This window comes from Onychomys torridus, chromosome 2 (assembly GCF_903995425.1).
Source record: "Onychomys torridus chromosome 2, mOncTor1.1, whole genome shotgun sequence".
In the NCBI taxonomy this organism is placed as follows: domain Eukaryota; kingdom Metazoa; phylum Chordata; class Mammalia; order Rodentia; family Cricetidae; genus Onychomys; species Onychomys torridus.
Window position 1 is genome coordinate 155,215,181 of NC_050444.1, and position 142,257 is coordinate 155,357,437.

The 142,257-nt window shown below is 48.3% G+C and overlaps 4 protein-coding genes across 8 annotated transcripts; all 4 read right to left on the reverse strand.

Annotated features, from left to right (window-relative positions):
* Positions 1 to 7,897: 7,897 nt before the first annotated feature.
* Positions 7,898 to 12,313, reverse strand: Tmem82 (transmembrane protein 82). The gene is made up of 7 exons (XM_036177375.1): positions 12,070 to 12,313; positions 11,658 to 11,828; positions 11,394 to 11,466; positions 11,049 to 11,223; positions 9,928 to 10,345; positions 8,618 to 8,808; positions 7,898 to 8,359 (listed from the first exon to the last, which is right to left on the reverse strand). Exons 2-7 carry the CDS (start codon positions 11,743 to 11,745, stop codon positions 8,234 to 8,236), a joined length of 1,071 nt encoding a protein of 356 aa, XP_036033268.1. The 5' UTR covers positions 11,746 to 11,828; positions 12,070 to 12,313; the 3' UTR covers positions 7,898 to 8,233.
* Positions 12,314 to 13,252: 939 nt separating this feature from the next.
* Positions 13,253 to 17,850, reverse strand: Slc25a34 (solute carrier family 25 member 34). Of its 2 annotated transcripts, XM_036177376.1 has the most exons (5): positions 16,933 to 17,850; positions 15,924 to 15,989; positions 15,684 to 15,836; positions 14,866 to 15,000; positions 13,253 to 14,362 (listed from the first exon to the last, which is right to left on the reverse strand). In XM_036177376.1, the coding sequence occupies exons 1-5, from the start codon at positions 17,362 to 17,364 to the stop codon at positions 14,180 to 14,182; spliced, it is 969 nt and encodes a 322-aa protein (XP_036033269.1). In that variant the 5' UTR covers positions 17,365 to 17,850; the 3' UTR covers positions 13,253 to 14,179. The 2 variants fall into 2 exon arrangements, with proteins under 2 accessions (XP_036033269.1, XP_036033270.1); XM_036177377.1 differs by lacking the exon at positions 14,866 to 15,000.
* Positions 17,851 to 19,745: 1,895 nt separating this feature from the next.
* Plekhm2 (pleckstrin homology and RUN domain containing M2) lies at positions 19,746 to 66,163 on the reverse strand. Of its 2 annotated transcripts, XM_036177370.1 has the most exons (20): positions 66,052 to 66,163; positions 38,356 to 38,462; positions 38,019 to 38,128; positions 37,489 to 37,588; positions 36,863 to 36,950; positions 34,116 to 34,302; positions 32,475 to 32,534; positions 29,234 to 29,462; positions 25,526 to 26,380; positions 25,322 to 25,391; positions 25,101 to 25,191; positions 24,758 to 24,822; positions 24,343 to 24,431; positions 23,663 to 23,795; positions 23,224 to 23,414; positions 22,850 to 22,915; positions 21,997 to 22,156; positions 21,543 to 21,722; positions 21,349 to 21,465; positions 19,746 to 20,682 (listed from the first exon to the last, which is right to left on the reverse strand). In XM_036177370.1, the coding sequence occupies exons 1-20, from the start codon at positions 66,109 to 66,111 to the stop codon at positions 20,545 to 20,547; spliced, it is 3,096 nt and encodes a 1,031-aa protein (XP_036033263.1). In that variant the 5' UTR covers positions 66,112 to 66,163; the 3' UTR covers positions 19,746 to 20,544. The 2 variants fall into 2 exon arrangements, with proteins under 2 accessions (XP_036033263.1, XP_036033264.1); XM_036177371.1 differs by lacking the exon at positions 32,475 to 32,534.
* Positions 66,164 to 84,721: 18,558 nt separating this feature from the next.
* LOC118577764 (protein DDI1 homolog 2) lies at positions 84,722 to 131,055 on the reverse strand. Of its 3 annotated transcripts, none has more exons than XM_036178418.1 (9): positions 130,669 to 131,055; positions 118,513 to 118,642; positions 111,341 to 111,577; positions 109,140 to 109,266; positions 104,354 to 104,481; positions 101,469 to 101,597; positions 97,304 to 97,407; positions 93,616 to 93,805; positions 84,722 to 86,819 (listed from the first exon to the last, which is right to left on the reverse strand). In XM_036178418.1, the coding sequence occupies exons 1-9, from the start codon at positions 130,804 to 130,806 to the stop codon at positions 85,018 to 85,020; spliced, it is 2,985 nt and encodes a 994-aa protein (XP_036034311.1). In that variant the 5' UTR covers positions 130,807 to 131,055; the 3' UTR covers positions 84,722 to 85,017. The 3 variants fall into 3 exon arrangements, with proteins under 3 accessions (XP_036034311.1, XP_036034312.1, XP_036034313.1); XM_036178420.1 differs by lacking the exon at positions 84,722 to 86,819 and adding an exon at positions 90,574 to 90,636; XM_036178419.1 differs by lacking the exons at positions 93,616 to 93,805; positions 97,304 to 97,407; positions 101,469 to 101,597; ... (3 more) ...; positions 118,513 to 118,642; positions 130,669 to 131,055 and adding an exon at positions 90,574 to 90,636.
* Between the last annotated feature and the right edge of the window lie 11,202 nt (positions 131,056 to 142,257).

A 142,257-nucleotide genomic window follows, 5' to 3' on the forward strand; every position in this document is an offset into this window, starting at 1 on the left:
TATTTCTTTGCCAAGTATGATAGCACATGTCTGTAACCCCAGGATTTGGGAGGTTCAGACAGGAAGATTAACACGAGCTCAGGGCCAGCCTGGTCTACATAGTTACAGTTTCCAGTCAGCCTGAATCATAAAGTAAGATCCTGTATTAAACAAAAGCAAGTGTGGTGGCACATACCTATAATCCCAGCACTTTGGGGGTAGAGGCAGGAGGATTAAGCACTTAAGGCTAGCCTTGGCTACATAGTAAGTTTGAGGCCAACCTGGACTACATAATACTTTGTCTCAAAACAAACACCCAAAAAGAACAAACAAGGGGCTGAAAAGATGGCTCAGTGGTGAAGAGCAGTAGCTAAGAACCCAGGTTCAATTCCCAGCACTCACAACTGTCTTTAACTCTAGTTTCAGGGGATCTGGTGCCACCTTCAGGCCTCTGTGGGCATTTCACATACATGGTGCACATACACACATGTAGGTAAAACAAAATAAGGAGAAAATATTTTAAAGAGAGAGGAAAAGGAGGAGTAGGGACAGGGAAGAAGGTGAGAGATGGAAGAGAGGGGAAGAAGGAGGGAGGTAGAATCAACCCAACCGTTTGCAGCCTGTGAGTGACCCTGGCAGCCTGTGACATTGGGTAAATTGCTTCTCGAGACCTCACTCTCCTCTCTTGCAACCTATGCCTATGGGCTTTTTGTAAGTGAGGGGAAATTTGTAGATAAAAATGCCTGGGAAGTAGGAGGCATTCAGCTGTGACCCATGCATGAAGTCTTACTGTCAGCCCATAAGCTGGTGTCCATCTGCCTCACCAGGCAGGGAGGACCATCTTCTGTCCTGAAGGTAAAAACAAAGACTGCATACTAACCTGGGGGCCAGAACTGACTCTGGCCAAGCCTGCCCAAACCTGCCATTTCCCCCACAGCCACTGAACCATGGAGAAGGCTAGACCTGGGGGTGAGAAGTGGGGAAAGGGCCAGAGGGTCCTTGAGCCTTAAGCAGTCTGGGAAGGTCTCTCCGGGTCTCCAACAGCAGGGAGGCTATCCTGGCCTCTCTTTCTTGAAAGGGTCCCTGAATCTACCCCAAGTCCTCGGCTGTTTTTTAAGACCAGGTCTCTTCACTAAAGGCAGCCCCTCTCTTACTGAGAATTATACCTTCTGACCTGGCACACCAACCCAATTGCTCTCAATTCTGTAGCCTGTACCCTACATGGCCCCGCTGGCCTCCCCAGCTCTCTGAGCCCTAGGTAAGATCAGTGTGTGAAGGTAAGTAAGTCCATGTCAGGCTACACTGGCTAGGGTGAGAACCCAGGGGAGGGGGGGATAGGAGTTGCATGGGGGTTAAGGAGGACTGCAGACAGAGAAGGGCAGCCAGGTTATAGGCAGGAAACACTGCCAGGAAGCATTCCTGGCCCACTGCCCAGCAAGATGTCAGACGAATGGATCCTAACACTATGTCTCCAATGATGAAATGCGCTTTCTCTAAACAAACATTCCCCTTTTGTAAGAAGTTCATGTTCTTCTCCCCAAAGATGTGTGTGCATGTGTGGGTTTATGCACATGTGTGTAAGCATATATGTGACATATGTGGAGGTTAACCTGGAGAGTCATTCCTTAGGCACTGGGTTTTTGTTTTTGTTTTTGTCTTTTGTTTTTTGTTTGGTTTTTTTTTTGTTGTTGTTGTTTTGTTTTTTTAATCTTTGCTCTTTGGGGGGCCCTCCATCCAACTCCCAAATAAGTACACTGAGGCTTATTCTTTCTTATGAATGCCCGGCCTTATTCTGGTTTTTATCTAGCTAGATTTTCTTATCATGAATTGTCCTGTCTACCTTTAGCTTCCAAGCTTTTCCTTTTCTCTATTTCTGTTTATCTTTTCTTTCCTTCTTGTTCCCTGTCTGGCTGTGTAGCTGAGTGGCTGGCCCCTGATGTCCTGCCTCTTTTCTCCTTCCTAGATCTTTTTCTCCCCAGATTTCTCCTCTGTTTATTCCCCCTGCCTGCCAGCCTTGCCTATCCTTTCTCCTTCCTTGCTATTGGCCGTTCAGTTCTTTATTAGACCAGTTAGGTGTTTTAGGCAGGCAAAGTAACATAGCTTCACAGAATTTTTAAAAATGCAACATAAAAGAATGCAGCAACTGGGTGGTGGTGGCTCATACCTTTAATCCCAGTACTCAGGAGGCAGAGGCAGGTGGATCTCTGTGAGTTTGAGGCCAGCCTGGTCTCCAAAGCCAGTTCCAGGGAAGGCATAAAGCTACACAGAGAAACCTTGTCTCAAAAGACCAAAAAAAAAAAAAAAAAAAAAAAAAAAGGAAGAAAAAAGAAAAAGAAAGAAAGAATGCAGCACAAATGTTCCTCAGCATAAACAATGTAATACATCTTAAAATAATGTTCCACAACAAGGCACTATCTATCTATTTGTTGTTGCCTTTGCTTTTGTCTTTTTCGAGACAGAGTTTCTCTGTGTAGCCCAGGTTGTCCTGCAACTTGCTCTGTAGACTAGGCTGGTGTCAGACTCAAGAGATCCACCTGCCTCTGGCTCCCGAGTGCTGAGACTAAAGGCGTGCCCTGTTAAGTGGGTTTTGTTATACAGCCACAGCTGATAGATATACAGATATACTCCACAGAGTTCCAGGACAGCCAGGGCTAAACAGAGAAACCTGATGAAACACCATGACCAAAAGCAAGTTGGGGAGGAAAGGGTTTACACTTCCACATCCACAGTCCATCACTAAAGGAAGCCAGGATGGAACTCAAAAAGAGCAGGAATCTGGAGCTTAAGGCCTTGGAGGAAAGTTGCTTACTAGCTTGCTTCCCATGGCTTGCTCAGCCTGCTTGCTTTCTTTCTTTCTTTTTTTTTTTTTTTTTTGAATGTTGAATGCCACAATGGGAGAACCCCGGAGGGCAGAAGTTAGCTTCTGATTATCTATCTATCTATCTATCTATCTATCTATCTATTTATGGAGCTGATGATCGAACCCCGGGCCTTGCACTTGCTAGGCAAGCTCTCTACCACTGAGCTAAATCCCCAACCCCGCTTCTGATGTTTTACAATTTTGCATCTAAGCAGTTAAAGCCCAATATGCTGGATACACAGACCAGGAGCTTCCCTTAAGCATTCAGGAAGGTGGAATCTCACAGAGAATTAGCATAGGGAGCATATCAAGGTCAAGGTCAGCAACAGTTACCCAAAATGGGGGCCAGGACCCTACAGGTCCCCCCTTTTACTGAAAAATGAGCTTCTGACTTAGGTTTCATGGGACGTCAGCAGGTCACCTTACCCGTCATGGAGACACCTGTTCAGGCCACACAGGCGTTCTGTCTTAGGTTGGTGAGCGCCCCCCAGTCAGCCTACTTTCTTATAGAATCCAGGACCACCAGTCCAGGGATGGCTCCATTCACAATGGGCTGGGCCCTCCCACATCAATCACTAATTAAAGAACTGCTCTACTGGCTTGTGTACAGCCCGGTTTTTTGGAAGGATATTCTCAATTGAGGTTCCCTCCTCTCAGATGAGTTACACTGTGTCAAGTTGACATAAAACTAGCTAGCACAAAACAAAAAGAAAGAAAAGCCAGGAAGGGAGGCGGCTTACTTCAGTCCTAGCTACCGCAGGAGTTACCTGGGCTCCAGGCAGACACTGTGGACCCTGGGCTTGCACTCCTTTTTATGTATTTGTTTGTGTGCTTATTTATTATTGCAATTGTGGGGCTCCGGGTAGGACCCAGTACTGCACTCTTTACCACTGAGCCACAAAATAGGATGGTTAGTTCTCTCTCCCCCTCCCTCCCTCCTTTCTTTTTCTTTTTTGAGACAGAGTCTCATGCATCCCAGTCTGGCCTTGGACTTACTGAACTCACTATGTACCTAGAGAATGACCTTCAACTTCTGATCCTGTCTCCATCTCCCAAATGCTGAGTGATAGACATGCAAACCTATGCATAGTTTATACAGTGCTGGGAATTGAACCCAGGGCCTGCTGTGTAATAGGCTATCAACTTAGTCACATCCCCAGCCCTTTTTATTTTATTTTTTTGAGGGGGGAGTTCATACATTAGAGGCAAACAATACCTCACTGAGCCACACCCCCAAGCCTGGGTAACTACATTTGTAATACTCTTGCCAAATACAAAAATTTCCAGAAAAATAATTTGATAAGACAAGAAATCTCTCCCAGTCTACATGTCCCAATTTTTGTTTGGATAATGGTCCCTGTGCCCATAAAAAGGAAAGGACAGCTGAGTCCCGTTCTCTTCCAGATGTCGCCAGTGGGTTCCCAGCCAGGCTGCGGGCTGAGACTGGAATGCCTTCCAGCACAAACAGTGGGATCTGTTGGAACCCAGAGCCAGTCTGGGTCTGGCGGATGCCGGCCTCTTGCCCACCAGATGAGTCGTTTCCTCCAGACAGGGCAAGTTGAGGGATGGAAGCCAACTCTCACAGCAGGGGCATTGGTATGGTGCTGAGCAGAACTTCCACCCCCTGAGCTGTACCTGACACCACCAGGCTAGCCTTGGTTTCCACATGCCCTGGTCGCAGACCTGCCATGGTTGGGGGGAGAGAACGAGAGACCAACAGCAGGTCCTTGTGCTTGCTAAGCAAGCGCTCTACCACTAAGCTAAATCCCCAACCCCTGAGACCAACAGTTCTTAGGTGACCATGGCGGTCTTTTGTTTTGGTGTTTGAGACAGGGGCTCATGTACGTTGGCCCAGGTTGGCCATGACGTTGGTATGTGTAACAGAGGATAATCTTGAACTCTACTTCACAAGGACCGGGACTGCAGATGTTACACCATCAAGCTCGGCTCATGCAGTGCTGGGGACTGAATCAGGGCTTCATGCAAGCCCTCCTCCAACCAAGTTACATCCTCACCGCACTCGGCCCATGATGGTATCGAGAGAGGAAGGACCTCAACAGAGTCTGGGGTCCTCAAAGCTCCTTCTCCAGGCCTCACCTCCTCCCTGTCACTCCCACACAGGCCGGCTCTCTTGCCTGAGAGGCCTCTTTGTAGTTGGGTTTTTTGTTTGTTTGTTTTGTTTTTTATTCTTTGGCTCTTACTCTTTGGGGGTCCGCCACCCAGCTCCCAAATAAGTATGCGGAGGCTTAGTCTTTCTTAAGAATGCCCGGCTTTAGCCCGGCTTCTTTCTAGCCAGCTTTTCTTAATTTAAATTATCCTATCTACTTTTTGCCTCTGGGCTTTCCCTTTCTCTATTTCTGTTTATCTTTTCTTTCCTTTCTACCCCTTGTTTGCCTGTGCGGCTGGGTGGCTGGCTCCTTCTTTTCTCAGCCTCCATCTTCTCTTCCTAGATTTATCCTATTTATTCTCTCTGCCTGCCAGCCCTGCCTATCCTTTCTCCTGCCTACCTATTGGCTGTTCAGCTCTTTATTAGACCAATCAGGTGTTTTAGACAGGCACAGTAACACAGCTTCATAGAGTTAAACAAATGCAACATAAAAGAATGCAACACATGGACTGGAGAGATGGCTCAGAGGTTAAGAGCCTTGGTTGCTCTTCCAGAGGTCCTGAGTTCAATTCTTGTCAACCACATCGTGGCTCACAACCATCTGTAATGAGATCTGGTGTCCTCTTCTGGCGTGTGTTTACATAATAAATAAAGAAATCTTTTAAAAATGTGACACATCTTTGCATCACTAAACAAACGTTCCACAGCATAAACAAACGTAACACACCTTCAACTAATATTCCACAACACCTCTTAGCAGACTGGGCACTTCTGCCCTGTAGGCCTCCTCTAGTGAAATCCCCACAGATCCAAACTGCTAGGTTCCTGGCCTAGAACACACCTGATGGGCACCTTTGGCTGCCTGAGACACATGGTGGCCAGACCCACACTCCAGAGCCACCTGGGGTGGATCTTCCTGCTTCTCATGTGCAGCCCTGTTAGTCTCCTGGACCTAACCTTCAACCAGAAAAGGGGAGCAAGGAGCATGCAAACTATGAGTTCTGGGGTGGGATGGGATGGCATGCAAGCTGCCAATCTCAGATTCTGCCTGAGCTGGAAGGATGGCTCATTGGTCCAGAGTACTTGCTGCTCTAGCAGAGGACTGCAGTTTGGTTCCCAGCATCCATGTGAATCAGCTCACAAATGCCTGTAACTCCTGCTCCAGGAGATCCGAATCCCTCTTCTATCTGACTTCCTCTTCTGGCTTCTGAGGACTCTAGAATGTCCAAGCACAAACACTCTCTCCCCGCCTCCACACATACAAATGCAATTCTTCAAAATCTGTACATCAAGCAAAGGACTTAACCTCCAGGATCAGAGTATAGTGGTACCTACCTATAATCCTAGCAATTGGGAGGTTGAGGCAAGAGGAATTCATGGCCATGAGTTCAAGGCCAGCCTGGGCTACATATCCAGACCATTTCAGAAACAGACAGCTGGATGTAGTGGCACATACCTTTAATTCTAATACTTAGGGGATAGAGGCAGGCAGATCTCTGTGAATTTAAACCCAGCCTGGTCTACAGTGAGTTTCAGGCTAGCCATATCGAGACCCTGTGTCAAAAACAAAGCAGAGTATCAGAAAAGGAAGACAGAGGGTAGGTCAAAATAGGTCAGTAAATGGGTTACTGAGTGTTCAGTACTTGAATACTTGGTAAGCACCCAACATAGCATGTTAATTTTTTTTTTTTTTTTGTCGGAGCTGAGGACCAAACCCAGGACCTTGCACTTGCTAGGCAAGCACTCTACCACTGAGCTAAATCCCCAGCCCCAGCATGTTAATTTTTAATGGTTTTATAATTTTTTTTGACACAGTTTCTCTGTATCCCTGGCTGTCCTGGAACTTGCTCTGTAGACCAGGCTGGCCTCAAACTCAGAGATCCACCTGCCTCTGCCTTCTGAATGCTGGGATTATGGTCCCCTACACCCTAGGTAGTAATTCTTTTGATCGGCTCGGAGGGGGACAGCAGTTTGCCCACAGTCACGCAGACAGTAGGCAGAAGAGTGAATACCCAGCCTTTTCTGGCCCTGATCTTGGCCCTGAACAGGGCTGAGATGGGAAGGACCCTTATTACCTTGGACAGGTCAGGATGGGGGAGCTGGGGACCCAAGACTTGTCCCAGCCTGGATGTGCTGTACATCTTAGCTGCAGGTGGGCACCAGGACTTTACCACCCTTCTTCACCTCATTGGCCACCTCAGTAAGTATGGCACCTCATCTCTGTGTTTCCTGCCTTCTCCGCCCCCCCTCCACTCCTTCCCTGGAAACCCTGCCTATCCCTCTCCTGCCTAGCTATTGGCCATTCAGCTCTTTATTAAACCAATCAGAAGGCACCTTGGCAGAGACACTTCTTCACAGTGTACAAAAAGATTATCCCACAACGTGTGTAGCGCTGGCTGTCCTGGAGCTCACTCTGTAGACCAGGCTGGCCTTGAACTCACAGAGATCCTCCTGCCTCTGCCCTCTGAGTGCTGGGGTTAAAGGTGTGCATCACTACCACATGGCTATGTTTCCTCTTTCTTATAAACTGTCTCTACTTTTTTATTTTTAATTCTGTGTATGTATATGTGTCTGTGAACATGAATACAGGTGCCCAAGGAGGCCAGAGGATCATATCCCGTGGAACCTTCTCCAGGCAGTTGTGAGCTGCCTGAAATGGGATCTAGGGATTACACTCAGATACTCAGTAAGTGCATTATGTGCTCTTAACCCTGAGCAACCTCCAGCTCCCAACCATCTTGACAACCGTGTGTTCTTGATGCAATTCTTTGTCCTGGGATCAAGACCTGAGAACTTCAACCTGTGTCCTTTAACCCCCCAGGAGGCTCAGGACAGGGACAGGCTTGAGGTCTATATCCCCAAACCCTGCCAAAAGAGCTGTGGGCCTCAGGAAGCCTCTTTTTCTTTCTTTGTTTCTATAATCCTCAACACAGATTGAGAAAAGTCAACTTTATTGTTTGTGGAAAGCAAGGGGGGAGGGGTGGCAAGGGGCAGGGGGCCATTCTGAGGTCATAGTCCTTGTCTGTCCTCCAGCCTGGCCAGGAAAGGCGGGTCTGATGAAGCTGTATCCATGGCCCATCTTCAAGACAGAGGGATTTACTCAGGGGCCTTCACGTCCCCACCTTCCCAGGTCCCTGGCTCTAGCTGTCCCCTTTCTCCAGGGCCTCAATGGCCTGCCCAGAGCTGGTCTAGGTGGGAACCAGCTCTACCACCCAGTCTCCAGGCCACATCTTGTGGTCAAGGCCTGTGTAGGCCTGAGACTGACTTTGAGTCCTCCATAGGGCAGGTCAGGAGAGGGCCTCGCTTGTGGACAGGGCAGGTGTGGAAGGCCGGGGCTCGCATGGATCTGACACTGTTGATACCCTTCCTGGTGTTACTGCTGCTGTTACTGTAGGCCTCTGGGATGGAAAGCCCTGGGGGAGGGTCAGAAGGGACACATCCCCCAATTAGTCTCAGGTCCATTATCATGAGGACCTTATTACCCCTCTGGGGCCCCGGGGTGCCAGCTGGAACAGTCCCTGGCACCCACCTCCCCACTCCTACTGACCTAAGAGAAACGTGGGTCTAATACTCTTCCCCAGTCAACACAACCCTTGTCAAACTTGGGCCTCTGGAGGTGCTGGGAACCCTGGGAACAGGGTGGGAAGCTGGGGGTACATGGAGGTGCCTACCTGTATCTGGCAGAGGTCGATTAGGGTGCGAACACCTGCAAGGCACCAGAGCTCACCCAAAAGCGAGACAAGGACACCAAGGAGGTCCAGCCACCGGCCCACAGTCATCAACAAAATGAAGAGGCCACCCATGCGCACCAGCACCGTCTGGACCTGGCCCTGCAGGCTGAAGCGTTGCTGCCGCTGCTCCTCTGCGGGATGTGTCTGTCACTGCCTCAGCCAACGCCCTCTGGAGGTCAGCTGGGGCCAGCCTGGGCCACTTCTCAACTGCCTTCCCCAGGGACAGTATCACCTTCCCCCACTGCCTTTCTGCATCCCGGCCTCCCTCTGCGGGCACCCACAAGACTTATTGCCCACCCTTAAGTCTCCCCCTGGTTGAGGACAGAGCCCTTGCCGGTCGGTGGCAAGAACCTAAGATTCTTCCCTTCATGTCTGTGGGCCTGATTCATGCGCAGCCCAGTCCCCTTCTTCCTAGCACATGCCCTGCTCTCTCTTGCCCCACCCTGGTCCCAGACACCTTCCCCTCTTGCTGAAGCTAGATTTCTTGATTTCTGTTCTTGAGCAAGCTCTACTGACCAGTTTAAGTGACCAAAACGTGTCAATAAGATGACATCATTCCTCCGCTCAGAATGCTCCCAGGACTTCCTGTGGCTTTTAGAGTAGAATTCAATCCAAGCCTTGTCTGACAAGGTCAGGCTTGACTGGGCCCAAGCTCACTTCCCCACCTCACCCCGTCTCTGACCCATGCTCCTCTTTCTTACAGAGCCAGACATTCTGGCTTCCCATTGTGCACACTGAGTCTGCCCCAGCTTATTTCCACCTCAGGGTTTTCACACTCACGGTTCCTGCTGCCTGGACCACCTTTCCTTGCTCTGCCATGGCCAACCAATTCCCAGTCTGCAGCTGGGAGGCTCTTTCCAGAGGCCAGATCTGATGACTCACTATTATCTTCCACACCCTCCTGCTTAGGACCCTGCCCAGCCTGGCTGGCTGGGGCTCTGGACCAGGCCTTTCTGAAGTTGGCCAGCCTTGCCTTAATCCCTGTTGCCCTTGGAGTAACAACCCTGAACCACTCAGTGTTTCTGCATGGCCATGCCCTCACTCACTCTGTGCTTCGGCAGGTATTTCTCCTGCCCACAATCCCTTTCACCTTGCCACTAGACCAGTCCAGGTACCAGCTCTTTAGGGCTCCTCTGTCACATTGTTGCTTTGAGCAGCCCACAATGGAATACAAATCCTGTCCCCAGACTGGGTGGCTGGGACAAGGGGAGTGTGGCCAACAGAAGGGACCCCAGCCCTGGGGCTCTCACCCTGCATGTAGATGACCAGCAGCGTGTAGCAGATGGTGAGTGGCGTCCAGAAGCGCATGGCCTCTGATGTTTTCAGGAAGTCCTGGTTGATGAGGGCCACTGCTGCCAGGTCACTCACAGCAAAGGCCACTGCCAGAGTGCGGCCCAGGAGCCTGGGCAGGCCATGCTGGCCAGCCAGCAGGCCCAGGCAGACCCCACAATAACGCTGACCGCTGTGCAACTCGTAGAGGCTGCAGACATGTCGGCGGAAGCGCCGGGCACCCAAGCCAAACAGCGCGGCCAGCCCCAGGCTCAGCAGCAGGTTCAGGGTGCGATGTGGAGCTCCTTCCTGTAGGAAGCTCAGGCCACAGGTCAGCCCACAGCCCAGTGAGAACTGACACACCAGGAAGAGCTGGAGCTGCTCCTTCTCTCCCGAGCCCTGCAGAGGGGAGGGAGTCCAGGGTAGGCTGCACTGTGGGGGTTGGCATCTGAGGGCTGGTTTCTCTTGCCCGTCCATGGCTTGGAGGGTGATGGTTCAGGGCCTTCCTGATTTCACACCTCACTCCCTCATGACACTTGGTCACAGACAAACCATGTGCTTCCTTGAGCCTCGGTTTCTCCACTTGTGGAGATCTAAGAAGACCCTTAATCATTACAGCTGTCAGGACAAAGTGGGTCAAACCCCTCAAGGTACCTCGCAAGGGCAATACAGGACTTTTTTTTTTTTTTTTTTTTTGAGACAAGATCTCATGTGTTCCAGACTGGCCTAAAACCCAACAGTTAGTCAAGGATGACCCTGAACTTCTCATCTTCCTGCCTCTGCCTCTCAAGTGCTGGGATCACAGGAATGAGCCACCATGCCTGGGTTTACACAGTGCAGGGATCGAACCCAGGGCTTAGTGAATGCTAGGCAAGCACTCTACCAACTGAACCACAATCCCAGCTCACAGAGCTGACATTTACACGGAGGGGATTAGAGATCTGTCTGTACTGCCGTGGAGATGTGACTTTGGCAATCAAAATTCCAGGTAACAAACTACAATCTCTGGTCTCCATCTGAAGGAAACGCGGACCCCACGAAGCCCTACTTCCCAATCCAGAGGATGAAAGTGGCCCAGACTGGCCCCACCCTGCAGTCTCACCTTGCCCAGGGACAACACTGTGGATACAGCCCGGAGGGAGAACTCCAGTACCACCAGGGCGGCTACTCGGGCCCCTACCACCATCAGGAACAGGGTCAGACCAGCCAGGTGCACTGTCTCCAGTGAGGCCCATTGTGCTCGCAGCCGCTGCTTATGGGTCTGCCGCTGGGGGTCACTGTGGGGGCAGAATGGGTGCGGGCTGGGAGGCGGGATCGCAGTGTCCGATCCTGGGAGGATGCCAGGGTCCCAGCCCCACTCTCGGCTTTCTCCAAGAGAGACCAGATGCCGCGCAGTGACCAGTTAACTGCCCGGGCAGGGCTGGGTGGCACCGATGTGGGCACTCACTTGACACAGGCCACGAAGAAGTAAACTTTCAGGAGACTGTTGAGAACCGAGACTCCAAGGGCCGCGATCAGGCCTGAGCCGGACAAAGGAGAGGGTGAGGGGAGCGTTAGGATCTTAGGGGAGGTGACCCGGCTAGCGCAGGGGGCAGCCAGGTGCGGAGGCTCCCCCCCTCCCGCTCCCACACACGTGGGTGGTGGGGCCCACCCTGCACTCCGCCCACCCGAGGGAGGGGCGGGGCCCAATGCGCATCCCAGAGGCGCTCACCTTGCAGGAGGCTGTCCAAGAGACTGGAACCCCAGTCAAAGGAAGGGAGGCTGGGGAGCCAGGAGGAGAGGGAAGGGAGGGAGAACATGGCAGCCTCCAGGAATCCAGCCCCAGCCTCGGGCCGGGTCTGCGCTGGGACAGACCCAATGACATCACTGGTCAAAGGTGTCTCTAGAGGACAGGGGAGGGACTAGGAAGGGGTCAAAGGCCTGGGGGCGGGGCAGGAGAGCCAGAGGCCTTAGACGTCCAGGCTGCAGGAAGCGGGTGGGGTGGGGGAGCGGCTCTGTTAGTCCGCTGCTGCTGGTGGCTTCTCATTTAGACCTCAAGCGCAAAGCAGTTAATTCTAGTGCTGTCCGCCCCCTCTAAGACTTCAATCTCACCGTGCCTTCCGAAAGCCCCTCTGTCTGCTCACCTGGCCTTCCCAGACTCAGGTGTGGCCCGCACTCAACCTGAAGAGTGAGTCGGCCCTTTCCACTCAGGTTCCCAAAGCACAGGGTCTTCCCCACAGCACTAGGTCTCTTCAGGCTGTTGCCCCGTCTGAGATCTATCTAGTAGTCTAGCTTCTATACGCAGCAGAGAAAGGGGGTTTAGAATCCCCTTAAGATTTAGGCTGGGGCGGGCAGTGGTGGCACACGCCTTTAATCCCAGCACTCGGAAGACAGAGCCAGGCGGATCTCTGTGAGTTCAAGGCCAGCCTGGTCTACAGAGCGAGATCCAGGACAGGCCCCAAAGCTACACAGAGAAACCCTGTCCGCCCCCCCCCCGCCCTCAAAAAAAAAAAAAAAAAAAAAAAAAGATTCAGGCTGAATGCAACCTGCCTCCGGTTCATACTGTTCCTCTTGAGTCCACTAGGTGGCAGGCCCCACTTGGGCAGTTGGCCGCTGCTTTCTGGGTCCTTCCTAGAAAAGGCTTGAGAGCTGAGGGTTTGGGGGTCAGGGTCAGGGAAGTAGAGGGGAGTCATGAAAGATACACAAAATAGAAAACTTTATTGGAGTTCATCCAGAGCAGTTTTTTGCCCTTGAGGTGTGTTTTGGGGAAGGTGGTTGGAGCTGCCTGGCCAAGGAGTTGGTTACTGGGTGCCTTATAAACACACCTATTCTCAACAGTCTCCTGGAGTATGGCTGCAGTCTGGAGCAAGGGCCCAGAGTCTGTCGCTGGCCCTGCTGTGGCACTGCCCTGTGACTTGCGTGGGCAGGCACCCTCTTACCTGGGCTCCCATCTCCTGAGCCCCCTCTGGATGTTCACAAATGGGAAGCCCTCAATAAAGCCTGAACTCAGTGACTCCCAGACCCACCTGAGTCCCTCAGGAGGTGTCTGTGGTTGCCACCTGTAATTTAACGTGCGGTCCCTGTGCCGACCCTACCCAATATAACTGAATTCCCTTGTCTCTTCTCCCTGTCCCCTCCCCTCGCTCTACCTCTCCCTTTCTCTGTCCATCTCTCTCTTCCCCGTCTCTGCCCTGCTCCTCTCTCCTCTCTCCTCTCTCTGTCTCCCCCGCCCCTGCCTCTCATGGAGTCCAGGCTGGCCTCAAACTCACGATGTAGCTGAAAATGAACTCCTGACCCTCCTGGCTCCACCTCCCAAGTGCTGAGATTACAGGCATGTGCCACTGTGCCCAGTTTATTTGGTGCTGGGGATGGAACCCGGGGCCTCCTAAGTTCCAGGCAGGCATTCTGCTGACTGACCTGTCCCCAGCCTGATAAAAGCTGATGTGGCTCCAACACACAGAGAAGATGGCAAGCCCTGGGAAGAAGCTGCTCAAGGAAAGAAGCCTCTGGAGAAGTCAGCCCTGGACTGAGGGTGTAGATCGCAGATCACGTGATTAACGTGCCCAGACCCTGGTTGCACCACAGTCCCACAAATAACAGAAATAAAAGGAGAGAGAGGGAGAGACTAACACTGCCAATATCTTCTTGGGCTTCTGGGCTTCCGAAAGTAAGAAAATAGGTTTTTGTTGTTCAAGTTCTCAAGGTTTTAGAACCTTGATCCATAACTAGCCTTAGCTAGCTAGAGTCTGGGGACACCAAGGCTTCCCTCGTGGCCCAACCATAAGTCTCACGTGCAGTGGCCTCTGAGGATCGGCTGCACAACGGTCCTGACAGTTCCCCTGCTGAGAGCATAGGATGGGGTAGGCGGAGTCAAACTGGAGTCCTGGCTCTGTCACCCGGAAAGCCATGTGACCCCAGCCAGAGTGTCTCCCTCAGTTTCCCTGTTCTGAGCAATGCTTGTGTGGTCACACAGTGGGCGGAGGACTGAGAAGCCAGTACCACTGAGTGGATTTGTTCACGGGACCCTTGTATGCAGGCGCTACTGTGGCAATGTGCTAGGGCACGGTAACCCAGGGGAGAGGAGGGGGTGAGGGGCCAGTGACTTGGGATGAACTAGTCCTGGGACTGGTCCCCGGGTCACTCCCCTGACCTGTGGCAGGGCCTGACTCAAGCTGGCCTGGGACAGCCAGTCCTACTGAAGCAGGCCATCACTTCCACCAAATGCCAGGCTTGGCGGTGGGGTGAGGGACAAGGCTAGGTGCCCTGGTGTTGGGCCCTTGCGGCCAGCTTCCGCAGCTCATCCCAGAAGAACATGCTGAGGATGGTGTGGGGGCCCAAGCGCAGATAGGCAAGGCCTAGTCCCTTGTAGAGTGCCAGGGGCCCCTCCTGTTGACAGATCTTCACCAGGCAGTCAGTGAGGCCCCTGTACAGCTGGCCCTGAGGATAAACATGGGGTGAGGATCACCTCGAGAGGTGAGAGGTCCCAGATGACACAAGGTGTGTCTAGTGTACGGTTAGAAGGAGCACCTAGTCCCTCCTGGCCCGGGAGGGTTATAGACAACCCTATATAGACAATATAGAGGTGATATTAACAAGGAGCCTCTTCCTTCAGGCAGACAGCCTTCTGCAGGGGTGCAGCTTGGATAGTGGCACTCAGACATCTTTATCCTGACACTTCCTGTTGGGGTTACCACAGGAAGGCCATGATTCCAAACCTGCTCCTCCTATTAATCATCTGGGCAGCCTCAACCAGGTCACTTGATCTCTCTGAGCTGATTTCCTTACCAGGCAACAGAATAAAATCCAGTTAAAGGGTTTAGGGCATGCGTGTTAATGGGCTGTGAATATGGCACATGTCCCCTGGTGTGTGTGTGTGTGTGTGTGTGTGTGTGTGTGTCTCCCATCTCCCCACACCCTACATTCCCCTGTCCCCTGCTCACCCTGCCGGCTCTGTCCACCGGTTGGTTGTATAGCCGGGTGCTGACCACGTCGAAGGGAGTCATGACCGCAGCCACAGCTATACTGCTGATCATGCCTCCAGCCAGGGTTACCAGCCAGCTGTCCTCCAAAAGCCACTGTGGGGATGGCTCAGGCTGTTGACCCTGCCCACTGCCCTCTACTCACCCCTGGTGTGCTCTCCCTGCCCCAAGCCCACGAGGGCTGGAAGGGCTGGAGTAGGTGTAGGCATAGGCGAGCAAATCAGACCTCTCCAGCCATTCCCAGCCCCAATACCAACACTGTGTTCCTCTGTGGTTTCAGGGTTCACTGATGCCCAATGCGTGTTGGACAGAAGGGCCAGGTCACAGCTATAGTGACAGAGCCAACGACTGTTTTCTTCTTCCTCTCTCTCTCTCTCTCTCTCTCTCTCTCTCTCTCTCTCTCTCTCTCTCCAGATGAAAAACACCCTTCGCTGCAGCTCCCCTCTCCTTCCTCTCTTCCTCCCATGCCTCCTCCTCCTCTTTTCCTTCTGACCCTCCTTCCTTCCCTCCTCTCCCCCTTCCTCTGAATCCCTTTCTTCTTCTCTTTTGACAGGGTCTCATGTAGGTAGCCTAGCCTGACTTGGAACCCTAGGTAGCTGAGGACCACCTTAAGCTTCTTGATCCCCCTGCCTCAGCATCCCAAGTGTTAGGAACCTAAGTGTGTCTCACGGCATTCAGCAAGACCAGGCTTTGTTTTGGACCCCATCTGTCCCCACCCCTGTGTGAAAGAGGCAGGGCCCTCCCACTCCCTGTGTATGCAGGAGTTCCCAACCCCTTACCTGTCGCTCCTGTACCCAAGCCTTAGCGGAAGCAAAGGTGGCCAGCTGGGCAGCTGAACCCACTGTGACTCGGAGCACAGCCCCACCCACACCCCGCCACAGTCCCAGTAGGCCCTGCTGGCGCCAGATGGTCTCCAAGGCACCCAGGACACTCTGCAGGGAAGAGAGGGTATAGATCACTAGACAGCCCCAGTCCCTGCACAGCCGGGAGTCCCCGGGGTTCTGGGGAAGATATTTTACCTGATGCTGGTGCTGGTGCCCCACAGCCATAACAGCCACTGTCTGGGCCTGCAGCTGGGTCTTGACCTGGGAGTACAGAGCAGATGGGGGGCTTTAGGCTTGAGACTGGGAAATGAGCTGGGCATGTTTGAGCCCCTCTCCTGCACAGTATCCCTGACTCCACATCTGAAGCTTGGGGGCTTAAGTCTGATTTTCCTGCCTCCCCCTCCCAAATGCTAGGATTATGGTAGTCAGGTGGTGCCACACCTAGCTAATGTGCTTGGGAACAAACCCAGGATTCGGGCAAACACAGTACCAAGTGAGCCACATCTTGAGCCTGCCTTTATATCTTGGTAGGTCAAGTTTGTTGTTGTTTTATGTTGTTGTTGTTGTTGTTTGGTTGTTTGGTTTGGTTTTGGTTTTTCAAGACAAGGAAGTTTTCTCTGTGTAGCCCTGGCTGTCCTGGAACTCACTTTGTAGAGTAGGCTGGCCTTGAACTCACAGAGATCCACCTGCCTCTGCCTCCCTAGTGCTGGGATTAAAGGCATGTACCACCAACGGCTTCAAGTCCCCCCCACCACCACCCCCGGAGCTGAGGACTGAACCCAGGGCCTTGTGCTTGCTAGGCAAGCGCTCTACCACTGAGCTAAATCCCCAACCCCTGGCTTCAAGTTTCTTAAGTAGATCTTTGGGCCTCTGCACTGCCACTCACAAGGACAGAGTACTTCAGTGGCCAGAGCAGGACACAGCAGCTCCTAATCAGCTGTGGCTTTTATCCCCACCATATACCAGGCTATCCACAGCAAATGACAACTATAATCTACCTGCTTCATAACCTACTCCCTCTCCTGGCTAAGACCAGTGGGCATGGATGCCAAAAGAGCAAGGGTCAGAGCAAGGGCAGATTCCAGATCTGAACCAGATATTCCCAGGGAACAGTCCCCTCCCAACCTGCCTCACCCAACCCAGGGCCACAGAGTCTACTGGTCACATTGGTCAAGTTGGAGTGGTAAAGGAAGAAGACACTCACCAGGTAAGCAGGACTTCCCACAAAGGCTCCCAATGCCCCAGCCATAGCACCTGCGACCACAGTACCACCTGGTTGCTGGGTGAGGCCAGCCTGGCATGCCAGGCTATAGCAGTAGAAACGGACACCATTCATGAGGCCCTGGTAGAGAAGGCCAGCGGCCAGCCCCTTTTGCAGGCCCCACAGCCCATCTGCCCGGGCGATGGCTGTGACAGAAGACACAAAGCCCCGGTAGGGCCGTGGGTAGGTGCCTGGGGCCTGCAGTTCACCCTGCAGCTGTAGACGAGTCTTCACCACTTCCAGAGGATTGGTGAATACACAGGCCAGGCAGCAGGCTGAGGCACCCAGCACCAGGTCCACCGCCGGAGACACCACATCCCCTGCATCCGCGGCAGGAGCCATCTGTGTCTGGATCAGGGCCACAGCACAGGCCATAGGTGGCGGTGTCTAGGCTGTCTGCACCTGTGTGTGGCCACAGGGCTGGGGGCCATGGGGGCCCAGTGCCATGTCTAGAGGACAGATCTTGTCAGGGACTGGAGGCCCCTGGTCTGTCTTGGAACTCCACCTGCTGTTAGCAGACTGGGGCTGTGGGAGTCTGGACACACCTCCTCTGGCTCGGGCCAATCCCAGCTGCTGCTGGCCAGGCTGGCCTGGCCCCTGGGATCTGGAGGAAAGGTCACTTGGGACTGGAAGGAGAGTGGAGCAGGAAGAAAGAGCTTAACTAGGGGAGGGCGCTCCTCCTTGTCCTCTAGACTTCCTGTCCCATCTCTAGTCCCGGTCTGGCACCAGCTAAAGCTCTGGGCATGTAGTGACTTGGCCCTAGGCACAGGCTACCTGGGCTGACTAGCAACTGTCCCATTTCTACATCTGCCACAGCCTGAGTGACTTCCTCCTCTTTCCTGGCCTCAGTCTTCCAATCTGGTTCCCTCAGATCATAGCTCCATTTTCTTTCTCTCTTTTTCTTTCTTTCTTTCTTTCTTTCTTTCTCTCTCTCTCTCTCTCTCTCTCTCTCTCTCTCTCTCTCTCTCTCTCTCTCTCTCCCCCTCCCTCCCTCCCTCCCTTCCTTCTCTCTCTCTCTCTTTTTCTTCTCTCTCTCAAATTTCACTTAATTTTTGAGTTTTTTGAGACAAGGTCTATGTAACCTTTGCTGACCTGAAACTAGCTTTGTAGACCAAAGTGGGCTCAAAATCACAGTGCCTCTGCCCCCTAGTGCTGGAATTAAAGGTGTGGACCACCATGCCCAGCCTTTTAGTTCCTTTCCCCCATTTTTGAGCCAGGATTTCTCCATGTAGCCCTGGCTGTCCTGGAACTTTCTCTGCCTCTGCCTCTGCCCCTCAAGCGCTGGGATTGAAGATGTGTGCCACCACTGCCCGGCTTTTCTAGTTCCTTCTCAACAGTGGGAGTGTAAAGGAGGACCCCAGAGCCCAGTTAGTGAGGTGGTTTTGTTTCATGTGAGGCGGTGTCTCATTTCTAGACTGGCTGGGACTCAGTGTGCAGCCCAGGGTGCATACAAACTCATGCCAATCTCTAGCTGCCTTTGCCCCAGGGCTGACAGTACAAGCATGCATGTCCATGCCTATTTTCATTTATTATTATATTTTTATGTATATGAGTGGGTTTTTTTTCTTACAGTGGCTCACACCTTTTTTTTTTTTTTTTTGGAGCTGAGGATCGAACCCAAGGCCTTGTGCTTGCTAGGCAAGTGCTCTACCACTGAGCTAAATCCCCAACCCTGTGTATGGGTGCTTTGCCTCCATGTATGTCTGTGTGTGCCTGGTGTCCATGGAAGCCAGAGAGAGTGTTGTATCCTCTGGAACTGGAGTTACACATGGTTGTGAGCTATCATGTGGGTGGGTGCTGGGAATCAAACCCAGATCCTCTGGAAGAGCTATAACTAATGAACAATTTCTCCAACCCCATTGATTTTTTTTTTTTTTTTTTTTTTTTTTTTTTTTGAGACAGGGTTTCTCTGTGTATCTCTGGCCATCCTGGAACTATGTAGACCAGGCTGGCCAGGGACTCTCAGAGATCCGCCTGCCTCTGCCTTTTGAGTGCTGGTGTTAGAGGTGTATGACACCATGCCCAGCAAACCCCATTAATGTCAATGCGTGCGCGCGCATGCGCGCGCACACACACACACACACACACACACACACACACACACACACACAGCAACACCACAGTTGCTATAAAAACCAAGTGACGAATGGCGTACATGGCACAGACACATCTGTCAGTCAGGCTGCACACTACTCAAACCAGAGCACATATTTACAACTGTTTGTTTCTAGAAGTTTCCCTTTCCTATTTTCAAACCGCTATTGATTTTGGGGAACCGGACCTTGGAGAATGGTGCTGCTGATGATGGGGAGAAGGGGCCACCCAGTCTGACTCCAGAAGGACCTTTGGGAGATCGATGTGTGAAGAGCCTGCTTTGAACAGCGCTTCACACAGTAAAGGGTGGTCCACACCCCTCCTCAGCCCCCAACTTCTAGCCTTGCTCACCCCAAACTGCAGAGTCCCTGGGTGGGATGGAATGGAAAGCTAAGGCCCACAGTGAAGAGTAACCTTTATGGTTCTAGCCATTCTCCTTAACAACCGGACCACCGGGCTCCCACTCTTGGTGGCCATGCAGAGAACAGGAAGGCCCAGGGATTTCTTCTGGGCCTCCGTCCTCCAGGCAGTGGAGCCATGGAAGCAGCCGGGGCAGACCTGGTTCTCGTTCTATGTGGGGGTGTGTTGGGCACATAGTGGACAGTGAAGATGTTGCAGCAGAGGAGCCCTCCCCACCCCCCTCTCAAGGCTAGTGACAAGTCTCAGCAATATAACGTCAATTTTATTTTAAAAAACAAAGCCCAATCCATCTGCCCCATCTCCAGGGGGATCTAACAAAGACCCCAGGAAGGGCCAGCTCCAGCCAAACGGGGCTCCGTCAGTGTCAGCGTAGCCACCAGGCCCATGGGCTCTGCTCTCTCAGCCCCTTTCCTTTGCTCCTGGCAAGAGAAGCTACCTGAACCTTGGCTCCTACAAGCTCTGCTGCATCTGAGGGAGAGGAGAGGCAGGGCTGTGGACATGCAGGGCCTCCTGGCAGCCATAGAGGGCTGCTGTCTGGGCCCAGGCTGTGTGAGACAGGCTGCTGGGCATGGGGCGGATGCGTGAGGAGGAGGCATGCACAGACACCTAATGTTCCCGTTTCCCTGTGCGGTGAGGACAGTGTTCAAAAACGAACAAGGGTGGCTGGGCACTCACGACCCCCAGGGGGCCCTGACCATCTGCCCAGGTCCCTGGCCCAGGAAAGGAAGGTGGCATGCCCGCCCTCCTGGTCTCTTTGCTCCCCCTTAAATGGATGCTTTTATTCTCATGGCCACCCTGAGCAGGTGGTGAGGACTAAGATGTCTACAGAGCCCACAGGGCTCAGACCTTCTGCCCTAGTGACCTCCAGTCACTCCCAGTTGGGCAGGATGCCCAGAGCGCAAGGCACCCACTCTGATCCCTGTCTCGAGCCACACTAGGAGTGGGCCGTAGAGGCCCGTGGACACCGGGCTCCGAAACAGCACGGTGGCACTCCACGGTGTACATGCTTCTAGCCTTCCTGCAGTGTTGCCTAGCCCCGCCTCAGCACCAGGGGTCCCGGGAGGCTCTGCCTCGGCAGAGACTGTCGCTCCGCTGCCAGGCGCTATGGATGAGGCTCAGGGCGTCTTCGAATTTCTGCTTGATGGAAGCTTCGTGGATCGCCTTGTGAGGGAGGTCTACCTGTGGTGGACAAGCAGGGAGCATAAAAGCTGCTGGTTGCCTTCCCAGGAGCCATGGAAGCTTGGGGTCCTGCACACCCCTTTGGGAGCATCGTCCATGTTGCGAGTTTCCCTCCTGCTCTGCACACAGATCCCAAACTCTCAGGTCTACCTGGAATTCACTGGGCATGTATCTGTTTTTGACTGTTCTCCACCTCAGGCTCTGTTCAGAGCTCTCCCAGAACCACAGCGGGCAGGGAGCACATGCTCAGAACTGTACCTCTCCCCGGGGGTGTGTGGGGGGGGGGGGGGGGGGGGGTGGCAGAGCATGCCTTTCATCCCAGGAGCCAGGGGCAGGGGTTCCCTGTGAATTCCAGGCTAGCCAGAGTTGCATAATAAGACCTTGTCTCAAAACCAAAAAAACCAAAAAACCCAACAATAACAAGACAAAAAACAAAAGCTACTACCTCTCCAGGGCTCTGGGAAAGAGGAGGTCCTCTCTTGCTTGTGTCTTGCCAGGCCCACCATGAGCCCCACAGCTCCTGGTGGCATTTAGAGCTTTTGACAGACTAGCTGACACTGGGGCTTGCCCCTCTGGTTCTAAGTTTCTGGGTCTGTCTCGGTTATTTGCAAATTGCCGCCCCTAGAACCCTGCAGGTGAGGCCAGGCCCCAAGAACGGCTGGGTACCTGGTAGATGGCTTTCCAGCCAGAGCTCAGGGCAGTCAGGAACCGGTCCAGTTCGGAAGTGCAACTCAGATAGATGACCCAGGGTTGGAGCAGCTGTGGGCTATCCTGGGAGAATTCCTAGGACAACGGGTCCCTGGTAAGTATGCACAGATTTCCTTGGGCAGGGTCTGTGCCCTCATTCCCACCCAGCTCACCAGGACACAGTACTCCTTGCCCAGCTCTGTGGAGATGGCACTGATGTCAGCCAGCCTGGCCGTGCCCAGGGAGCGAAAGAAGCTGGTTTGGCAATCCTCGTGGCATGTGAAGAGGCGGTCCTCAGTGATTACCAGGCAGCAAGGGATACAGGGGCTGGGAGCCACCCCCTGGGGTATGACCTGGATATTGGCAGAAGTTGGGAGAGGCAAGCTGTTTCTCCAGGGTGGCCTGCACCACGACTCCCAGTAGACTGACTACCTTAACAGTGTAGGGAGAGGAGGGGGAATGGTCTAGGTTACAAAGTGTCCTGAACGTATGTTCATTCTCGGGCTGTCCCCTAGGGTCTACCATCTTGGCCCTCACAGGCTTCTCTGTGACTGGTGTGTTTGGGGGTTGGACCCTGGAGATCCGGATGGGCCAGGCTGGGCAGATGGCGGAAGCAGGGGCACTTACTCCTTTGGACACAGCCTGGCAGAGATGCTGCATCCAGTCAGCCATCTCAGCCTCGCTGTCAGCACTTAGCTCCAGGCAGGGCCGGTCAGCCAGAATGACCTGGAAGGCGTGGGGCCGGTCTGTGGTGTTGGATCTCCGGCAGCCACCACACTGCTCCGCCCTGGGCCAGAGGAGGAGGGTGAAATGGGGTGAGGTGGCTGGAGTGGGAGAGCCTGGGGTTGGCTGAGGTGTGCAGACACTGGGCCTCGGGCTCTGGCTCTCGGCATATTTACAGATGCTTGGCAACCTCTCATTTCTGTGTAAGTTTTTTTGTTTTGTTTTGTTTCTTTTGAGACAGGGTCTCATGTAGCCCAGGCTGGCCCAGAACTTGTGATGTAGTAGAGGATGACCTAGAATGTCTGAGCCTCCCGCTTCTACCCTCCACACTGGATTAGAAGGGTGCCATTGTACCTGGTTGCATGACAATCTGTATCTCCAGAATTGCCATGATCCCCTGGGGTACCCAAACATAGCCAGGTGTGAGGGTACAAAGCTGCTCACTGCTCCTGCTCAGAACCCGTGCCCACTGACCCACTTCCTCTGTAATCTGCCTTTCACTGGGTGGAGACTTGCTGGGAAGGGGCTCCCTTCTCTAGGCAGAGGGTACCTCCTGGGTGCCGCCTCATTCACCCTGCCTCCATGGCTCCTTACAGCTTGCAAACCCCAAGATACTAGGTGGGGGTTGCTGGATAAGGTGCGGTGAGAGACAGAAGGTCAGCAGTTCCTGGCCTCAGACTCAGCTAGAGCTGACCTCCAGGCAGGACACCTAGCCATGACACCTACCTGCCTAGTACCTTCTTCCTGGGACACTTACCCCATGTTCACCGACAGCAGGGGAATGACGTCAGTGCGGTCCGGATACTGGTAGAGGATCCCGTTGCTACAAGGTCACAATACAGTGAGGTGAGGCCTGGCTAAGAAGACCCCGGGGGGTCCCTCATAAACTGGGAACCAGGGACCTGCTTTCTACAGAGTGGGTAAGAAAGGAACCTGAGAGCAGCTGGGGAGAACACTGCCCCTTCCTGGGCACAGCTGCAGGACTGTCACCAGGGCTGGCTCTGGTACCTGGGAATCCTGTGCCCTGAGAACTGAGTCCCCAGCACTGTGGAGAAGGGAGGCATCTGCCCTTGGGCCGCTCCTGCTAGGGACCTGACACGTCCCCGGGGCCCACAGCTGCAGGGCGCCCACCTGAGGACCACGAAGCAGGTCTTCCAGTGTTCCTTGCCTAGATAGGAGGTGCCAGCCTTGTAGTGCAGCACGCCTTCTTTGGTGATGGCGCCCTCAGGGGGTGAGCAGTGGCAGGGGACAGGGCCCAGGGCCTCGTCCATGGGGTCCTCCCAGTGCACAAGCCCATAGAAATGCACAGTCACAGTGGATGCCTGGAGGTTCAGCCAACAGACAAGGCAGATAAGGCCTTGGCAGAGCCTAGGCTCACCCCATAACCCAGCCCCAGGAGCCGTGATAACAAGGTAACCTCAGGCCACAGCTAAGTAGGCAAGAGGACAGGGTCCAGAGGAGGAAAGTCCTTCCCACGAGGTGACTGAGGAACACTAGGGGGGGCATTTGTACCACTTAGCCTCAATCTAAGGCATGCCGCCAGTGTTGGTGCGCCACCCCAGCCACTGACCTCACATTTGGATTCCTGGGCGACAAATTTGGCCAGTGCCAACTTCTCCATGGTGGCATCAGTCAAGATGCTTGGGTAGGGTGGTTCCCGGCAGCCTTTGATCATGGCTGACCTCAGAGATGCCAAGAAGAGCCTGTGCAGGGAGTGTGGTTTGCAATCAGAGGCCCGGGGACAGGCCCTCAGTGGACAGGGCTCTGTCCTGACAGCTCTGGGCCCAGATGGCTAACAGAAACTAGGGCTGAGGATGCTGGGAACAGGGCAGCAGTGGGCAATGATGAGGTCAGAGCCCTGCATCACTGGATGGTGCCCAGAAAAGGCCTGACTATTCCTAGTGTCCAAAGGGCCTTGGATTCTGAAAGTGTTGGCCAGTAGAACTTGACCATTCCAATCAGTACAGATATGACCTCGTCACATGTAATTCTCATGTCTACAGTCCCGGGCACACCCAGGACAACAGCCTGGCTCTTGGCCCCCCCCCCCCCATTGGACCTCACACCAGCCCCTTTCCTTTCCATGAGTCCTGAGGGGCTGAGGTCGCTTGGGCTGACTGTCCACTTCCCTGCCTCTCTGAGCAGACTGCAGGGGGGACAGATGGTGTCTGCTTCTCCTCCCAGCCAGGGCCATGCCCATGGAAGATGCTGATTCTCCTGTCCCGCTGAGGGGTGGGGGCTGACACTCACTCAGCCAGGGCCACGTCAGCGGTATCCAGCAGAAACTGCTTCCTGCGGTTGGTGCACACCAGCCTGACAGTCTGTTGGTCGAGGCCAACCTGCCAGAAACCACACAGGGCTTGGCCACTGCCCAGCACAAGGGGCATCATGGCCAGATTGAGGGAGAAACCACACATCTGGGGTCACTACTAGGAAGGCCCCTGACCAAGATCTGGGGTCTGGCAGGAGTGAGGGAAGATGGTCAGAGATCTGGTGCAGGAAGAGGCGTCTTTGCACTTGACTCCTGTCTGCAGCATGGGCACAGAGGCCTCTGTGGATGGTGGTGCCCATACCCAGGATGGACCTCGCTCTGCAGCTCTAAGCATGGGTGGCCTGAGAAGCCTCATACCTAGGAGGGAACACCAACTGCAGAGTCTGCACTCACCGACACATAGTCAAGCTCACTGTAAGAAATGGCCTCTTCCACCAGGTATGGCTTCTCTGTGGCCCCTGAGAGAGGAGACCACAATACCTATTACCCTGGCTGGCCTCTTCCCCTCCCGCAGCCTTATTTTCTAAGACCCCGCCCCCTTGCAGAGAAGACCCCGTCCTTACCCTGCAACCTGAAGTGACAGTGAAGCAGAGGGACAGACAGACAGGGTGCTCAGCCCAGCTAGCAACACCTCCCGTGGGACACCTTGCCATTAGGGCGGGCCTTTAGTGGGAGTGGGGTTGGGCTGGGGGAGGGGAGCTCAAGGCCACCCACTCTGGCCTGGGGCGGCAGGCACCTTTCCGAAGCAGGTAGACGTAGCAGTCTGTGAGTAGCACGTACAGCAGCTGCAGGTTACCCTCCATGTGCCCGGTGCTCATCCGGATCATCTAAGAGCCGAAACAAACGGGAGTCAGCTTGAGCTCCCGCTCTGCCGGGCCTGCATGCACACTGAACAGTGTGGGTGTCCCGGGCCGCCTCTGCTGCATTGCTCGATCAGTCCCCAGTACGGGGACTTACTTTGAACAGCTGCTCTTCATTTTCTCTAAAGACGTGGATCATCAGCAGGAGTAAGTGATTGTTGTCAACTCTGTGACAGGGACAAGCGTAGGGAGGCTCAGGGTCAGGCAGGAGGTTACCTGCCTTTCCATCTCCCACCAGCAGGCTAGACCTCCCATCCCTGCTGGACTGGCAGATCCTGCACCAGGTGGAGACAGCCCTCACCTGAACTCTGAGGGGTGTGTCATCTCTGAAGGGCTCCCCTGGCCCTCGTCTACCCCAGAGTCCTCAGCGCTGCTCAGACACGGACTGGGCTGGTCTCGCTTGAGCTTGCAAAGAGCTTCCTGGGTTCCAAGTTCAGGCTGGGCCACAGGTTCAGGCACAGGCTCCTGGTTGACCGGCGGCACCTGGGTGTCCTGTTCCTGAAGCTCTGGCTCCTGAGGCTCCCCTTGCATGGCCTCTAGGGGCTGAGATGCCTGTCCTTCTCCTCTTCCTCCCTCTTCTTCTTGGAGAGCAGTCTCAGGGCTACCAGGAACATGCAGCGGTTGGCTAGGCCCTGCAGGGTCATGGTGGCTGCCACCTGGTGCAACAGTATTTGGACTCTCGACCGTAAAGCGGTAGAAGTCCATTGGGGCTGGAAGCCCCTCACTAAAGTCGCAAAATGGCGGTTTCTCCGGGGCCTCCCCGGAAGAGCCGGTCCGAAAGGACTGATCTGGGGGATCAGTGTGGGAGCACCACGTGCTGGGGTCCAGCTGTCCATGGAGCTTGTCAATGACCTTGCTCAGGGGCTGTCCCAGGCACTCCATGGAGGTGTCCTTCATCTCCGGGATCAGCAAGCCTACCTGGCTGAGCTCTGAGTGTTCACTGCTCTCAGCTGCACTGCTGGGCCCTTCCCCTTGCTCCTGCGGGGAGGTAAGTGTAGTATCTGGCAAGTCCCGTCCCAGGCTTGGTGTGCCCACAAGTCCGTCACCATCCCCCTGCCTAGGACATTTCTGGTGGTTAGAGGTGGGGTGCAGCGGGCTTGCTTCCTCGTCCAATTTGGTCTTTTTCTTCTTACCAATTTTCTTCTTCTTGGTGACCCTGCGACAGCAGTGACAGGGAAGGAGTTAATGCTTTAGTACCCACTGGGTATAGCATGGGTCAGAGAGGCAGTCCAGAGGGTATGTGTCCTGGGCAGTACAAGGTGAGAGACCTAAGGTGTCATGCTGCTGGCAGAGATAGGTGAAAGGGACAGCCAAGAGAGGCATGCATGGCTCCCGAGCAGGCCTACAAATTCTAGCTGATAGAACTTAGGTAGCAGCCAGGCCTGTGGTGCAAACTTACAGTCCCAGCAATTGGGAGGTGGGGGCAGGAGGATTGTGAGTACAAGGGCAGCCTAGGCTACACAGCTAGACCAATCTCAAAAACAAAAAGGGGAAAAAAAAATCTGAGCCAAGCAGCAGTGGTGCAGGCCTTTAATCCCAGCACTCGGGAGGCAGAGCCAGGCAGATCTCTGTGAGTTCAAGGCCAGCCTGGTCTACAGAGCGAGATCCAGGACAGGCACTAAAACTACACAGAGAAACCCTGTCTGGAAAAACCAAACCAAACTGAAACAAAACAAAACAAATCTGAGCTGGGGCTGGAGAGATGGCTCAGCAGTTCTTTCAGGGGTCCTGAGTTCAATTCCCAGCACCCACACGGTGGCTCACAACCACCTGTAATGAGATCTGGTGCCCTCTTCTGGTGTGCAGGGATACATGCAGACAGAACACTGTATACATAATAAATAAACATTAAAAAAAAATCTGGCTGGAGAGATGGTTCAGAGATTAAGAACATTGGCTGCTTTTCCAGAGGTCCTGAGTTCAATTCCCAGCACCTACAAACCAGTTCAAAAACTGTCTGTGGCTCCAGTTCCAGGGGATCTGATACCCTCATAAAGACATACATGCAAGCAAAACACCAATGCACATTTAAAAAATAAATCAATACATAAAAAGAAATTATTTTTAAAAAAAGATTGAGCAAAATAATAATAATAATAATAAAATAAAATAAAATCTGAGCTAAGCCAGGCCTGGTAGCACAAACTTTTAATCCCAGCACTCGGGAGGCAGAGGAGGGCGGTCATTTGAGGAAAGCCTAGTCTACATATTGAGTTCCAAGCTAACCAGGGCTACATAGTGAGACCTTGTCTCAGAAAACAAAACAAAACAAACAAAAGCAAAACAAATCCAACTGCACTAGTCAGTTGTCTAGGAAACAAACTTAGGCCACGGTTAGTTGGACCAATGACTCTATTCAGCGTCCCTCTCAGGATGTGAACAACAGATCTTTGGGAATAAATGATATGCCCAAATGCCTCAGGGTTTCTGGGTTTGTCGTCTCGGCCCTACTCTTTGGTTCTAAGATGGCTGAGATGGGCCCGGCTAAGACATTTCAGGGCTGAGTCTCTAAAGCTCCTGTGGACTTTAACTAACGAAAAAGTCTGTGTGAGCAGGTGTGTGTGTGTGTGTGTGTGTGTGTGTGTGAGACTGACTGTGTGTGTGTGTCCCAAGCCCAGACCCTAGCGGGTAATGCTCCTGCCTCAGGCCAGCAGATATGATGGGATACGGGACTTCTTTCCTCATTTGGTGTGGAGAGTTCTCAGAGCGGGGCCCACAGCAAGTCAGGGAGCTGAGACGGCTCTAGCCAAGAGGCCCTCCTCTCTCCTAGCATACCCCTGTCCACGTGTCAAAAACAAACCATGAAGCGGGCTCAGCTAAAACCCAAACTATAGAGAGCTCAGAAAGTATGCTGACTCCTCAGCATGGCGAGGCTGGGCAGGGGGATGTCAAATTTGAGTCTAACCTGGGCTTCATACATATGTAGTGAGGACCCTTCTTTCAAAACAAATACTGCTGGGAAGAGGTCTGACCCAAAGGTGGTTCCTGGCCCTGGATGGGCTAGACAAATGCTCAGCAGCCAGCTATGGCTGCTGTCCAGGTCAGTCCCTCCAGGGCCAGGAACTTACTCCAAGATGGATGCTTGTGTCCCTCTCAATTCATGCATGGGAACTCTAACCCACGGGTAATGATATCAAAAGGGGTGCTTCTGAGAGGTGCTAAGGTCATGGGGCAGAGCTCTCTGAATGGGACCGTGGCCCTTATAAAAGCAGCACGACACGTGAATACACACAAGGTGGACACGTGTAAACATGGAAAAGGTCCTCCTCTCAGGAAATGTGGGTGTGGTACCTTCACCTCAGCCTCCAGAATAAACACCTGATGTGGTCTGGTGAGGTGGCACATGTCTTTAATCCCAGCACTCAGGAGGCAGAGGCAAGCCTGGTCTACAAAGTGAGTTCCAGGACAGCCAGGGCTTCGTAGAGAGACCCTGCCTTTTTTTTGTTGTTGTTTTATTTTGTTTTGTTTTCCGAGACAGGGTTTCTCTGTGTAGCTTTGTACCTGGCCTCGAACTCACAGAGATCCACCTGGCTCTGCCTCCTGAGTGCTGGGATTAAAGGCATGCACAACCACCGCCCCGGCTGAGAGACCCTATCTTAAACAAAAGAGGCCTGGCCAGGTGTGGTGGCACACACCTTTATTTCAAGCACTCAGGAGGCAGAGGCCAGAGGATCTGAGTTTGAGGCCAGCCTGGTCCACACAGTAAGTTCCAGAATGGCCAGGGCTGCACAGAGAAACCCTGTCTCACAAAAACAAAGTCTGCTCTTCTGTTGTCTGTCACGTGTCTCTGCACTTGGGGACAGCAGCCTCCCTGGGACAGATCTTCTGATCCCTGTGGCCCAAAGAACTGGACAAGTTGTGAAGGGGCTGCTTCTTACGTCTCAGCGATGTCCCCTGCCCTTGGGATAGTCGCTGTCTTCCCTGGACTACATGGTGAGCCCAGAGGTGGACACTGGGCACGAGGGGCTGGCTCACCCACCTTCTCCTAGGCCCTTCCTTCCCTGCTGACCTGATGACTTCAAGCTCCGTACAGGCATCTGGCTGGTCTGGGGCCTGGGCCTCTTCCTTCTCCTGAGAGGTGGTGTGCACAGGGGTGGTGTCGGAGGATGACACAGCCTCAGGCTGCTCCTCATTGAAGGGGTTATGGCGCTGGGTGGGGCTCTTAGTAGATGCCTTGCTACTGGTTAGGTCCGAGGCAGTAGAGCGGGGTCCGCTGATGGTATCTGTGAGGTCTCCATCTGCATGGACAAGGAGACAGGACACAGACAGCCTGTCAGCCACCAACTGGGACCCAGAGGATGCCTTATCTCAGGGGAGGTGGGCTAGCTCCTCCCAGGGAAGCCTGACCATGGTGGCCCTAGTTCAAGAGCAGAGGCCCCCAACCCACAGGACATGCAATTAATGCTTCTGGAGGCAAATGATGGTGACACCCTCTTCTCTGTCACTGGGCGCCCTTAGTACTCACACTTAGTCAAGTTCAGTTAAGGGTCCACAGTGTGAAACAGCTTCTAACCTAAGCCCTGGGCAGGGTGACTGATGCTTCCCAGGGTGGCTGGGGCCCAAGAGGAGACAGGTTGCATACCTCCTAGGATAACCTCAGAGCCCTCTGACGTAAGGATTGGGGGTGCCGAGCAGCCCCTCAACACTACTCCTTGTGCAAAGTGATACCCAAAGTCCTCTGCAAGCCCCCTCCCCCGCAGACAGCAGGGAACATAGGAAGCCAGAAGAGCAGAAGAGAGAGACAAGGAAAATGAAAGCATGGGCTGGGGAGCACAGGGGAGGGGCTGAGGAGGGGAACGCAGGACCCAACACAACAGAGAACAGTGACAGATGAGGGACAAGATGAGATGTAGAGAGGAAGGCATGTTAGGGGCTGCCCCCCAAGACACTTTGCAAGCTCTTCAGAAGATATTGACTTTTCTCCCTCAAATCCAACAGCACTGCTGGGGCTCTTCAGAGCCAGGCACCCCTCTTAGGGTGAGCTGGAGGACGCTGCGGCCTTTCAGTGAGGAGCGGATCTAACCGGCCTCCTCCAAACCCCTGCAGTCTAACTCACTGGAATAGGCAGACGGGAGCACCATCGTGGTGAGTCAGGGGGTCACTTCTCTGGCGGCAGATGGGAGCTGCCTGGGCAGAAAGCTGGGACCTGGGACTGCCTGGGTGAAGGCAATGGCCACTCATACTCTAGTAGTTGACATGTGCACATCTTGCTGGCCATTACCTCTGCAGAAGTGCCTAAGCACACCAGAAGGGCCTGCTGGCTGACACAGTCCTTGGTTTCTCTTGTTTTAAGTGGCTGTCTTTTCTCATTTTTATCTTTTTGAGATGGGGGTCTCACTATGTAACAGCCCTGTCTGGCCTGGGACAATCCGAAGTCCTCCTGCCTCAGGAAGGGTTAAGTTATTTCGTCTCTGTCAGGAGCATGCTAGGGATGCTCTTCCGTTTTCCTGATTGGGCCTTCTGAGGCCTAGCTCTCAGAAGAAGGAAATCATGCCTCAGACCCCACAGAGGGCTCCTACAGGGACAGAGGTTCAGCCTCTCTCTTCCCCTGAGCACCTGCAGCTGCTTGTGGAGAGGTCATGAGGTGAGTGAACAGACCTCAGGACATGATAGGTGTTAAGCCCGGATGCCTAGCAATTTTATAAAGAAGCTTAAGACCATGGATCACCCTACCCGACCCTGCTCGGGGCCCCAAGTTTGGAGTTGCCCCCAAGTCCTTTCCTGCAGGCTCAAGGAGACAGTGGTGTCTTAGGTGAGTGGCCACAGTGGGCCAGGAAATTCTTCAGTGCTGAGGAACTTGGAGAGTCACCACTGCAGTGAATATATAACCCTGCCTGAGCCTGGCCCAGCCCGAGCAAGCCGGGCTATTAGTTCCTGGGCAAGATCTACAAGGGCTGCGGAGGAAGGTCAGAGGTCATGGTCTGCCTGTCAAGTGACTAAAAAGTTTGTCAGGAAAGGGTTAGTGGTTAGAGCCAGAGGGAAAAACCAACGCCGACATTATGCTTCAGAGGAGGCTGAGAGGAGAAAAGATGTTAAGTGGAATTCCGGGTCGGTCTCACACTACCTGCACTCAAACACTCCTCCAAGCTGCCTTCTTGGCTGAGCGACACAATTTACCTCTCAGTGCTGGAGCCCGTGTCTCTCAGGTAAGCTAGTTCACACTCACATCACTGGTCCACTCCTCAGAGGTCATCCTCGGGGGAACCCCACCTCAGGCATGAAAGGGGTGCCCGAGCAGGAGCTCTTTGGGAAGGGAGTCTGGGACAGCCTCAGATTTAAGGAGCAAACATTTACTGTATCAGAGAGCCTACTTGGAGTCAGTACTGCCACCTGGGAGTTGCTGTGTGAATTTGTCCAAGCCCAGCTATGGGTCACGGGCAGAAAAAAATGCTCCCATAATGCTGATGTGCATGAAAGCATAGGAAGCTAAACTGCTTTAAAACTCCAAAGAGAATCTCCTTGTTGGAAGCTTTCACATTGACTTACTTATGGAGCAGGGCATACTTATGTGTACATAGGGGCCAGAGGATGCTGTGTGTGCATATAGGGGTCAGAGAATGCTGTGGGTGTACATAGAGATTAGAGGATGCTGTGTGTGTACATAGGAGTCAGAGGATGCTGTGTGTACACAGGGGTCAGAGGATGCTGTGTGTACATAGGAGTCAGAGGATGCTGTGTGTGCATATAGAGGTCAGAGAATGCTGTGGGTGTACATAGAGATTAGAGGATGCTGTGTGTGTACATAGGAGTCAGAGGATGCTGTGTGTACACAGGGGTCAGAGGCGGTTTCCTCACTTGGATCTCAATCCATTAGGGATAGCCTGAAAGGATCAAGCCTCCATCTTTCTCCTGGATGCTCTTGTGATGAATAGGAGATAAATCCCTGTATCTCAAAGCATCACTTTTCTGGAACAGGTCTCCACTCCACTGAACCAGGTCACTCACATGGACCATTAGTGTAATGACTGGGACTGGAATCTGGAGGTGGCTTGGTGTCTGGGCAGTGGTCACTGAGTGACTCCGGAGGCCCCTGTGGGAAGGCAGGAATGACCCCTGAGAGAAGGGCTCCTGGGCTAAGGGCCAAGTTCCCCTACTGCAGAATTCCACCTACTCCAGCACCAGCTGTGGTGTCGTTATGACCATAGGCATTGTTATAAGTAATAAGAAGTTGATTCTGAAACACATGCAGCAAGCTTGGCAGGGAAACGTTGCAAACCAGGAAAAGAGGGTCACAGAGGACTCTGTCCCACCTTCCCAGTCTGTGCTGGGTACAGACGGCACTGCTGGAAACACATCTCCAAAATCATAATCTATAAAAACGGGGGACAAAACTCAAGATTAGAAACGGGCAGTGGAAGGGGATCGGGGCAACGGGTGGGAGACACGGGGAGAAGAGAGAGGGAAGAACTTTGTACGTGTTCTCTAACAGCCAACTGTGACCTCAGCTGTCCTGAGGGCCACTCCTTCCCAACCCGGAGCCTGTCCCGCCGCACAAGAACCTGAGTCTCCTTGCCGCTCCCCCTCTGGCCCTCGGGGTAATGAGGTCCTGTCCTTCTGGCTAGAGTTAGACAGCATAACTTTGTCCATGGATGGCCTGGTTGCTTCTTCAAGGCCTGTCCCCTGACTCCTCCTCCAGGGTATCCCCTGAGGCCCACCCAAGGAGACTGAGTGGCTTCTTCACTTGTCCCATAAGCAAAGATGTAGTGCAACTCTTTTTATTATTATCAGTTTCTTGAAACCTATTTTCATGCAGCCCAGATTGGTCTTGAACTTGTTACATAGTACAGAATGACCCAGAACGTCTGATCCTCCTGACTACCTTCTGAGTGCGTGGCTTGCAGGTGTGCCCAATCAGGCCTGATGTGTGTGTGTGTGTGTGTGTGTGTGTGTGTGTGTGTGTGTGTGTGTGTGTAAGCATGGGTTTGCATGTATCACAGTGAGTGTGTGGAGACCAGAGGACAACCTTCAAAAGTCACCTTTCTCCTTGTATGGTGGGTTGTCAGGTTTGTACGGTGTGGCAAGTGGTTTTTAGCCACTAGGCCATCTCACTGGCCACAAGCTTGGGTTTATGCAGTGCTGGGGATTGAGAACCCAGGGCTTCATACACGCTAGACCAGTGCTCTACCCACTGAGCTACATTCCTATGATGCAAATCTTGCTGAAAGTGGGACATATGACCCATGCACAAACAAGACAATGAGGAAGGTCAGGTCACAGGGGAGGCGACCAGGGAGTCCGCGGAGCCCGCCTCCCAGGAGGCGAGGTTGAGTGAATGAGGTCAGATGAAGGGAGACTAGACCTCACTGCAGTGGGGGCAACAGCCAGCTTTATGAATGCCAACACCTAAGGTTTGAGGAAAGCCAGGGTTTTCTAGCCACCGATCTGAGTTGAAAGGACCCACTTATGGTTTGTCAGTCTCAGGGGACGGGCCCAGCCATCTCTGACCCATGGAGGGGCACTAAGAGGGACTGTCCAGGAAACCATGAGGGTTCCTGCCCCTCAGAATGCCTGCCTGTCTCCTGGGGTTGCTCAGCCTCTGCATAGAACCTGCTGCAGGACATCCTTCCCCAGGCAGGTGATGCTCAGCTCTGATTCGGGCAAGATTCCCAGGGCATATTGCTATGACTCTCTCCTTGCTCAGAAGACTGCCCCTGGGCATGAGGCTAGAAACTTCTAGTAAAGTTAGTAAGGTTCATAGGGCCTGATTTTTCCTTTTTCCCTGTTTTTTTTTTTTTTTTTTTTTTACAGAAATGAAGATCTGGGAAATGATCAGCTTTGTTCAATTGCAAATCCCAAACACTAGAGAGACATTGTCACTCAGCAAGGCTTGGGAGGCTCCAGAGATCACTTCAGGACACAGGCCTAGTTCCTTTTTTCCAGGGGCCACTTACCCTCACTAGATGGGGCAATGGCACTGTCATCCCATTCCAGGTTGGTGGAGGTGACAGAGTTGAAGGAGTTAAGGGACAGGCTGTCTGAGCCATGGACTGAGCTGGGAAGGCGGTCTTCGAAGTCCAGCAAGTACTGAGGCTTATAGTAATCGGGCATGTAGGGGGCCAGGTCCAAGTAAGGAGCATCCTGGGAGACAAAACGTTAGAGAGGAACCTCAGGGCAGCTAGCAAACAAGGTTTGGCAAGCAGTCACCAGAATCAGGATGGGAAGGAAGCTGGGGATCACACACACACACACACACACACACACACACACACACACACCACACATACACCACACATATCATACACACACACGCACACACACACACACACACCACATGATACCACACAGACACACAGTACACACCACACACACAAACACACACACACACCACACATACACCACACATATCATACACACACACACACACACACACACACAACATACACAGACACACAGACACAGACAGACAGACACACACCACATGATACCACACAGACACACACACACACACACACACGACATACACACACACCATACACATACACACACACACACACACACACACAAACCACACATACACCACACATATCATACACACACACACACACACACACACACACACAACATACACAGACACACAGACACAGACAGACACACACCACATACCACACAGACACACACACACAACATACACATACACCATACACATACATACATACACACACACACACACCACATATCATACACATACACACACACATACACAGACACACACTACACACCACATACACAGACACACACTACACACCACATACACACACACACACACACACACACACACACACACACACACACACCATGCTCTCTTAGGGAAATCAATGTGCTCTAGGAGTTAATCAGGAAGTAACTGTCCCAAGGAGTAGGACACAGTTCTAAAGCTTTGAATGTGATGAGTGTTGGCAGGGTAACGCTGGAAGGAAAAAGAAGGAAGGAAAAAGAGCCATCAGAATCCAGCCAGAGCAGCAAATGTTCCCTTGATAGCTCTCAGCATTAGAATCTCTCACTGTCCCTGGTTTCTACCACTGCCGAGTCCCACCTTCAGCAGGTACACGGGTCTTGTCGAGCCCAGGACTATGAGATGCTCTGGCTCTCTGGGGTCAGTATTGTCCTCGTACAGGCACATCCGCAGACATGCAGTTTTGTTGTCTATGGCTTGTTTCTGTAGTCTGGAAATATTACATGAAATCTTCCAGAAATAAACAAGTGATAAGCTCTCAAAATTTTTTGGAGCTAGACATGTGGCACATGCCTTTAATCCCAGCACTTGGGAAGCAGGGGCAGGTGGATCTCTGTGAGTTCCAGGCCAGCCAGGGATACTTAGTGAGAACCTGTCTCAATAAAAAATTATTTTTATGTACGTGTGATGGTGGTTGGGGGAATGTAGACATGCCACAAGATTTTGTGTTTTAAGATTTATTTATATGTAGACAGTGTTCTGCCTGCATGTATGCCTTTATGCCAGAAGAGGGCACCAGATCTCATTACAGATGGTTGTGAGCCACCATGTGGTTGCTGGGAATTGAACTCAGGACCTCTGGAGGAACAGCCAGTGTTCTTAGCCTCTGAGCCATCTCCAGCCCCTTGTTGTTATCTCTTACAGAGGATAGCTTTTTAGTTTAATTTTATCCATTTATTTATTTGTTTATTTATGTATGTTTGCTTATTTATTTATTTGTTTGTTTTCAGGATGGATTTTTCTATGTAGCCCTGGCTTTCCTGGAACTCACTCTACACCAGACTGGCCTCAAACTCAGCGATCCACCTGCCTCTGCCTTCCAAGTGCTGGGATTAAAGGCCACTACCCAGTTTAAGATTTTATAGTTAAGTAAGTGTTTATATGTGTCTGTGTCACAGTATGCACACTTGTGAGTACAATACCCTCAGGAGCCAAAAGAGGGAGTCAGATCCCTTTGGCACTGAGGTTACAGGTGAGCTGCCTGTCATACAAAGGTGCTATAACCTAAACTCAGGCCCTCTGCAAGAGCAGTACATGCTCTTAACCACTAAGCTATCCCTCCAGTCCCTGAGCCTAATTTACAAATTAAACTTTAATACATATATGTATATGTGTGTATGTATTATATACACACAGGTTTTTCATATATATGAAAAATACACACACACATATACAAGAAAAAACAGCACATACAGGGTTTGGTACCATCTGTGATTTTAGGCATCTGGGGGTAGAGTCTTAGAAAGTGAGCCCTGTGGACATGGGAAGGTCTATCCAGTGTCCAGTGTGTGATCATGAAGGAAGCTTGAGAATTTGAATCCTGTGGAGAAGCATGGAGCCAAGGACGCTTTGTCAGGATTGCAGGAATTTGTCTTGTACCTCTCAGACACTCATGTCTTAAACACAAAGGTGAGTCCTTCTGAGCTATGACACTTGAGGCAATGTGGCTTTTCCCCAGGTGTGCAGAGAGACAGGAAGACACTGAAGCAGGAATCCTGGCCATGAGTAAGCCAAGAGAATAAGCCCTTCCAGCCAATCCCACTGACCCTAAAGGTGTCCTTTATCTGAACAAACAGGTGTTGCCAAGCTCAGCCACACACAACAAACTCCAGATGGACTAGAAAAATGAAGTCCTTCCCAACCCCCTCTCATCTTCCTCCAGTATCAAGAACCAAGGTGTCTCACCAGATCCAGGTCGAACCGAATAAATTCCAGCCCAGATACCAAGGTCAGGAAAAGAGTCAGGTGATCATGGCTGCAGACCAGGGCGTTTCTGCCAGACAAAAAACAAAAAACAAAAACAAAAACAAAAAACAACAACCCAGGGATCTCTGAGTCTGGTCAGCCTGGTTCACCCTCACCAGAAAGCCTACAGTGTTGAAATTGGATGGGTGACAGCCCACCCCTGGAGGGTACCCAGTTCATTCAGCCACGCCCCCTCCTCTCCTCCAGTTTCTCCTGTTCATATTGGCTGTGAAGCTTACATGGGCCTGGAGCATAAGGCTTATCAGGTTCTCAGTGGCTGCTCTGAACACTCTGTCCCTGAAGTGTCCCCAGCAAAGGGGAAGGCAAATGTTGGGCATCTGGTCAGCCTGAGTTCAGCGCAGACACCAGACTGTTTATAGAGCCTAGCTGTCTTCTGGAGGAAGCCACCAGACGGCCAGCAAGACTCCAAGGCTCTCTGCCATTACATCAGGCCCTTAGTGTGTGATACCAAGCTAGGCCTCTGTCTCTAAGTGACAGGAGGCTTTGGGTTGATGTTTAGGGAGCTGGGGGTCCCGGCAAGAAACAAGGGTGTTCCAGACACTCACCTGACATAGTACTTCTGCAGCAGACCCAGGTTCTCTTGGAACAGCCGCAGGTAGCTCTCCAGGGAATTCTCATTGAGAGCCAGGTAGAGCCAGGCGCGGCCTGCAGAGAAGCCAGGAGTAACTAGGTAGCCCAACAGCCTTCGGGTCAGGCCTTAGCTTGTGGTGACCAGGAAAGTCAGCCAGAGCGCAGAAGGCATGGTGGTGATGGGGGTCCGTGCCTTTTTGAGATATTCACGGACGCTGCCCGACCCTGCAGGCTAACATAGTTCTATCTCATGTGCTTGGCCTGGGACTCCAAAGGAATCTAGTGTTCTTGTGGCTCATGTTCCCCTTCACTTCATCAGTGACACACCCACAAACTGTCACGTGCACAGGGAAAAAAATGAGGCTTTGTGGGAGGCGCTGGCATTTGAACCCCCACTGCCACTGAACACTACAAGGCAGACAGCTGCCTCAGGCTGACCTGGGCTGGACCTGAGCCCCAAGCTCCCCACAGGGAGAGCACAGCAAATGCCCGATGTTCTACTCACTGCGCCCCAAGTTGGTGGCCACATGCTGGAGCACCTCGATCTGCTTGATGGCCTCTCTGCGGGTGAAATGGACCACGAGCACCCAGTAGCCAGATGAGAGGTCTTGCAGTCTGTAAGGACAGGACATCAGCTGGGCCTAGGTAGGGTTGCTTCAGGCAACCAGGTGCTCTCATTCCGTCCCCACCCCAGGAGCTTTCCTGCAGCTTGTCTGAGTGATACAAGTCTCTTCTGGTACGATGACAAAGGACAGAGGCAGATGAGAACAGGAATGTCTCTCTGGGCGGCATCTGGGTCTCCATACCTGGCTCCATCAGCCCCGAGAGCAACCTGCACTCACCCGTATAGCAGAGCGTGGTCCAGGTGCTCACACAGACGTTGTAGGACCTTGTCATGGTTCCGGATAGCAGGGGTCTCATCCTCACATGCTGCAAAGTAGCTCTGCAGCTGAAAGAAAGAGAATAATGCTGATGAGGAGAGCTCCAGACCTGCGGCATCTTGCCATGGCCAGCAGAGTTGGCTCCAATTGCCCTCCTGAGCGCTGATCTTGCCCAGGAGGTTCTGGAGGGCAAAGGCTCCCAGGAGGGACTTCATATAGACAGCCTTGTGCTGGTGAGGCATGTCCAGCTCGCACAAGTGTTGGGTGGTACTAAGCTTTGGGGCAGGGCCATAGGCTGCACTTGCTGCCCGGGTACCACACACAGTGGTGTCTGTGTAAGTCAACCATGCACAGGTACATACATACATATATTACACCACACACACACACACACACACACACACACACACACACACACACACACACACACAGCTACTTGGCAATGCCTGAAGGCATTTCAAAAAGATTCCTGGGCTGGAGAGATGGCTCAGAGGTTAAGAGCACTGGCTGCTCTTCCAGAGGTCCTGAGTTCAAATCCCAGCAACCACATGATGGCTCACAACCATCTGTAATGAGATCTGGGGACCCTCTTCTGGCCTGTGGGCATACATGCTGACAGAACACGGGATACATAGTAAATAATTTTAAAAAGACTCCTAATCAGCTTTTTTTTTTTTTTTAAATCATTTATTTAATGTGTAGGCCTGCTTGGAGCTGTCCTCTGTACACACTGAGGTTGAACAGACTGGATCACCTGCTCTGATGACCTTCCTGCCAGAGGCTGTCATGAGCACTGAATTTGCCTGAGGAACCTGGCCAGATCTAGGTGTGTGCCAGGTTCACGTCAAGCCCTATGCCAAGAAAAACACTGTTCCCGGGGCTGGAAAGAGAGACAGAAAAAGGGGAGGGGGAAGAAAGAGAGAGGCGGGGAGAAGATTGAGCTCACAGATGAGGTGTCCTGAAGCACCCCCAGCCCACCAGGCTGATGTAGGTGGAAGAGTCTAGCCAAATCGGGGCGAGAAAGCTTGGATCCTCAGGCCGAGGTCTATGCCACCAGATCACGACCCTCCGTTCCGGTCGCCTTTCCAGTGGCCCGGCTGGAAAGTGCAAGAAAAGACCCCGAGTACTGGGGTGGGGTAAGCTCCTGGGACCACCGTATTCCCAAGTGTTCTCTGGAAGCAGCGGTGGAGGTGGCTACGGCAGCCGAGAGGGATCAGCCACACCCGGGAGCATGTGCTCCTCCTGGAGGGGGGCCAACCATTCAACCCCACAACAAAATAGTCTCTCTTCTCTCCAACGCGGAGCAAGGCCAGCAGCCTGGCTGACCAGGGACAGAACTCAGTCCCCAAGCGTCTGCTCACCCGTCATGCAGGCAGGAGAAGCAGAGGCAGGAAAACCTTTAGAGCAACTGGATGGACTAAATCCACACAGCCTGTTGGCAATGGCTGAAGGCGTTTTGGGTTTTTGTTTTAAATGATTCCCAATTGGCTATTTAGAAATGTATATTATTTATTTAATGTATACGACTGTTTTATCTATATGTGTGTCTGTGCACCACATGCATGACTGGTGTCCAAGGTGGCCAGAAGAGGGCATCAGATCCCTTGGAAATGAAGTTGCAGACAGCTGTGAGCCGCCATGTGGGTGCTGGGAATTGAACCCGGGTCCTCTGGAAGAGCAGCGCTCTTAACCCCTTCGTCATCTCCCCAGGCCCCGAAGGCACTCCTGCACACTTTAGTGTTACATCACACTGTCCCTCCAGTGCCAAGATGTGTTCTCTCCCTCTCTGACTAGGTCTCACTCTGTAGTTCAGGCTGGCCTCAAATTCATGGTCCTCCTGCTGGTCTCCCAAGTGCTGGGATTCCAGATGTGTGCTACCACACCTGGTTTACTTGTCTTTAAAATTATCATCATCATCATCATTGACAGAGATTTAAGGTGTAGCTGTGGCTGTCCTGGATCTCGCTCTGTAGACCAGGCTGTCTTGAACTCACAGAGATCCGCCTGCCTCTGCCTCCCGAGTACTGGGATTACAGGCGTGTGCCACCACTGCCCGGGTTTTTGACTGATTTCTTATAATTCTTTATTGTTATGTACTGTTTGTTGTCTCTGGTGTCTTTTCTCCCCATTGAGAAAATATTCGTTTTTACAGTCATATTTGTCAATAATTCCCTTTAAAGGTTCTTGAGTCCCCTCCACTCTGTTATAAAAGTGTCTTTATCTTTTATATCTTTAGGGTTTTATTTTACTTTGTTTGTGTATGGATGCATCACATATGTGTGGTATAGGTAGTCACATACGTGTGTGCCTATGCTCTTGCACAGAGGCCAGAGAAAAGTGTTGTGTATCCTCCCCTACCACCTTCTGCCCTGTTCCTCTCAGGCAGGGCCCCTCCATGAACCCTGAGCTCATGTTTTTCAGGCTGCCAGCCAGCCAGCCCCAGCCATCCTCCTGCCTCCAATCCCGAGAGCAGTGGTGTTACAGGTGGGTGTGAGCCGTGCCCAGCTTTGTTAAATGGGTGCTGGAATCTGAAGTCAGGTCTTATGGCTGCTCAGCCAGGCTCTCGTTCCAGCTCCCCCACCCCCCACCCCGCCTTCACCTTATTTATTTAGAGGTGCTGACAACTGGGTCCATGCTAAGCAAGGCACAGCTTCTGGAGAGATGCTCAGTCACTGACCTCCCCACTCCTGCCCTTCACCTTCTGTGTTCACTCTTTGAGCGTGAAGTTAAGGGCCACCTGCATTAGTTCTGGATGGGTGACCCGTTTTCTATGGCCCAGCCTCTTTCCGTATAATCCACAAGTCAATGTGCCCATTCTAGATTATTCTGTGTTGTTAGTCTGCTGTCTATTCCTGTATCAGTCCCCATTTTAATTATTTCCACTTTATTCAGCACTTGGATATGGGCAGAAGAAGTCTAACTAGCCCCTACCCAGCTACTCTTTTCCAAAATTATTATTCCCGCCCCCTTTACACTTAATTTATTTATTGGGGGCATGCACATGCCACGGTGCACATGGGGAGGACAGAGGAAAACTTGCAGGAGTCGGTTCTCTGTTTTCACCTAATGGATCCAATCTGGGTATGAAACCCAGGTCATCAGGTGTGGGGGCAAGCACTTTTACATGCTCAGTCTCTTTGCGGACCCCAAGTCATTCTCTAACAATCGAAGCTCTTCACCATCACATTTGGGTTTTTTTGTTTTTAAGATTTATTTATTATGTACACAGTGTTCTACAGGCCAGAAGAGGGCACCAGGTCTCATTATAGATGGTTGTGAGCCACCATGTGGTTGCTGGGAATTGAACTCGGGACCTCTGGAAGAACAGCCAGTGCTCTTAACCTCTGAGCCATCTCTCCAGCCCCCACATTTTGGGTTGTTGTTGTTGTTGTTCATGTTGTTTTTTAGTTATTTTATGCTGGGCAGAAGTGGCAAAAGCTTTTAATCCCAGCACTTGGGAGTGGAGGCAGAAGTAGGAGGAACTGAGTTCGAGGCCAGCCTGGTCTACAGAGCGAGATCCAGGACAGCCAGGGCTACACAGAGAAACCCTGTCTCAAAAAACTGGGGGGGGGGGGAGCATGTGTATGGGTGTTTTGCCTGCATATATGTCAATTGAACAGACTTTTGTAGCCACATGAGTGCTGGGAATTGAACTCAGGACCTCTGGAAGACCAGCCAGTGCTCTTAACTGCTGAGCCATCTCTCCAGCCCCCCCCCCACCACCACCACCACCACCACCCCCCGCCTCCAATCTTGGATTCATAATAGAATCATGCTGAACGCAGACACTATTCACACCGAGAGATGGTGTATTCACACCGAGAGATGGTGTATTCACACCGAGAGATGGTGTCTCACACTATCTAGTCTCCCTTCCCAGGAACACGGGCTCCACCCCCATTTGCTCTTCTTTATACCCTCGGGACTCAGACAGCTGTCTTTAGGTATGTCTTGTACATGTCAAGGTGAGTTGCAAATCTACACATGATATCATGACTCAGAGAGCAATCTGCAACCACGAAACCATTTTTTAAAAAAAGGCACCACAGCCAGTGAGATGGCTCAGCGTCCAAGGTGCTTGCTACCAAGCCTGATGACCTGATTTCAATCCTTGGAACCCACAACGTGGGCAGAGAGAACTGACTCTCATAAATTGTCCTCTGAACTCCAGACATGTGCCACAGCATGTGCACCCCACACCCACACACATGCAAAATAAATAAAAATGAAATAAAAACAATTTTCTAGGAAAGCATGGATGATGGTACAGAGGGCTGAGACAGGAAGCAAGGGTGTTAAGCTGGGCACTGTGCACAACAACACAGCCTCAGAAAGCTACTTCACTCTCCTACTCGTTTTTTCCTCCCCTTTAAAATGAACTAAAGAGACTTTTTAAAGCCGAGCTGGCCGGTACAGTACCTGCTAGCCTTATGTGGTTGCGTGAAGTTAAGTGAGGTCAAGGGGCTGCAATGTGGCTGCACTTAGCATGCACCCGGCCTAAGCACGTTGTAAAAAGAAAACAAAATTTAAACTAACTTAAATGAAACAGAAAGTAGCACCAGCCATATTTCAAGTGTTTAGCAGTCCCCGGGGCAGGCAGCTCTGTCCTGGACAGTTCAGACGCATGGCACTGCCACCATGGCAGGCTGTCCTGCTGGCTGCTGCTGCTGCTGGTTTAGGGGATCAGGTAATAAAAAGCACCCAAGAGGCTCGGTGTAGCTGGTGAGCAGCAAGCACAAATGAACATTAGCTGAGATGATGAACAACCACGAGCCCGGATTCTCAGTCACACCAGCGGCGTAGCATCCAGCAAAACATGCACTTCTGCGCGTGCATGTGCCCTACTTCCATTTCTGCTGCTGTGATAAATTACCCCGACGAAAGCCAGCTTAGGAAGAAAGCGTTTATTTTAGCTCACAATTCAGGTGACAGACCTTCATGGTGGGGGAATCCACGGCAGCAGCAGGACTTGACACATCACATTCACAGACACAAGCAGAGAGAAATGAGTGTGTGCAAGTGAGTTTGAGCTTAGTCCCCTCTTTACGCTTACATAGCTCAGGCCCCCTGCTTAAGGAATGGTGCCGCCCACAGTGGGCTGGCTCTTCCCACATCAGTTAACATAATCGAGACAATCCTCCAGGTGTGCCCACAGGCCAGCCTTGACATAGAAAATCCCTTGTTGACACTCATTCTGGGTCATTCCAGATAGTGTCACACTGACAGTTAAAACAAAGCATCACAGCATGTGTATGCATGGTGAACGTGTGTGTATGCATATTTGTGTGTGTGCATGGGAAGAAAGGCAGAGATGACTGAGGATCTTCTTTACTTACTTCTCTAGACTTAAAAAAAAAAATCATTTGCCGGGCAGTGGTGGTGCACGCCTTTAATCCCAGCACTTGGGAGGCAGAGGCAGGCGGATCTCTGTGAGTTTGAGGCCAGCCTGGCCTACAGAGTGAGTTCCAGGAAAGGCTCTAAGCTACACAGAGAAATCCTGTCTCAAAAACAAAACAAAACAAAACAAAGCAACCCAACCCTCCCCCCCACCACACACACAAAAAATCTTTCTTGTTTTGAAACAGGGTATTGCTTTGTAGCCCTGACTGTCCTGGAACTTGCTATGTAGACCAGGCTAACCTCGTGAACTCAGATCACCTGTCTGACTAGGCTACCTGCCTTGTTTTTTTTAAGACAAAGTCTCTGAACCAATAGCTCACCAACTGGCTAAGCTACTTGGCCAGTGGCTCCAGAGATCTGCCTGACTCTGCTCCACTAGCTCTGTAGTTACGATGGGAGCTACCATGTGTAGCTTTTATGTGGGTCCTGGAATCAGCACTCAGGTCCTCAGGCTTGTACGGTAGGCCCTTTACCAGCTGAGCCATCTCCTTAGCTCCTTTCAGGCTGGTTTAGAATTCCTGTTATCTGAAGGGGCACGGTCTGGTGCCACGCTATGGCCAGGCACAGATCTGGAAAGAACAGGAAGAAGAGTGCCCATGAGCTGATGACGCAGGAGCTCACGGAGCTTAGTCAACAGCTCAAGCTCCTACGCGGAGACGGTCAGCAAAGCAAAGCAGGCACAGAGGTAAACACAGGCAGGAGCTCTCTGTGAGCCACGCAGAGGCCGCTGGCAACCACTCCCACAGCCGCAGGCCTGGGAGAGCAAACAGAGGACTCCAGAGGGATGGAACCGGCAGACAGGACATCCTGATCAGCCTGGATGTGCACTTGGCATCTTTTATGCCAAATGACTCTCTGGTTGCAATCCATATCTGCCGATAGTGCTAATACTAGCTGCAATCAGATCTGTTACATATTGAGCACTTGTTATGAGCATCATCAGGAAGGGAGCAGAGTACGTTAAGAATGTGGGTCCTGGGATCAGATGTGGGTTAGAAGCTGACTCTGTTCTCACTGGGTGAGCATGGGCAAGTTACCCAGCTCTTCCAAACTCGGTTTCCTAAAGGCTTCCAGGAGGCTTCAGATAACAGCAACACCTTGTTTATCAAAGGGCCAGCCAGGCAGTGGTGGCACATCCCCTTAATCCCAGCACTCTGGAGGCAGAAGCAGCAGGATCTTGCAAGTTTGAGGCCAGCTTGGTCTACATAGTGAGTTCCAGGCCATCCAAGACTATACAGAGAAACTCTGTCTCAAATAAATAAATAAATGAATGAATGAATGAATAAACAAACAAACAAACAAATAAATAAAATAAAAGGGCATTGAAACCCAGCATTCGGGAGGCAGAGGCAGGCAGATCTCTGTAAATTCAAGGCCAGCCTCGTAAAACAGGCCTTGTAAACACTTTACAGGTGTGGGCAGCATGATGTTGATAACAGCAATACAGCCCAGAGACACTTTCATCACGGCAGCCACACCATAGCTGATGTCACATAGATAGTAGTCATCATGCTTGGGTTCAAAATCCCTGAAGGAATGTCAGAGTTACCATGTGTGGTGGCACACGCCTATCATCCCAGCACTCTGGAGGCTGAGACAGGATTGAGATTTTGAGGCTAGCCTAGGCTACACAGACAGCCCTTACCTCAAAAACCAACACAAAACAAACAAAAGTTAAGACTCTGTTTAAATTCCTTTCTGATGTATTTTTAGGAGAGCCCAAAAAAGAGAACTCAACGCATCCCAAACAGAACTGAAACATTCACCGCAGAGACAGCTCAGGGGTTAAGAGCACTGACTGATCTTGCAGAGGACCTGGGCTCAGTTCCCAGGACCCACTCAGCTGTGTAGTGGATAGCCATCCCAGCATTGGCCTGGAAGTTCCAACCCTCATTGAGGCTTCGGTAATGATCACACCCACAAGGCGGGGCAAAGGAGGGAGCGGAAGACGGAGGATTGAGTGGAGAGGTCTCTCTCTCTTGGTTCCGGGACCCTGGATGCTGGAGGTAGACAGAGCAGAGTTCTCCAGAGAACACCGCCGGACTGCGCTATACCTTTTCCAGACCCTGCAACCTACCCCTTCACTTGTAAGTTACCCCACAAAATAAACCTCCCTTTTAACTACGTGGAGTGGCCTTAATAATTTCACCAATACAGCGGCTCACTATGGGGGGTCTGTAACTCTAGTTTCAGAAGGCCCAGCACCCTCTTCTGGCTTTTATGAGCACCTGGCACACATGTGGTGTGCATACATACATATGGGCAAAACATTCACACACGCAAAGTAAAACTAAGTAAATTTTTTTTTTTTTTTTTTTTGTTTTTATAGACAGGGTTTCTCTGTAGCTTTGGAGCCTGTCCTGGACTAGCTCTGTAGACCAGGATGGTCTTGAACTCACAGAGATCCACCTGGCTCTGCCTCCCGAGTGCTGGGATTACAAGCGTGTGCCACCACTGCCCAGCAAAAATAAGTAAATCTTTAAAAGCCTGTAGATTTGAGCCTGTTTCTTGGATGATGGTCAGAGAACAGTTGAAAACCAAGAGCCTGTGACTCTCTCTCCTTGTGTCTCCTGAGTCTCACAGAGCAGCACCCCACTTCTGGGGAGAACTCACCCTTCTGATTAGAGGGTGTCCTCTCGGCAAAGGCAGCCCATTTCAGAGCTGGCAGAACACAGCATTCTGTTTGTGTTATCTACGTTGCCTTGGTGCCGCCGTGCCAGAATTAAGCAGCTATGACAGAAGTTAAATGGCCCGAAAGGCCTATGTAGCTCTGGGTAGAAAATGGTGCTTGCCCACGGCCTAAGGTCTTGACAGCAAGCAGCATACACTGTGACCGCTGGGCTGTGACAGGAGCAGTGTCTCCTAAGGACAGTTCAGCAGAGGCCAGAATTGAGCGGCTCGAGTCTTCAGGAGTCATATAGGTCAATAAATACTACAACTACCTAATATGTATAGATATGAAATCCCCCCCAGCCCAACATAGCAGTCTGGGGCTCAAAACCAGCACCCTGTGCATGCTAAACAGCCAGACTCCACTGAATCCATCCCTGGCTTCAGATGCCATTCTTCACAGACGTCTACAAAGTCCTGGCGTTTGTAACACTTACATTCTAGTGCTAAAGATAAACTTTATGCAACTATACGTTTGATACGGCATCAGGGATAAGAAATATTATTTTAAAGCCAAGAAGGGCATGGGCCTGCTGTCTGTTCTGGGCCGGGGACGGTTCTTCCAAGGACGATCACTGAGGTTTCCAGGGGTTGAGTGCTCCTGTCTCAGCACAGGGGCAACGGTCCTGAGGCAGGAGCAACCGTGAGGCTGATATGGCTGAACTCGGAGAATGAGGATGGGAGATGAGGCCATGAAGGCCACTGAGGGCCAAATCATGGACAGGCTATGTAAGGGATTCATACTTCATTTCCAGTTTGACGCGAAGCTGCTAAAGGCTTGAGCACCAGAAGATAACTTGGTCAGATGTGTGTCACAGGCTACTGTGTGGCATGTCCAGACTGTGAAACCCAAGCTGGAGGCAGAGAGCTTGGTTGGGAGGGGGAACCAGGGCAATGGCACCAGGCTCACTGTGGTGGTGGAGGAAGTGAGAAGGGGTCAGACTGAGGATCTGAAAGTGGTGTCTAGGGGTTCATCAATGGATGAGATGCTATAGATGAGGAAAAGGAAGTGATGGCAAGTCTAGATTTTCTAGTTGCAGCCACAGAATGGTCCCATTTACAGGTCAGGTGGCACTCTGCCATGAGACTTCAAAGGGGAGCTGTCCAGGAGGTGGAAATGGGCTGAGATGCACAGGCAGCCATCCTGGATGCCGAGGTCAGGGAAAGGCTTTCTGAGTGCTGCCCAGGGGGTGCCATCCTTTGCCTTGGGGGCTCCACAGGAGCACTCGGAGAACTTGAGAAATACCACGATGCTCAGGCCCCTTCCTGGACCAACACAGCAGAGTCTGCAGAAAGGCCCATGCATGGCTAGCTTGCTAGGGGAGCAGCAGGTGCAAGGACCCAAGCTAGGGACACAGCGGGGGCAGCTGAGGGTCAGATCATGTAGTATATGCTGCAGAAGCCATATGAAAGAATTTCCAGAGAGGGCACCATGGGTTACCAGGGTCACAGTGTGCAAGGCCCTAAAAGGATGTGATAGGAACCTCAATGAATGGCCCTGGGGTGAGGGGCAGGCAAGTTCCATTGAATGTTTTGCGTAAACAAGGCATTTTTAAAAGGACTGCAATAATTGGAACTTGAAACTCTGCAGATTCTTGATCTTTCTGTTTTGAGTCAAGGTCTCTTGTAGGCCAGGCTGGCCTTGAACTTGCTGTGTAGCCCAGGATGACCTTAAACTTCTGATCCCTCTGGCTCCAACGCCCAGGTGCTGAGATTAAAGGTGTTGTTACGCCTGGTTTATGCAGTGCTGGGGATGGAACCCGGGACTTCATGTGTGTTAACTCTGCTCTTTACCAACTATGCTGCAACCGAGACCTGATGACATTAAGGAAGTGTATCACTATTTTTTTCCCCAAGACAGGGTTCTCTGTGTAGCCTGGCTGCCCTGGAACTCGCTCTGTAGACCAGGCTGGTCTTGAACTCACAGAGATCCACCTGCCTCTGCTTCCCAAGTGCTGGGATCAAAGGCGTGCACTGCCACCCCAGCTATTATCACTAATTTTTAAAGGAGGTAATGGTGGATCAGGTCCTATGGGAAGAATTGTCTATAAGCAATGTACACTGAAGTTGCTATGGATGACTAGAACATGTTCAAAATAATAGGAAAATAAGACAGCAAGAGAAACAGCAGAGAGGGAGGAACCAAAGAGCAGGAGACAACAAATACCAAAACTCCTTTGACCAGTTTTGCTAGAAGGATGGCGGAAAAACGGGTGGAGCAAGAAAGACAGCTCCATGGGAGCTCAGGGCGGCCTCCTGGGGCAGACACAGGCCTCCATGGGAGCACAGGGCAGCCTCCTGGGACAGACACAGGCCTCCATGGGAGCACAGGGCAGCCTCCTGGGACAGACACAGGGCTCCATGGGAGCTCAGGGCGGCCTCCTGGGACAGACACAGGGCTCCATGGGAGCACAGGGTCGGCCTCCTGGGACAGACACAGGCCTCCATGGGAGCGCAGGGCGGCCTCCTGGGACAGACACAGGTGGGCTGGTATGCTTGATTATGGGAGGATGGAAAAGTTCCCATCAGAAGAGTTTTAAGAGCATCAAGATAAGGGGTTGGAGAGATGGCTCGGTGGCTAAGAGTACTGGCTGCTCTTCCAGAGAACCTAGGTTCAATTCCACATTGGGTGACTCACAATTGTCTGTAACTCCAACTCCAGGGGAGCCAATCTCTCTATTCTGGCCTTTGCAGGTACCTGCACACACACATGGCATACTCACATAGACACATACACATGAATAAAACAATACCAAAAAAAGCAAGATCAGCTGGACCAAAGAGGGACTGAATATCACACTATTCTGTGAAGTTGACCTTTGAAAAGGCTGCCTGTTTCCAGACTACACTCTGGACTGGCTAAGCTAATCTGTCCTCCATTTTGGGGGGTGTGCTCAGACACCAGCCCCAGGAAGAGCTTGTCTGGTTCATTCTAGACTCCCTTAAAGTCAGGAAGATGCACTCCTTGAGCGCCCTGGGGAGACTGGCCATCACATGACTGCAGCAGCCTCGTGACTTCAGGGAACCGTGGGTGGCACTCACCACCAAGCCAAGAGCAGAGCGTTCTGATCAGGCCGGTTCCACTCTCTGTTCTGAGACCTCTCCTATGGACAAATGACTTAAGACAACACTGAATCCCATGACAGGCACCATGCAACCGTTGCAGATTGGTCCCTAACAGGGAACTTAAAGGTGGCTGTGTAAGATCATAAATGGTCCAGTGCAAAGATGGGGGCAGGTGACCTCTCTTTTTGTGTCCTCATCAGTCAGGACTGAAAGAGGCCACAAAGCTGTCCAGACCGACAGAGAGACCCAGATTCCAGCTCTGCCACAGACTGAGGCAAGGTGGGCCATACTCCTTCTGTCTTTACAGGGCAGGATAAACTCCTGCTTCCACAATATCGGGAGAGTGGGCAAGGCTGCACAAAGGCTCTCTTAACGGCCTGGCTGCTAAGAGTCGCCAGAGCAGGACATGCGCTTCCCACACCTGCCAGTCACAGCGGCCCCTAACCCTGTGCCTGCCTCATCCTGCTCACTCAGGGAGGGCACAAACCTGCAAATATCAAAGAAACAGCCTGGCAACATGGAAGGCGTGTTTCTCTTCTCTTGCTAGGGCTGGAGGTTACCCTGTAAACAGCAATCTCCCTGCTGGTCTCACAGAGAGCGTGCACATTCTGATCGCCCACTGCTAAGGAAACTCTCTGGATTCCAGGTCCAGAAGCAAAGGAAGGAAAGACAGGTTGCTGTGTCACCTAAGTCACCCTTAAATAACTAAATCGGGTAGCCACACTTAAATGAGCTCAAATGAACACTGGAACAGACAGAGAAATCCTCCTGGGCTTCTCTCACTCAGGACTGCTGCAGGACATGAGAGAAGAGTCCCAGAAGTGACAGGGCAGTGTCTGCATGGCCGTTTGGAATTCTACTCCAGACAGCCACTGACTGGACAGACGGCAGGAATACTGTGTGTGCAACCACATCAGGCAACCCCTCTGGTCTTCACAGACACTTGCTCTTTCTGAGGCAGGTCCAAACCATTTATCATCTTGGGAATCAGGGTGTCCTCAAATTCTTATTCCTAAACTTCTCAAGAAGAGGCCAAAAGAGGACATGTCCAACCAGTGACAGATGGAAAAGAGCCAGCGTGACTATGTCCCTTCAGGAGGGCCTCCATAAATCTGGTCCTTTTTAAGCTTTTCATCTAGAGACACAGCCTTAATATGTGGTGGTGTGAATAAAAATGGCCCTCATAGGCTCATAGATTTGAATGCTTGGTCACCCGGGAGTGGCACTGTTTGAAAGGATTAGGAGGTGTGGCCTTTTGGAGGAAGAGTGTCACTGGAGGTGGACTTTGAGGTTTCGAAAGCCCACACCAGGCCCAGTTGCTGGGCCTCTCTCTCTGCTTATGGATCAGGATGTAGCTCTTAGCTACTTCTTGAGCACCATGCCTGCCTGCCACCATGCTCTCCACCACGATGATAATGAACTGAGACTCTGAAACCGTAGCCAGCCTCCAGTGAAATGCTTCCTTTAGGAGCGGCCTCGGTCATTATGTCTCTTCACACAATAGAACAGTGACTAAGACAATAGATTACCCAGGCTGGTCTTGAACTTGAGATCCTCCTGCCTCAGTTTCCCAAAAAGATGGCATTACAAACTTTTGCAACTAGGCCTAGCTTAATACTGATCAGAAGTCTGGATCACCTTCAGGCACAGATGCCAGAGACTTGAAGGGAAAGGCTATCATCACCCAGTCCCTCAAACACAAACAGATTTACAGGTTTATAGTAAAAATACACAAATAAGGCAACCAAGTTGGAGTTTTCTAATGAAGCTTCTTTTAGGGTTATGAGAGGGCGTCTCAAGTAGTCCAGGCTGGCTATGTAGCCAAGGATGATCTTGAACTTCCGATTCTTCTGCCTCAGCTCCCCAAGTGCTGAAGTTGGAGGTGCCCGTCATCATGCCTGGTTTTATACAGTGACGGCAATCACAACCCAAGTCTTGTGCATGCTAGGCAGGCATTCTATCAACTGAGCTGCATCCCCCAGTCCCACAAAACTCCTCAAGAACAATAATGCCTGTGTCACATGATCCAAGGAGCAGAACACCACTGCCAAGAGCATTTCTGGGGAGAATCCCTAGCAGGGTCTTAGTCAGGACCGGATGCTGGCCAGGGCGGAAGAACTCTGACACCCAAAGGTTTCTAAGACAACCACCGGGCCATCAGCAGTTTCCCACGGTCTCAGTAAGAATGCCCCATGCAGGATGGCATGTGAAGGGAGAGAGACCCAGAGAGTGGGGGCAGTGTGTGGCAGCTAGCTAACCACAAACACACTGGAAAATCAGAAAACTAACCACAGGACCAGAACCCTCATTTTATGGCTGAGGAAGGCAAAGGAACCTCCCGTACCACCTGGCCATATGTACTGAGACTCCACAGGCGGCTCCCCCTGCTTCCCTCCCACCTGAGATGAAGCACAGGTTTTGGGGGGCTCAGTAACCGGGCCACAGTGCAGGGAATGTTCTAGTTGCTTCCTTCCTCAACAGCATCAGCTTACAGGCCTTGGCTGCCTGCAGTTCCACCTGCAGAGCTTCTGACTCCGTCTCCTAGTGTTACAGTCTCTACCCTAAGGTCCCACTCCACCTTACCCTGGAACAGATTCCCAGTGACAAACACTTACAGCAGCCCAGGAAGCTGGAGTGTGCAAAAAAAATCACTCTGCATGAGAACCAATGAGAGACCCTGAGATTCACACATGGTCAGTCCCATTTCCTCGTGGGCATGACATTCCCGTCCTTGAGTTGATCTCTCTGTGTGGCAGTCGTTCCCCGAGGTGTCCTAAAGGGTCTGTTTGCCATGGCCTGCATTGCCCTTGAATGTCCAATAGTTGGATCCCACAGCTTTCCCACCACCTCCCAGGTCACTGCTCACACCCTGGACAGCAGCATTCATTACACTAGGCTGGCAGATCCACTGAGAGGCATCATGGGAAAAAGGAAAATAGGTTCTGGACTTTCTTTGTGTGCCTTGTTTAGGCCATAATGGTGGCTGAGGAGGAATCTTTTAGGTAAATTGACAGAATGTGGTTTCTAAAAGTCGGGGCTGGGAATGTGGCTCAGTTGATGGAGTACTTGTTAAGCGTTCGAGAGGCCCTGGGCTCACTTCCCAATACCACACACATCAGAGAAGGCAGCACATGCCTGTAATCACAGCAGAGGTAGGAGGTCAGAAGTTTGGTCATTCTTAGCAGCAGAGAATTTGAGGCCATCAGGGATGCACCCTGTCTCAAAAACAAAAAATGAAAAGAAAAAGAAAGAAAGAGGAGGAAGAAGAAAAAGAGGAGAAAAGAAAAAGGAAAGGCCGGGTGGTGGTGGCGGCAGCGGCAGCGCATGCCTTTAATCCCAGCACTTGGGAGGCAGAGGCAGGCAGATCTCTGTGAGTTCGAGGCCAGCCTGGACTACCAAGTGAGTTCCAGGAAAAGGTGCAAAACTACACAGAGAAACCCTGTCTTGAAAAGCAAAAAAAGGAGAAAGAAAGAAAGAAAGAAAGAAAGGAAGGAAGGAAGGAAGGAAGGAAGGAAGGGAGGAAGGAAGGAAGGAAGGAAGGAAGAAAAAGGAAAGAAAAACTAAGGACTGTAGAGTTGGGTCAGTGGTTAAGAGCACCAGCAGCACCAGAAAGTGGTGGCGCACACCTTTAATCCCAGCACTTGGGAGGCAGGTGGATCTCTGTGAGTTCAAGACCAGCCTGGTCTACAGCGTGAGTTCCAGGACAGCTAGGGCTGTTACAGAGACACCCTGTCTCAAAAAACCAAAACTAAACAAAAGAGCACTTTCTTCTCTTCCAGGATCTGGCTAGGTTTCCAGCATCCACATGTTGACTCACAAATATCTGTAACTGTAGTTCCAGGAGACTCCATGTCCTCTTCTGGCCTCTATGGGCACCAAGCATGTACACAGTGCACAGACATGTATGCAGGCCAAACACCCATACACATAAAATTAAACTTTTTAAAAGTTGTTAAGGGCCAGCAACATGGCTCAGCACATGCTCCGGAGCCTGATGACCTGAGTTCAATCTCTTGGACCCACACAGTATAGAGAACTGACTCTCAAGAGTTGTCCTCTGATCCCCACATGTGCACAGTAGCATGCTCATCTCCCCACAAATAATTATATGTAATTGTGGTCGTTTAAATGTAATTGGCCCCCATAAACTCATAGGGAGTGGCATTATTAGGAGGTGTGGCTTTGTTGGAGTAGGTATGGACTTGCTGGAAGAAGTGTGTCACTGTGGGGGCAGATTTTGAGTCTCCTAAGCTCAAGCTATGCCCTGTGTCACAGTTCACTTCCTATTGTCTGTGGATCAAGATGTAGGACTCTCAGCTCCTTCTCCAGCTCCATGTCTGCTTACATGCCGCCTTGTTGTTAGGGACCAAGATGTCAGGAACCAAACATGAACCATGGAAAGTACTAGCTAGACCAGAGAACAAGTCATAAGCCCCTTCCCAGAGCAGTAACCAGAGGCCCCCAAAGATAAGAGAACATCCCACAGTCAGGAGCCATGACAACCGAAGGTAAAGAGCATTTCATGGCCAGGTAGCCTAGCAACAGAATAAACTGCCCCTGACCAGTGACCTTAGCCGACATCTCGCAGTTGCACAATCTGCCTCACACGTCTTGCACCCCTTCCATGTTCTACATGGCCCTTTTCCCCTTCTCTCCTTCCTGCCCCTTCCCCTCCTATGCTATATAAGCCATGCGGAGAAAAATAAAGATTGACGGCTTGATCAGAATTCTGTCTTGCTGTCCATCTCTTGTGTCGCCCTTCCCTTTCATTCGCTCCCACAGGTGGGTCGCCTCCATTGAAACCCCACTGGCCGGGGCACCTTGTCCCACCATGATGATAATGGACTAACCTCTGAAACTGTTAAGCAAGCCCCAATGAAGTGTTTTCCTTTATAAGAGTTGCTGTCAGGGAATGGGGATTTAGCTCAGTGGTAGAGCACTTGCCTAGCAAGCACAAGGCCCTGGGTTTGATCCTCAGCTCAAGAAAAAAAAAGTTGCTGTCAGGGGGTTGGGGATTTAGTCCAGTGGAAGAGGGGTCGGGGGAGTTGCCAGGGATGGTGGCACATGCCTTTAATCCTAGTACTTGGGAGGCAGAGATAGGTGGATCTCTGAGTTTGAGGCCAGCCTGGTCTACAATGTGAAATCCAGGGCAGTCAGGGCTCTGTTACACAGAGAAACCTTGTCTTGAAAAAGAAATTTTTTTTCCATGATCTTCACAGCAATAGAAACCCAAACTAAGACAATAATTTAAAATTTTTTACTTTTTTTTTTTTTTTAAAGTTTTAGGTATAAATTGTTTTACTGGCATCTGTATATATAGCCATATCCTAAAGCCTGTAGAAGCCAGAAGAGGGCATCGGATCCCCTAGAACTGCAGTTACAGATGGTTGTGAGCCACGATGTGCATGCTGGGAACCAAACGTGAGTCATTCTCAAGAGCAGCCCGCTAAGATGGCTCTTACCAGCTGAGACATCTCTCCAGCCCTAAGAACTTTTTAAAAAATGTTTACATGTTAAACACTTCTCCTCCTGGGAAGAAGATTACCCAAACTTCAAAGTCCTCTTCTATCTTGGGAACCAAGGCTGCCTTTCAGAGTGGGGAGAAAAAATTGCCAGGAGTCGCTGGGCAAACCCTGGAGGCCCAGAAGGCAGGCACTGCCTGAAAGCACACACTGTGCCGGGTTCTACTCCATTCTTCTAGGCTGGTGCTGGCAGGCGCTGGCAAAAACCCGCCTGTTTTCTCAGAGTCACCAGCGCTGTGTGCCATGCTAATGTTGGGGAGAGATTTCTCCAAGCCTACTTTAGACCAGGCTTCCAGGCTGCGCCTTCCTTGCCTCTGTGTACTTTCGGTTCCCCTTTCCTCTCTCCGCTGTGCCTACAGGACCTCATGAGTGCCTCCCCCACCCAAGCAGTGTGCCACCAAAGGAAAATGGCCACCATGGTCACTGCCTAAATACAGTGTTAGTCTGGAGGACGTGGTGCCTCCAGACCAAGGCCCAGGCCATGCCATGGCCTAATCAGATATACCACAGACTGAAAAGGCAAACACAGGGGTGAGGAAGCCTGCCGGGAGCAGACTGGGATACAAATCATGATATGATATAAGAGAGGGCTTGAGGTACACATCCATCCACTGTCCTTCTTATTTTTTACATGCCGGGCAGTGGTGGTGCACGCTTTTAATCCCAGTGCTCAGGAGGCAGAGGCAGGTGGATCTCTATGAGTTAGAGGCCAGCCTGGTCTACAAAACAGCCAAGACTACACAGAGAAATCCTGTCTCAAAACAAAACAAACAAACGGCTTATTTTTTATGCTTTGTGTGGTGAGGCATGCAGAAGTCGGGGACCACCTCTAATGTCTGTTCCTCAGGACACTGTCCACCTTGGGTATTTTTTGTTGTTGTTGTTGTTGTTTTTTTTTTTTTTTTTTTTTTAGATAAGGTCTCACACTTGGCTTGGACTTCACTGGATGGGTGAGGCTGGCTAGCCATCAAGGCCCAACAATCCTGCTGTCACAGCCTTACCAGCCTGCAAGCATGGTCCACTATGGGCGGCTTTTTGTTTTGTTTTTGTTTTTCGAGACAGGGTTTCTCTGTGTAGTTTTGGTGCCTGTTCTGGATCTCGCTCTGTAGCCCAGGCTGGCCTCAAACTCACAGAGATCCACCTGCCTGGCTCTGCTTCCCAAGTGCTGGGATTAAAGGCGTGCGTGCGTTACCACCACCCGGCTTTATGGGTAGCTTTTTAAAGTGGGTTCTGGTAATCAAACGCTGGTCCTTGTGCACCTTACTGACTGATCCACCTCCACAGACACCACACACACACACAGACACCACACAGACACACACACAGACACCACACAGACACACACAGAGAGACACACACAGACACCACACACACACACATACACAAACATACACACAGACACACACACAGACACCACACAAACACACACACACAGACACACACAGACACACACACACACACACAGACACACACAGACACACACACAGACACACACATAGACACACACACAGACAGACACACACACACACACACACACACACACTGCCACCTGCCTCATGTTTGTCTCTGGAATGTAATCCTGTTTCCCAGGATTTGCTCACAAGAGCACTCAGCACACAGGGGTCATTCAGCAAATACATAAAGCACAGGTAGTTTACAGAGGACCAGCCCACAGGCTAACCCATGAGACGGAGAGTAGAGAAGTGTAATAGGGAACACACAGGAGCAAAGCATAATGATGCACATGTAGGAGTGTCGTGATGAAACCCATTGGTATATGCATTAGAAAGACCAACCTAGAGAGACACACGATTATCATCTTAAGACGGCCATCATGGAGAAATGGAAAAGGGCAAGAGCCAGAAAAATGGTTCAAGGTTAACCCTGCTCTTTCTGAGATTAATGGCTTTGGACGCACTGCCTCCCTGAGCCTCCCCTCCCTACGTTAGGCAGACAGTAAGGGCTGTCCTGCCACTGTGTGGTGTTACTGACGAGAAAGGTGTGGAGATAGGAGCTGGCTCTGAGTAGATTAAATGAAGGGAGTCCAGGTAAGTGATCCCCTCTTCCTCTCAGTGGGTTTGGTAGCTCCAAGCCTCAGCAGCCTCCGGACACACAAAACAAAGAGCTTGAATGAGGCTGGGGGATGTGTGGTTCAGTGGGTAGGGAGCTTGCCTTGCATGCACAAAGCCTTGGCTTCCATCTCTGGAACACATAAAACTGGGTGAGGTGTTCCATGTGGAGACAGAGGCATCAGAAGTTCAAAGACATCCTTGGCTATGTAGTGAGTTCGAGGCCAACATGGGCTTCATGAGATCATCAAAGAAAAAAAGCCGAGAACTTGTGTTAAAACTGATCAGTAACCTACGGCTTCCAAGAACTAAGGTGGGGATCTCGTGGATTTCTAATGTGCACAGTCTCTTCCTTGTTCTCCCTTGCCAATGGGTTACTTCGATTTTCTTAGTTCCCACTAGTAAAAAGCTGTCTGGGGAAGAGAACAGACTGCAGGAAACAGATACTCTCTTCTCTGTGAGTTTCTGCAATGTTTAACACTTACAGGCCAGGGGAGAAGGCGAATCACAGAAACATAAGATAGAGAAACCTGAAGCTAGAGTACGTGCTCAGGTCCCTAGGTGAAACCAACAGACCAGTGAACTTCCACCCTAGGCTGGACCAGGATGCCAGTTCCAGGCAAGGGCTGTTATATCTGCACTGCAGGGCAGGTTCCAAATGCCACACCGGGGAGCCCCTTTGCCACCAGAGAGGCCACCTGTGGATACGGAGAACAGTCAGCTCTGACAGCAACACACCATTCACACTCAGCTCCTATCTCAGCGTCTCGACCACTGCACCTCACACAGTGTGCTGCTAGACCTAACATTGGCAGCGGACAGCAGATTTTCAGCAGTTTTTCCATGACCCTTCTTTCACACCAGGCTCCACTTAGATGAGTTTTGAGGAAGATGACAGGATCACCATGGAACCACCCAACTCTTGAGCCTCGGTCTACCATGGAGCCTGCTATGGCCAGCAGGTGGCAGTTTCTCTAAGCCCAGGACCTGGCCCTTCAATATGAATGGCTCTAAGCTAGAGCCAAGCCCAGGATGGACAGGACCACAATGTCACGCGGCTTCGAATAGAAACCTGATGTCAGAGAAGCGTCACAAAAAAGGAGAAGTAGATTGTAAGCCGAATAGGCAGGGCTCAGGACAAGCGGGACCACTTGTCACACATCAGTGGGGTGACCTACAGGGTCAAGCCCTGCCTGAGGGTCCTTCAGAGTCTCTTCTGCAACTAGAAAGAGGCAAGGCCAGAGCTACAATCCAGCAGAGGGAAAAGAGAAGCATCTCACTTAGTAAAATGTACGTGTGGCTATTATTTTATTTAGCTCTTCACGAGGTGACTTCAGTCATTGGGGGTTTTAGAACATTTTCCTGGGGGCTGGAGAGGCGGCCCAGCTGTTAAGAGCACTGGCTGCTCTTCCAGAGGACCCGGGGTTCAATTCCCAGAACCACATGGCAGCTCACAACTGTCTGTAATTCTAGTTCCAGGGGATCTGACACCCTCACACCAATGCATATAAAATAAAGTCTAAAAAAAATTCTTAAAAAAAAAAAAAAGAACATTTTCCCTGGAAGCAGAGAGAACAAAACTATTGATCTAAAGCATTGGGCTAGGACTTTCACTAATTTTCAATGCACTAGCAAAGTGAAGCTATCTGGAGTTAAAAAGTAGGGAAAGCCCAGATGTGGCAGCATGTGCCTTTAATCCCAGCACTCGGGAGGCAGAGGCAGGCGGATCTCTGTGAGTTCAAGGCCAGCCTGGTCTACCAAGCGAGATCCAGGGAAGGTGCAAAGCTACACAGAGGAACCCTGTCTTGAAAAACCAAAAACAAAAAAAAAAAAGAAAATCGGAGAGAAGCCCACTCCCAGGAAAGCTGGGCTGGGTGACGGCAGTAGTCTGGTTGCCAGAGTCCCCTGATCCAGACCCAGTGAGGCCTGGGGGCGGGGGCAACTCCAGCAGATGGAGGCCTGGGAGAGAGGCCTACAGTCAATGGGAGCTGGGGGGGGGGGGTGCGAGGGAGGCCTCCGGCTGATGGGGGCCCATGTGCTGGAAATAGGGCCTCACTGAGCAGGCGGCAGAGTCTACCTCCACGAGGCAGGTGAAGAAGCTGGCTAGACAAGCAGCCGCTGTGCCACCATCGATGTCTTGTGAATTCATTTGCCCTCTTAAGGACGGGAGACACAGGAAGGCTACTTTTCATACTTGCATACTTGAGATCTCTGTGGCTTTATTATTATTAAAAATAATGATGATAATAATAATTTTGAAGGTAGGGTCTAGGCTAGCCTTAACTTCATGGCAATCCTCCTACTCCAGCCTTCCTACGGCTAAGTTTTTTTATTTTTTATTTTTGGTTTTTCGAGACAGGGTTTTGCTGTAGCTTTGGAGCCTGTCCTGGACTAGCTCTGTAGACCAGGCTGGCCTCGAACTCACAGAGATCCACCTGCCTCTGCCTCCCGAGTGCTGGGATTACAGGCGTGTGCCACCACCACCTGGCTGAGTGTGTTTTTATTGTTTAAATTTTGGGTTTTTTTTTTTTTTTGAGACAGGGTCTTGTCTGGCCTAGGCTGGCTTAGAACTCTCTATGTAGCTAAGGATGATCTTGAATTTTGGATCCTCCTACTTTTACCTGCTAGTGCTAGGATTACAGGTATGCACCCCCACATAGTGCTGGGGGGTCCAGTCCAGGACTTTACACATGCTAAGGCAAGCAGCCTACCACTGAGCTACACCTCCGATCCATATTTATGTTTTCAGGATGTGTGTGGTGCATATGTGTAATGTAGTGTGTGTGTGTTTGTGTGTTTGTGTGGTGTGTACATGTGGTATGTGTATGGTGTGGTACATTATATGGCATGTGTGGTATTATGTATGTGTTGCATATGTGTGTGGTATGTGTGGTGCATGTGGTGTGTGTGTATGTGACATGGTGCATGTGTATGGTGTGTGTGTGTGTGTGTGGTGCATGTATGTATGGTGTGTGTGTGTGTGTGTGTGTGTGTGTGTGTGTGTGTGTGGTGCATGTATGTATGATGTGTGTGGTTTATGTGGTGTGTGTAATGTGGTGTGTGTGTGATGTATGTGTGTTTTCAGAATGTGTTGCTCAGCACAGTGTCACAAGCCTGTGGTGGCAGGAAGGCACTGTTACAGGAGGCTGGTCCCCTGGGCTACAGTGAGTTTGAGGTCAGCTCAGGCTACAGAGTGACACCCGGTCTCTCTTCCTCACTCAAGAAAAGACTTGTGTTCTTAGAGTAATTCTTGCTTTTCTCCTTCAGGAGCAATCCGTGCTGAAGTTAACCTCCCGAGTCTTCATCACACTGGCTCAGGCCATGCAGCACTAGCTTGACTCTGAAACGGGCTTAGATAAGATTTGACTAAACAGCCTTCATCTTCTACTATAATGTTGCTTCCAGGTGGACGGAGACCTTATCCCTGTCCCGTGTGACCTTCCTAGGGCTTAGGACAGTGGTTCTCAACCTTGCTAATGCTGTGACCTTTTAATACAGTTCTCATGCTGTGGGGACCCCCAAGCATAATATTATTTCCGTTGTTACCTTATAACTGTAATTTTGCTGTTGTTACAAATCCCAATGGAAATAGGATGGATATGCAGGACAGATATGTGACCCACAGGTTGAGAGCAATGAAGACCATAGGAAGGTACTCATGAAACTGAAAACGCTCCATCACCATGTGATTCACGGTGCCCACATTCACCCTGCAAACCTAATCTCACATAAAGATGCAGCCGCCGCAATGCACACTGGGCTACTACAGGCCTGCTCACACTCAGTTCTCTGAAAATGCTCCCCAGCCTGCCTTGACAGGGACTTTTTTGGGTATACCCACATGTCCATATATAAACTACTGCCTGTGGGCCAAATGTAGCCTACCTACCTATTTTTATAAATGTTTACTGAAATACAGCCTCTCCCATCAGTTGGTTGCTTTAGAACAAAAAAGGAAAGAATTGGGTAATTTCAGCGAAGGCTATACAGCTTGAAAATATCCACCACCGATCCTTTAAAAAGTTTATAGGAAGCAGGTCATGGTGCCCCAGGTCTATAATTGTAGCTATTTTGGAGGCTAAGGAAAGAGGACACAAGTTCAAGAGCAGCCTGGGCAAGGTAGTAAGACCCTGTCTCAGAAAAGTAAAGAAGGAACACTCAGGATGTAGCTCAGTGGGTGGAGCATCTGCCCAGCCTCCAAGAGGCCCTGGGTTCAATCCCCAGCATCCCACAGAAGCAGGGTGTGGTGATGCCCACCTGTAATTCTAGCACTCGGGAGGTGGAAGGGAAGGTCAAAAATCATCAGGGGTCATTTTTGTCAGCCTGGGCTATCTAAAAAAATAAGGTAAGATAAAAGAACAAAATAAAGAAAGGCTGTGACCGTAGGTCATGGTAGAGCGCTTATAGAGCATGCACAAGGCCCTGGGTTCCAGCCCCATCACAGGGAAAACACACAAGGAAACACTGTAAGTTGCAGTAGCAGCCGAGACAATATTTCGGCCTGAGAGTGTAGTAGGCATTGGCTGAGCATTGCAGGTGTACTGTCTCATGGAACTGAATTCCCATTGTAACATCACGAGCAGAGTCTGACCTGTGAGGTCACAGAGGCTCCACTGTCTGCCAGAATCCAAAGCCAGGCCTGGGTCTGTGCACCTCTGGCCTGTGTGCCAGGCTGTATGGCTTTTCCAGGGTGCACATTCTAGCCACATCTGGCAGAACCCTTGACACTTTTGAGATCAGTCCCTCTCCTCACCCTCAGAAGAGGACCTGGGGGTCCCATTTCTTTGGGGGAATGTTCCTTCTAGCTTGAATGTCTACTTCTCTGTCTACTTCTCTCTCTCTAAGAATTCCACAGTCTGTCTAGGCTTAGTTAAGGTCTCCCTCTCTCAACCAATACAGAGTCTCAGATGGCTGCAGCTGCTGCTTAAAAGGTTTATTTTCATTATTTTATTGATGTGTGTCTCTGTGTGTGGGTATGTGCACATATTGCAGAGAGAAGAAGGGAGTCAGTCACCTGGAGCTGGAATTACAGACAGTAGTGAGCCACCCCATGTGGGTGGTGGGATTCCAACTTAGGTCCTCTGGAGAAGCTGCTTGTGCTCTTAGCCACTCGGCAATTTTTTTTTTTTTTTTTAATTTAATCCTCCTTTTCTATCAGCAGTTCTAGTGACTGAACCCAGGACGTCCAGCTTGCATACCATCTCAGGCTTGCAGGCACTTTACCCACTATGCCATCTCACCAGGCCTGCCATGGCCACCCTTAAGAGCACAGACAGGACTCTTTTCCTTACTGTTTTGAGATAGACCATCACTGCATAGCTCCGGCTGCCTTCAAATAAGTAGCCCCGACTAACATCCTGCTCAGAGTAAGTCTTATTAGATGCAGAAATCTTCTTTATTTTTTATTTATTTATTTTTCGAGATAGGGTCTCACTATGTAGCTCTGGCTGTCCTGGAACTATGTAGACCAGGCTGGCCTCAGAACTCATAGAAAGCGGCCTGCCTCTGTCTCTGCCTCCCGAGTACTGGGCAAAGGCATGCACCACTATGCCCGGCTAGCAGCAGAAAGAACCTTAAAAGAGGCCAGGCATAGTGGTGTGTGCACCTTTAATGCCAGCACTGGGGAGGCAGAGTGCGAGGTCCAGCCTGGTCTACATAGTGAGACAATTTAAAAAGAAAGAAAGAAAAGCAGGAGGCCCAGAGAAATGGCTCAGTGGGTAAAGGCGCTTGCTACCGAGACTGACAACCTGAGTTTGCTTCCTGGAACTCACATGGTGGGAGAGAACCAGTTCTCCAAGTTGTCCCTGACCTCCACTCTCCCACCGGGCATCTACACATACAGATACATGCGTACACATACACATCTACACATACAGATACCTGCGTACACATACACATCTACACATACAGATACATGCGTACACATACACATCTACACATACAGATACCTGCGTACACATACACATCTACGCATACAGATACCTGCGTACACATACACATCTACGCATACAGATACCTGCGTACACATACACATCTACGCATACAGATACATGCGTACACATACACATCTACGCATACAGATACCTGCGTACACATACACATCTACGCATACAGATACCTGCGTACACATACACATCTACGCATACAGATACCTGCGTACACATACACATCTACGCATACAGATACCTGCGTACACATACACATCTACGCATTACAGATACCTGCGTACACATACACATCTACGCATACAGATACCTGCGTACACATACACATCTACGCATACAGATACCTGCGTACACATACACATCTACGCATACAGATACCTGCGTACACATACACATCTACGCATACAGATACCTGCGTACACATACACATCTACGCATACAGATACCTGCGTACACATACACATCTACGCATACAGATACCTGCGTACACATACACATCTACGCATACAGATACCTGCGTACACATACACATCTACGCATACAGATACCTGCGTACACATACACATCTACGCATACAGATACCTGCGTACACATACACATCTACGCATACAGATACCTGCGTACACATACACATCTACGCATACAGATACCTGCGTACACATACACATCTACGCATACAGATACCTGCGTACACATACACATCTACGCATACAGATACCTGCGTACACATACACATCTACGCATACAGATACCTGCGTACACATACACATCTACGCATACAGATACCTGCGTACACATACACATCTACGCATACAGATACCTGCGTACACATACACATCTACGCATACAGATACCTGCGTACACATACACATCTACGCATACAGATACCTGCGTACACATACACATCTACGCATACAGATACCTGCGTACACATACACATCTACGCATACAGATACCTGCGTACACATACACATCTACGCATACAGATACCTGCGTACACATACACATCTACGCATACAGATACCTGCGTACACATACACATCTACGCATACAGATACCTGCGTACACATACACATCTACGCATACAGATACCTGCGTACACATACACATCTACGCATACAGATACCTGCGTACACATACACATCTACGCATACAGATACCTGCGTACACATACACATCTACGCATACAGATACCTGCGTACACATACACATCTACGCATACAGATACCTGCGTACACATACACATCTACGCATACAGATACCTGCGTACACATACACATCTACGCATACAGATACCTGCGTACACATACACATCTACGCATACAGATACCTGCGTACACATACACATCTACGCATACAGATACCTGCGTACACATACACATCTACGCATACAGATACCTGCGTACACATACACATCTACGCATACAGATACCTGCGTACACATACACATCTACGCATACAGATACATGCGTACACATACACATCTACGCATACAGATACCTGCGTACACATACACATCTACGCATACAGATACCTGCGTACACATACACATCTACGCATACAGATACCTGCGTACACATACACATCTACGCATACAGATACCTGCGTACACATACACATCTACGCATACAGATACCTGCGTACACATACACATCTACGCATACAGATACCTGCGTACACATACACATCTACGCATACAGATACCTGCGTACACATACACATCTACGCATACAGATACATGCGTACACATACACATCTACGCATACAGATACATGCGTACACATACACATCTACGCATACAGATACATGCGTACACATACACATCTACGCATACAGATACATGCGTACACATACACATCTACGCATACAGATACATGCGTACACATACACATCTACGCATACAGATACATGCGTACACATACACGCGTACACATACACATCTACGCATACAGATACATGCGTACACATACACATCTACGCATACAGATACATGCGTACACATACACATCTACGCATACAGATACATGCGTACACATACACATCTACACATACAGATACCTGCGTACACATACACATCTACACATACAGATACATGCGTACACATAGCAGAAAAGGGAAGCTAGTTAATCTCTTCAAATCACGCAAGGCAAGAGTTCAAACCGTAAAACGAAGTAGATAGAAATAAACGCATTCTGACTGCCCGTGTAGGTTTTCAGTGGATATGAATTCTGCCACCAGCTTGGGATCCTTTTGTGGTCCCTACTCCTACTCTTTGTGGAGTCGCGCTGTGTAGCCCAGGCTAGCCTGGATCTCAGGATTCCGCTCTGGCCTCCTGAGTGCTGGGATGGCAGACGAACACTACCACACCCGACCTTTTGAGGCTGGCCCGTCTCCTCAACTCACATGCATGCCCTTGACAGGTAGTCATTTCTACCCGAACTGGGGCAATGACCAATACCAGCAAGCCCCAACGCAAAGTATCTCAGCGTCACTCTGTCCCACGGCTCACTATCCAAAAATACAATCCTAGGCGCTTCAGGTCCTCAATCAGAGCTCTGCAATTAGCTTTTTCAAAACTGCCATCCTGGAGTAGGATGACTTGCGGACTCGCCAGCACACCAGGCAAAGTCGCGGGGCACAGAGCTGGGGTGACCAGCAAGTGCTGGTCCTCGGCCTTTGCCCTGAGTTAGGATGGATGCAGTGAATTCCTTAGGGATGCTCTCTATGCCGGATCCTCCCCGGAGCCTTCCCGAGGTGTCACCTCGGGAAGGCAAAGCCGGGTCGGGCACCGGGGAGCTCCGAGGACACTGACCTCAACTTTATTTTTTAAAAATAGCTCAGAGGCCGCGGCGCTCCCGGGAGCCGCCCGCTTCCCCTGCAGGGCTTGGGGGTCGCCGGGAGGACGGTGGCCCGGGGTCCCAGAGGCGACCCGGGAGGTGAGCGGCAGGGACCGGGGAGGGGCCGGGGCCGGAGGAGGCCGCTCACCTTCTTCACCGACAGCGAGATGTTCTCCAGGATTCGGTCCTTCACCTCCCGCGGCTCCATGGCGCCGCCGCCGCCGCCCCGTCGCCGCTTCCCGCGCCGGGCGCCCGGGGCCGCCGCCAACCGCTGCCGCCGGCCGTGCGGGGGCTCCGTCGTGCCGGCCGCGGGCCCCGGCGCCCGCCGCCCTCGCCTCGCCTCGCCCGGGCCGCGCTCCGCCGCCGCCGCTGCCTCCCGAGCGCGGAGCCGGGAAGGAGACGCGGGCTGTGCGCGGCGGCAGGAACTGATGTCAGGCGGGGCGGCGCCAGCAGCGGCCGGGAGGGACGGCGGGGACCGGGCGGGTCCGCCTCCTCCGAGACCCGGGGCGGCCGAGACCTGGGAGCTCCTACACTCGGGGACTCAGAGATCCGGGGCCGCGGAGACTCCGGGACCTGGAGACCCGGGGATTCGCACAGCCCGGACCACATAGACCAGGGACCTCATAAAGCCGGCGGCGTCGTATAAACCAGAGGACTCAGACCTGGCACCGGGGAGACTCGGACCACAAACACTCTGGGACTCAGAGACACCCCCGCCCCCAACCCTCCACTCACTCCAGCACAACTCCTCACAGATCTGGGACTTGAGATCTGGGACCTCACAGATCTTCAGGGACGCCCTGTCAAAGACCCCGGGGACCTCACAGGCCCCAGCACCCCACCCTGCCCCAAGTCTTCAGAGACACTGTGTTATCTCCCACCCCGGCCCCTGCAACAGGGCCCTGCACAGGCCTGGAAACCCGCACAACTCCTTAGAGGTCGCCCACTCCCTCCTCGCTCCCATCCCCCTTCCCTGCAACATTCAAAGACCCTCCTCCCAGGATCTGTCCAACCCCTTGAAGGCCCCCTCCCACTCAGGACCAGCGCAGACAGTGCCCTTCCCTCATTCCAAATGGCATTCCTCACCCATGCCCACAGGGAATCCAGACATACCCGCATACTTGGGAGAATGGAGACAAGGCCTGGCCAGTCAGAGACACCTACCCATCTCTTTCCAACCCCTCCATGTACACCCCGGGGTTCAGTGAGTGGTCTGGACAGCTTAGAGACTCCAGCACCCAAACTTGGCCCTGACTCCAGAGCTCCGTCCTCCATCCTCCCCAACCTTGGAATTCATCATGCTCAAAGTCCAGTCCTCAACTTCAGGCCACTGAAAATCCCTGGCGGCTCTCCGACCTCCAAAACAAACTCTTTGCCCAAGCAGCCTTCCTACCTTCTGTGCTGGCCAGTTTTATGTCAACTCCACACAGGGACACAAGCTAGGGTCATTTGAAAGGAGGGAACCTCAATTAAGAAAATACTTCCAGAAGATGGCTGTAGGAAAGCCCGTAGGGAGTTCCTGCCTCGGCTTCCCTCGGTGGACTATAATTCCGGATATATAAGCCGAACAAACCCTCTCCTCTCCAAGTAGCTTTGGTCATGGTGTTTCATGTTTCATCACAACAGTAGGAAAGTAGCTAAGACAACTTCCTACACCCTATTCTCTCAAGAGCTTCTCTCCCACAGCCCGAGACAATTTAAGGGACATACTCCCTGCCCCAAACTCACCAACTCCATGCTTGGGTTCTGTCTCCTACCCTGGCTTACTTCTCTAAGTTTGATCCCCAAAGAAACATACCCTCACAGAACAGTAAGTCCATTCTTTAATTTTCAGACAGCAACGTTCTCACTCCGGCTTCTAGTTTTTACTGCGCAGGCTAACATCACCCCTACAGCACAAAGTCTATCGCCTATGAACAGAGGACCCCACCCTTCCCCTGACCTCCAAAGAGAGCCCAAAGATGATGATACTTTTAAAGGTTCTTTCCCTAGGAATGGATAAGGGGACAAAACAAACTCCTGCATTCCTTACCACTTCGGGCTAGTGGCATCGAGAGCTCTCAGCACTAATCATGTGGAAACGGTGTTAGCCAGGCGGCACACACCTGTTATTGCAACACTTGGGAAGTGGAGGCAGGAGGATCAGGGGTTACAAGCCATTCTCAGCTACATGGTGAGGTGAATTATAGGCCAGCCTGGGCTATATGAGACCCTGTCTCAAAACAAACAAACAAACCAAACCAAACCAAAACAACAAGCCAAGCAAAAACATTAGTCTGTGCCTATAATTCCAGTGCTGTCTTTTGTTTTGTTTTGTTTTGTTTTAGGGTTGTTGTTTGTTTGTTTTTCGAGACAGGGTTTCTCTGTGTAGTTTTGGTGCCTGTCCTGGATCTCATTCTGTACCCCAGGCTGGCCTCGAACTCACTGAGATCCACCTGGCTCTGCCTCCCGAGTGCTGGGATTAAAGGCGTGCATCACTGCTGCCTGGCCTTATTTTACTTTTTGAGACAAGTCTCACTCCGTGGCTCTGGCTGGCCTGAACTCGTTATGTAGACCAGGCTGGACTTGAACTCACAGAGCTCAGACTTCCCCTGCTTTCCCAGTGCCATGACTGAGGGTGTGTACAGCCATACCACTAGCTCCAGTACTAGTTTTTGAACCAGGGATCTCACCCTAGCCCTGCCTGGCCTTGAATGTGAGGTGATCCTCCTGCCTCAAACTCCCTGAGACAGGCCTCTCCAGGATCAACTGGAAACAAGTGTTTTTCATAGAATCCAGACTACGACTCCAGGAATCACTTGGATGTTTTTCTGAGCCCATGATCCATTTTATATTTTTGTAGATTGTTCTAGCAGGCCACCCTAAGTACTTGGTCCAACCTTTAGGAAGAAAACTAGAGTCTCTATAGCAACTGAAGCCAGGGAGTTTTTAAATTTGTATTGAACTCAGCAAAGTAAGAGGCATCATGAAACTGGGTAGAGGACATATCAGTTGGGGATCAAGGTTGTATTTGTTGCCCAGGTAAAGAAAAGATGGAGCCTGGTGGTGGTGGCACACGCCTTTGATCCCAGCACTAGGGAGGCAGAGCCAGGCAGATCTCTGTGAGTTCGAGGACAGCCTGGTCTACAGAGTGAGATCCAGGACAGGCACCAAAACTACACAGAGAAACCCTGTCTCAAAAAAAAAAAAAAAAAAGATTGAGGGCAATGGACACATTACATTAAATGATGAAATAGAGACACAGATGCTTGAATGAATGACTCCCTCCCAGTCCTTCCTAGCCAGGGTGCCTATAGGGCCCAACCTGTGAGACACAGGCCCAGCTCTTGAGAACGGCTCAGACCAAAAGTGTAACCAATGAGCTCTGTCACTCTTTGATGCTGAACGTGAAGTCACCTGCTCAGCACTGTGGTCTAACAAATGCCTCTTCGTGATTTAAACTCAGGACAGATTTTGTGAGTGTGTGTGCGCGAGCGCGTGCCATAAAACAACTTACCATGCCATGCTTAGGAACACTATCCACCTCCTTTGAGACAAGGTCTCTCATTGGCCTGCCACTCACCAATTAGTCTAAATGGCTACTGCCTTCCCAGCTATGGGATTAGAATCATGTATCACAATGTCTGGAGCTGGGGAGGGAGGCAGTGTCCTTACACAGGCCTGAGCTTTGCAGACCAAACTAAACCCCAATTCCCCACCTCCTTTTGTTTTTTTGGAAACAATACTTCGTATAGCCCAGGCTTTCCTCTAACTCCCTAAATACTTAAACTTCTGATGGTTCCAGGGGCTGGAATGGCAGGCGTGTACCATCACATCTGATTTATACAGCACGAGGTGTGAGTCAGGGCTTTGGGCTGGAGAGATGACTCGATAGTTAGCAATGTTTGCTTTGCTTATAGACGACCTGGAGTTTCCTTCCCAGCACCCCTATTGGCTTACAATGACCAATGACCCCAGCTCCAGAAGGTCTGGTCTACACAGGGAGTTCTAGGCCATCCAGGACTACATAGTGAGACCTTGTCCTAAAAAAATAAAATAAAGTATAAATAAAATTAAAACACAAAGGAAAGCAAACTAGGGCTTGACAGCCTACCAACTGAGCGACATGTCTAGCTGAACAGACATTTTCATTCTTTGACTATGTGCTGGGAGTGTCCACTTCCTCTGTTATGTGGAAGGTGGTGACGTTTCCCCCATGCTGCCGCATCTGCACCTGTTGGAGTATTGTGGTCCCAAACAACTTTTTACAGCTTTTGGAGGAACACATGTTCTCTGCCTCCCAGCTTCCCAAGGTGTTCTGGGCTAAGTGTATATCTAGGAGAAGAGACCGCATGTGTGTTCGTACATACACCACTGCACCATGCTTTGAGTTTAAAAACAGGCTCTACCCTATCAAAAACAGGGTCTCTGGAGAGATGGCTCAGCACCAGCTATTCTTCTAGAGGACTGGGTTCGATTCCTAGCATCCACCACAAACATCTATTACCTTCAATTCCAGGGGACCTGACATCTTCTGGTCTCTAGGGGCACCAAGCATGCATGTGGTGCACAGACATACACAGAGGCAAAACATTCATACACGCAAAAATAAAGATTAAAAAACAAATATAAAAAATGACTCTGGGCAACGCAGGAGACCTGTTCCTGGGAGTTATGAAGCTGGACATTGAAAACCAGTCTTTTATTACACAACACTTCCCTATCACGTGAGAGCTCATGAGACTCTGAGTCAAAAGCATCAAAAATCAAAAGCCTGTGCTGATTCATGCCAGGGCCTCAGGCAAGACACTTGCCCTGGTTTCCAAATCAATGTCACAGAAAAAGGATTTCAAAGCCAGGTGTAGTGGCACAAGCCTGGAATTCCAGCACTTGGGAAGTACAGGCGGGAAGACCTGGTTCAAGGTCATCCTCATCCACACAGAGTGGGAGGCTCAACTGGGAGGGGGGGAGACCCTGTCTCAAAAAGCCAAAAAGCCAAAAAAAAAAAAAAAAAAAAAAGGAAGCTGAAGAGATGGCTCAGCGATTAATTAAGGGCATGGGTTCAAGTTCCAGCACCCCCATGGAGGCTTACAACTATTGGTAACTCCAGCCCCGGGGCATCTGATGCCCTCTGGCCTCCTTGGGTACCAGGAATGCAGATGATACAGATGCACAGACATACATGCAAATAAAGCACCCATATATATAACTAAATAAAGTTAATAAAAAGAGAGAGATGAAGTCTTCCCTTTCTTCCTGACTCTAGATAATTATGTTTGTGTTTAGAGGAATTACTGCCTTGGCAGCAGGCTGCTGACGCTGTTTGAGCCCTATTGGAGAGGGGACAACTGGACTGGCTGGTTCTATCTATCTACAGCACTCCAAGCCCCCATTCTGCATGACAGTCTCCAGAAGTGGACTGGACAAGCTGAAGCAAGGCAGCTTTATCCAGGGCTTTGATGTTATGTTGATAGTACCTTCTTCGAGCTTTAGCTAGTCAGTAAAATGGGTGGGTAGAAACTGGGCTATTCCCCAACCTCCTAGCTTAAAAAGCCTTCAGTAACTTCTTGCCATAGAGCATTCCTGTGTATGCGTGTGTGTGTGTGTGTGTGTGTGTGTGTGTGTGTGTGTGTGTGTGCGCGCGCGCGCGCGCGTGTGTGCGTGCGTGCGTGTCTGTGTGTCTGTGGTGTTTTTTACACTTTTTCTTTAAGTTTTTTTTTTTAAATAATTCTTATTTTATATGTAAGGGCATTTTGCCTGCATGTCTGTGCACCACTTGGGGAGGAGAGAAGAAGGAGTTGGACCCATCTGGAGTTACAGATGGTTGTGAGCTGCCATGTAGGTGCTACATGGAACCTAGGTCCTCTGGAAGACCAGCCAATGACCCTAATTGCTAAGCCATCTCTCCAGTTTGAGACCCCCACCACCCATTTTTAGTTTTAATTTTTTATTGTGTTCCTTTTTGTTTGTTTGTTTTTCTGAGACAGGTTTTCTCTGTGTAGTCCTGCCTGTCTTAAAACTCACTCTGTAGACCAGGCTGGTCTCAAACTCACAGAGATCTGCCTGCCTCTGCTTCCTGAGTGTAAATGGACATTTCATGTCCTGACTGCCCATTACCAAATAACCAATTCAGAGGCTGAATATGAATTATAAATGTTGTTACTAGCTAAGTCTTACATTTATTTGCTCTTTTTTTTTTTTTTTTTTTTGAGCTGAGGATCGAACCCAGGGCCTTGCAATTGCTAGGCAAGCGCTCTACCACTGAGCTAAATCCCCAACCAAATCTTACATTTAAATGAACCCATATTTCTATGCTTTGCCACAAGGTTCACGGCTCATTTTTATGCATCCTGCTTGCTTGGCGGCTGGCTGGTGTCTCTCCCGACTCCATCCTCCTTCTTCCCATCATTCTCAGTTTGGCTTTCCCGCCTAACTTCCTGCCCAGCTATTGGCCTGTCAGCTTTTATGAACCAGTGGGAGTAATATTCATAGTGTAGAAAAGGATTGTTGCACAGCATCTGAGTGCTGGGATTAAAGTGTACACCACCACACCTGGCTAGTTTGTTCTCTTTGTGTGTCATTATTGCCTTGGCTCACAGAGATTCTGCTGGCTCTGCCTTCCAGTGCTCTGATTACAGATATGTGCCATCACACCTGGCTTTTTTTTGTTTTGTTTTGTTTTTTAAAGAATATATATATATCATGTATGTCTGCAAGCCAGAAGAGGGCACCGGATCTCATTACAGATGGTTGGGAGCCACCATGTGGTTGCTGGGAATTGAACTCAGGACCTCTGGAAGAGCAAGCAGTGCTCTTAACCTCTGAGCCATCTCTCCAGCCCCTGCGTTTTGGTTTTTGGTTTTTGGTTTTTCGAGACAGGGTTTCTCTGTAGCTTTGGAGGCTGTCCTGGAACTCGATTTGTAGACCAGGCTGGCCTTGAACTCACAGAGATCCACCTGCCACTGCCTCCCGAGTGCTAGGATTACAGGCGTGCGCCACCGCTGCCGCCACCACCGCTGCCGCCACCACCACCACCACCACCACCACCATCGCCCAGCTGTTTTTTTGTTTTGTTTTGTTTTGTTTTTTTTGAGACAGGGTTTCGCTATGTAGTCCTGACTATCCTGGAACTCACTCTGTAGACCAGGCTGGCCTCGAACTCACAGAGATTTATCTGCCTCTGCCTCTCAGTGCTGAAATTAAAGATGTGCACCACTATCCCCGGCTCGAAGAGTTTTTAGTTCAAGTAAGATAATCTTTTTTTTAAGCTGGCCATGAAATACATGCTTAGAAAGAAAGTGGAGAACAGCCGTGGACTGAGATGCTTCACACCTGACTTGGGCCTCTGCTTCTGTGAGACAGTGGATGTCACAGAGCTGCTGGCAGAGCAGAGCTGTTCACCAGTGTCAGTTAGTCTTTCCTATAAGCAGTTGTGATGAAAACGACTTAACAGTCTGTGGACTCACTACGCCTGAGGATGCTGTCTGTCTCAAAGCGGCTAAATTCCAAGTTCGCAGTCTCCTGGGGCAAACCTCTAGACATGCAGACCAAGCCCTAGCATCTGGGTGGGTTTCAGACAGGCATGTGTCACCCCTTTTATGACACAACCCACTGGGGCCTTTGAGATGAGGAAACAGGTGTGCTCTGTGTTCATGAATTTACTCATTTGAAACATGGGAGTCAGGGGCTGGGCTTACAGCTCACTTGGTTAGAGTGCTTGTCTATCACTAAGTCATGGGTTTGATTCCCAGCCCCCTATAAAACTGGGTGGTGGTGCATGCCTACAATTCCAGCGCTTGGGGAGGTAGAGGTAGAAAGACAAAGTTTAAGGTCATCCTTAGCTACATAGCAAGCTCTCTCAGGCTCCCTCAACAACCAAAGCTAAAACCTAAGTGCCACATTTATAGGCAGTGGGGTTATGGTGGAAAGGATGGCTGTAAGTGCTCCCTTTTGGGGGCTTATGAAAGGTCATGAGCAAGGGCCAGGCAGAGTGGCCTTTAAACTCCAGCACATGGCAAGCAGAGGCAGGGAGATCTCTGTGACTTTGAGGTAACCCTGATGTACATGGTAAGCTCTAGGACAATCAGGATTACACAGAGAGACCCCGTTTCAAAAAACAATAAAAAAAAAATCTTAAGCAAGATACAGGAGTGAATTTTAGACTGAGTGAGAAGCAGTCAGTCCTGGGGAGACAGGCAGCTATGCATTTGTAAAGTAGCCCCAGAAGGCCAGGGGTGCCATTTGTATAAAGATCTGAAAGGAATGAGTAAAAGCCCGGGAGGTCTGTGGGGTAAGTGCATTTCAGGCTGAGGAATGGCCTTGCAGGGAGAAGGGAGCATACCTTATTTAGGACCATGACAGCCAGCATGGCTTGGAGCTGGATCAAGGGAGGGAGTTGGGGGCTGATAGCAGAGGAGTGAACGGGCCTCAGAGACTCTGAGAAGGTTCTGGCCTGCACTCTGAGGGAGGGACCTATTGGAGGCGTGGAGGAGGGCCATGCAGGCTGTAAGACAGACTTGAGCCATGATCAGATGTCTTTGCTTTGAGGTGGCACCAACAGAGTGTAAGGTGAGCTGGCTATAGGGTGTGAGGAGTCCAGGAACACGGGAGGGAAGGTCCCTGCCACTTCCTCTCTAGGGTGCTTCCAGCTCAAGGACTTTATCATCTGGGATTGAAGAGAAAAAACATGAGCCTTTGGATCTTTGGGGAGGGAGCGACTTCACAGATAAGGACAGGTATCTGGTTAATCCCATGAGCACATGAATGACTCTGAACAAGGCAGCAGTATTTGGGAGCCACCTCGCCCTCTTCTGAGAGATTTCTCTATCCTCTGCTTGCAACACCCTTTGTCTGTTTGGAGAGTTTCACGTAGCCGAGGTTGGCCTCAGATTTGCTATGTAGCAGACGATGGCTTTGAAATCCTGATTCTCCAGCCTCTACCTCCCTAGTGCTGGGCACGCATTTATGCACCAGCATGGCCCATTTGATGTGGTGCTAAGGACAAATTCTGAGCCTCATGCTCGCTAGGAGGCACTCCAACAACTAAGCTACAGCCCAGCCCACATTTAACACAAGGTTTTGTTTTTTTAAGTTTTCTGAGACAGGGTTTCTCTGGGAAGCTTTGGCTGTCCTGGAACTCACTCTCTAGACGAGGCTGGCCTCAAACTTAGAGATCTGCCTGCCTCAACCTGCAGAGTGCTAGGATTAAAGGTGTATGCCGCCGCTGCTGCCGCAGCCGCTGCCGCCACCACCACCACCACCACCACCACCACCACCACCAGGCACAAGTTTTCTAAAACTTAAAAAAAAATCTATTTCATTGTAATTCTACTTAAATGAATGTTCTTTCCCTTCTTCCACTTCTCTCTCACCAGTTGCAGAGATAGGTTTCTTTCTTTTTTTAATAAAGATTTATTTTTATTTTATGTGCATTGGTGTTTTGCCTACATGTATGTCTGTGTGAGGGTTCCAGATTCCCTGGAACTGGAGTTACAGACAGTTGTAGGTGCTGGGACTTGAACCCAGGTGCTATGTATGAGCAGCCAGTGCACTTAACCTCTGAGCCACCTCCCCAGCCCTGTATATGTAGATTTCTGCCCTAGACTTCTGACATATACTTCCCTGGCACACTGAGTCTATAGAGTATTCTTCTCTGCAGCACTAGGTATTTAGTGCTAAGCAACTACTCTTACCACCTCAGCATTGAAAAAAAAATGTAGCTTAGTTGGTAGAGTACTTGCCCAGCAGGCAGGAGGCTCTGGGTTGGATCCTGTGTACCCCATAAACTAAGTATGGTGGTGCACACCGGTAATGCTAGCACTAAGAGGTGGAGGCAGGGGAGTTCAAAAGTTCAAGGTCATTCTCAGTTCTCAGTTATATCTTTCTTGGTCAGCCTAGGCTATAGAAGATCTGCCTATTGCAGCATGAATCTTAAAAGTTTTTTTTTCCTGAGATGTGGTTTCTCTGTAGCTTTGGAGCCTGTCCTGGACAGGCCTGCCTCAAACTCACAGAGATCCACCTGCCTCTGCCTCCTGAGTGCCGGGATTACAGGCATACGCCACCACCGCCTGGCAAAAGTTCTTATTAATAAAATCAAACCTGAGGCCAGTTATTGGGGTGAACGCTGGAAGATCAGAGAAGCAAGAACAAGCCACAGCTACCTCACCTCGCCAGTTCCTCAGCTGATTCTGTTTCTTCAGGCTAGAAGCCTCTGATTCCTTATCCAAATGGGTCTCAGCTGAACTGCTGCTCAAAAGCCTGAAAGCTTAACCAGCCAAATGCTTTTAGTTTCTGGCCCTCACGCTTTCTGCTTCCTACCATCACTCCCTGGGATTAAAGGCATGAGTCACCATGCTTGGCTGTATCCTTGAACAGATGGATTTCTGCCTCTGGAATGCTAGGATTAAAGGTGTGTGCTACCACTGCCTATCCTCTATGTTTAATATTGTAGCTGTTCTGTCTCTGACCCCAGATAAGTTTATTAGGGTGCACAATATTTCAGGGAACACAATACCACCACAGCCTATGAATAAATTAAACACATTATTTAGAAGTCTTAAGATAGGAATGGAGTTGTCCTGAGGCTCAACCATAAGAAACTCAACTCCCCAACAGTTCTGGAGCCGGGAGTGGTGGCACACCCCTGTAATCCCAGAACTCTGGAGGTGGGAGCGGGAGGATCAGTTCAAGATCCTTCTCAACTACATAGCCATTTGAGGCCAGGCTGTGATTCATAAAACCCTATGTCAAAGAACAAAACACAGCAGATCTAAATTGTGAGTCTGTTTTTGAGCATAGAGTTGGGAGTCAAATCTGCTAGTCTCTGATCAGATGCAACAGAGCTGATATTCTGTGACAGAATGGTGTTAGCCAATTCCTCGCTCTCCTGGAGACACTCTGACCTGGAATTTAGTGCAGTCTTCCAGTCTTAACCCATGCTTACAGATGCGGAGAGCCCACAGCTATGAGACACTAGCTAACCTGTGTGTCCCTGCTTCCATTTCTGTTGGGTGTGGCCAGGTGACTGGTTCTGGTCCACCCCCACACTTCCCCTCCCTGCCTGCCTTACTTCTATCTCCAACAGAGCAAAGGACTGAGCAATTTAAGAACCTCATGAAGAAGCCGGTGGTGATGGTGGTTGTGCACACCTCATTAATGAGGAAGCAGAGGCAGGCACATTTTTTTTTTTTAGTTCCAGGCCAGCCAGGGCTACACAGAGAAACCCTGTTTCAGGGGGGAAAAAAGAAAGCAAGAAAAAAAAAAATCAATTTCCTAGCTAGCCATGCTGGCATATGCCTTTCAATCACAGCACTGAGGCAGGATCAGGTTGAGGCCAGCTCGGGTATATACTGAGATCCTCACTCGAATACCCTGGTATGCGCACACACACCACACAGAATAAATATAAGAACTAAACATTCCCCCTCACCCACACAAACCCAAAGCAAACAAATAGATTATACTTTATAGCCCCTCTTACAGTCTGGTGTGGCCACATGACGCAACACCACTGTTGTGACCTCACATCTAGTGTGTTCTTTAGCCAGCTATTAGTCTAAGCACCTGTTCAATCCTTACAATCATGCCCACCCTGCCTCCTTTCGAGTATGGTTTGCATGTATACATGAGTGTGCATGTGCTGGTCAGAGATCCCTGCTTCCTTTATCACCCTTCACCTCATTTTTGGAGACAGATTTTCATGGAATACAGCACTCATCAACTGGTTATGCCGGTAAACCAGGGAGCCCTGGGACCAGCCTGACTGGCCCTCTTCTGGCTATGGCACCTGGCTTCTTCTCATGTGGACCCTAGAATCTGAACTCAAGTCTGCATGCTTGTGAAGCAGGCACTTGACTAATGGAGCCACCTCCCCAGCCCTTTAACAGTCCTCATTTTATCGCTGGGCAGTGGTGGTGCACGCCTTTAATCCCGGCACTCGGCAGAGGCAGGCGGATCTCTGAGTTCGAGACCAGACTGGTCTACAGCGTGAGACCCAGGACAGGCACACAGAGAAACCTTGTCTTGAAAAACCAACCAAACAAAAAACAAAAAACAGTCATTTTACATAGGAAGAAACCGAGTCTATTAAGTAGCAAAGCTATATCCAAGCAGCCTGGCTCCAGTTCTCAACCTCCTTTAATACAGTTCAAGTCGTGGTGACTCTCAAACATAAAATTACTTTCATTGATATTTCATAACTGTAGATTTTGTTATGAATCATAATGCAAATATCTTTTCCAGTGGTTTTAGGTGACCCCTGTGAAAGGGTTGTTTGATCCCCAAAAGGGTTTGCAACCACAGGTTGAGAACCACTGCTCTCCACTACCAGTACTGTCTGGGTTGTTTTGTTGTTTTGTTTTCTGAGACAGCGTTTCTCTGTGTAGCTTTGGAGTCTGTCTTGGAACTGGCTTTGTAGCCCAGGCTGGCTGGAACTCACAGAGATCTGCCTGGCTCTGCCTCCCACGTGCTAGGATTAAAGGCGTGTGCCACCACTGCCACGCTCAAAATGCTCATATAACATCTACAGGGGGCAGATCTTCAGCAACCTGGACAGTTTCATGGCTGCTCATTCTTTCCAGGTTTGGGTACCTAGAACAGTGCTGCCCCAGTATACAGGCGGAAGTAATTTAAAAGGCCAGGGAGTAGGAAACAAGGACCGAGGTGAGCTAACCGTCTCAATTTAAAAGAAACAGCTCAAACAAAATTCTTATGATAAAAACTTTATTATCTTAAATATCAAAGGTTTTACACATCACGTTTTCTTCAGAAAGTTCCTATTAAAGAAGAAAAATAAAATAAAGTGTTTGGATTATTCAGGGCTGACTTACATTTCAAAGCTTGACCAAAAAAAGAAAAGATAATCAAACTCAAAGGCATCTAGTGCGTTCAGCTGCAGACAGGTCCTAACTGGTGGCACAATGCAACCAACTCTGGGATTACTGAGTGCAGTTCCCATAAATTCTGTTTTCCCGACTCTTGAAGCATGTGAGCGTGACTGGACCACTGGCAAGCAGATTGTGCCAACCAGACTCGCTTCAAGAAAAGCCAGGAAACCTTGTGACACACAGGCAAGAAGCAAAGCGGGCTTCCTAGTCACAATCTGCCAGATGAGGCTAAGAGGCCATTGAACAAGCCACCAACCCAAGTCACCATGAAGAGATCTGGACACAAATGCACAATTGGTCTCTCATGAAAGGTGTGTGATATAGAGCAGATTTATCAACACAAAGGATCCCCCTGATGTCTCTCGAGAACTTAAGATGTCCAGGGCAGGGAAGAACCCAAGCTTAAGCACTGGGGTAGAATGATCTGAACCCATGTGTCTGCCAGGCTTTATGGTCCTGTCATGGGGCCCATAAACAGAGATCTGAATAGAGATCTGGCTAGCTCATGCAGGAACATAGGTCTACTCTGCACGTCACTGGTACATTTGTCTAAGTTTGCAGGTTGCAGGCTACTAAACTCTTATGTACGATCACTGCCCATTACTGCCCAGGCCCGGGAAAAATGCCCCTTACCACGTGAGCTGCCCCACCCCTCCTTAGACTGCTCACAGACACAGCCCTGTAAGACGCAGTCTGACCTTTTACTCTGTGACATCTCCTGATCTGTGGTTCAAACTTTGCAGGTAAAGAGACTCCTGTGTTCTTGATCTATTTTCTTGGTAGATTTCCCTAGATAGTGTCCTAAAAATTAGCAGTCCAGTCCCCCCAACAAACTTCACAAGCCAGCCCCCTGCTCATCTCCCCAGTCTTTAATTACTGATTAATTTTTGAACATATTTCCTAACTGTAAAGCTCAGAAATCACTAACAACCTACTTTCTTTCTATGCTTCAGGAATGCATACATTGGACTATCTTAAACAGAGGGTTGAAGAACGTTTTGCAGAGTATATCAAGTTTTACAAAGCAACCCTGCTTGCCCATCCCACCCATCGTTCACTAATCTTGCTGCTCTCAATTTTCATTTCCACACACTGCACTCAGTTGCCTTAAAATAGCACATCCTGCAGAGGCTTTTGCTGAGCTCTGCTCTCCCAGATGGTTGACATCCAGTGCAGCTTGGCTCACCAGAGGGTGGAGGATGCTGCACACCCACCCATCAGTGTGGCATACAGCCTCCTAAAGGAAAAGTAACTCACTCCTCTCTTCCATTTACCTGACTTCTACCCTGCCTGCTCCTTTCTGGTCAACAGCATTACACACTGATTCCTCAGCATCTTTTCAGTTATTTCTACTAAATTCCTATTTAAAATTATTTTTTCTTAGTAGTGCTGGGGGGTCAAACCCAGGACCTTGTACATGCCAGGCAGGTGTTCTACCACTGAACTACACCCATACCCTCACCTCACTTTTTTGGAGACAGGGTTTCATGTAACCAAAGCTGGCCTGAAACTCATTATGTAACCAAGAGTGACCTTGAACTTCTGATCCTCCTGTCTCTGCTTCTCCAGTGTTGGGGTTACATTTATATGCCACACCTGGATTATGCAGCGCTGGGGGCTGAACTAAGGGTTTCCTGCAGTTAGGCAAGCATGCTACTTATCAATGAGCTACATTTCCCAATTGTCTTTTATTTTTACTTATTTTGAGACAGTTTCTCCCTGTAGCCCACTGGCCTTGCACTTACAGCTTAAAGGTGTGTGCCACCACATCTAGACCCTAATTGTTTAAACAAAAGAAAACTAAACATTTAAACTCTAGGTTTATAGCATCTGACTCACTGTGGGCTTGATTTTTTCCCCAGTCAGTCCTAAATTGCAACCAAGTATGTTTAAAAAGAAAAGCATGTGACCCAGACATAGAATGTGCCTCTAACCTCATAGTCCCAACTGTCTGAGGACTGCTTGTTCAAGGCCAGCCTGGGCTACACCAAATCTCTTCTTCAAAACAAAAGCATGCCAATAAGTACAAACAGATCTTAGTTAACACTTGCCTCATGTCTCTCCTAGACTAAAGGCTTCTAAGGCCAGGCTCCAGTCTCCTTCAGTTGCTGCTGAGCTCCCAGGCTCAGGGGTATTCAATGTTTGATGAACAAAAACATGGGCTCTTGCTCAGACTGCATCACTTGACAGGAGCTAATTTCCTATCTAGAATGTAAGATTTGATAGTTCTCCTAACAGCACAAAAAGCACAACAGAAAACCTGACGACACCTAGAAACCATTTTTGGTATACAGGATGCAGAAACTCCTATCCGGGGAGACCTAATGTTTGACTGACGCAGGGTAAGAGTGAGTCAAAGCGGCCATGAGCCAAGGACCACATACCGTGGCCAGCCCTCTCCAGGAGAGCTGCCTTCTGACCTGTCCTGATACTCCCAAGATGTGATGCTTCTGCTATTCAAAAAAATTAAGGCACAAAAGAAAAGCAAGTACACCCAAGGCTCACCCCGATGTCCTTCCTACAGCTCTTTCTACCGACACTCAGAGGGTTAGGTAACTCACAGGAGCTCTGTGCCAGCCCTCAGGGACCGCTGAGTTGATTTTCTGCTGGCAAGAGGAACTCATTCCCAGGAAACACAAAATGCTATCTAACGTAACAACTGAGACGAGTGGCCTTCCTTCTCCAGGAGGGGAATATATGGTAACTTTTGCCTTTCTAGTCAGCCACAGACTCCTACATCACCAAGACTGGCTTTTACTTTAAGGATCAAACCCTGGGTCTCACATGCTATGCAGTAGCTCTACCACTCAGCCACGCCCCCAAGCCCCATGTCATTGCTAGTGATATACCCACCAGTCAGTTCAGCCACATTGTTCACACTTGCCACAGGCAGGAACCGGAATGCACTGTGTGAACTGGGCATGGTGGTGAGAGAGCCTATAATCCCAGGGTTCTAGAGGCTGAGGCAGAACCACCATGACTCTGAGGCCAGCCTGGGCTATGGCGAGATCCTATCTCAAAAAACAAAAAACAAAAATCACACAACAAAAAAAGAAAATTCACCTTGACTCTCCTGCAATTATTTGCAAGGCAGTTTATTATATACATGGTAGGAAGAAAAGCCGCCAGGCATCTGTAGACATAAAAGCTGCTTTTCAACCTATGCAAGATATTTGTCAATCACCTTATCTATGATAGCGTACATATTTATTTATAGTTGAAACAAATTTGTATGGCTTTCGCTAGAGATAGAAAGCTGAAGAGAGGGACAAACAGGCAGAAGGTACACAAGCTGGTCATAAAATCAGTGACACCAAATCCCTATGCCATTCCTATGCACCCTCTTGCCAGAGAAATGCACTGGGTAGACACTTCGATCAGAGGGGCTAGGATTTGAGGAAGAGGTTCTCGAACACCATTCACCATCTACTCAAGCTTCCTTTGCCAAGCAACTGGTTTTCACCTATCAACACCTACAGCCCAAACTGTGGGATGAAGGCTTCTGGCTGTCTAAAGGCCTGAACTATCCCATCTGGAAACAGCCCTTCACAGAAGCAAAGGGCCAAATGTCCAGTTGCAATTAGACTGTCTGGCTACAGGCCCCTTCTACACATCAGCTTCAGCACAAGTTTTACAGGTGCATACATGGAGACCACCACTGGAGGTAAGTGCCGACCATGGAACCTCCTGACAGTTTGAGAAAGGAGTTGCCCTTGTAGTTATGGCTGTAATCTGACATGCTGATCACTAGGATTCACAAAGATTTGATCTTGCTCTTGGTCGTTAGCCACTAACTGAAAACTGACAATGAAGTCCACATGCCCCCTAATGTCCCTGTTCTAGGACTGCTCCCTTTAAGCCAACCAATTCCTAATTTTAAAAAGATTTTCTGTTTTTAGACAGGGTCTCACTAATGTATCTCTGGCTGGCCTTGAACTCAAAGAGATCTGCCTGCCTCCTGGTATATGCCAGTATGCCTGGCCTTTTATTTATTTTTGACAGTTTAAAAATCAAAAGTAAGTATATGTTGAAAAGAAAGTAATGACCCAAAGGAACAAAGTATTTGGCAACTGAGTTAAGCTCAGTCAAAGGATTCCTAAAAAGAGTATCTGTGTAAACTACTGGCCTATCAGTTTGCTTCTAAAAATAAACATATATGTAGGGACATTAAAAGCTATTGTAATGAAATCTTTTCCAGATTGGTATTCGACATTCTGCCTAGGGCTGTCTCCCAAACTTCCACATTGTAAAAAGTCAATAGCCAAACCACTGGGCTTTCATGCCAGTTTCTTCTATTCAGAAGGCCTTTGGGTGGGGGTGGAAGGTCTGTCATCAGTACCTTCTCGACCCACCCCATCCTGTGGCCTCAAAGATTTGTAACCCTGAAATGTACCCCAACCCACCCACTAAGCAAATACCAGGCCTCACTGCGCTGCTGCTTGATCTAGCTCTAACCACAGCTGAGTCGGGTGACAGAACCCTGGGAGCCATTTCCCAGGGTTACCAACATACATCTTTGGTGCAGAACATGCAAAGGGTGGACGAGCCGTGCTCGTCTGAAACGAATAAGTCTTGGCTAGCCTGGTGTTCTGAGTGCCATTTAATGGAGAGTAGGAAACCGCAAGGCCATCCAGCAACCATCTCCTAATTCCAGAAAGGATCATGATACTCTGTGTGACTTGCCATTATGTCACTGAAGTGAGTCTCGGCACACAAATAATATAGCAAAAAGGATGGACCAGAAAACAGATCCCTGTAAGTGCCCCTAAGGTTTCAAAAACCCCTGAGATATGAACCTGTCTGTGCTCAATGACTTTAATTTTGATGGTAAGAACAAACTTTCAGAGCAGGGGGAGGGAGAGATTGACTTTAGACAAAAATCAGTCAATGCTAAGTTCAGAAATTGATTTTCGACACTTCCATTTCCACAAACTGCAAACTCTCACCAGGAACCAGGACTTATCCTCAAGATCCTTTTCAAGGAAAGATTCCAGATTCCTGCCAGACATCTAAGACAACAGTTTATGTTCTAGGAAAGGATGCTTTCAAACCTATCCGGAGGGGTTATTGCACAGTGGGGCCCACAGGACAACTTGCAAGGCAAGAACTTACATTTAAAAGGCCACGATAATCACATCTACACATTCCACCCGACTACCTCAACGTGGTGAACACAAACATAGATCCTGCTTAGAAAAAGAAACTCCTGAGGAAAGAAAGGGATGAAAACTGTACCAAGGCCACTGCAGTCAGAACTTCGGCTGTATTCACTGCCACGAAGGACACTCACAGACGGACCAGTCTAAGCACCAAGAAGACCAGGGACAAAGGCTCCCGTAGCTCAGTCTTGCTCACCTTAGAGCTTAGACTGAATGTGGGAAGAACCTCCCAGCAGACATGTTTCAGAAGCTAGGCTCCTGGCGGCCAACCCATGAGCTGAAGAAGCTGGACTCACCATTGGCCACTGAGGGCTGGGGTGTCGTCAGTGAGATGTCCCCAAGCCCCATCTCTAGTACATTCCAGTGTTTCGTCTAAGCCATTATCTTTTACTCACAGTCCTTGACATGTCCTTGCAAATGGAATTATGATCAGGTTTTTCCCCCCTTCCCTTTTTAAATACAAGTAGCACCATGTTTCACTCTAATGTGAATTCCACCATACCCCATCCACTGTCATAAAGGTATTTGGCAATCAATCCATGCAGCAGCCTATTATGCAAAAGACAGCCCAAGTGTTAAGCCCTCCCGCTCATCCTACTTAAATGTCACCCCTGAGCACGCAAATCAAACATACAACTCCAGAAGTTAGTGAATTTGTCTCCAGCGTCCTGTTCTAAGCCACACCCTGCATATGGCACAGCCAGAGTCACAGCAGGCGCTGACCTGTTCCTGGCCGCACAGGATGCAGGTTCCTCATGGCTCCTGCTTTAAAAGCATTCACTCATCTAAAATGGTATGCTATACACAAAACCATCCATTTTATTCCAGAATACATCATCTTAATGAGAATAAAAAGCTTTTGTATGCACATACTGCCAATACATTTTAAAAGGCCCAAAATTTAACAAGTAAAATAGACAAATTCATCAGACAAAAGATCATAAATTACTTTGGCCGGAAAAAAAAAATCTGGCTCAACATTTTGCTTGCAGGTTTCTACATATACTGTGCATGTGTGTGGTGAGTGTTTATGTGTGTGGAAAGGGCTTTCACAAACGGAATGGAGTACGGTCTAAGCCCACTGTCCCATAATTACGTAGGGACCACAATGTTCTTTGCTAGCAAAACCAGAAGTGCGAGGTCTGCATTCCCACCAACTTGATGCAAAGCCCCAAGGGCTTCCTGCAGAGTGAAGCCGGCACCGAGAATCCGGTTAACATCTGCGGCGGGAAAGATGAGCGGCGGAAGAGCGGAGGGAGAAGACACGGGCTGTGTAGCAGGTGGGTCCAATCCAAGAAAGGGCGGTGCAGCTCCAGGGCAAATATCGCTGGTCTCCGGCCCAACTGGGCCTGGATTCTGCATGTGCTCAGAAGGCTGACTGTGGGTACCCTCCTCACCTACTGCAAATGTGGGTGACATTTCTACACCTGAGGTGCAGTGTGACTCATCAGATGGTTTAGCCGAGGTTATGGCGACAGAAGAGTTCTTCCTGACTGACCCCCTTGGTCTGGGGACAACTTTTCTGCCATTTGACAAGCTATCGCCCAGACCCCTGAAGCCAGTGCGTGCTTTATCTTCTATCTCAGCACAAGGTGCGGTGCCTACAACGTCTGTCTTTTCTGATTCAGAGGTGGCCTGGTGACAGGAGACTCGTGGGTACTGGTCACTAGGGATCAGATGCTCATTTTGGGCCCTCTTTTCTGAAACGTCCAAAACACCAGCTTGACTCTCAGCTTCCATCTCTGACTGACAGGTAACATCTTCAGGTGTATTTTCCAAAGCTGGCTTACAGCTAATGACCAAAAGTTCATGCAGTTCTTTCAAGGCCACTGTGACAGATGAACAAAATTCTTCAGCTGCCTCCACAGAGGGGTGACCATGGTCACTTAAAGGGGAAGGGGAACTGCGGCTATCCTTGCTATCCACCACAGACATTTCAACAGTATCTGCTGGGAGCTGCAAATCCCGGGTCGAAATGGAATGTTCCATGCTTTCACAGGAGGGGTCACACTGTCCTGTTTCCACTTCCATTGAGGGATTATCTGAAGTGAGATGCAATGCACCAGGGCTCTTGACGCTGGCATTCTGCCTGCCTGTTGAGCTGCACTCAGCAACCAGAGACTGTCCACCTGTATCCACTTCCATCAGGGTTTCTGAGCATGGGCAGCGACAGTACCCTGAAGCTGGACGACTTCTCTCTGTACTTACAAGAGGAGCATTTGTCTGAAGTTCCTCTCTTTTCACCACAACTTTCAAACTGACAATTTTTTCTTGGTCCTGTTGATTTTCTTCATGAAGTTCAAGGTCTTCTGTTTCACAAAGACATTCTTGGTCATGTGCAACGTGCTGCTGTCCACTCCCTCTGTGTGGTTCTCTGTGTTGCTGAAGGCCATTCACTTGACTTGGGTTCTGATTTTCTGGATGCCAATTCTTTTCTTCCACAAACACCTGTGGCTCATGCATCCCAATTGTGAGAGAGAAGCTAGTGTCCTGTCTTGTATGGAGATAAACTCTGAGGCCCTGGGTTCTTCCTTCAGCAGATTTCTCTGGATTATCTGCAACAAATGCTTCTTCAGATGAATTACGAAAAGGCATAGCTGGATTCTGGTCTGCTGGGGAAGCGAGATCAGGAAGACCCTGCAGAGGAGGAGGCTCTGTTTTCTTAGAGCTTGTCTGAAATTCAGCTGAAGTCTTCACAGCCTCCATAGCTATAGGTTCAATGCTCCTGGGGTCACTGGGCTTGATGGCGCAGACTGAAGCAGAGAGAGAGTGGGCGAGACTCGTAGGGTTGCCAACCTCAGGACTCTGCCCGGAAGAAGGGGCTGAAGGGTTGAATCCATCTGAAGTCAGCAACGATGACATTCCCTGTGAGGTAGATTCTTTGCTGCTTTTCTCTGTAAAAAGGGGAAAAAAAGAAAAAAGATTAGTTAGCAGATCACTATATTATCAGAGAATGAAATCTCAATAGAATAAAAGCAGGTCTTTTAATTTAGGTCTCTCTTGGAAACATGAGGCTAGAAAAAAATACAAGAATCTGTCTGTAGTAAATGAGGTAGCATCACTGGACCTGACTGGAGTGTGTCTTTAACAAACGTCATCAAAATTCCACATGTAAAGAACTGTAACATGCACGTGACAATGGCTCAAAGACAGTTAAGTGTGTTTACTTCAGACAGTCTCACTGCATAGCCTGAGCTGGCCTTACACTTGAGACTCCGCCCCAGCTTCTAGAGTGCAGGCTGTTGGAGCATCCCACCATGCCAAGCAGCTATGCTTCTTTTCTTTCTTTCTTTCTCTCTGTTTGTTTCTTTTCTTTCTTTCTGTTTTGTTTTTTGTTTTTTTCGAGACAGGGTTTCTCTGTGTAGCTTTGCACCTTTCCTGGAACTCGCTTTGTAGACCAGGCTGGCCTCGAACTCACAGAGATCTGCCTGGCTCTACCTCCCGAGTGCTGGGATTGAAGGCGTGCGCCACTGCCGCCCGGCAGCTATGCTTCTGTATTTCTGGTGAAATTTTAAATCTTCATTGGATGATTCTCACAAGCTTTCTTTCTATTTATTAAAAAAAAAAAAAAAAAAAAAAAAAAAGCCCAGTTGTTCAGTTTTGAACTATCAGCAATTCTCACATGTCAGCCTCCTGATGCTGGATTGACAGCATGGGCCACCACGGCCAGCTCCAGTGAACTTTCTCACATTTCAAGTGTGAGCATAAGTCACACAGAAGAAACCCAAAAGCAAGTATGCTGGGGACAGAGTGGGGCAACTGAGATGGGTTTTACATGTCTAGAGATCCCTAGAAAACAAGTAAACAATGGATTTCATTTCTAGCCAAGCTTCTAAAAACTCATGGTAAAATCAAGCACCTGACTCAAAGAACAAAACAGACCTAGAGATGAAGCAGACAAGAGTTTCACTTCTCTGATCAAGCACTCTAACTATTCACTTAACCATTCTTGAGGCAAGAGTTCCTGGCTCCCAGGCTGGCCTCTAACTCGACGCACAAGGATGATCCCTCTCAGTGCTGGAATCATGAATCACTGCTCCCAGGTTAGATGGTCCTGGGGACCAAACCTAGGCTTTACGCATGCCAGGAAGGCGCTCTACTAACCCAGCCACATCGCTAGCCCTGTGATGTAGCCTGGGACTTGTGGCAGTCCCCCTGCTTCCGTCTGAAGGAGTGCTGGGGTTACAGCACGCACTAGCATGCCCAGCTTCCAAACACTGCAACTCTAATATAACACAACAAAACTGACAAGATTTAAGATCTTTGCTGAGTACAGGGGAGGGAGGGTAGAGGAACAGTGTACTTAGCTTTTCAATAGGCAACAGTAACTTAAGAGTAGCTCTAATTCACCAACCCTTCAAACATGATGGCAGGCTCAATACTAGTTCAATGCAGATACCACAATGATACCACTCAATAGGTCCTATTCCTGGTACCATTAAAAACTGGCCTCTGAACACCCAAAATGCCTTTAATTAAAAGACACAGGCTCTTATCAAGGCTGGAAACAATCGGCTCCTGGGTTAAATCCAATTCAGATCCTTTGTGTTGAAGAGCAGCAATATCAGCGCTCGAACATCAGCGCTCGTGCTGGGTCTCTACTCCCAAAGTCCTACATAGAGCAGTTGGGATGCCGGTGGCCAGATATGGAGCAGACATTGGTAAGCAGCATTAAAGGATGGGCTTGGTGGGGAAGCTGCTGGCTTTCCCTTTTCTGGGTTGAGACAGGATTTCTTTTTTCTTTCTTTCCTTTTTAAAAAAAGATTTATTGCTCTATTTTCATGTACAACTTTATGCCAGAAGAGAGCATCAGATGCCACTAGAAATGGTTGTGAGCCACCATGTGGTTGCTGGGTATTGAATTCAGGTCCTCTGGAAGAACAGCCAGTGCTCTTAACCTCTAAGCCATCTCTCTAGCCCTGAGACAGGATTTCTTAATGTAGTCATTTGTTCAGAAGCTTACTGTATACCAAGCTGGCCTTGAACTCAGAGATCCTCTAGGCTCTGCCTCCTAAATGCTGGGATTAAAGGTGCACCCTAGCACACCAGGATCTAGGCTGCTCTTGAACTAGGGATTCTGTCACCATCATTTTTCAAGTGCTGGGATCCTAAGGAGGTGTCACCACACTTGGCTCAATTAATGACTTCCTTCCCCCAACCCTCCCTCTGATAAAGGAACTCACTATGTCGACCAGGCTCATGGATTCCGCCTGCCTGTCTCCCCAGTGCTGGAATTAAAAGTGTGCGCTACCATATCCTACAGTTATTGACTTCTCTACCACCACCACCCCCAAATTTTTTCTGTATAGCCCTGGCTACCCTGGAACTTGCTCTGTATATCAGGCTAGCCTCAAACTCAGAGATCTGCCTGCCTCTGTTCCTCAAGTGCTGGGACTAAAGGTGTACGCTACCACTGCCTGGCTCAATTATTGACCTAAGGAATTTTTCTTCAAGTTTAGTGAAAAACAGAGATAATGATTTTGTCTGTTTAAACTACATTCACTAAATCTAAAAAGTTCCTAGTTTTATCAATCTAATCAATAAAGCTGACTCTGAAAGAAGTTCAGTTTGGAACTAATGCTAACATAAAAAGCACACTGTAATAGAATATCCATGTCAGCACCATGGGGGAGCATGTACCACTCCTGCGTTCAGTGTTAAGAATCTGCACAACCCAAAAAGCAGGTGAGGTGAAGGTAAGACTTAGTGGACTTTGTACTTACTATTAGAGCAGCATGTATGTTGTCCTTCTGAAACTCAAATAGCTAATACCACCAGGGATTAGGAAGAGGCTAATGGACATGAACTATGCCTAATGTCCTTAAAGAGCAAGAGTGAGCAAGCAGAGTGAGAGCGAGAGCATATGAAATGTTAGGAGTCTAATTACACCAGCTTCCAACCCTTCCTGCAGTGAGCTTCAGACAGAATCAACAAATGCACACTGACCAGCACAGTCTTCCTGACTACACCCAAGAGACAGCAGGTGCTCACACAGGTCTGTCAAGCCAAGGACAGAAGAAAAGTCAAGTCTCGGCCCTTACTGTTTGGGAAAAAAAATGTAGGTTCTGTCAACACTTTACCCCAAGACAGTTTTCACTACACAGTCCAGGCTGGTCTCAAACTTTGCATCCTCCTGCCTCAACTTCCCAAGAAGGGGAAGGCAGGAATGCATTATTACCATACCCAGCCCACCTATTACTATGATTCTGGACAAGTCAATTGGCTCAAGTTTCCATTTCTGCTCAATGAGATGAAAATTTTACCTTTCTATAAATTCAAACATCTGAGGACTTCCAGCTTTTCAAAGTAAAATGGCTTAGAAATTCAGTTACCTGAAACCAACCGCTGTCATGCCAATAGTCTTGATGCAGTGTTTTCAACTGTCAGGTGGTAGGTACGAGAGTACTTTTTACTAAGACTCACCCGCTGGACTGTTCCCATAAACAATAACATTTTAAACAAGAATGTATGCCTACACGCATATATGCCAACATACATATAAATGTATACAAGGGCTAGTTGTAACCAGATTGAATAGGGAGATACAGGATGACAAGTCTTGAATTTCCAAAATGGTTCCAGACAGAGAGACTTTTCAAAAGCACAGGCGATAAGTGGACAGAAGGTTAATGTGGTGTCTATAAATACCTGGTCTGGGGCCCACTCCAGCTGCAGCACACACACACTACATGCATCATGGCTTCTGACGCTCTGTTTGGATTAGGAAACAGACAAGCAAACGTGGGTTAACAATGCAGAACCACACAGCATGCAGGGCTGCAGTCCTCAATCCTTCCCATCCTTCCAATCAGGAGCGAGGAGTCCAGGTTGAGGGATGTTTCCACAGCGTGGGCATCTCTTCAAAGATACCAGCAAGGTTTCTACATTAACAGATTTTTTTTTTTTTCCTGAGATAGGGTTTCTTTGTGTAGCTTTGCACCTTTCCTAGAACTTACTCTGTAGCCCAGGCTGGCCTTGAACTCAGAGATCCGTCTGGCTCTGCCGCCCAAGTGCTGGGATTAAAAGCGATGGCCTGGCTCAGATTTTTAACTGTACTTGGAAAGAAATTATGCCATAGCTCTGCACAGATGTTGGAGGCAAATGGGCCACAGGCAGTCAATCCATCGAAAGAGCTGCTTGAAGACCACTCTACAATGGTTCATGAACAAATGTAGGAGCTTTCCAAATTTCAATAGTCCTATTTTTTTTTCCCGCCCGGAGCTGAGGACCGAACCCAGGGCCTTGCGCTTGCTAGGCCAAGGGCTCTACCTCTGAGCTAAATCCAAATGTATTTGTTTGTTTGTAGCCCAGGCTGGCATTGAACTCACAGAGATCCTCCTGCCTCAGCCTCCCAAGTGCTGGGATTAAAGGTGTGAGCTACCACCGCCTGGCTCTGTTTTGTTTTTTTGAGACAAGGTCTTGCTATGTAGCCCAGACTGGCAGAACTTGACATCCCAATTGCAGGGTTTATAGGCAGGTGCCAGCACAACTGGTTCATGTTCATTTTCTGAGGACAAATCAAGTCCGATTAAGTTCCAGCTACTGCCTTCTTCAGCTAACCAGCATAAAGACGTGTTTAGACAGCTCCTACTGACTGTAGATGGACACAAAGGGTAAAGATAGCCTGATAATCAGCCAAGTAACTTTCTGAAAATCTTTCAAAAATTATGCCCATAATTGTGATTTTAATAATCTTAAGGCAGTTGGTTCTCCAAATAAATCAAGTCTAACCTTGCAGAATGACACCATTAGAACACTACAAAAATCAGCAGAGTTTACCCATGTCAGTAGCAAAGGCTCCGTGGATACAGTGGTTTCTGAAACTGACCAGGCCTTCCCTTGCTGATCCTGAAAATGTCTCACCTGCTCTAGCCACCTGAACTGTCAAAGGAGCTCCTCAGGAGGCTGAGGCTCAAGGGGTCAGGACACTGCTGCCATTAGCTAGTGCTTCTCTAATCACAGCACATGGCGCCTGTGCAGGGAAAGGATCTCAGCGCGTCAGCATCCCGTCTAGGTTGCCAAGTTACCATAGGCTAAGGAGGTAGATGAGCTCACTCAGGCTGACCTTCCGGGAAAACTAAAATGATCGCTGGTCACTCAAAACTTCACTTTACATAATAGTGAAGCTGGACCACAATGTGACCAAGGCCAACCTGGAAGTTCCATCAGCTACACGACCCCATTCCAGAGGCTCACCTGCAGGTACTCCAAGAAAACGTAACAAACTTTTCACACATAATATCTTTGTCTTGAGCAGAAAGTCTATTCCATGAACTTGTAATTCTAACACACTCTACCAGAAAAAGCCAAGTGTGAGATGGTCACATTGATGAATAATCCTGACCCAAGGCTTCAAGACAACTCACTTAAAAGGTAATTCTTTTCAGTTTTTAGAAAATGCACCCAGTCACTGTTCTGTGAACAAATGGGGATTTCAGCAGCGTTGTCTTGATCCATTTTCCTCAGAAGATTCTGCTTTTTCTTCAGATTTAGAAGGCATCAGTTTGGTTTCAAAGCACTGCTGTGTAGCCTTAGTCTGGGACCTCAGCGAACGTGAATATACAGTTGATTAACATTAAGATTACACTGGTCGCTGGTTCTTCTCGGTGGTGGCAGCACTTTTAGTAAACTTTCCCTACTTAGTCACAGCGAGAATGCCTTCCTTCAACTCAAACAGGCTGAAAAATGAAACATTTCTAGGGAAATACTGCTGATCTTGAAAGTGTGTGCTTACTGCAGAAGTTTCTTTATGGACAAAACAGGATTATTTCAGAAGCATCCAAGCAAATAATGACCTAACCTTGAACAGAGCACTGGATCCTTGTTCCTCTGTTGTTTTATTTTTCAAGACAGGGTCACACTATGTAGAACAACTTAGCCTGAACCCACAGAGGCAGAGATCCCTTTGCCTCCTGAGTGCTGGGACTAAGGTGTGTGCCACCACTCCAGGCTCCTCTGGTTTTTTTGGCTTTGTTTTGTTTTTTCACAGGGTATGTCTATATAGCCCGAACCAGCCGGAAACAATACTCAGCCAAAGCTGGGCCTGAATTTGTGATTCTTCAGTCCTGGTCTCAGACTGCTGCTATTTTTGGGTTTTTGAGACAGGGTTCTCTGTGTAACAAACAGCCAGGGAACTTACTCTGTTGACCAGGTTGGCCTCCAACTCACAGAGATCTACCTGCCTCTGCCTCCAGAGTGCTGAGATTAAAGGCGTGTGCCACCAGGCCCAGCTACGCAGATTCTTTTTTCTGAGCTGTTGAAATAGGAGTCCTTTGAAGTTTTTATTGTGACGGTACGTATATGGGCACGCCTAGGTCAGAGCACAGCTGTGGAGTCGGCACTCTCCTTCCACGGTTGGGCTCTGGTTTCTAGGCTTCTGTGGCAAGGGCCTTTACTGCTGAGCCATGGCAATGCAAACCCCTGCCTGCCCTCTCTCCTTTTGGAGACAGGGTTTCAGATATTCCAGGCTAGCCTTGCATTCTGATTATCCCATCTTTACCTCCTGAGTGCTGGAATTCTAGGTGTGTACCACCTCACCCACTTTATGTGGTACTGGGGACTGAGCCTTCTCACCATGGTGTTAAGAGTAAGAAGGCGGTGAACATACCTCTGCTGAAAAATGAAGCTAATTCCTAGAAAGGCCTTACCCCACTAACAACACAGCACTAATCAAATGGTCAGCCCCAATACCTGCATCCTCTGCTGATTTTTGAATGGCTTCTGCTAATTCTTGGTCTGCAATCTCCTCTGGCCGTATGTCCTCTCGCCCAGTTCCATATGCCAAGCGGGCACACTCTGGTAGCTCCCCCTCAGGAAGGAAGGTGGTCTGTGAGCCTGTGGTGCCAATCACCAGTACATTTTTCTTCAAGTCAATCGAACACTGGAAGAAGAAAACAAAGAACAGCAGCAAATGAAGCTCCCTACAGAAGAATCAAGTCTTAGTTCCACAGTCAACCACTAAAGACCATTACCAGAAAAAGTCAGTTTAAGAATAAAACAAACATAACCTTACCATCTACCTGAAAGCGTCCACTTTTTAAAGCTGGCTTTGGAGACAAAGTCTTGCTATGTAATCCAGCGTGATCTCGAACTCACTTTGCAGCCTCAGACACCCTCCAACTCACCCTCCTCCTGCCTGTGTGCTACTCCATCTCCCCAGACCTTTTCTGATTTTAGAGGCTGGCCTTGAACTCAGCATGTATATGGGAGGCTGGCCTCTATCTGTGTCCCTTCTGCTGCTGTGTTGCACACTCCAGGCACTTGGATCTCCATGTCCTATCTTAGGCACAGATGCCACCACGTCCATCAAGGGCTCTGGGGACCTGTGGGGTCACCTGGCCTGCACAGCCACTGCAGCTAGCGCTGTACCCAGTCATCTCTCTGCCCTCCTTTGTTTTGTATTTTTTGAGGCCTCCTTAACCTCTTGATCCATCTGCCTGAGGCCAAATGGTGGGATGACAGGTGTGGTGGCCCACACAGCCACTTTACTCCTTATTTACATGATCCTTCCCTGTGTGTTTTTAAAAGTCTGACATTGCCACGTACATGATTTATATCTGTAAAGTTAAAAAATTCCAAGGTTTGCTAAATGACAGCAAGACAGTGAGTGACAAATACATAACCTAGTTCTCATTTACATATTTAACATTTGGCATTTAAAATGCTAAATCAATGATATACATTATTTTTCAGGGCTTTTTAATCTTAGGAGCCTGGAGGTAGAGAGCCTTTCATACACTAGTCAAGTTCTACCTGATTTACATCATTGTGTGGAATATTTAAAATATATTGGCATGAAGGTATTAACCTTATTAAAAAAACCCACAGTGGGATTCAGGTATACTCAGTGGTACAGCACTTCCTTAGCAAAACAAACAAATATAAACTACTGTGGCATTTCATTACGCAGCAGACACTAACCAATGGTCTGCAATGAGCATGGTAGATCTTAGTTAGGCTTTAGCTGAGGAATAAAGTATGACAAATTAATGTATTGTCAGATAATCCTTGATGTATGAACAAAGCATTTTCATTCTCTAGCCTATAATCTCAACGTTCTAACTATTGTTTAATCAACAGCCAAGAAAAGCATGTATTAAACACCTGGAGAAAATCAGCAAAAACAAAACAAAACAAAAAAACCCTTTTGATTTCTTTCTTTCTTTTTTTTTTTTTTTTTTTTTGTTTTTCAAGACAGGGTTTCTCTGTATAGCTTTGTGCCTTTTCTGGATCTCATTCTATAGACCAGGCTGGCCTCGAACTCACAGAGATCCGCCTGCCTCTGCCTCCCAAGTACTGGGATTAAAGGTGTGTGCCACCACCCCTAGCCCCCTTTGATTTCTAATCAGAATCTTAAAATTAGACAACTTGCAGGGTGGTGGTAGCCCACGCCTTTAATTCCAGCACTTGGGAGGCAGAGGCAGGCGGATCTCTGTGAGTCTGAGGCCAGCCTGGTCTACAGGAAAGGCGAAAAGCTACACAGAGAAACCTTGTCTCGAAAAACAAAACAAAACAAAAAAATTAGACAACTTAAGAAAACTGCTGAGGCTGGAGAGATGAGTTAAGAGTACTTGTACACAGCCCTATAAAGGGGAGTCTCTCCCTCAGGGATCAGGGAAACCCCTGCGAAAGGAGACAGAGGACATGGATGACACCAAGATAACAAGGCCCTCTAAATCCACATAATCGAAGCTCGTATGAACTCAGAGATTGGGGCAGCATGCACAGGGTCTATACAGGTCTGCACCAGTCCTCTGCATGTATATTATGGCTTCTACTCTAGTGTTTTTATGGGACTCCTGAGTGTCAGAACAAGTGGGTCTCTGTTTCTTGTGCCTTCTCTTGGACTCTTTTCCTTCCGTTTGTCCAATTCTGATCTGTTAGTTTTGTTTTATCACATCACAATCCCTTATAAGCCTGTCTGTTTTCTAATGAGACAGAGAGGTGGATGGGATGGGATGGGTGGCAGGGAGGAACTGGGAGGTGTAGAGGGAGGGGAAACCATAACCAGGATTTATTGTGACCAAAAAAATAAATAAAATAAAATAAAAAAATCTATTTTCAGTAAAAGGAACAAGAGCACTTGTTCTTGCAGAGGACATTCTATTCCAGCACCACGTGGTTCCATTAGTTCCAGAGGACCCAATGCTTTCTTCTTACCTTTAAGTGCACCAGGCACACATGTGGTATGTACATGTAAATAATAACACATAAAGTCTAAAAAAATGTTAAGGTTAAAAAAATAAGTAAGACTGCCAATAATAATGTCAAAAGAGACAAGATTTAACTTATGCCTAGAGGCTATACAAGGAGAGCTCTGTGCTGTTGTTTTGAGACAGGATCTCACAGGTGCCTGCCAGGCCATCTCTCTGTTCTAGGTGCTAGGATTAAAGTGCACCACCACACTCAACTGACAGACTCCATTTGTAATGACAGTCATCTCAAGTCTGCACAACAGAATCTACCAAGGACACTTCCACATTTGAAAAACCATGTTTCTTTCTTGCTTTGTCAATATATGCAACTAGCAGAACTAATGACCCAGAGCAAAAGCAGAGGGCAGAGGCATGATGGTACATGCCTGTAATCCCAGGAGCAAGAGGCAAGAGAATGAGAGTTCAAGGCACCCTACTTTACACAGTGGGCTCCATCCAGGATGATCAGGGATACATATCAAAAGCCATGTAAAAAGCTTGGTGCCAACAGCACACACCTAAGAGCCTCAGCACTGGGGAGTGGACACTTGAGGATCCTGGAGTTGCTGCCCTACCTGTCTAGTCAATCCATGAGCTCCGGGTTCAGTGAGAGACACTATCTAAAACAAAAGTAAGACAGATCAAGGGAGACACCTGTTGTCAACCTCTAGCCTCCATGCTGTAGATGTAACCGTCTTGTTAAATAAGAAACACAGAGCCAATTGCAGAGTTAAAAGCCACTAGGTCAGAGCAATAGCTGAGAGCTGAAAATGTTACCCTTCACTGCTGCTCTGTCTTTCCTCTCTGCAAGAGACTACTTCTGAGTGTTTTTTCTTTTTTATAGACTTTCTGTTCTGCCTTCTCATTGGTTGTAAACCCAGCCACATGACCTCCACGTCACTGCCTGTCTATACAGACCTCCAGGTCTTCTATGGTTGGTATTGAGATTAAAGGTTTGTGTTGCCATGCTGGCTGTATCCTTGAACACACAGAGATCCTGCCTAGCTCTGCCTCCCAAGTGCTGGGATTAAAGGCATGCACCACCACCACCCAGCTTCTGCTATGGCTTGCTCTGACTCCAAGGCAACTTTATTAACATACAAATAAAATCACACTTCAATACAAATAAAATATCATTATACCACGCACTTATGTGTGTCCATGTATCAAAAGCTCTTAATTACCTGATGCCGTTTAAGCATGTCCAATCCTAGAAGCATGTCCATAGGCTGTTCTTCGAGTATGGAGAAGGAACATGCCAGGAAATCACCTTCAATCTGAACCTGAGCTAAAGCACAGAAGAGAAGAAGATATTACTGATGTGGCTTCCCAAGCCCAGGGCGAGCTGTGAGGAACCCATTACTCTGTGCCCAGGCTTCCTGGACGCAGGCAAGCCAAGGAGGGACAACACTGAAACAAGATGAAAGCCATGAAGTAGACAGGCAGAGCTACTGTTCCAAGAACTGGGCTTGTCGTGGGCCGCCCAGGACCATGCTCATCAGGTGAGGAAAGAAAGCCTGAAGAGGATTAAAAACAACACATACACAACAAGAGTAACAGTAAAGGCAGTTCTGGTATTACTCAATGGCTCCTATACACTTATAAAAGGTCTACCGGGTATTTGTGAGTATATGTGCATACATGGGTTGCTGAGGATAGAGCCCAAGCTGTACCACTCAGACACATTTTGCACAAATGTTTCCAAAAAGCAGTAGAACCAGCATATTTTAAACCTTTAAAAATTTTAAAGTAAACCTCCATGCAAGAAAAGGCTTCTCATTGCCTGTTAGAACCAAGTATCTACTTTTCAAATCAGAGATACCAGGAAGGTCTGGCTTTGCTTGCCATCTTGTACTTCTCAGGTTAAGATTTGTTTTACTAAGGGCTGGAGAGACAGCTCAGCAGTTAAGAGCACTGGACAGACATACGTGCAGGCAAAACACCAATGCACACGAAACAAAAAAGATTATTTTACTAGGGGATGAAGGGAAGGCTCAGCAATTAAGAGCACTGACTGCTTTTGCAGAGGACCCAGATTCAATTCCCAGCACCAACAGGATGGCTCAAAATCACCAGTAACTCTAGTTCTAGGGGTCCTATACCCTGTTCTGGCTTCCACAGGCACCAGGCACACATCACACATGTGATGCACAGATGTAAATGCAGGCTAACACCCATAAATAATAATAATAAAAAAGACATTAAATTACTTTGCTACTATTAAGTAGCAAGCCAAAGAGAGTGTGAAATATGTGAACAATATAAAGCATAAGAAACAACCATGCATTTGGTTTCCAGATAAAGAAATAGAAAACCAAAACATGAGACTGCCTCAGTGGTTAAGAGCGCTTCCAAATGACCTGAGTTCAGGTCTCAGAACCACTGTCAAGCAGTTCACCACTGCCTGTAATTTCAGTTAGCTTCTGTACAGAAAGGGTATAATACACTTAGCTAGACATATACACAGAAATAGAAATAAAAATAAATCTTAAAAAGAAGAAAACCAAAGTGTTAGGTTTCCTATATTCCTCCTCCAACTCTCCCAACTATCTTAGTTCTGTGTTCATCAATTTTAACTTTTCTTAGATCTTCAGATAGTATTATACATATTTCTAGCCAACATTACTGTCTATTTTGTTATTTTAAAATATTATTTGTCGTTTCAAGCACTGGAACTATAGGTGTATGATACCACATGTGCTCAAGACACACAACCCACCCCCTCTCCCCCACATACACACAGATTTTCTCTGTGTGGCCCTGGCTGACCTGGAACTTGCTCTATAGACCAGGCTGGTGTGGAACCCAAGGATTTGCCTGCCTATGCTTCTGAGTGCTGAGTTTAGTTTGAAGGCATGCACCACCATGCCCAGCTCTCAAGGCAAACTTCTTAATCTTGCAGGCCATGGTAGAGCTCACCTTTAATAATCCAGAGGCAGAAGGCAGGCAGATCTCCTGAGTTCAAGTCCAGCTTGGTTTACATAATGAGTTCCAGGGTTAGCCAGGGCTACAGAGAGACCCTGTCCAAACAAACAAATTCAAAATCTTAATCTTGCCTTTGTTTTCTTCATTATCTATCTTCTCCTTCAGTTTTTGAGTCAGGATCTCATGTAGTCCAGGCTGGTCCTAATTGTGCAGCTTCCACTTGCCAAATGCTTCATTTACAGGTGTACGTGACACCACGTTTCAAGCTGAGAAGTTCTGCCTCTAAGCACATGTGCAGGTGTGAACATGTATGTGGAGATTGGAGTTTGAGGCTAAACGTCTTTTCCTCTAATGCTCTCCACAGTAGTTTTTGAAATAGGGTCTCACTGAACAAGGGACTCACCATTTTGGCTGGGTTGGACAGCTTACCAGTCTGCAAGATCAGCTAGTCTGTGCTCGCAGCACTGAGGCTGCAGACTGGTGCCATCACACCTTGCTTCTGCATGCTGAGATCCAAACTCAGGCTCTCACACTTGCACAGTAAGCACTTTGCCCATTCACCATTCTCTAACCCACGTGGGCTGCAATCTACCTGGACAATTGCATACGAGTGCTGTGAAGCTGGTCTCGTTTCCAAGTCCTCTGTCTACAAGGACGTGCAGCTACCCCAGAACACTGCCAATTCTCTCTTTCTCTAAGAATTCCAGATATCTAGAGTGCAGATAACCCCTGGGTGATGATAGCTAGAACCAGAAACTAATTGAGACCTGCATAGGGTCCAGCTTTTGACACTGCCCACTATAAAATTCATGACCCAGAACCACATAACTGGGGCTGGAGAGATGCCTCAGAGGTTAAATATTTGCTGTTCTTGAAGTGGACCCAAGTTAGGTTCCTACCACTCACATCGGGGCTAACAACCACCTGTAAGTTCAGAACATCTGATATCCTCTTCTAAACTGCAAGGGCACCACAGATGCATAGTACACAAAACCACTCTTACACAAAAAATATAAAAAATAAGCTGGGTGGTGGCGGCGCACGCCTTTAATCCCAGCATTCGGGAAGCAGAGCCAGGTGGATCTCTGTGAGTTCGAGACCAGCCTGGGCTACCAAGTGAGTTCCAGGAAAGGCGCAAAGCTACACAGAGAAACCCTGTCTTGAAAAACAATATATATGGCCAGGTGGTGGTGGCGCACACCTGTAATCTCAGCACTCGGGAGGCAGAGGCAGGTGGAGCTCTATGAGTTCAAGGCCAGCCTGGTCTACAAAGCGAGTTCCAGGACAGCCTCCAAAGCTACAGAGAAACCCTGTCTCTAAAAACCGGAAAAAAAAAAAAAAAAAAAAAAAAGAAAGAAAAACAACATATATATATAAAATAAAGTAAGTCTTTTGAAAACAAAACCACAAAACTGAGTCACCACAGCCAAAAGCACCAAGAAACACACACACACACACACACACACACAATCTCACATTATCTTAAGATCTCTCACCCCTAACTGCTCCCCCCCCCCCATGCAGTCCCTGGGTTGGAAACCCTTGCTGTGATGTCTTTCAGGTTCTTGAAATAAAGGGGGGGGGGGGGGTTGGGGATTTAGGTCAGTGGTAGGGCGTTGGTCCTCAGCTCCAGCAAAAAAAAAAAAAAAGGGGGGGGGTGTCTGTGAAGTTTAATCTTATAGCCAGCTTGATGGGATCTAGAATCTCTCTGGAAACATACCTCTGGATATTCTGCTACAGTGTTACTAGAAAGGTTTAACTGAGAGAATATCCATTCTACGGATCCATCAATATTTCCACATTCCTTTCTTGAGACAGACACATGCACACACAAGAAACTAAGACTTTGTAGGATGAGCCTAGTGCAGGAGACCATTTTGACTGAGTAACAATAGATCACCATTAGAGTACACCAAGGGGCTAGGACAGCCTGACTGTGGAGTGTGCTTATCATGTGCTAAGGCAACTGGGGGCTCCATCACGGAACTGAAAGATGCATTTCTAGACTAAAAAAGCCACTAACACTCAAGTACACGGAAATACCCTAAGGGGAGTTGAAAGAAGAAAGGGGCCACACATCCCAAGAGCATTCAGCACCCCCACAGCAGCACTGATCACAGGGAGATTAAGACATGGTGCCTAACACTGTGATGGAAATGACTTCCGATCTAGCCAGGACAGAGGGAAAGAAACCACACACACACACACACACTCTAGAATCAGCAAGGTGTGTCAGCAAGTAAACTGTTAGCCATGAAAGCCTGACAACCTGAATTCAAGTCCAGGGACTGTTGAAGGGTGAAGGCCAGGCCCCAAAGTTCTTCTCTGACCTGTTGCATGGTCATGTCAACCAGAGGTAATCAGCAAAGAACTTCAAAACTCAACCACCCTACAAAAAGCAGCACCTGGCCTGCCTTCACTCACCTAGATGCACCCTTCCAATAATCTTCTGTGTGCCTACTCCTTTGGCTATGCCAGCCCACCGGCGGTCCACCAGTCTCATGATGTTACACCTCTCTGCACAAGCCTGGCTCATAATAGTCATCTGGGCACCTGGAAGAAGAGAGAAATATCACACTGTAAAAAACATAACCTACATTTGTGGTAAGACTTCTGTCTCTGTACCATCACTCTGCTTAGCTGATCTTACTTATTTTTGAAAACTCTTACTACTCTTTCTGCCTCTAACCCCATGTTCTAGGATGGTGTATGCATACCAACATCCCTGCTTAATTCAATTTCCATTTCTATACCAGAATCTAAAACAGTACAGAAATCTGAGAGAAAGAGTATGTTTTTAATGGAGTACCAGGAAGACACTTAAAAACTTTACCAACAGGGCTCGGCGATTTAGAGTAGTGACTGCTCTTCCAGAGGACCTGGGTTCAGTTCCCAGCACCCACATGGCAGTTCACAAGTGTCTGTAACTCCAGTTCCAGCGGACCTGACACCCTCACACAGACATACATGCAGGCAAAACACCAATGCACATAAAATGAAAATAAATTTTAAAGGGGGGGGGGACTTAAAAAAACAACTTTACCAACAAACAAGCCTATGAGCAAGTGACCTTCTAAAATCCAGATGTTCTGACACTTCACACTGAGAACACATGGTCATCTTTGTTGTCTGCTGCTGTTCTGAGTCGGGTCCTCACTCCCTGTGTAGTCCAACTGAGTCTTGAACATGTAATCCTCCTGTGTAGCCTCCTGGGATTTCCAGGTGTGTACTTCAACACAGATTCAAGTGATTTTTACTTAAAGTGTTGGGACACACTGCTCACAAGTTAAAAAATATAGGCTGTAGCTAGGAGTACACATTGATAGAGCACTTACCTAACATGGACAAAAACCTAGGATTAAATCCAGAACCACTTTAGAAAAAAGCTGGGCATGGTGGCAAGCGCGCACACACACACACACACACACACACGCACGCACGCACGCACGCACACATTTTTTTAAATGTGCATTGGTGTTTTGCCACAGGTGTTGGGTCCCCTGGAAATGGAGTGACAAACAGTTGTGAGCTGCCATGTGGGTGCTGCGAATTGAAGCGGGGTCCTCTGAAAGAGCATTCTTAAGCTTACTCTTAACCACTGAGCCATCTCTCCAGCCTCAGTAGCACACACAATTTTTTTCAAGATTTATTATTATTAATATTATAATGATGATGATGATGTATACAGAAGAGGGCACCAGATCTCATTACAGATGGTTGTGAGCCACCATGTGGTTGCTGGGAATTGAACTCAGGACCTCTGGAAGAGCAGAGGGTGCTCTTAACCTCTGAGCCATCTCTCCAGTTCCCTTCACACACACATATTTTTAATCCCAGCACTCAGGAGGCAGAGGCAAGATCTCTGTGAGTTCAAGGCCATCCTGGTCTATACAGCTAGCTCCAGGCCATCCACAGCTACATAGTGAGACCCTGCCTTAACCAAACAGCCACACCCCTGGGAGGGTAGGTGGAGGGACAAAACCCAAAAAGTCTTCTCTACGTTTCCAAAAACTTGGAAATGAACCTACAAATGGGTCTTCTTCCTTAAAAGCTGAGGGCATATATCTCACTGCTACTCAAGCTGGAAACTCACTATAGAGCTAAGGAGTCTCTTGCTTCCACATCCCTAGGTGCTGGGATTACAAACATGCTCTATTATGCTCCTATTAAGTTTCATGCAGTGCTGGATTCCAACTCGTGGCTTTGTGTATGCTAGACACATCCCTAGCCTTACGTGAGATTATTTTCTCTCTCAGAGCATATGTACTCAGCTGTAGCAGGCTGACACTTCTGGAATCTTTGTCTAGCTCTAGCCCCTCCCTTGAATACTGTCTCCATACACCTGTGTACCGGACATCTCTAGCTCCTCCCAAACCTCACTTCTGATGTCTCTTTGCCAATGGCATGGCCTTCTCACCATCTTACAACTACAGCACAGTTCAATGTTAAATCCTGCTGCCTTCACTCCGCCCTTGAACTGCCTGAACCTGCAAATCAGATCTCTGCTGTTCTGACCTTCTTTCTTCCCACAGCTGCTGGGGGCTCACACCCACCTCCCTCCTGAGTGGATTCCTCTGGCTCTGAATCTGTGCCATGTACATATAATTTAAAGCAAATATGACCCTCAAAGTTATAGAATTTTTCCAGCTGATTCTGCTTGCGGTTATCCCAAACTATAACCTCCTTCAAATCATTTCTTTATCTGTTCAATAACCCTTAAAGGTTCCCACTTTCTAAAAGACTGCATCAAGTAAGTGCCCAGCCAGGGTCAGGCCCACTGCATCCTGTTTACCTTCAACCTTGCTGCTACTCTACCTCCTGTTTCAGAGAGGTGAGACATAAATCTCACAAACCAGCTTCAAACTCACTATAGAGCTAAGGATGTGTTTTTAATTACATGTATATGTGGAGAGGGGTGCAATGTGAGTACAGGCCCATGGAAGCCAGAAGAGAATTACAGGTGTTTGTGAGCTGTGTAATGTGGGTGCTGGGAACTGAATCCACATATTCTGCAAGAGTAGTACTAACTCTTAACCACTGATCCAACTCACACCCCCACAACCCACCCCCAATCAATCTGGACTGCTTCCCTCTGTTTGAGCCTCTATTTTTCAGTTCTTTAGTTACACCCATCCAAGTCCTTACTACCAGCTGAGGTACTCTAAACACAAAACCAGGTAAGAAATGACTGGGAAAGAAATCTACCACCAACAGACTGGAAAGTGAAATTGTAACTTCTAGGCCGGCGGCAAGCAGACCAAGGATCAGTGTCTAACAGACACCAGAGCTGCCCCTCTCCCCATCCTCACCTGAGTCAACGAAGGCTTTCACAGGATGCCCGTTCACTCTGCAGTTGATGTAGAGCATGGCAACCTGGCCGAAGCTCTCCGGAGCCTCCTCCATAGCTATCGTCATGTTCTCCTCGATGTTCTGCTGCCTGTGACAAGTCAGAGCAGCACACTGAGCTCCGTTTCCAGGGAAGAACACCACAAACACATTTGTAAATGTTTTTTGCCCTAACTGGAGCAGCTGAGTCATAGAATGGAAATCGGTTCTGTGTTCCCCAACAGGAGACAACAGGAGGTGATGAGAGACAAAGCTGGCAGAAGACCTAAAATTATCCTCAGGTAAAACAATCGTAATCCCTCTGAAAGCTCAGAAATGGAAAAATAAACTCCTAGAAAGCAAGGCCATAGCCCCTTTGTATCTTAACAAACATTGAAATTTCATGAATTGGGATTATAATGTGTGCTATCAGACCTTGTAAGCATGCTCCTCTATTTTGATCTTTGTTACTTTGGTATGGATCTTTTTGAAACAAAGGGTTTCTCTGTGTAGCTCTGGCTGCCCTGCAGACTAGGCTAGCCTCAAATTCATGAGCTCTGCCTGCCTCTGCCTTCCAAGTACTGGTATTAAAGGAATGCGTCACCATGCCAGCCATGTGCTGCTATCTTAACTGAGGATGCCCTGGGCATCTGAATTATCACCCCAGTGCATCAGTAAGTCTGCAAACAGAACTCCATGTATTCCACCTGTCTGTGCTGCGCAGATTGCTTCATCTCCACAACTGGCTTTTCTAATCTGTAAAATAAAATAAAAGCAAAAACCAATTCCTTCCCATTACAAGGTTCATGAGCAGCATAAAAAATTAGCTTATGGTGCTAAGGCAAGAACAGAGCTTCAAAAATTGCATCTATTGGGAGATGTAGCATACATGAAAGCAGGGACCCCAGACTCATAAATCAGGTGTGGTGGTGCACATCTGCAAATTCCAACATTTGGCAAGAGGATCAGAACTTCAGTGTTACCCTGGGCAACATTTAAGGTCAGCCTGAGCTACATGAGACCCTGTCTCAAAACACACTGGCTAGACTCTTACCTTCAGACTAGGAATATCGAATTCCATCTACAATTTGGAGTAAAATTCACTGTGAACTAAGGACTGTTAAAACCACATTCCAGGGGGCTGGAGAGATGGCTCAGAGGTTAAGAGCACTGACTGCTCTTCCAGATGTCCTGAGTTCAATTCCCAGTAACCACATGGTGGCTCACAACTATCTGTAATGAGACCTGGTGCCCTCTTCTGGCCTGCAGAAATACATGCTGTATACATAATAAATAAATCTTTAAAAAGAAAAAAAACAAACCACATTCCAGTCCATGTGAATGTCTTATGGGAACAGAGACACTGTCTACAAACCATGTGGTTAACTTTGATTATCAGCTACAGTGGTTTTAAAGTCTCCATAGAAATACCACTCTGGATTTATTGGTGACGGTGCTTCTGAAAAGGTTTAACTGAAGAGAGAAGAACATCCCTGAATGTGGGCACCACCATTTCATAGGCTGGGGTCCAAGACTGAATGAAATGAAAACATGATCCTGCTACCATGTCCTCCCCACCATCATGGACTACAGCCTTAAACAGAATAAATAATACACAAACTCTCCTTGCCTTAAGTTGCTTGTCCCAGCAAGTAGGTAAGTAACTAACATGCTGTCCCACTGCCTCTCGCTTGGCATGGCAGACAGAGCTGAACAGGAGACTAGATCATGTGGTGTGCAGAACCTAGAATAGTCATTACTAGCCTTTACGGGACGTATGCTGACCCTGCTCTCAACGCCATTGCCTGTGCCTTCCTAAAGCCAAACTCATGGTTTACCTCAGATCCGCAACAGATGGTTAAATGTCTCACAAAGTCCAGGCACCCTTGTTTAATTTAGTTTGGCAAACAGAGAAGCTATCACAGCTTGGTGTACACATGCCCCAATAGTACAATAGTACAATAGTGTCATGTGCCAGGCAGAAATTTTAAGACACATTTGATATATGCCATTATCCAATGACACATTATTAAATTTAGAAATTACGTAACAACTAATTATGTACCCTGATCTTGCTCTAACCCAAGTTAAGTTTCAGGGGGAAAAAAAAGAAAAAGTGGGGCTAGGGAGATGGCTCAGTCAGTAACGTTTACCATTCAAGCATGAGGGAACCTGATGGCATCCAATCGCAATCTCAGAGGTGGGGAGGTAGAGACAAGAGGGTCCCTGGAGCGCATAGATTAGTTAACAAGCCTACCCAAATCTGTTGGCTACAGGTTCAGCAAGAGAAGCTGTCTCAAAAAATAAAAGTGAGTGAAACTGAGGAAAAGCCCATTTAAAAAAATGCAGAAAAATCAATCCTTTGAGATACCAATTGCCTATGGCTCTGAAGGTGTCTATAGAGGAGCTTCAGAAGTACAAAGTTTCCTTCAAGGGATGAATGTGGGGCCATCAAGACAACTCAGGAAACATAGTACTTGTCACCAATCTTGCAACTTAAGTTTAATCTCTATAACCCATGGTGGAAAGAGAGAACCAAATAGAATTCCTGCAAGTTGTCTTCTGATTGATACACATGTATCACTGCATGCATATCCATACCAATAAATAAATTATAATAAAGATGCTTTAACTCTAGGAAGATTTGGCCACATTTCTTGGGCTGTCGAGATAACTCGGCATCAAGAGCGCTTGCTGTTTTTCCAAAGGCACTGAGTTTGGTTCCCAGCATCCACGTCAGGCAGTTCACAGATGCCTGTGACTCTAGCTCCAAATGATCCAACAGGCTCCTTACACTCATGTGGCACATACACGCACACACAGCCCAATAAAATTAAAATAAGTATTTACAACATATGGTGGAACACACAGAGGCAGGTAGATCTCAGAATTCAAGGCTAACCAGGGCTACACAGTAAGACCTTGCACTGGGGATGTCTTTCTGTATGCTGTACATGTGTTGCTTTGATTGATTGATAAATAAAATGCTGATTGGCCAGTAGTAGCCAGGCAGGAGGTATAGTATAGGTGGGCTAAAGAGAGGAGAATTCTGGGAAGTGGAAGGCTGAGTCAGGAGATGCTGCCATCTGCCATTGCCATGAGAAGTAAAATGTAAAGATATCGGTAAGCCACAAGCCACGTGGCAAGGTATAGACTTATAGAAATGGGTTAATTTAAGATATAAAAACTAGATAGCAAGAAGCCTGCAACAGCCATACAGTTTATAAGTAATATAAGTCTCTGTGTATTTAATTGGGTCTGAGTGGCTGTGGGCCTCAGCAAGACTGGAGAAAACTCCAACTACAACCTTGTGTCAAACAACAAAAGGCAATAAAACAACTAACCGAAAGAATATCAGGGCAACCCCAGATGCAAGCCATGTAGGCCAGCTGGTGCTGTCTGGATAATCTGTAACCTGCTTCCTTTACCCCACCCCCATAGGAAACGACCTGTTTGGATTTGATACTCTACTTCCAGGGTTTATTTATGCTTATAAACAATGTCAGACTCTCTTACGGCTGCAATGTGACCCAGTAAGAACACAGGGGTTTATTTCTCTGGGCCGACTCAGCTATGTCCATTGACACTAATATCTGATTAAAGCATGGCTGCACAGGTCTGCAGACCCAGCTAGTAGGCAGGCTGAGGCAGGACATTAAGTTTAAGGACAGTTTGCCAGCTTAGTGAGACTGTTTCTCAAAATAAAAAGTAAAAGCAGAGCTGAGGATATGACTTGGTGGCAGAAACTTACCTAACTGTGCCAAGAGGGAAAAAAAACCCACCAATATCTGATTCGATTAGTGAGAATACTTAAGCAACAGAACATGAGCAAATAGCTTAGGGTTTTCAATTAGTTCTGGAATATGACTTGTCCTTCAATTTCAAGTACAGTCAGAGTATCCAGAATCAGTCTGGCAGTAAAGGACTAGTCTAATGAGTATGAATTCATGACGTCCCCAGTGTAGGCAAAAGGGTGGAGAGAGTCCCATGAGTGTAATAAAACAAACAAATCAGGTAACTACAGCTCCCACCCTACTCATTGTAATAGGAGTACCATTAGACTTGTTCCTTTTAGTTACAGGAGGATTTTCCTAATTAGCAACAAAAATTGAATTGGGTTTGGGGAGCAGATGGCCATTTTATTCAGACAGCATCCTGCTTAAGACTAGTGATCTGGCCAGCACTGCCATGAGCATCTGTGTACTTGCTTGGGCTCCACTCTGAAAGATCCTGACTCATCAGACTAGAGAAGGCTTACGCTCTGCAGTTTTCAAAGCTTACTGCATGCTTTAATATAGCCCCAGCAGAGAACCACTGCAACAGACTCAGAGGTGGCAATGTGTCAGGCAGACAGCTTATCCACCAGCCGAGTCAGCAAAGGCCCCCAGAAAGAAGACAGGACGATGAGACCCCACCTGTGCAGAGCTCTCTAATCCAATCACCTTCAAGACCTGATATAATCAGGGCTGAAATCAACCCTCAGAGCCAGTTTACTGATCTCAGCAGATGGGGTTTCTCCTCGGTTGTCCTGGGGTCACCTACCCAGCTTTAATGATGCTCCTCCGTCTGCTAAACAGGAAGTGCTCACAAAATTTGAGAGCAGAAATCATTAAGTATTTTCCAAATCAGATCAGAATGTGAGGACAAGAAGAGTTACCACAGACAACTGAGGTTATGATCTCAACCTGAGACAGAGATGGCGCCGTCTGTCCAGCTACTGCCTGACGGCCTGGGTGCTGTGAGCTTTCTCATTAGGTAAATGGATCTTACCTTATATCTTCCTCTATCTTTGCCTGAGCTTCAAGATCAAAGGGGTCAGCAGAAAACAGCCTAATTCTTTCTTGTTCTCTCCGAGCTCGGTCCTGCTGCTGCTCTACCAGGACCCTGGAGAATTTCTCTGCAAAAGTAGGAGAAGGGCATTCATAGTCAGCTCTACATTTCTGCTGTTTTTTGGTTTTCACAAGCCAGGGTTTCTCTGTGTAGCCCAGGCTGTCCTCAAACTCAGAAATCCGCCTGTCTCTGCCTCCCCAGGGCTGGGATTAAAGGCATGCACCACCACCTGGCCACTTTTTAATTTTTAATCCATTATTTTAAAAATGTTTTTATTTCAGTCTAGCAGTGGTGATGCATGCCTTTAATCCCAGCACTTGGGAGGCAGAGGCAGGCGGATCTCTGTAAGTTTGAAGCCAGCTTGGTCTAAAGAGCAAGTTCTAGGACAGGCAGGGCTACACAGAGAAACCCTATCTTGAAAAACCAAAGACAAGTAAATAAATAAACCTCAGCACCAAAGAGTATACTCTACAATTCCAAATATGTAAAGTTTGAAAACAGGCAAAACAAATCAGTAATTATGAGAACAGTGCTAGCCTATTCAAGAGGAAATTCAACAGAAGGAACTTTCTAGGTGAGAGATGGCTTCAGTGAATAATGTGTTTAACTTACAAGCATGAGGACCTCAGTTTGAAATGCAGAGCCCACATAAAACTATTAATTCCCAGCAACCACATGGTGGCTCACAGCCTCCTGTAATGAGATCTGGTGCCCTCTTCTCGCTTGCAAGCATATATGAAGGCAGAACATTGTACACATAATAAATAAATAAATCCTAAAAAAAAAAAAAAAAACCTGCTGGAAATGATGATGTACACTTGGGTTCCAGTGCCCAGGAAGCAGAAACCAGAGGTTCCCTGTGGCCAGCCAGCCTCACCTACCTGCTGAAAAGTCAAGGAGAGACCCTTCTACACAGGAGGTAGATGATACTGAGGATGATACGTGAGGTTTTCCCCTGGTCTACACATGCAACCCTACTTTAAAAAGATGAAAACTGGGGCTGGGGAGATGGCTCAGTGGTTATGAGCACTCACTGCTGTTCCAAAGGTCCTGAGTTCAATTCCCAGTACCCACATGGCAACTCACAACTGCCTGATGCCCTCTTCTGGTGTGCAGATGTACATGCTGACAAAGCACCCACATAAAAAAAAAAGATGAAAACCAAGCCCGGTGTGGTAGGAGCTTGTGAACCAGTCTGATTATCTGAATGCAATCCCTGGCTCCCTGAAGAAGGCAGGAGAGAGCCAGCCCTTGAGAGCTGTCCTCTGTTATGGCAATGCTGTGTGCTGTGACGTCTACTATACAAGATGAAGCCTGAGTTTGGACCCCAGAACCCATTGAAAAGCTGGTGCAGTCGAACACACTGAGTGCCAGTGTCTCTATGGTGAAAGACTCCCCAGAAGCTCAGACCAGCTAACCCTTTGCACACAGCACAGTGACAAATAGTGGGGAGTCTGCTCTCAAAAACAAGGTGGGAGATGAGGACAGATAACCAAGGCTGTCTTTGACCTCTGCATGTCAGCTGTGGCCAAATACGCAGATGCACACACAGAATCTTTAAAAAAAAAAAAAATTGTTTTTTGCCAGGCAGTGGTGGCGCACGCCTTTAATCCCAGCACTTGGGAGGCAGAGGCAGGCGGATTTCTGTGAGTTCAAGGCCAGCCTCGTCTCCAAAGCAAGTTCCAGGAAATGTGCAAAGCTACACAGAGAAACCCTGTCTCAAAAGTTTTTCTTAAGACAGGGTGGTGTGTGTGTGTGTGTGTGTGTTGTATGTAGTCCTGGAACTAAGCTGTCCTGGAACTAGCTCGGTAGACCATGCTGGCCTTGAACTCAGATTCACCTGCCTCTGGTTCCCAAATGCTGAGATTAAAGGTGTGCACCTGGTCAATACTATTTTTTTTTTTTTTTAAGAAGCTTGGTATATATAGTAGCACATGTCTTTAATCATAGCACTCTGGGGACAGAGGCCCAGGTGGATGAAGAGACCACCCTAAGATCAAGATGATTTCAATTAAACACAAACATTATTGCCAGTCTTTGAGATGCTATTAGTTCACCTCTTATCAACAAGTGGCCTGAAACAGTTGCCTGGGTCTTGCACATTTGTTCTAGCACAACTACTGAAACACACGTGAGCTTACCGAGATCTCCACTGAGCAGAGCTTCTGCCAGGGGTGGGTTACGCTCCTTCAACAAGGACAGCTCGTGTGGGTTGGCCAGCAACATGTCTCGGAGCAGGGCTGGGTTGTCTAAGCCTTGAGGAGACGATACTATTTCCCCAGGAGATGAGTGCTGAGCCTGTGCTCTGGGCAGCTGGCGCTGTTGGGGGTTTGACGTGCCAGGCACAGCTATGCTACTGAAGTCAATCCGGGGTAAGTCTGTTGAGATCAAAAAATCAATCAAGTTCAGCCAAATGATGGATGGCATAACAACAAGTATTGAAGGAAACAACGCAACAGCCATTCAACCTAGAACAGCAGCAAGTGCTAACCATAAACTCTGTCTTTCCCCTTGCTCTTCCTCCAAGATCAAGAGTAAATTGACAGGAAACACCACGAGATGGGAGGGGCTCACTGCAGAGACAGCTCAGAGGTTAAGACACTGGCTGCTCTTGGAGAAAACCAGGGTTCAGTTTCCAGCACCCACATGGTGGCTCAAGATGACCTGCAACTCGGGTTTTAGGAGCATCCCACATCCTCTTCTGATCTCCATGAGGTCAGGCACACACATGCAGCACATATATACATGAAGGCAAAACATTCACACATGTATTAAAGGCATGCGCCACCACACATATTTTTTTTTTGGAGCTGAGGACTGAACCCAGGGCCTTGCACTTGCTAGGAAAGCGCACTACCACTGAGCTAAATCCCCAACCCCATTTTTTTTTTTTTTTTTAAAAACCTTAAACTAAGAACGAGTTGCCTTTAATCCCAGCACTTGGGAGGCAAAAGCAGGTGAATCTGTGAGTTTGAGGCCAGCCTGGTCTACAGAGTAAGTTCCAGGACAGTCAGGGCTACACAGAGAAACCCTGTCTTGAAGAACCTAAAGAAAGGAAGGGAGGGAAGGAAGGAGGGAGGGAGGGAGGGAGGGAGGGAAAGAGGAAGGAGGAATGAATTCAGTATCAGGCAATGGTAATGACTCCAAATTTGGAATCTATAAAATGTTCCATAACTGTGGTGGTATTGTGTTCCCCGAAATATTGTGTTCCCCGAAATAAACTTATCTGGGGTCAGAGAACAGGACGGCCACAATATTAAACATGAGAATAGGCAGTGGTAGCACATGCCTTTAATCCTAGCATTCCAGACAGAAATACCTTGGGGTCTGAGTTCAAGGCCACATTAGAAACAGCCAAGCATGGTGACCCACGCCTTTAATCCCAGGGAGTGATGGCAGAAAGTAGAAAGATATATAAGGTGTGGAGATCAGAAACTAGTAGTATTTGGCTGGTTAAGCTTTTAGGCTTTGGAGCAGTACAGTTCAGCTGAGATTCATCTGGATGAAGACTCAGAGGCTTGCAGGCTGAGGACACAAGACCAGCTGAGGAACTGGCGAGGTGAGGAAACTGTAGCTTGTTCTGTGTCTCTGATCTTCCAGCAATCACCCCAATACCCGGATCAGGTTTGATTTTATTAATAAGAACTTCTAACCATTCTGCTACACAGAACAAATTAAAGTTTTATTTAAAAATTTTAGCTGGATATAGTGGTGTATGTCTTTAATCCCAGTACTTGAGTTCCAGGCCAGCCTGGTCTACTATATACTTAGTTCCAAGCTAGCCAAGGCTATATAGTTAAGATACTGTCTCCAAAATAAGAAAAAGAAAAAAATTTAAATTACATTCATTAAATTTGTATTGGACCTGGGCGATGGTGGCGCATGCCTTTAATCCCAGCACTCAGGAGGCAGAGCCAGGTGGATCTCTCTGAGTTCGAGGCCAGCCTGGGCTACCAAGTGAGTTCCAGGAAAGGCGCAAAACTACACAGGGAAACCCTGTCTCAAAAAAACAAACAAAAAACAAAAAACAAATTTGTATTGGAGGAGGGAAGGGGGTGTGAAGTCAGAGGGCAACTTCTTTTTTGTTTGTTTGTTTTTCGAGACAAGGTTTCTCTGTGTAGCTTTGTGCCTTTCCTGGAACTCGCTAGGTAGCCCAGGCTGGCCTCGAACTCACAGAGATCCACCTGCCTCTGCCTCCTGAGTGCTGGGATGCACCACCACTGCCCAGCTTATTTATGTTTTTAGGAAACTAAATCCAAGGGTTGAGATGTGGTTCAGTTGGCAGAAGAGCTGCCCAGCCAAAGCCCTGGGTCCACTCCCCAGAACCACATGAACTGTGTGTGGCAGTGTGCACCCCAGGACCACATGAACTGTGTGTGGCAGTGTGCAGCTATAATCCTGGTTCTCAGGAGGCAAGGCAAAAGGATTAGAAGTTCAAGGTAAGCTGAGACACAGTAAGTTTCTGGCCACCTTGGGGATATGAGACTCAGTCTCAAACAAACAATGCAGACTTGAGATCGAGGCCTATGTTGGTGTTTCAGGGCCATACTGCCACTGGGGTAGTGGTGACATCCAGACCCAACATCGAGGATCATGTTGGGGTCCATGGTTCTACTCTGACCAGGGTCTATGCAGAAGTCCAGGTCCTGCAGCACCAACAAAAGTCACATAGAGGTCCAAGGTTAGGGCCACAACCATTCCCACCTGAGTGGCCAGGCCCTCTACCCAGAGCCAGGATGTTGACCTGCCCCAAGCTGCTGCTCAAGGCCATGCCTGGGTCTTGGTTCTGTCACAGCTGGGGTCTGTGTAAATGTCTGTGACCTGTGTCACCTCATGTGAGGTGACATAGGAACCATGTGAGATGAAATCAGAGGGCTGTGCTGAGCCGGCCACAGCCTTCACTGGCCCTGGGAAATTAGCCTTGGCTCTTCTTGGACACTACAGCAAGAGAACTGGCCCCTGCTCCCTGAAGAGATGGTCCCCACTCCCCCATCCTAGGCCCAGGTGAACTGACCCTGAGGGCACGCATGTGGGGGGCTGCCTCCACCCCGTCGCCTGAGGTCAGTGGCCCCAGGGACCCAGAATGACAGGCATGGCTACCAGCTAGCCCACAGCAAGGTGTGGGCTGGCCCACTCTAGCATCTACCCCGTCTAGGACCTGCTGGAGCGGGTGAAGGGACTGGTCCTGTGGAACGACACCCACAAGATCGCCAAGACACATGGCAGCCACAGGATATCCCTCAGGGTTTCTGGTAAGGATCCAGTGATGATGGTATACCAGAAACCAGAGGCCTTGAACCAGACCACTGACTTATCATTGAGGTGCATGATGTGAAACTCCCAAAGAATCAAGAAGTTAAACTTAAAAAACAAACAAATTATATCTTCTCTCAATAATTGCAACTGCCTAATTCTAGATATGGCTCTTCTAAAACAATTTTATTTATCTAGGCATATTGGTGCAGGCTTTTAATCCCAGCATTCAGGAAGCAGAGGTAGGCTTACCTTTGTGAGTCTGAGGCCAGCCTGGTTTACATAGTGAATTCTAGGATAGCCAGGGCCATATAAAGAAACATTGTCCAGGCAGTGGTGGCGCACGCCTTTAATCCCAGCACTTGGGAGGCAGAGGCAGGTGGATTTCTGTGAGTTCAAAGCCAGCCTGGGCTACAGAGTGAGTTCCAGGAAAGGCGCAAAGCTACACAGAGAAACCGTCTTGAACCCCCCACCCCAAAGGAAAGAAACCATTGTCTCCAAAATGAATAAATAAAAATTAATTAAAGATTTTTATTTACTGTTACAAAGACCATACACTCAGCATTTTTCCCAGTGCATACCCATTGACTTACTCACTGTGCTATTGCTGTGAAGAGACACTATGACCATGCCAACTTTTTTTTTTCTGGAGCTAAGGATCGAACCCTGGGTCTTGCGCTTGCTAGGCCCACTGAGCTAAATCCCCAACCCCCCATGCCATTTAATTGGAGATTTGCTTATAGTGTGAGAGGCTTAGTCTATTACCATCATGGCTGAGAGCATGGCAGTATGTTGGAGCAGTAGCTGAGAGCTACATCCTGATTGACAGGCAGAGAGAGAGAGAGAGAGAGAGAGAGAGGCAGGCAGACACACACACACACACACATTCCCTCCCTCCCTCCCTCCCTCCCTCCCTCCCTCTCTCTCTCTCTCTGGGCTTGGCATGGGCTTTTTAAAACCCCAAACCCCATCCCCAGTGACACACTTTCTCCAAAAGGTCACAACTCCCAATCCTTCTAATCCTTCCAAATAGCTCCACTCCCTGGCTAAACATTCAAAAACCAGCCTATTGGGACCATTTTTATTCAAATCACCACATCCAATCAGTTATCTTCTGCCACCTCAATGTGGGTTTTGAGATTCAAACTTGGGTTGCCAGGCTTGTACAGGGTGATGCCAGTAAGATGGCTTTTACCCTCAGCCATCTTACTGGCCCTACATATGGTTCTTAAGAGATACCATAGGGCTGGAGAGATGTCTTGGTAGTTAAAAGCACTTGCTCCTCTCACAGTGTGAGGGAAAACAGAGTGGCTTAGGGGTTCCCATGCTCAATGAACTAAATAGAGACTATAACTACACAACTGTGAATCATCCACAGCCATTGAATGTTATCCTTGAAATGGGAGAATTGTGTGGTATGTGGATTTTATCTCGATAAAGCCCTTTCTGCTTCAATTACAAAAAGAGAAACCTTTTCTGCTTCAATCACAAAAAGAGAAACCTTACACTCATGTAAGTCACTGCCTTAAAACAGAGGCGTTGTCAGCCAGTGTGTGTGTGTTGAGAAGGGTCATCTAGGACAAAACATTTAAGCAATGGGAAGGTGAGTGAATGGCAGGCTCCTTGGGGCGCTGCTGTTCCTACCTACCACCAAAAAACGCATGGGTGGGGCTACCTCTGCAGTTGGAGAAACTTATCTCCACCTGACATTCCATCTTGCCAGTCCACATACTTTAGAATTCTGAAAAACTTGTTTACTTCATTAAACCAGATCGTTGCATGCACCCCTCCCCTCACAGCAACCTATTGGCTGTCTTGTCCATACAGAAACATCAAAGAAAACAATAAAACATACAAACAGAAACAAGACTAATACAGTGACTCTCTAGTACCAACCACCTCACAAAGTACCTGAGGGAAGATTTAGTTTTTACTGACTGGCAAACTCAAACTGCTATTCTTCCTAGTGAGTGCCTGCTGTGGGATGTTCTGTATGTTAAATGTGTTGCTCTGATTGGTTAATAAATAAAACACTGATTGGCCAGTAGCCAGGCAGGAAGTATAGGCAAGACAAGCAGAGAGGAGAATTCTGAGAAGTGGAAGGCTGAGGCAGAGAGAGAGGCACTGCCAGATGCTGCCATGAGTACCAACACATGTAAGGTACTGGTAAGCCACAAGCCACATGGCAACTTATATATTAATAGAAATGGGTTGATTTAAGATGTAAGAACAGTTAGCAAGAAGCCTGCCACGGCCATACAGTTTATAAGTAATATAAGTCTCTGTGTGTTTATTTAGTTGGGTCTGAGCGGCTGCAGGACTGGCGGGTGAGAGAGATTTGTCCTGACTGTGGGCCAGGCAGGACCAGGAAAACTCTAGCTACAAGTGCCTGAAGATGGTCTCTAAGTCTGAATGAAGCTCTGTGTTCCATTCTGCAGTCTGTTGTCACCTAACACACTTGTCAACCTAGTACCATAAACTTTCAAAGCAGGAAACCTAGAGGCTATAAATACTATCTGAAAATTTCACCAAAATACGGCAGGCAGTAGGGAGGAAAAAAAGGCGCAATTTCATCATGTAGTTCCACATTAGGGCTTGGAAACTCTGAGTCATGAGCCTCTTTGAGTAGCTAAAGGAAGCTATGGGCCCTCTCAGCATCAAGCACATATGTGTCCACTCCCACACAGTCCTGCATATTTTACAGACACAGAAACCTCCTAAACCTAAAAGCAGGCTCCAGACTATGAACACAGAGCCTAGATGGATGTGTGGGTACATGCCTGTAATTCCAGTCTTCAGGAGTCTAGAAGCCAGCTTGGGTCATACAGAAAGTTCCATGACCGTTCTGGGTTTGAATCCCTGTCTTTAAAACAAAACAAAAAGCCATGAAGTATGGAGAACTAGCTCAGTGGTTAAGAGTGATTTCTGATGGCTACCAGCACACATGTAAGGTAACTAATAACCATAATTCCAGTTCTAGGAGGCTCTGATACTGCTGATGTCTGTGGGCACCTGCACTCATGTGTACAAACCTCCACAGACACACACATAATTAAAAATAATAAACTCGGGCTGAAGAGATGGCTCAGAAGTTAAGAGCACTGTCTGCTCTTCCAGAGGTCCTGAGTTGAATTCCCAGCAACCACATGGTGGCTCACAACCATCTGTAAGAGATCTGGCCCCTCTTCTATATACATAATAAATAAATAATTTTTTTTAAATAAATAATAAACTCCAGTTCCAGAAGATCTCACACCCTCTTCTGGCCTTCACAGCAACTGCATGCACACAGGACATATACGGAGGCAAAAATAGCCATACATATAAAAATATATCTTTTTAAACTTGTTTGTTTGTTTGTTTGCTTGTTTTCAAACAAGGTTTCTCTGTGTAGCTTTGGCGCCTTTCCTGGAACTCACTCTGTAGCCCAGTCTGGCCTCAAACTCACAGAGATCTGCCTGCCTTCGCTTCCCGAGTGCTGGGATTAAAGGCATGTGCCCCCACCACCTGGCAAAATATATCATTAAAAAAAAAAAAATCTTTATAAAGGGAAGAAAATTCCCAATTCTAAATGGTGCATCAAGACTAATAGCAAGCCAGGCAGTGGTGGCACACGCCTTTAATCCCAGCACTTGGGAGGCAGAGCCAGGTGGATCTCTGTGAGTTCGAGGTCAGCCTGGTCTACATAGTGAGTTCCAGGAAAGGTGCAAAACTACACAGAGAAACCCTGTCTCAAGAAAAAGAAAAAGAAAAAAAGAAAAAAGACTAATAGCAGTGTCAGGGAGGGACCCAAACCTGGTGCTCCAACCACTTAAATCTGCCAAGTTTGGAATAACAGAAAAAGTATCATTTCAATCACTCTTTACTTACTAGCTACATGACTCTGATGATATCATCTCTTGATAAGGTAAAGCTGGGTTAATTATGACACCTACCTTACTAAAGAGGAGACTGATTTAGAAATCCAATGACCTGCCCAAGGCTATGCAGCAGGCAGGCAGGCAGTCTATACCCCAATAGTCTGACATTTGTATTAGAAGGTGTTGAGTATTGGTCTTACTTGAGAACTGCACTGGAGGACGAGGGTCTGCATTCTCCTTCTGTCGTAAAATTACAACATCTCCATCTTTCAAGCCATAAGAAGCCAGTGATCTGTGGTTGTCAGTGAGAGGTCTTTCCGCGTAGACAATCTGCAAGGGAAGATCCAGTGGAATAAAGTATGGAGAAGCAACATGATACCACTTTTCCTCTTCATCACGTTCCCTGCTCAGGACTCTTCCATGGGTTCTCATTATGCCTAAAAGGAAATCCAAAGTCCTGCCTGTTGTGGTGGCATTGTGTTCCCCGAAATACTGTGCCCGCTAATAAACTTATCTGGGGTCAGAGAACAGGACGGCCACAATATTAAACATAGAGGTTAGGCAGTGGTAACACGCGCCTTTAATCTCAATACCAACCATAGAAGACCTGGAAGTCTGTACAGACAAGCAGTAACCAGGAGGTCATGTGGTTGGGTTTACAACCAATCAGAAGGCAGAACAGAAAGTCTATAAAAGAGATAGGACACAGGAAGTAGGCCTCTTGCGGAGAGGAAAGACAGCAGCAGCAGTGAAGGGTAAGGTTTTCAGCTCTCAGCTATTGCTCTGACCTCTTGTATTTGGCTGTGTATTTCTTATTTAACAAGACAGTTACACCTACATCTGGCGCCCTCTGGTGCCCGACGTTTGTGGTATGAATTCATGAAAAAGCTACATGCCTGTGGCCTTGTGAGCCCCAGCTCGGGTCCGAGCTATACTCGGCTGGTTGTGGTGGCACACTGGTACGATTTGCTGAAGGAGGCCGAGGCAGGAGGATCCCGAGTTTGAGGCCAGCTGGGGACTAGCTACAAACAGTGGCAGTGGGACCATGGAGGTAGTAACTGCTGCTCCAAGTTGCAGGCTGCTTCTCATCCTGTTGGTGACTGTGGTGATGCTGCTACCCAGGATGAAAGGCTTATTGCTGCTTGTTCGAGAAGAATTGCCACAACCATCATGTTACAAGAAAGCCTCAGCAAAGGTCAGTTTGGAGAAGTTTGGCAAAACAAATGGTGGGGAGAAATTGCTGTGAAGATATTCTCTTGGAGGGAAGAATGTTCATGGTTCCGAGACACAGACATTTATGAGACTGTAATTGCTCCAAACCACAGAGAAGGCAAAAACAAAAACAAAAAACCACAAAAGTCTTCAGAGAATCATGACCAAGCCTAACAGCAACTTTAAAATCTTCAAAAAGAATGACGGGACCCAACAAAAATGAATTCATGTGGACTTGGTAAAGCCATTAGCACCACAGAAAGATCAACTTTGGACTACAAACTGCTCAGGACAATTTCAAGATGGCTAGCTGAGATGATCCAGCCTGACAGACTACCTGAACAAGGACTTGAGACAAGCCCTGCACTTTCTCATTATGCAGCAGCTAGACAAATGATATAAGACTTGACAATTAACCCAAAAATTTTCCTTTCAGGATCCTCTAAAGATGAACGTAATTTTAAGAAAATGACGTGGGGTTGGGGATTTATTTAGCTCAGTGGTAGAGCGCTTGCCTAGCAAATGTTACTGGTCTGGACATTGTCAAACTATATATAATTGAGTTTTTTTGTCTGAATCTGTCAAATGTTAATGGACTAGACATTGTTAATGTAATTGTTGACTGTATATATTATATATACTTATTGGATATGATTTTTCTTGTATTAGTTATAAGCTTTTCTAATTTTAGACAAAAAAAGGGGAAATATGGTGGCATTGTTTTCCCTGAAATATTGTGCCCGCTAATAAACTCATCTGGGGTCAGAGAACAGGATGGCCACAATATTAAACATAGAGGTTAGATAGGCAGTGGTAGCACATGCCTTTAATCCCAGCACTTGGGATGTAGAGCTAGGCAGATCTCTGTGAGATCAAGGTCACATTGGAAATAGCCAGGCATGGTGACTCACACCTTTTATCCCAGAAAGCGAGCCTTTAATCCCAGGGAGTGATGGCAAAACCAGAAAGCTATATAAGGCGTGAAGACCAGAAACTAGAAGCATTTGGCTGGTTAAGCTTTCAGGCTTCTAGCAGCAGTTCAGCTGAGACCCATTCTGGATGAGGACTCAGAGGCTTCCAGCCTGAGGAAATAGGATCACCTGAGGAACTAGCAAGGTGAGGTAACTGTGGCTTGTCCTGTGTCTGATCTTCTAGTATTCACCCTAGTAACTGGCCCTGGGTTTGATTTTATTAATAAGTACCTTTAAGATTCATGCTAGGCCCATCTCCTACTAGGCCCAAAGGATTTGGCTGATGGCCGTCTCTGACCTGATCCTACTGCTGTTCCAATGACACACATATTTTCTTCCTCTCAGGCTGTTTCTTTCTCTACCTGAGGACCATTCTTTCTCCTGTCACTTTGTTTAGGTCTCCAGTCAAGTATTATTTCAGTATTCTTCCCAGAAGTCACATTTAAAGTGTAACCTGGACACGGGCCATGGGTGCAGCTCAATGATATAGCATCTCCCTTACACCCACAAGGCCCTGAGTTCCATCCCTATACTTTCCTCACCTAATATGCTATATGTTGATCTGTTCAACTAAAATGTAAGATACGTGGAACTCAATTTTGTTCAGCTGCCCATCACAGATGCTTAAGGACAAAGCCTGTTATATAACGAATGCCCAGAAGTCTGTTCAAGTAAAGGATGGGTTGATTCATATAGTAAGGAATTTAGCTTTCATTCTGAGCAACCATGGAAATAGAGATGACATGTTTTGGGTATGTCTACTGCAAGGCAAATAATGTATACTTTTAGCTAGGTATCATGGCACATGCGTGTAATTTCAACACTAAGAGGCCAAGGCAGAAAACCACCTTGACTATCAGGTGAGCCAGAGCTACAGTGAGAGAGCATCTCAAAACCCACAAAACTAAAGCCCAGTATAAATGTAACGATAGTTTTTTTGTGTTTTTTGTTTTTTTTTTTGAGCTGAGGATTGAACCCAGGGCCTTGTGCTTGCCAGGCAAGCACTCTACCACTGAGCTAAATCCCCAACCCCAACAATAATTATAAAACAGGCCATGAATGGGTGTGTGTGTGGAAATGATGCAAACACAGTACTCAATGATCAAGTCCTCAAAAAATAAATCAGTACAAAGTTTAAAAAAAAACAAACCTATTTTAAAAATCTGAGAAAGAGATCATAGAAAAATTCAGAGCCAGGAATGGTGGCACATGCCTTTAGTCCCAGCACTTGGAAAGCAGAGGCAGCAGGATCTCTGAGTTCAAGGCCAGCCTGGTCTACAAAGCAAATTTCAGGACAAAAGCCCTATCTTTAAAAACAAAAACAACAAACAAACAAAAAACAAGAAAAGAAATTCAAGACAGAAGATAACTGTGTTTTTCAACTGCAAAGCAAACGTACAACTGTAGTTAACTGACTGGATATAGTAAGTACAGGAAGAAGTGAGCTTGCACACTAACTAGCAGGGCTTTCTCTCCCAAGGTTTTACTGCTCTCATGTTTATGATAGAAAAACAAATGGAAAGACAAACATGTTAAGCTAAGTCCTGTTAACAGAAACACGTTCCATGGGTCACACAAAAAAGCAGAGTGTACTGTGAGGGAAGAACAGAACACACAGGAGCACACTGAGACTTCACCACGCAAGGGTAGAAACTGTCCCTATGTTGTCCTGTACTCCACAGGACACACTGGGGCTTGGCACAGCTTGCTCCCGAAGCGTTTGCTCTGCTCTGGGCCACAAACTGAGCAACCTGAGATGGGTACTAACTCAGCCAGGAACTCTGGGAGGGGCCTGTCACTAGGTGGGCCAGGAGTCAAATTTCTTGTGTCAAGCATGCCACCAGGACTGGTCACAGCAGATGTCCCTTCCAGTTCTTTTTCCATGCTTGGGGCTGAACTCAGGGCCTTGTACCTGCCAGGCAACTTGTCTACCAGCAGCAGCCTTCCCTGTCTGTCCACATGCTCTCTTGGCAAAGCCCCTGGGAACAGAACAGGCAAACATCACTTACATTACCCATTCTCAGTGTTTGATGTCATTCTACTCCCAGGTTCCTGGTGATACCAGCAAAAAACTAACCCTCCAAAACTGAATCCTTCTGGAGACAAGAAAGCAGAACTTGTCCGTCCAATTTTACAAGTTTTATGCATGATTAAAAATGACTGCAAACATCCCTGCCACCTTGTCATGACACTTATCTAAGTGTGTATCTCAGACTTAATGGAGGTAGGAAACAACTGATTCTTTTTTCTTTTTGGTAATACAATGGAGCGCTGTACTACATGTAATTTGTGGGGGTGAGTAGAAAACAACCATAAACCAGGGTCTCAGGCTGAGGTGTATTGGGTGGCATCAACACAACTAAGCCACTGTGATGAGGTCACCAATAGCCCATGGCCTCCCCTGGAGTCTCAGGTTCAGAGAGTCAGCTGTAATGTATTTAAAGGCTCATGACTTGCCTCCCAAGGCAGACACACTTACTAGAAAATGTATTCGTTTATAAAGAACCAAACTCAGTAAGATGAGAACAATTTAAGGAGGAGGCTCGGTTCAGTGGGAGAGCATCTGCCTGGCATGGAAGAGATTAGCACAAAACTACTGCATTCTCTTCCAGTGGGACAGAATATGAAAATCCAAACTTAAAGAGCATCCTGCTACCACTGAGTGAAACTATACTGGGCTAACACATTTTTCCACTTAACCCTCACACTGTCTCACTGAGTGTCACAATCATTTTAACAGGGTCATTTGTCCAATTTTATGGACCAGAAGACAAAGAGACCATACAGCTATCAAGAGAACTGACACTGATGTTCTATGTGCTTGACATTAAAAATGATATCTTGTCGGGCGGTGGTGGCGCACGCCTTTAATCCCAGCACTCGGGAGGCAGAGGCAGGCGGATCTCTGTGAGTTCGAGGCCAGCCTGGTCTACAGAGTGAGATCCAGGAAAGGCTCCAAAGCTACACAGAGAAACCCTGTCTTGAAAGGAAAAAAAAAATGATATTCTTTTCCAGCACACCAAAGCAGCCTCAGGAACTGGCTTCTAAGCGAGCCTTCACCACTAAGGCTCTATACCTCTACTAGCAATACCTGCCCTGCTATGTGAAACCCCTGGGTTCAATTCTGAGTATGGGGTATGGGATACACACACAACTATTTTTATTCTAAACATCAAATAATACTGGGGCTGGCGGGGGATGTAGGTCATGGTGCAGGACTGCAAAGAACAGGACAAAGGGGCGGGGGAGAAAGACTGCAATATCTAGTGTCTTCTTACTTGGCCTATTTTTTCATTTTTATTTATTTTTTTTTACTTTTTTTTGTTTGACCTTGCATGCATGGTGCCTGTGGAAGCCAGAAGAGTGTCTGATTCTCTAAAACTAGAATTATAAATGTTTGTGAGCCACCATGTGGGAGCTAGGAACTGAATCCAACCCTCTGCAAGAGCAGCCAGTGCTCTTAACTGCTGAGCCATCTTTCCAGCCTGTTTCTCATTTTTAAAAGATGGCAACAGAAGCCAAGAGTGATAGCATTCACCTTTAATCCCAGACTGGGGAGGCAGAGACAGGCAGATCTCTGTATCTGAGTTTGAGGCTACATAGAATTACAGAACAGCCTGAGAAACCCTGTCTCCAAAAAAAAAAAAAAAAAATCTAAGGAAGAGAGGGAGAGAGAGACAAGAAAAGGGATGACAACATGATTAACGAAGTGGTAAGCTCTATATTGACATCAGGCGTGTATAATGTATACAAGCTATGGAATATCTGACCCAATTCCCTCCAAAATGGGTTGATTAGTTACCTGGGCATTGATGTCTGTTTGGCCCTGATTTCAGGATTTGGATCATGGTCAGGAGGACAAAGCAAAGAACTGTTCACATCATGGCAGGCCAACGCAAAAAAGCGGACACAGGAAGATACAGCCTAAGGACATGCTTTCAATGACTCTCTTCCTCCAACCAGACACCACTTCTTTTTACCGTCTCCTAATAATTCCATCATATTATGAATCAAAGGATTAGTTTTGTTTGTTTGCTTTTCCAGACAGGGTTTTTCCATGTAGTTTTGGTGCCTGTCCTGGAGCTCACTCTGTAGACCAGGCTGGCCTTAAACTCAGAGATCTGCCTGGCTCTGCCTCCAGAGTGCTGGGATTAAAGGTGTGGGCCACCCCTGCCTGGCCATCAAAGATTAGTTAATGCAGAGGTTAGGCCAGAGGCCCATGTCTCTGAAAAATGCCATCATAGACACATCTGGAGAGGTGCTTCAGTAATCCCCTAGGAAGCCTAATTCAATTGTGCTGACAAAAAAATTAGCCATCCCACTGGGTAGAGAGGCAAAACATCCACAATAGCCTTAGGATTCAGAAGGATAAGGAAGGAGGGATGGGACTAAGGTCAGTCTGGGTTATCGAGACCCTAGCTCAAAAAAGTCCAAGAAAGGTAATTATTCTGCATCTTAAGTCCTTAGTAATTTACCCTATATAGGCCAGGCATGATGGTTCAGCCTATAACCCTAGCACTCAGGAGGCAGAGGCAGGAGGACAAGCTGTTCAACAAACAAACCCACATCACCTTCCAACTCACAAGGAAGAGACCAGATCAACGACTTCAAGTCTCCTCCAGGCAAACAAAAGGCAAGCTGGTGATGGCACCGTGCAGCCTCTACCACACCTGTCACCCACCTCAAAACCAGTATGGAGCTGGGCGGTGGCGCACACCTTGAATCCCAGCACTCAGGAGGCAGAGCCAGATGGATCTCTGTGAGTTCGAGGCCAGCCTGGTCTACAGAGCGAGTTCCAGGACAGGCACCAAAACTACAGAGTTTTGTCTCAAAAAAGCAAAAAACTAGCATGGAAAGCCTAAGCCCTGCCAGTCAGAAGAGTACAACAGAAGTCTACACTTTCAGGTGTAAATCTGATGAACTATTGTAGCAGCTAGTACTTACACCAGAGGAATATTAGAACCTCACTCTAAAATGAGATTACAGCCGGGCAGTGGTGGTGCACACCTTTAATCCCAGCGCTCAGGAGGCAGAGGCAGGTGGATCTTTGTGAGTTTGAGGCCAGCCTAGTATACAGAGTGAGATCCAGGACAGCCAGAGCCATACATAGAAACCCTGTCTCAAAAAAAAAAAAAAAAAAAAAAAAAAAGATGAGATTCCAACCTTAATCAATCAACACCTAGCAAGAGGCTCAACAATGTAATTCGAAAACTTTTAAGCATGACATTCAATGTTTTCTGGTCCCTGAAAAAGAGCCTTCAATGAATGTTAATGGGGTAGGATGGGGTGTCACTTTATTCTTTCTGACAGTGCTGGGAATCAAAGGTGTAGCAGGGAAGCTCTTCCGGAGCTACCCCAGCCCCAGAGACCTGATTTTTGTTTTAAACAAGGTCTCACTACTTCCTATTTAGACCAGGTTAGACTAGAACTCAGATCCACCTGTGTCTGCCTCCCAAGTGCTGGGATTAAGTGTGAACCACCATGCTCAGCACCCAAACAAGAACTTGTTTTTTGAGACAGGTTCTCACTATGTAGCCTTGGCTGGCCTGAAACCCACCATGGAGATCAGGCTGGCCTTGAACTGTGAGTCTTAAATAACAAAACTAATACCCAAACTGCAGGTATCTCTGAGTTATGAGGAATGAGTGAGTGGTTGCACTCTTTATTCTTTTCAGGGTTATATAACCTTTCTATCATGACAATTCAGTATTTACCTGGGGGGGGGGGGAATATTACTTAAGGAAATAAACACACCAAAACTAGCCACAATAGAAACTTTCAGTTTCCGTGGTTTAAAATAGCATTTTTGTAAACCATACACAGGCTGTGTGAAAAGTAGCATTTCCAGGGTCACAGTTACTGCTGTTAGTTGCCACTTAAACATGCTTTTCACTGAGGATCCTTCCATTCTGTACAGGCTTTTACTTCATGCCACCTATACAAGTAAATTATGTGTCAAAAACTTCAAGACATTAATTTAATATGAGCTAAGTTCTGATAATTGCTTGAAGTTGGCCCAGTCAAGCCTGCATCAAAGCATCACCCTGACTGAGCCTGCCTGGCTGCCAAGCCCACACTTGCAATGAGGGAGAACATGTCCTGCTTTAATCACAGAACAAGTGGAGATGGTTTCTATTCTAAATTTTTGTCACTGCATTAGAACTACTATAATCAGACGAGCTGTTAGGAAAATTAACACCTTTTCCAAGTGTCTTGTGCACAAATGATGCTCCCTGGGCAGGACAGACGTGCAACTACTGAAAAGCGTAGGAAAGAAAGCATGAGCATTTTCACGGTTTTTAAATTTAGATTTATTTAAGTGTACTCTGCCTGCATGTATGTATGTGTACTCTGCCTGCATGTATGAATTTGTACTATGTGCATGCCTAGTGCCCACAGAGGCCAGAAGAGGGTGTTGTGAGCCACTGTGTAGGTGCTGGGAATCAAACAAGTGCTCTTAATTATTATCTGTCTCTTCAGTCCCATTCCCATATATTCTAGTTTATTCTTTGGGATGGAGGTGGTTTGAGAAATGATTTCTCTGGGTAGCCCTGCCTGTCCTGTGGACCAGGCTGGCCTTAAACTCAGAGATCTGCCTGCCTCTCTGTCTCACAAGTTTTGAGATTAAAGGTGTGGACCAACCCTCCCCCCTTATTTTATCCTTCTTGAATTCCATTTTGCATGTTTATAATGTACATTATTACTTAATGTATGTATGTATGTATACACATAATATAACTGGGCTAGAGAGATGGCTCAGAGGTTAAGAGCACATCCTCTTCTTCCAGAGGTACTGAGTTCAATTCCCAGAGACCACATGGTAGCTCACAACCATCTATGAGATTTGATGCCTTCTTCTGGCATGCAGGCATGCTTGCAGATAGGACATTGTATATATAATATATAAATCTTCTTTTAAAAATATAACTGATATATAGAATATGCACATATATAACTTAGATGTAACTGCTATGTGCCATACAACAAAATATGTACAACTTGGTACATAAAACAGCCATTTATGTAATTTTTTCCCCCAAGACAGGGTTTCTCTGTAGCTTTGGAGCCTGTCCTGGACTAGCTTTGTAGACCAGGCTGGCCTCGAACTCACAGAGATCCACCTGCCTCTGCCTCCCGAGTGCTGGGATTAAAGGTGTGTGCCACAACCGCCCAGCTGTAATTTATGTATAAGGTACTGTGAGCATGATCTGAAACACTTTACTTATGGAAATACAGGTAATAGCATGAGGATAATAAATTTAGAACAGAAACCAGGTGTTGGGGATTTAATTTAGCTCAGTGGTAGAGCGCTTGCATAGCAAGCATAAGGCCCTGGGTTTGGTCCTCAGTTCTGGAAATTAAAAAAAAAAAAAAAGGCCAGGCAGTGGTGGTGCATCCCTTTAATCCCAGCACTTGAGAGGCAGAGCCAGGCAGATCTTTGTGAGTTCAAGGCCAGCCTGGTCTACAGAGTGAGATCCAGGAAAGGCGCAAAGCTACACAGAGAAACCCTGTCTGGAAAAAAACAAACAAAAAAAATCAGAACAGAACCGAACCCATCTCCACTGCACATGTGATTAGAGCCAGCATGTGCTATCTCAGTGCAAGTGTGCCTCAAAAGCCAAGGAGGGCTCTGTAAAGTTCATACATATTTGGACACCAGCAGCATGGAGTCAGAAACAGGTGAGGGAAGGGGGATGGGAAAAATTAAAACCCAGTGAAGTAACAGACTGGAAGAAATCTGAGGGGAAGGAACAAGTCAGAAAAGCTGGTTGGGGAGCTGAAATAAGTAATGACTGGGAAAAATAAAACAAAAACCAAACCAAACAAACAAAAGATGGCGTTTACTTTTATGACCCAAGGAAAGGAAGTGACTCCAGTGTCTGGGGTGGATCCTGTTCCTGCCTGAGGGGGGCTAGCCAGTGAACTAGACAGGCGACCCCCAACCTCCAGAGCTTAAAAAAATCAGTTCTTAAAATAGATACTATGTTGTCAGGTTACATGGAGCCAACAGCACTAACTTGAAAAACAGGGTGCTGTTTACAGCTATCTAATACAGGCTTAACACTAGTTGGAGCACAATAATTTGGGTCGGGAAGAAAGTAAATACCAAATGTTAACGCTAGCAGTGGAAGAATTTTGAGCTAGCCTAATTGTTCAAGTAGTACCCCTAAAGCCCCAAGGTGGCAGAAGACAGTGCCCTCTTTAACCATACAATTATCTTTCAATCTGATACCCTAAAAAAACTCTTTCTACAGACATCTGAGTACCATAGCCTGGGGGGGGGGGGGGGGGTGATATAACCCAGTAGTAGATGCTTGCCTGGCAGACAGAAACAATGTCCACTTCTGTTCACTGTCAAGTCATACTGACAAATTCAACTTAAAATTATTCCCAATCAGCTGGCAATGATAACTTGGGTAATCAAACAGCCACACACAAAAAACAATTGTAACAAAACAAAACAAACCTTCAAAAACTGAAAAGTGAGGCTGGGTATGGTAGTGTGTACTTGTAATCCCAACAGTACAGGAGCATAAGGCAGGAAGATTGTTGTTTGAGGCCAACCCTGGCTCCATAGTTGAGACCTTGTCTCAAAAACAAAAGAGCGCGTGCGTGTGTGTAGGGAGTGGGGGTGTTGGGGATTTAGCTCATAGCTCAGTGGTAGAGCTCTTGCCTAGCAAGCCCAAGGCCCTGGGTTCAGTCCTCAGCTCTGACAAAAAAAAAAAAGAAAAGAAAAGAAAAAGAAAAGAGCTGTTTGCCATAGCTCAGGCCTCCAAAAACTTGGGAAGCAGAGTCAAGAGGGACTCTGAGTTTAGGTGAGAGCCAATCTGAACTATATGGTGAGACCTGCCTCAAAAAACAACCAATCAAGCCAGGTGGTGGTGGGACACACCTTCAATCCCAGCACTGAAGAGGAAGAGGAAGAGGCAGAGGCAGGCAGATGTGTGTGAGTTCCAGGCCAGCCTGGTCTACACAGAGAAACACTGTCTCGAACCCTGCACCCCCTCCAATCAATCAATCAACCAATCAATCAATTTTCTAAAAGGCTGATATCCCCCTCTAGTCCTAGTTTGGCAATGACATATTCGAACATAAGGTTTACCAATGGAACTGAGTACTAGGTTTTTGTGGGTTAATTTTGCTATGGAAATTAGGGAACTGTTTAATCTCTACCTTTTGCCAGACTGCATATGTGAGTGGCACCTTGTTCCTAAGATAGATCCTTCCAGAAAAAGTTGTATGTCAAGGTTCTAAAGTTCATATTGTGTAAAGGAATCATACTTCTGAACAAAATATTGACACGTTTATCATAAGTCAGGGCAGAACAAGCAGTAGTTGGGCAATAGTTTTTGGAGCTATTTCATAACTGCAGAAGGAAATCCAGATTTACATTCTGGGGCCTTGGGAGTCGTCTATAGTTTTCTAATGTTTAGACTACGCCCAGAAAGGCCCACTCTGGGTAGAATCTTAAGTGTTTTAGTGCAAAGGTTACAGAGTAGTCCACCTACTGTGTTTGATAAAGACTGTTAAGAGCCCCAACGCATTTTGAGAATGTATTTTCTTGCTGGAACATTAGAGGGGCTGAACTCCTTGCCACCGAGTCCCACGGAGATCTTCAGACAGTAGGCCATTTCAAGCCGATATCCTTCGAAAGCACTGAGCTTTGTACTAACCCAACTGAACTGGAACCAGAAAGGAGGAGGGCTTTGGCCTGAGAGGAGCAAATAGACTGAGGTGACCTAACCATCACTTAAAATAATGATAAGTTAACCAAAAACATGCCGTAGGGAAAAGCATTCCTAGAGACGTCAAAGGCAGAGGCAGAGCGAGTCTCAAACTTTCCCCCTCACTTTCAACTACAAATTTGCAAGCTCCCAGGTAAACTGCACATACTGAAGCAGAAACTCGGTACAAATAAGCAAACCCCAGACCGGCGTCTATCTCCCAGGGATCCAAACTGGTATTTCTGGTTGGAGAAGCAGGAGGTACGTGATGAGGACCCAGGGCTCCCGAGGGCCAGAAGGTGGAGAGGGCCGTCCACCCGTGCACGTGTCTCCCTCGCTGCAGTGGGTGCATCTTGGGGCGGGCGGCTGCAGGACTCGGCTCCCACTCCCCCCACCCCCAACTCCCCGGCTGCAGAGGCTGCAGGCCCCGCTCGCTGCCCCAGCGTACCTGGCTCTCGGCGGCGGGGATGCCGGACTCGAGCTCGCACAGCGCGCGGAAGTTATGCAGCTCGAAGTCGGCGTCGACCTGGAGGGAAAAGGTCACCTCGGAGAGGTCCCTCCGCACACAGTACACGGTGAGCAGCATGGCCCGGGCCCGACCCGGCTCGGCTCGGCCCGGCCTGGACGCTGGGCGGAGGGCAGGCGGTGGCGGGGGCCTGGCGGGACTGCGGGAGGGCGGCGGGCGCGGGCTGCTCGCTCCCTCGCTCCTTCCCTCCCTCACACGCGCGCAGTGACTCACTCGCTCCCGCCCTCAGCAGCCAGCACGGCCGCCGCCACCCGCCTGCGAGGCCGTCTGCCTGCCGGCCTGCCTCCCACCGCTACCGTCAAGCGCGGGCCGCCCGGCGCCCCGCCCCGCCGCAACGCGGCTGCCGTAAAGCGCTGCTGGCTGCAGCCGCCTTCGCGACGCGCGGGGTGTGGGGCGGGGCTGAGGGAGCCTGTGCGGAGGAATGCGGGGATGGGGGAAACCCACTATTGGTTGACTTAATAACTGAATTCGAGAGCACGCCACAACCTCTGTTATCCAGCCAACAGGCACCTACTGTGCGCTTTGCGCGGACGTAAAAGTGGATGAAAGAAACGAATCCTCACTCCTGACTCTCCATCTGCTTTGGGAGAGTAAACAAGCAGATCTAAAGCAGATTTTTCAAAATGGAAACTGGCATTACAACAGTCACACGTTTTCATCGCGGCAATTAATGCATGACGAAAACCTAAATCCTTTTTTTTTGTTGAAGCAGGATGGTTGTGGATACCGCAAGAACTTCGGTTTGCAGAAATGGGAGAATTTCTAGGTGCAGACTTTTACAAAGACAGAAATGGAGAAGCTGGGCCCCCAGGACAGTGCTGGTACCAAGGACCGAGTGACTATACAAATAAATGGCACATTGCAATGAAAACAACATCCAAAGAGCCTTTCAAAATGGAGTTGGGAAACGAGATTTCTGAGGATGTCAGGTGCCCCACAGGATATGAACTGTGGTCACCTTCACACTTTGTGTCATCTAAAAGATGATTAACTCGTGCCTAGACATTTAATGGGCATCAAGATGCTGTTGTTGTATGAATCGTTTCTTGAAAAATTTTAAATTTTGCTGGGTGGTTGTGGCAAATGTCTTTAATCCAATCCAGTTTTGGTTTTTTCCAGACAGGATTTCACTATGTGGTTTTGGAGCCTGTCCTGGTCTTCACTCTGTCGACCAGGCTGGCCTCGAACTCACTGAGAGCCGCCTGCTTCTGCCTCCCAAGTGCTGGGATTAAAGGCGTGCACCACCACCTCCCAGTAAAAAAAAAAAAAAAAAAAAAAAAAAAATTTAATTTTGTATGTGTGGATGCACATCTGTGCACCAAGTGAGTACAGTGCTGGTGAAGAAAGGGGATGTCAGATACTCTGGGACTGTCAGTCAACGATAGATAGTTCTGAGCCAACATGTGAGTGCTGGGAATTAAACCCAGATCTAACCTCTGGAAGAGCAGCAGCCAGTCCTTTGTCTGCTGAGCCAGGTCTCTAGCAGCCCCCACCCTGTTTTTGAGAGAGGGTCTCACTGTGTAGCCCTGGAACTTACTATGTAGACCAGGCTGGTCTATGAACTTACAAAGATCCACCGGCCTCTGTCTCCAAGCGCTAGGATTAAAGGAATGCACCACCACGCTGGCTTGAAGGAATCAGTCACATGGAGCCTTTCATACAACTCCAATTCTTTCCCAATTCCAGTGGAGTTTCTCTACTCACCCATTTCAGATCAGATTCCCCCTGCTTGCTTTCTTTGCAACACTGACTCTGCATTCTATGAACTTGTTACACCTGAATTGTGATTCCAACTCCAAAGGAAGTCCTTTAGTTTGCTAAGTTTGAGTTGATAGACCCTATCTGGGACTTTACCAAATAAGGATTTGTTTTCTCACAGCCTAGGGGCCTGGACAGGCAGCTGCTCCGGTTCATTGGCTCAATGTACAAGGGCCAGTGCCTTTCACCTACCTCTAAGGATGTAACAATTCTCTTGGCCTTTTCCCCAAAGATTGCAATGTGGCTGGAGTCTCCACACCATGAGTCATTTTCTTGTCGAAGGTTGGAGCTTGCCTAGAAGTCTATCAACAGACTTTTGGCTGGTATCTTACAGGACAGGCCTGTGTCAAGTAGCTGTACCAGAGGCTAGGAAAGCAGGTGTTTAGTGTTTAGCATTTTCAACAAGCTTTAATGGACACTGTCCGGGAAAGGGGGATGAGGATGGTGTCAAATAAAACATGCACGATGCTTTCTAAAGCAGAGGAGGTTTAAAGTAGGTTTTAAATTAGGTACATTCAAATATATGTATATATACATATATGTAATTTTAAGTGTGGAGCGTTTTTTTGCCTGCACGTCTGTACCATATGTGCCCCATGTGTCTGCCTGATGCCCTGGAGGCCAGGAGAAGGTATCAGATCCCCTGGAACTAGAGCTGCAGATGTTTGTGAGCCACCATGTGGGTACTGGGACCTGAACCTGGGTCCTCTGCAAAAAGGACAAGTACTCTTGGTAGCTGAGCCATCTCCACAGCCTCTCTGTGACTTGTTTCTATTAGTACTCGGGTTCTTGGTTCTGGAAGAACTTATTTCCTACCATGGCCATCACAATCACCCCATCCTGTATGCTTTTTCTCCCATTAAGAAGTGGCATGTGGCTGGGCTATGGTGGCTCACAGGTTTAGTCCCAGCACTCGGAGGCAGAGGTAGGCAGATCTCTGTGAGTTCAAGGCCATCCTGGTCTACAGAACTAGTTCCAGGACAACTAGGGCTGTTACACAGAGAAACCCTGTCTCAAAAAAAAAAAAAGAAGAAGAAGAAGAAGAAGAAGAAGAAGAAGAAGAAGAAGAAGAAGAAGAAGAAGAGGCATGTGGGATGTGGCTGGAGAGATGGCTCAGGAGTTAAGAGCTCTTGTTTTTCTTTCAGAAAAGCTTCACTTAGTTCCTAGTACCCATGTTGGGTGGCTTGCAACAGCCAGAGGACCCAATGCCCTCTCCTTCTATTCTTGGATACTGCATATACTTTGTGCATATATATACACATAGGCACATGCATACACATATAAAATCTGCCTTAAAAGAAAAAAAGTGATATGTGAGCTGGGCATGATGGAGCATGTCTGTAATCCCAATGCTTTGGAGGCAGAATTGAGAGGACTGCCAGTTTTAGGCATCTGACCACATACTGACTCTGTGTCTCAAGACAGGGTGGGAGATGGGGGTGTAGCTCAGCTGCTAGAGTACTTACCTAGCATGCACACACATGCCTGTGACCCCAGCACTCTGGAGCTAGAAGCAGGACAATCAGAAGATCAAGACCATTCTCAACTAAAAAGAGAGGTTGAGACCAGTTTGGCTCAGAAGATAAAGAAGTCCCTACATTTGAATTGTGGTGTAGAACGATTCTATGCAAGTAACACTGAGCGGCTTTCTGACCTGAAGTCTGAACGGCATTTAACCTGGTTCTCTTAGACAATTAGCTCTTGGGAGCCAGTGAGGACACCCAAATTATCTCTTGAAGGGAGATCACCATGGAGGAGACACCTGGCTGTTTCAGGCACGACTTAGCTGACTGAGGTCAAAGCCGCTCAGCCGGAAAAACCTAGCAAGTGTCTGAGTTTAGAACCTTCCAGATGAATTTAGCCCTAGCCACTGAGTCATCAGCAGCCTTTGAGGCTTTGCAGTTGAGGCTCCAGAATTCTCAGAGCCATCTCCTCTGTATGCTATACTCTCGCTCTGAAGTTCTGGCTCCCAGGATCTGTTGATCAAAAGGAAATGCAATTGTGAATTAAGACCACAAGGAGGTACCGCTCACGAAGGTGGCTATGGCGGCAAATGCAGACAGGCAGGGGGAATTTATTGTATTGTATTTTTTTTCAAGACAGGGTTTCTCTGTGTAGTTTGGGTGCCTGTCCTGGATCTCCTCTGTAGACCAGTCTGTCCTCGAACTCACAGAGATCCACCTGCCTCTCCCTCCCGAGTGCTGAGATTAAAGGTGTGTGCCACCGCCACCCGCCAGGAATTTATAAATTTATGGATTTGGCTTCCTCTGAAGGAATTCCTTGATCCCTTCGGGTAGTGGCTTTGCCATAATCAACAGAGTTCTTATAATATATTCCTGCTGCCCATAGCATGATGAATTTCTGCCCATAGCAGAATTTCTTTGGGGGATGGTGAAAATGTTCTAAGATTGATTGTGGTGAAGATCTTATAACCTTATTAAGCTGAGCTGGCATGATGGTGCACACCTATAATCCCAGCACTCAAGAGGCTAAAGTGGGAGAATGGGAAGTTCAAGGCCAGCCTGCGTCCTTTGTAAAACCGTGTCTCAGCTGGGCATAGTGGCACATGCCTTTAATCCCAGCACTCCAGAGGCAGAGGCAAGTGGTCTGTGGGAGTTTGAGGCCAGCTTGGTATACCTAGCCAGCTCCAGGACAGCCAGAGCTGTATAACAGAGAGACCCTGTCTTGACAATAAACTGAATGAACTGCCAATTGCTGCATGAAGTATGTAATACTTTAATAAAGCTCTGCTCACTGCTCAAATGGCCTTGAACCTGGTCCTGCCTCTTCAGAGCCAAATCCAGAAGCACAAAGTTCTCCCAGCTCCTTCCAGTCAGCTCAGTTCCTCTCATGCCTCACCCTGTTTGGACTCCAGTCAACTGCCTTTTAGGATCTGATTCAGTGTGGACTCTAGTCCACTCACACTACAAGATAGACTTTGCACATCTACCACCTGTCACCGCAAACGACAGATCAGTCCTGGTCCTAACTTAGGCTGCAGTGAGGTGAAGGTTTAGAAGAGGGAGTCTTAGAACCTGGAGTCCTGCTCCAGAATAACATGGCTTATGAAAAACCAGTCCCATTAATTGATCACTGCTGTCAAGCACCTTTCAAATGATCGCTAACATTTACCAAATGCTCACTCTGTGCCAAGAACTCTTCTGAGCTCTTTGTGGTGAGTCACTGAGGCCTCAGCAAAGTCCCATGAGGTATTCCCTCCATTCTACAGAAGAAGTGGAGGGATAGAGACTTAGCCACTCGCCTAAGGACACAAAAACATTTAATAGCAGCTCTGGGAGTCAAAACAAGCAATCTGACTTGAGCCTAGAGTCATGTCTATTTTTTGAAATAGGTCCTATGTAGTCTAGGCCAACCTGGAACTCTCAATCCTCCTGCCTCAACCTCCAGAGTGCTGGTATTAGAGACATGAGCATGAGGCTTGACTGAGCCTACAGTCTGTTTCAGGAGCTTTTACGCCACCAGACCCAGCAACCGGTAAGATTCCTCATATAGGACTATTCTTCAAAATGTTCTCAAACCGTAATTTTTATTTCCTGGATAAGGAAATTGAGGCCTGAAGACTTTAATTTACTTCCCTAAATACACACACAGAGTGATTGGGAGGCTTTTTCAAATTGGAAGGAAGTAAGAATCTAAACTCTGGGCCGGAGAGATGACTCAGAGGTTAGGATCACACACTGCTCTTGCAGAGGCCCAAGTTCCCAGCATGCATGTGGGATAGTTCACAACAGCCTGTAACTCCAGCTCTGCAGGAGCTGACACCCTTTTCTGGCCTTTGTGGGCACCTATTCGCATCCCCACACACGTAATTATGTAATTAATGATAAAAATAATAATCGAAGCTTCTATCTTTTCCCTTGACTGGAGCACAGATGCTCTGCCCACACTTGTCACGTTGTTGTGCTCCAAACCACCTTGGTTACTCCGTGGTCACTGCCAACAAGGTTCCCATCGCCTCCTCAGTTCTTGCCTAATTCTCTGCTGGAAACAGCCAACTAGTTAAAGACATCTACTGATTTTGTTGTTGTTGTTTTCATTTGAAAAGTACATTTATTTCTGTGTGCTGTGTTAGATGTTGGTGGGTGTGCTCATGACAAGGGAGGGGTACATGTGGAGATGAGAGAGCAACTGGCTGGAGTCCCTTTCCTCCTTCCATCATGTGGGGGCAGGGTTGGCAAACTCGGGTCCTCAATGTTAGCAGGAAGTGCCTTTACCTATCAGCCATCTTACAAGCCTATTTGGGTTTGGTTTTTTAATTATTCTTTGTATGGTTGTTTTCTTATTTTTTGAGACAGTTTCACTATGCTATGTAGTCCAAGCTAGCCTCAACATTGGCATTCTCCTGTCAGACATGTACCACCACACCTAATTTACCCTGATTTTTAAAACATATTTACTGGGGGGAGGGAGTGGTGTATGGGTGGGTGGGTATCAGAGAACAACTATCAAACGTTGATTCTTACTCCCCCTTCTCTCTCTCTCTCTCTCTCTCTCTCTCTCTCTCTCTCTCTCTCTCTTTGGTTTTTGGGGACAGGGTTTCTCTGTATAGTCCTGGCTGTCCTAGAACTCACTCTGTAGACCAGGCTGGACTCCAACTCAGAGATCCACCTGCCTCTGCCTCCCAGTGCTAGGATTAAAGGCCTGTACCACCACGGCCTGCTGCATCCAGCTTTTAATATGGCTTTTGGACATCCAACTCCTGCATTAGGCTTGCACATCTAGGCCCTTTATCCACTGAGCCATCATCCTGACACCTACTGATTGATGTGTCTATATTGTAAATTTTTTTTTTTCATTTGAGGCAAGGTCTCACTATGTAGTGCTAGCTGGTCCAGAGTTCTTTATCTAGACCAGGCTGTCCTTGTACTCAAAAGTATCTGCCTTCCTCTGCTTCTCCAGTGCTGGGATTAAAGTCCCTGACCACCATGTCCAACCTTGTAAATACTTTTGAACTATTACATTTTCTTTAGGAATTGTATAGTGTTCTTTAAAATGCCTGCTTGAGGCTGCACTTACATGCCACACCTCTTTATCATCTCCTGGCTAGGTTGCTCAAAGTAGACCCTAATTCCTCTTCATTTCCACCTTGTCAAGTGAGAGTACATAGAACTTCATTTTATTCTTTATTGGTTGTTGTTGATTTTTGTTGTTTTGGAGACAGGGTCTCACTGTGTGTAGCTCTGGTTGTCCTCAAACTCACAATGTAGACCAGACTGGCCTTGAACTCACAGAGATCCCCCTGCCTCAGCCTCCCGAGTGTTTTTACACATACACTTCCTATTTCTTTGGCCAGGATCACGTGCACTTATATAAGGCACCTGCAGCTCCCTTGTCACATGTCCAGTCCCACCACACTCGGAGTGACCTCCTCTCCAGTGCACCTGTACTCTGGATTGTGGATACATTTCAGGGAAGTATGAACTTTGCTCCCCTCTGATAGCTGGTGCCAAGATTTGCCTAATTCCTATGTTTGGGGCTAGAGATTGATATTTTGAATGCAAGAATCAGCCTTGGGCAAAACTGCAAAATGAGTCAAAGTTGGTGTGTGGGAAACTCAACCTCAGTGCTCTTCCCTCTGCTCCTGGGCTCTTCATTTGCTCCTCCTTCTCCTAGACTCTTTTTTTTTTTTTTTTTTTTTTTTTGGCGGGGGGGGGGGGGGGGGGGGGGTGCGGGTATTCGAGACAGGGTTTCTCTGTGTAACAGCCCTGGCTTTCCTGGAATTTGCTTTGTAGACCAAGCTGGCCTTGAACTCACAGAGACCCACCTGCCTCTGCCTCCCGAGTGCTGGGATTAAAGGCGTGTGCCACCACCACTGGAGACTTCTATACTCTTAAGGTCCTCTTTTCAAAACCTGCTCTTGCTGGTGGTGGTAGCGCAGGCTTATGATCCCAGCACTCGTGAGGAAGAGGCAGGGTGATCTCTGATTTTGAGGCCAGCCTGGTCTATATAGGGAGTTCCAGGACAGGTAGGGCTACACAGAGACCCTGCCTCAAAACCAAACAAAAAACAACCTGTTCTTTGGAAAGGATCTGAACTAATCCTAGTATTTTTCTCAGTGGTAGTTTTGTGCCTCTTTCCTGGAACCCTCGCTTTGTAGACCAGGCTGGCCTCGAATTCACAGAGATCTGCCTGTCTCTACCTCCTGAGTATTGGGATTAAAGGAATATACCACCACCGTCCGGCTGTATCTTTTTTTTTTTTTTTTAATTAATTTTATGTGCATTGGTGTTTTGCCTGAATGTATGTCTGTATGAGGGTGTCAGAACCCCTGGAACAGGAGTTCCAGACAGTCTTGAGCTGTCATGTAAGTGCTGGGAATTGAATGCAGAGTAGCCAGTGCTCTCAACTACCAAGTCATCTCTCCAGCACTAATCCTAGTATCTGTATGGCTGCTGAAAATTTTGCTTTTCTTAAGTTGTTTGAATTTTGATAGAGAATAAAACTATCAGTTGTAGGCTACAGATCTCTAGGTAGGCTCTGAGGAAACTTCTGTGATGAAAGGAATTACTGTTGACATCTGAGCAGGAATTTGTTGACCTATCCTTGACACACCTACTTCAAGATCCCCACCTTGTTCAAAAAGAAAAAAATCCTATTTTTCTTTCTCTTCAAGAAAAACTTTCTCGGGTTGGAGAAACTTTCTCGGGTTGCACTTAGCAAATAGAACCGAACTGTTGTTTCTGTTTGTTTTGTTTTTTAAAGATTTATTTATTTATTATGTATACAGCATGTATGACTGCCCGCCAGAAGAGGGCACCAGATCTGGTTGTGAGCCACCGTGTGGTTGCTGGGAATTGAACTCAGGTCTTCTGGAAGTGCAGGCAGTGCTCTTAACCTCTGAGCCATCTCTCCAGCCCCTTGCTTTGTTTTTTAAGACAGTCTCGCGTGGGCTCAGCAGGCTTCAAGTTCAGCATGAAGCTATGATAAGCCTTGAACTCGTCATTTTCCCACATGCCAGGGTTACAGGTATGGCTTACCTGCTTCTGTACAGCTGGTTCTAGGAATTGAACCCAAGGCTTTTGTGAATGCTAAGTAAGTACTCCACCAATTGAGCTGCATCCCCGGAATCTAAGTTTGTGAGGCAGGTCTTGCTATGTAGTCTGGACTAGCCTGCTACCTGGCTTGGCTCTGAACTCATGGCACATTTCCTGCCTCAGCCTCCAGAGTTCTGGGATCACAGGTATGCCCCACCCCCCCACTTCTGCCTAGAACCTGTTGAAAGTCGAACATTTATTCATTTCTTCAACGTTTATTAACTTACTGCCTGCCTGCGTGAGTGCATGCCTCCACTTGCTGGAGGGAAGTGTATCAGAAAGGAAGATGTTAGTGGCCTGGTGTTGTGGAACAAGCCTATAATCCCAAAACTGGAAAGCTTGGAGGCATTTAGGAGTTCCAGGATAACCTGGGCTAAGTGATCCAGTGCATGAGTTTTTAAGAGACTGTCCCATCCCAATCATCTCAAATCCCTTTCACATTGGTCACTAGGTATGTTGGTCTGCAGAATATCCGACAGCCAGGTGGGGATAGTCATAAACCAGGGTTACTCTTAATATAGATCAAGAATGCGATGTGACTGGGAAAGCCGAGGCAGAAGGATCCGATGTGACTGGGAAAGCCGAGGCAGAAGGATCCGAGGTTTGGGGGCCGTCTGGGCCCTGTCTCAAATAAAACATGACTCAGAAGTAAACTTCTGAAATGCAGCAACTATCGCAGCAGACTGTACGCCCGATACACTCACTCTTCCAGGAAAAAACAATTCCGTGTCTTTAAAATTCACCCTTTGCCACGAAACTCTTTTAGAGGCAAACCGATTGCTGAGAACTTTCTTTTCCTGGGGGAGACAGACTTTAAAATCTGCCATGTTTTCTCGTAACGAAACACTTCCACCCGCAGACTTAGAAAAAGCCTTTGAACTGCACGTGGCTCTCCCTGCGGTCACGTCTGCCCACAGCGGTCTTCGCCCACACTGCGCGTGCGCAACAGCACCAGCCTGCAGTGCATGCGCACAGTGGGTGGCTCTGTCTACTCACGTGACCCTCCCGGCAATGCCTACTGTCTGTGAGTACGTGGCTGAGGTTGCTAGGTGACCGCGGCCAGGGCGGATGCTGGGGAGGAAACCGTCCAGCCTCAGCCCTGCGGGGCGTAGGTTTTCCTTGCTGCTGCTCAGTCTAAGGACCGGAATCCACTGGATCTTGAGGACACAGCCGGGGTGTGTCTGGGCTACACCCACTTAGGGACTTTCTCTGCAGCTGCAAAGAAAGTCAGATCGCACGTGGTGCAGGGATGTGATGGAGCCCTGGGCGTGGCTCCCTGAAGCTTCCTTGCAGTTTTGGTGAGGGCTGGTGGCTGAGGCCCAAATGCAATGTGCGGCAGGGACTCTGTGCGGGCCGCTTGTCCAAATCGGGTTTTGTCATGAATGGTTATGAAGAATAACTAATTAAAGAATAGTATTTGCGGCCGGGCGGTGGTTGCGCACGCCTTTAATCCCAGCACTCGGGAGGCGGAGCCAGGGGGATCTCTGTGAGTTTGAGGCCAGCCTGGGCTACCAGTGAGTTCCAGAAAAGGCGCAAAGCTACACAGAGAAACCCTGTCTCGAAAAAAGAAAAAAAAGGGGAAAAAAAAAAGAAAGTATTTGCATTTAAAAAGACAGAGCAAAGTTGTAGCTCAATAATAGAACCCTTGCCTGGAATCCACTAGGTCCCTAGGTTGGATCTCCAGCAACAGCAAAAGACTTCCAGAAGAAAAAGACTTATTTTTTGCACGTTTGAGGCAAGTGCTGGGGTTACAGGCATGCTATAACACGTCGAGTGCTACGGATGGAATCCAGGGCTTCAACTCTTGAACTCAGGTGCTCTTCCTCAAAGGCTAAGGAGGTAGCTCCATTACTAGAGCGCTTACCTAGCATGCAGAAGATCCTGGGTTCATTCTCTAGCCCACCATAAACTGGGCTTTGTGGCATTTGCCAGTATGTTTACTACTCTAGGGGCAGCTGTAGATGTTTAAGGCCACACTCAGCTACATAGACAGTTTGGGGCTGCCCTGAGTTACATGAGGTCCTGTCTCAAAAACAAGCAGGTTCTGATGGTGCATGCCCTTAATCCGAGCAATCCAGAGGCAGAGGCAGGAAGATTTCTGTGAATTCCAGGCCAGCCATAGTGAGTTCTAGGATAGCCAGAGCTACATAGATCCTGTTTTAAGAAAACAAAGCTCGGTGGTAGAGCACTTGCCTAGCAAGTGCAAGACCCAGGGTTCGATCCTCAGCTTAAAAAGAAAGAAAGAAAGAGAGAGAGAGAGAGAGAGAGAGAGAGAGAGAGAGAGAGAGAAAGAAAAAGAAAACAGCACAATAACAAATAAAACCTCAAACTACCAAGAACTAGAGAGATGGCTCAGTGATTTCTTAATTGCTCAGAGGACCTAGGTTCGGTTCCCAGTACCTACATCAGGTGAACCTTCAAGGATGCCTTTGTGTATGTGGTACACAAAAACTTACACACACACACACACACACACACACACACACACACACACTACAAAATTTAAAAACAATAATAAAGCAGTTGTTCAACATCTGCCTCCCAAGTAGCTGCAACTGCTGGTTTTCTCCCCAAACAGGGGCTTAATCTCTGGTATCTTCTGTGTGTCTGGGTACAGTTCTCTCTTCCCTGGCATTTTGTCCTTTGAACTCTATCTGCCTTTATCTTCCAGGCCTCTCAGCTGTCAGTTCATCTAAGG

What these genes read in the sequence shown, in the direction of transcription:
- Tmem82 (XM_036177375.1), bottom strand. Translation starts at nt 11,745, where the DNA reads ATGTTCTCCCTCCCTTCCCTCTCCTCCTGGCTCCCCAGCCTCCCTTCC. An exon ending in TTCTTCGTGGCCTGTGTCAA is followed by an intron (nt 11,224 to 11,393) that starts GTGAGTGCCCAC and finishes CTGCCCCCACAG; the next exon opens with TGACCCCCAGCGGCAGACCC. An exon ending in TCGACCTCTGCCAGATACAG is followed by an intron (nt 8,360 to 8,617) that starts GTAGGCACCTCC and finishes ACCCTCCCCCAG; the next exon opens with GGCTTTCCATCCCAGAGGCC.
- Slc25a34 (XM_036177376.1), bottom strand. Translation starts at nt 17,364, where the DNA reads ATGGCCTGTGCTGTGGCCCTGATCCAGACACAGATGGCTCCTGCCGCG. An exon ending in GGCACCAGCACCAGCATCAG is followed by an intron (nt 15,837 to 15,923) that starts GTAAAATATCTT and finishes TCTTCCCTGCAG; the next exon opens with AGTGTCCTGGGTGCCTTGGA. An exon ending in CTTGGGTACAGGAGCGACAG is followed by an intron (nt 15,001 to 15,683) that starts GTAAGGGGTTGG and finishes CCATCCCCACAG; the next exon opens with TGGCTTTTGGAGGACAGCTG.
- Plekhm2 (XM_036177370.1), bottom strand. Translation starts at nt 66,111, where the DNA reads ATGGAGCCGCGGGAGGTGAAGGACCGAATCCTGGAGAACATCTCGCTG. An exon ending in GGCCACCAACTTGGGGCGCA is followed by an intron (nt 37,589 to 38,018) that starts GTGAGTAGAACA and finishes GCTTCTCTGCAG; the next exon opens with GCCGCGCCTGGCTCTACCTG. An exon ending in CATTGCCCCATCTAGTGAGG is followed by an intron (nt 32,535 to 34,115) that starts GTAAGTGGCCCC and finishes CCGTTTTTATAG; the next exon opens with ATTATGATTTTGGAGATGTG.
- LOC118577764 (XM_036178418.1), bottom strand. Translation starts at nt 130,806, where the DNA reads ATGCTGCTCACCGTGTACTGTGTGCGGAGGGACCTCTCCGAGGTGACC. An exon ending in TCCCCGCCGCCGAGAGCCAG is followed by an intron (nt 118,643 to 130,668) that starts GTACGCTGGGGC and finishes CTTCCCTTGCAG; the next exon opens with ATTGTCTACGCGGAAAGACC. An exon ending in TCTGCTCAGTGGAGATCTCG is followed by an intron (nt 109,267 to 111,340) that starts GTAAGCTCACGT and finishes CTACTTTTGCAG; the next exon opens with AGAAATTCTCCAGGGTCCTG.